Source organism: Mustela lutreola, chromosome 12 (assembly GCF_030435805.1).
Source record: "Mustela lutreola isolate mMusLut2 chromosome 12, mMusLut2.pri, whole genome shotgun sequence".
Classification (NCBI taxonomy): domain Eukaryota; kingdom Metazoa; phylum Chordata; class Mammalia; order Carnivora; family Mustelidae; genus Mustela; species Mustela lutreola.
Window position 1 is genome coordinate 96,398,512 of NC_081301.1, and position 141,378 is coordinate 96,539,889.

General features: G+C 53.0%; 1 protein-coding gene across 12 annotated transcripts; it reads left to right on the top strand.

Annotated features, from left to right (window-relative positions):
* The first annotated feature begins 4,124 nt into the window (after positions 1-4,124).
* On the top strand, positions 4,125-121,412 carry WNK2 (WNK lysine deficient protein kinase 2). 12 transcript variants are annotated; one of them, XM_059141262.1, is made up of 30 exons: positions 4,125-4,355; positions 4,826-5,514; positions 35,217-35,389; positions 35,496-35,716; positions 39,010-39,167; positions 41,306-41,394; positions 42,943-43,162; positions 47,639-47,921; positions 51,436-51,644; positions 53,642-53,773; positions 54,116-54,307; positions 55,466-56,035; positions 57,950-58,243; positions 58,723-58,772; positions 59,548-59,716; positions 59,803-59,919; positions 60,153-60,323; positions 60,567-60,612; positions 61,120-61,239; positions 87,595-88,370; positions 88,645-88,714; positions 90,511-90,572; positions 90,665-91,356; positions 93,374-93,585; positions 94,408-94,596; positions 95,277-95,375; positions 100,837-100,881; positions 102,280-102,539; positions 118,473-118,578; positions 121,209-121,412. In XM_059141262.1, exons 2-30 carry the CDS (start codon positions 4,828-4,830, stop codon positions 121,232-121,234), a joined length of 6,438 nt encoding a protein of 2,145 aa, XP_058997245.1. In that variant the 5' UTR covers positions 4,125-4,355; positions 4,826-4,827; the 3' UTR covers positions 121,235-121,412. The 12 variants fall into 12 exon arrangements, with proteins under 12 accessions (XP_058997245.1, XP_058997244.1, XP_058997236.1 ...); XM_059141261.1 differs by lacking the exon at positions 118,473-118,578; XM_059141253.1 differs by lacking the exon at positions 121,209-121,412 and having other exon boundaries at positions 118,473-119,034.
* The last annotated feature ends 19,966 nt before the right edge of the window (positions 121,413-141,378 follow it).

Genomic DNA, 141,378 nt, shown 5'->3' on the forward strand with positions numbered 1-141,378 from the left:
TGGGCGTGGGCAGAAGTGGACGGGGGACACAGGCTGCAACAGCGGGGCCTGAGCTCCAGGGCCTCACAGCAGGAGGTGCTGACAGAGAGGTCACAGGCGGGAGGGTTTTCAACGCCTGCGTGACCCAGCACGGCTAAAGCCTCATTCTCTGGACTGAACTAAACAGGGCATATGACCCAGTGTTTGGTGTTAGCCTTCCAGAGGAAAATTAAATAATAGCAACTCTGGGAGAAAAAGTTTCGAATGGCCACGGGCTCATGGGATGGGCGGCTACTGCACATGTCTCGCTCGGACAGCTGGTGGGCCACGCTCACTTGGGAGTGCACAGGGATAGTGTAAACTTTCCTATTTCTATTTTTCTTGACTTACAAATTCCCCATAATGACTACAAGCTCTTCAGAAAAATCAATGTCTGTCACCGTGCAATGGAATATAATCTGGCCACGAATGGAGCGGAGCACGGATGCGTGTTTGACCCACGTGGAGTGAGACGTGCTGAGCGCGAGGGCGTGGTCAGAGATCCGGGCGGTCCATGACTCCGGGGACGTGGGATGTCCCGAACAGGCAAATCCAGAGACAGCGGATATCTGGCTGCCTGGGGCTCACAGATGGGGGTGGGGGGGGTGACGTCTCGTTCTGGGGGTGAAGATGTGGTGGAGCGAGATGGTGGTGGTGTCTACAACATCTGAATATACCAAAGGCCCCTGAGTTGTGCACTTTAAAAGAGTAAGTTTCAGGGAGTGTGAATTACATCCCAGTGCAACTACGATTGATTCATTGATTGACTGATCGCACACAGGAGCACGGGGATGGGAGAGGGAGAGAGAATCTCGAGGAGATTCTACGCTGAGCACCAAGCCTGACACGGGGCTCCATCCTGGATCACTGGGCTCATGACCTGAGCTGAAATCAAGAGCTGGAGGCTCAACGGACAGGACTTCCCGGGCGTCCCCCAGTGCAAAGTATTTTTTTAAACCACGTTTTAAAATTAGGGAGTAAAAGAAATGTTATAGAATTGTATTAATTACAAAAGGAGAAAAACAAAGATGATGTTATAGAGCCTCGCATCGCCCATTGAGCGGGGAGGCTTTCCTGAGGGGCTGGGGCAGCGGCCCTGCTCCTTCTCCTCCCAGAACTTCACAGGGACTCGGAGCCCGAGCTTCAGAGGCCCACGGGACTCCTACCCCGACCTGTCTGCCCCAGCACCTACCTTCAGGTCCTGAGAAGCCTGCCCTGCTCCTGTCCTCTCCTACTGCCTCCAGCTAGGGTCCCCCACCCCCACAGGACCTGAGATCCAGATGACCCACTCCGGCCCTGAGGTCTCACCTGGGGACGGGCCCCACAGAAGACCCCTGGTGGTAAGGGGCCACCTCCCTGGGCTGTGGCCTATGTCGGGGGCGGGGGCTTGGGGATGGGCTGGCTGCACTGTGTCTAACGACAAGACCCAGGCTGCTGGAGTCCACTCAGAGGCAGACTCACTCCAAAAGTACCTGGTGACTGGGCTTTCTGGGGGCAAGGCTAGATCCTGCTCCCCTCCCAGAAGTCTTGCTTACCACCTTTACGTCCACCTAGAGAAGAGCAGTGGGATGACACAGCTGTGTGGCCTGCTTGGGTCCTGGCCCTGGAAGTGAGCCTCAGGTGTCCACTGGCCTGGCCAGGCAGGAGCACCAGGACAGCCTACACTTGGGGGGACTTAGGGCTCCCTGGCACTGGAGTCTTGGGGAGCCAAGTTGGTAGTGGAGGGGAGAGGGGCACAGGCTCCTGCTCTGTGGCTTTGAGCAAGCTACTGAAATCGAAAAGTGTCTCTCCTGGGCCTCAGCATACTCCTCTGTGACACAAAGGTAATCACACCCTTTGGCTGGACAGCCGTGGAGACAAGGGCTCCGGGCAGGGGATAGGCTCTGCCAGCACCAGCCAGGGTCAGGCAGTTTGCCATGTCCAGCAACCCTGGCTTGTTGGAGCCTCAGGACCACCTGCAGAGCAGAGGGGGGTGGGGGGTGATGGCTATCCCCATCAGAGCCAGGGCATGGAGGTTCAGAGGTGTCAAGTGATCTAAGGACAACCATGATCCTGGCAAAGTCCTGGCCCCAAGGTCTGTCCAGGGATCCCTCAGTCTTGTCCTTCCTGGGTGCTAGGACCTGCTCTTGAGCCCAGCCCAAGGGTCCTCACAAAAGAGGACTGTGACCTGTCTACTAGGTGCTTAGCCATGGAATCAGCAGAGGGAGTGAGCTCCCTGTCACTGGAGGCATGCCAGCACATTTGCCTGAAGCCAACCCTAAGGGCTCAGAGAGCATATAGTACTCAGGCAGGGACGGGTTCTCCCCACTCCCCCACAGCGATTTGGGGGTACGCTGCCAAGCTAGGCATATATGCCGGCTGGGGGTGGACAGAGCCTGCAGGCAACGCTGTGAATGTCCACCCATCTCCTCCATCACCAGACAGGCATGATGCTTGCTCCCTGCCAGTGTGACCCAGGGAGAAGGGAGGAGGCCAGATGGCCTCGAATCTGTCCACAGCACACTTAGCTCTACCTCTTCTCAGTTTTCCCTTGGACGCCTAGGTGTGCCCAGCAAGGACAGGCTCAGGACTCTGGGCGTCCTCCAGGACTGAGTCTTGGAGGAACAGGCAATCTTTCCACGTGTGCGAACTAGGATGGCCAGGTGGGTTCTGTGGGGATACTGAGGCTTGGTACAGCAGGACTCACCCAAGGTTATGCAAATGCCAGAGCAAGTTCAGGTGTGTCCAGACTCCTGACAGAAAGATTCTAAGCAGCCCCACCTGGGCCTGGCCAGCCCCCGCCCTCGGAAGTCATGCCCAGTCCCCGCCTCGAAGGGCCTCAGGCTAGCGGAGCTGGTGTTGGATGTTGTCCCTTCTTTGTCTGGGCTCTGGGCTAGACGCAAGGTAGATGTGACAACTGCAAGGGATATTCAGAAGGCATGTACCCATCATCCAGCCCAGCGCAAGCACGCCATGAAACCATTCTCCAAGGGAAGAAGCCCGGATCTGTGGCATCTGCCCGTTTCCACCATGCAAATGCTCCCAGCACCACAAGGTGTCCCTGGGCAGAGTTCGGAAGGGATGCCAGTGCTGGAGAACCGGTCGTGACAGGTTCCAGCACTTGGGAAGTGCTGAGACTCTGGGGAACAGGGCTGGGCACACCTCCCCTGTAACTGTGATGGTTTGAATCCCATAAGTTAGTTTGTGCCGGGAGCTTGGAGCCCATGGGCACCCTATGTGTTGGATGGCATGCCAGACCCAAAGGCACCACCAAGGTGGGAGCCGCTGGGCATCTCCCCTGGAGCTGCCTCCCTGTGTCTTTATTCCCTCACCTCATGGCAGTCACAGGGTCACCACAACTAGATGGAGGAGTTCAGGGGCTTACAGGGCTCAGAAGCGAGCAGTGAAGTCTTTCTTTGCCGTATGCCACCTCCTGGCAAGAAGGTTCAAGATGCCCAAGAGAAAGTCTTGTTTGTGGTAGTCCAGAGGAAAAAGGGGAGACAGAGGATGACGTAAAGGCTCCCAGGGGAAGGGGGCATTTCACAAGGGGCGAAGAACACTGTGGGCCCAGGGCCTCCTGGAAGCCTCTTCAGGGCCCTCTCTGGTGACATCCCAGGGCAGCCTCTGTCATAGAAGCTCTGGGATTTAGGGGAGATAACTTCTGTCTCAGGATCTCCCTTTGCTCAACTGCAGAGTGGGTGTGATGATAACAGTACTCCGCCTCCTGGCAGTGAGGTCCCCATGAAATGACAGGGGGAAAGGACACCCCAACCCCTCCAGGCTTGCCTCGGGTTGCTTTTTGAGGGTTTGGGGGACCACCAGCCTTGGGCCCTCACCTTCTACCAGTCTATTTTGCCCTGGCACAGGGCTGAGAGGTCTGACGGGCCTGCTGGGACAGTTGAGGAGGTGATGCTGTGCCCCCTCTCGGGGACCCTCTGCGGCCAGCAGCCTGTGGGTCATTCCTGAGCCTGGGGTTCAGGAGTACCGCCGCCGCGGGGCCGGGCCCGGAGCTGCGAGCCCGCCCGCAGGTGGCCGCGCGCGCCCACGGCCAGGTGGGCGTGCCAGGCCCCGCCCCGCCGCGCCAGCCGGGGGCGGGCAGCCGAGGCCCCGCCCTCCCCGCGCGCCGGGTCGGAGCCGGTGCCCGAGCGCAGCCGCACGGAGCCCGAGCAGCACGCGGGAGCGCGGCCCCGCAGCGGGCCGGCCGAGGGATCAGCGCGGCAACCCGGCCCGGAGCGAGGGCCCCGGCCCCGAGAGCGACTCGGTCCCCGGCCGCGGACCTCGGCCACCGAAGCGCGGTCTCGCCCGCCTCTCCCGCCCCGGCCGCCGGGCCGCGGGCATGGACGGCGCCCGCTCGCCCTGTGAGTGCCGAGCCCCCCGCCCGCCGCCTTTGTGTGCGCGCCGCGCCGCCGCAGCCCCCTCCCCGCGCGCCCCTCCTGCGCCCCGGGCCGCGTCCTTTGTGGAGCAGCCGCTTGTCCAGTGCTTCTCTCTCTCCGACCTCCCCGTCCCCTCTGCGAGCCCGTCCCGGGGACCCCAGGGACAGCCCGGCAGGCCCCCTTCCCAGGGCTAGGCTGGGCGCGAGTGCCCCTCCCCCGGCCTCCACCGCATCCCGCCCCCGGAGGGGGGGAACCTAGGGGCAGCCCCAGCAGGCGTCCTCCCCTCCCCTCCCCGCCTCTAGGTCCGGTTTGCAGACCCCTCCCCCGGGGCAGTCCCGCAGGCCCCTCCGCGGCGGGGGGCGGGCGGGGCGTGAGCCGGCACGGCGCTGTCTCATCCGCGGCCGGGCAGGTGCGGCGGACCGGCGCTCACGCGGCCCGGGTGTCCTTGCCCGCAGAGATGGACGGCGATGGCGGCCGCCGGGACGGCCCCCGCGCGCTGACGGAGGCCGGGCGCGGCGCGGGGCCCGCGGGCATGGCGGAGCCGGCGGCGGTGCCGCGGGCGCGGGCGGCGCGGCCCGGGCCCCAGCGCTTCCTGCGGCGCAGCGTGGTGGAGTCGGACCAGGAGGAGCCGCCGGGCCTGGAGGCGGCCGAGGCGCCCAGCGCGCAGCCCCCGCAGCCGCTGCAGCGCCGGGTACTGCTGCTCTGCAAGACGCGCCGCCTCATAGCCGAGCGCGCCCGCGGCCGCCCCGCCGCCCCTGCAGCTCCCGCGGCCGCCGCGCCGCCCGGCGCCCCCGCCGACCCCGGCCCCGAGCCCGCGGGCGCGCAGGAGCCCGGCCCGGACCCCGCGCCCTCGTCTCCCGGAGGCCCCGGCGAGGAGGCGGCGGCGGCGGCGGCGGCGGCGGCTGCTGCGGCCGCGGGGCGGGAGGACGCGGCGGCGCCGGAGGCGAGGCCGGAACCTGGGCGCACACGCCGGGAAGAGCCCGAGGAAGAGGAGGACGATGAGGACGACCTCAAGGCCGTGGCCACCTCCCTGGACGGCCGCTTCCTCAAGTTCGACATCGAACTGGGCCGCGGCTCATTCAAGACGGTCTACAAGGGCCTGGACACGGAGACCTGGGTGGAGGTGGCCTGGTGTGAGCTGCAGGTGAGGACGCCGGCCGCAGGTGGGCGGTGGGCGAGCGCGTCCTGGCGCAGCCTTGCACCGGTGCGGGGCCGCGCGTCCGGCCCTGGGGGGCAGCCGCGCGTGTCCTTCTCTGCGTGCGCACGGCCTGTGTGGTCGGGGTCGGACCTCCCAGCATGTGGCGGTGGAGTGTGGCACGGTGTGGGTCCCTGCTGAAGAGTGGGCACTTGGAGGGCGTGTCCGTCCGCCTGGCTGACCCTCCCAGGTGGTCTGTATGGGAAGCGGCAGTGTGGGGGCCTGTGTTCCAGGCGCTCTGGAGTCTTTAAAGGTGTGGGTGCCCCCGCTGGGGACGCTTGAGGAGACGCTTCTGACCCGTGGTCTGTGTGAGGTGGGGCCGCCCCCGGCCTGGATGCGGCAGGGGCCTCTTGGTTTCTCCCAGGGCCCATTGCTTCACAAAATGGTTGTGCGAGAGGTCTTAAAACCAAGTCATACAAAATGCGGCCGGGATTTCTTTCTTTTTTTCTTTCTTTTCTTTCTTTCTTTTCTTTCCTTCCTTCCTTCATTCTTTCTTCTTCCTCTCTTTCTTTTTTCCTTTTTTTCTTTCTTTTTTTTTGATGCAAAGCCGGTGGACATGCATTTTTCATAACCTTGCCCTCACGTTGGCTGTGTCAGCCCCAGCCCTGGAAGATTATATAAACCGTAACCCGAGCTTCTTGGGCCATCGGTGGAAGCCAGGACAGTGCCTGTCAGAGAGGGTGTTTACAGGGGCCCTCCCTCATGGGCGGGGGGTCAGCTGTCAGGCATGGGGCTGTCCTGTGCTGAGAGCTGGCTGCGCGGGTGTAAGCCTACCCCAGCACCCCGTAAAGTTAGCAGGGCCTTCCGGGCCTGGCACAGGGCAGCCCGCCACGCTGCAGGTTGCCTGCCTTTTTGACCCCCAAACTGACTTTGGTGACTCTATCCTTTGGGCCCCTGCAGTGTGGCCTACATGTGTGCGAGTCCCCCCACCCCCCGATTTGCTGGGTGTCGACCTGTCCTTGGCTTTTCTCCAGAGACAAAGAGCTCCAGAGGCCACCCCTTCCTGCAGTCCTTTGGTTTTGCAGTGGCAGTGAGGAGTTTTCTTGGCAGGCCTGGTTGGCGTCCTGTGGAGCCCTTCAGGAGGGACTGAGCTCTCCTTCCTCATGGCTGTCACTTCTGGGCCCCCTGCGGAGGGGCGGCTTGGGGAGTTTGTGGTCTTGGGGCCCCCAGCATCCGCTGCGTGGGTGAGGGAGCGAGCTGGGCATCGCTGCCGCCTGGCAAAAGGAGGACCAGCGAGGAGGAGCGGAGGACCCCAGGGTTTGGAGCTGGCCCTGCGCCTTTCCTTCCACCTTCTCCCTCTCGCCAAGTGACCCTTCGTGGCGCTGTGGGCACCCGTGGGAGTGGCTGTAGGCGGGATCCGAGGTAGCCCTCAGCAGTGATGAGGCATTGCAGGCGCACGTGACCCTCAGAAAGGTTTTTCGTTCCCATTCCCTGTAAGGCAAGGCAGGCGGCTCTGCCTCTGGCTCCCTGAGCAGAACATAGGCCTGGAGCTTGGCTGGCATCCAGGGGTCTCTTATGCCTGGACTCTGGGAGGTAGTGGGAAGGCTGGAGAAGGCTTCCCATCCGACTGGTGGCAGTTCTAGAATAGGAGTTATTGGGAGCCCCCGTTGGCGGGAAACTGTCCTCATACCTCTCCCAGCGACTGGGCAGCAAAGGCTTCCTCTAGTTCCATGGGCAGCATCTGGGGCCAGCTGCCTCTGCAGGGCTGGTCTGCGATGGGGCCTGGAGCAGCAGGACAGTAGCTTCCTGCTGGTGTCCAGTGCCTCCTCACCAAGCAGAAGGCTGATGTTTACCCCGCTCAGTGTTGAGGACCCCCAAGGTCACCATCTAGGACACAGGTGGTGGGAGGGCGAGGGGAGAGTGTAGCATCATGGGAGGAGGCCTCCAGCCTGGCGAGGCCATCCTTGGTGGAGGTGAGGGTTGGGCCTCTGGGACCCCTGTGCACCGAGAGAGGACAACAGGTGGCCTGTTGGCTCTGTGCCAGGGAACGAAGGGGTTTCTTCCTGCACAGTGTGGAGATGTTCAATCTCCCTCGGCCCCCAGGATTGCAGGGTATCAGGGACCCCAGTGGAGGGCAGGTCACTGGGAGTGTTGCATGGGGAGCTTTGCAGGATTCTCCTCACCCTTTGACCTCCCCTTCCTCAGCCCCCAGGAGTGCCTTGGCTGGCAGCTTTGGAATATCCCCAAACTCACTCTCCAAAGTCTGTTTCTTTCTGCCCTCAGGATGCTGGGGGGGGGGGCACTGGCACCTGCTGGCCTCGGTCGGAACGAAAGGAGGAGGGCTCCCTTACTTTTCCGCAGGGTGCCCTGCCAGAGGGGGTAAAGGCTGCATCTCTAGACCCAGTAAGTCCGCCTTGCAGGATGAAAGATTTCTGTGATGTCTGATTTTCTTCCATAAATTCGTGTTGGAAGGGCTTTGCAGCAAGACCCGTCACCTCCTGAATTCTCTAGTTGGCCGGAGCTCGTACTGATTTTCTGGGGAAGCCATTTTAAAGTATCACTTCCCTGTCTTTCTTCTTTTGAATGAACTTTTGTTCGGCCACCAGAACGTGTCCTGATAGCAGAGGTAGTGCTCGCACGCAGAGCTCTGCCCTCGCTTCTGCGCATGTTTCCCTTGTCCCCGTGACTGTCCTCGGCTGGCTTCGGGCCCGTGTGGACCCGTCCTGATGTCGGGCCAGGTCTTGACCACCGACACTGTCTCGGGTGTGTGAGGGCACCTTTTTCCCCGCTGTGCCCTTTGAGCCGGCATGGGCCCCCGAGGAGACCTGGCTGGCATCTGGAGGCCGTGTTGGAGGTGGGCTACTGGCCTTTCCTGGGTCACCCCACTCCTCTGGTGTCTGCCTCAGGATCCTGGAGAGCCTTGGTTTCAGCCCCCTCCTGTCCATGGCCCCCTGCCTTCCGGGAAGATGGGGCCTCCGTGTAGAAGGCTTTGGGAGCTGCTGTTTGGGGGCTGGGCACTGCCTCGGTGCGGCGGGGGGCAGGGGGTAGCGGGGACCATGTTTCCTGTGCTGGGGTTTAGGCCCGCATGCAGGGTGGGGGTCATCTGCTCAGAGTACTCATGGGGCTCTTGTGGGACTGGGCGCATCCTAAAGAGTGCTAAAGAGCTACTATGGGGGGCCCCCGCCCGCCATGGCCAGGTTCCCAGACCCAGCGGCGCTGTCTTGCTGCCCTGCTTTGCCCAAAGGTGATTGGGCTCCTGAGGGGCAGGCCCGGCCTGAGGAGCGACTTGCGGACATGGGCGCCAGGAGACCTCTGCCATCCGCTTTGTGTGTCACAGGGTTGCTGTGTGCTCCTGGCTGGCCTGCGCCCTGGGAGGCTCGTCGCAGGTGGGTGTGCATGGTCTCCTTGCTGTGCGTGGCCCCGTGGGGTCTCCCGTGGCTGGGTGGCCTGTCTCTGCAGGCGCTGGGCTGGCACACGACCGGGCAGGTGCACCACTGCCATTCACAGACAGGCTGGAGATGAGTCGGGGCGCCGGGCAGCTTCACATGCAAGGTGCTCAGGTCCCCTCAGGGGCCTTGTCTGCTGTCACAGTGACCTCAAGCAGCCTGTCCTGGGGGCGGGGGCCCCACGCGGAGGGGACTGTGCTTGCTTGCTGGAGTACGGTGCATAAAGCTCAGTTTCTGGAGCCGTGTTTCCTGTGCCCCTCCCCTTCTGGTTCTGGTTTGCTTGCCTGAGAGACCCGAGGGGCTGGCTCTCTCCCTTTCCCTGCCTTTGCGTCAGGGGCGTGCTATCCTGGTGAGGCCGGCATGGTTGGCGGTGATAGGTGAGCACGCCCAGCTGTGGGTCACCTTTGGGGGTGTCCTGGGTGCTGCAGCTTTTTTCCTGCTGGAAGCAGGAGTTCCTGGTGCTCAGTGTGTGCCTTTTGGGGCACTTTCTGGGGTCCTGGCATCTGGGGCAGTGGACTGAGCCTGATTTGGGCCTGACTGCCAAGTAACGTGGGCCCCAGGATGAGGACCCCGGACTTACTAGTAGTGTGATGGACTGGCGGGCTTCCCCCCAATGTCACTTCAATTCGTGCCTTAGGCTTACTGAGGTGTACGAGGTTTGCAGGTGGGCTGTGAACCAGAACGTGGAGAGGAGAAAAGGTGCTAAGTGGGTGGGGAGGTGTTCCAGAAGGTTCTGGATGCCAGGTCCCCTGTTAGCAGTGGAGTGGCCTTTGTTCAGTGGGTGCCCTGGTTCCAGCCTGGGGTTACCACAGTGAACAGGGCAGACTACATCACAGTGTGAGAACCCGGTGTTCGTGGAGGAGGGGTGTTTTCTAGAAGCCTGCAGGAGGCAAGGGAGTGAGTGTGTGGAGAGGCCATCCTGTGGTCCTGGGCTGGCAGGGCTGACCTTGTTCCTGTCACTCGCCTTTTAGAATGGCTCGGACTTGTGCTCCCGTGCGTGGCCAGAGGCCTCTCTCGGGGCCTGTGGCTCGGGCCAGCATTAGGCTGAAGCTGGATGATGACCAGGGTGAGGACATGGAGCTTCAGTTCATCTCTTCGAAGGAGCAGAACTTGACCCGGTCTGCAGAGGTTTGGGCTGTGCGCCTGGGTCTCCTTTGCCACCTGCTTGGCTGAGTGAGGAGGTGGAAACTGGCGTCTGCCTGAGGTGCTGGGAAGGGGCGTTCAGGAGCCTTGCAGCCAGACGGGGCCCCTGGCCGGTGTGCACGAATACCCCAGAGCAGGGCCCCCACTGCCTTTGGGCCCCAGACCCACAACTTCCCTGTGGAGAGGTCTTAGGGAAGACACCTGCCTTTGTGAGCCTTGGTTTATCTGTTGTGCAGTGGGGCTGGTGCTAGCAGACTGTCATGGGGTTGTAGGAACTGCCGACGTGTGTTGGGCATTGAGGGCAAAGCAGAGTGATTCTCCCGCTGCACTTACGTGTGGAAAGAGAGGCCGAAGTGGAGAGCCAGCTGGCACCCGGGAAGCACGGAGGCCCGCAGGCAGGAGCGGGCCCCCATGTGGCGGGGGGGGCCCCGGGTGCAGGCAGGCGGGGGCCTGTGCTCTGCCCCCGCACCTGGCTGCTGCCGGCTCCTCATCTGAGCGGCCGACGAGAGGAGGTGGGAAGCAGCGGCCGGAGTCTCCGAGAAGCAAGTTAGGAGCTGCCTCTGGCCACAGACAGGTGAGGGGCTGTGTTCTGGGAGGACCGGTCCCGCGAGGGTGGCTCAGGACCGGAAGCTTGGCCCGTCAGAGGCTTGGCTGCAGGTTTTCTCACTTCAAATAGTTTTCAAATCCGGTTCTGTTCCCCAGAGGGATGCATTCTAAGATTTCCCCGACTACAGGATCACTGCCTCTAATTTACGTCAGCTTTCTTTAAATACATGTGAAGTTTTTTGGAAAAGAGTAAAAGAAAGGAGACGAGGACAGTGCGGCGTTGGCGAGAGCAGACCAGTAGTTCAGTGCGGCAGAGCAGAGAGGCCGGAGACTGACCCACGTAGTGGAGTTCACCGGCCTGTGACCACGGGGTAGAGGCAGCTCGGAGGGGCAGACAGTCTCTGCGGCAGATGGTGCTGGAGTCACTGGACGTCCCTGCACAGAAAAGTGAATCCACACACAGACCTTACTCTTTCCACGAAAATTAACTCAAAATGGGCCATAGATCTAACTGGAAAGTGCAAAACTTTGAAACTCCTAGAAGGTGACAGAGAATCTAGGTGACCGTGTGCTTGGCAATGGCTTGTTTTATTTTACTCTGTTTTATTTTATCTAAAATGAAATAGTAGTTAGTGTACAGTGTGACATCAGTTTCGGGTGTGCAGCACAGTGATTCAGGCCTTCCGGGAACACTCGGTGCTCATCGCCACAAGGGCCCTCCTTCGTCCCCGTCACCTGTTTCCCCAACACCGCCCCCCCCACCGGTACCGTCAGTGTGTTCTCTGCAGTCCAGAGTCCATTCCTTGGTTTGTCTCTTTTTTTCCCCTTTGCTCACTTGTTTTCTTTCTTAAATTACGCATATGAGCAAAATCATGTGGTATTTCACTAAGTATAATACACTCCAGCACCATCCATGTCACTGCAAATAGCAAGATGCTGTTCTTCTCGATGGCTGGGTAATGTTCCGTGGCGTAGCTACGCCACGTCTCCTTTATTCATTCCTCGGTTGATGGACACTTGGGCTCTTTCCATAATTTGGCTACTGTAAATAATGCTGCTGTAAACCTCCAGGTACATGTAGCCTTTTGAATCAGTATTTCTGTATTCTTTGGGTAAATACCCAGTAGTGCAATTGCTGGGTCTCAGGGCAGCTCTGTTTTTAACTTTTTGAGGATCCTCCGTGCTGTTCTCCACAGCGGCTGCACCACTTTGCCTTCCCTCTAGCCGTGCACGAGGGCTCCCCTTTCTCTGCATCCTTACCTACACCTCATGTTCCCAGTGTTGTTAGTTTTAGCCATCCTGACAGGTGTGAGGTGGTATCTCATTTAATTTTGATTTGTATTTCCCTGATGAGCGATGTTGAACATTTCTTCATGTGTCTGTAGGCTGTCTGGACATCTTTGGAAGAAAGTTTGTTCATGTCTTCTGCCCATTTCTTGACTGGATTATTCTTCTGGTGTTGTGTTTGATAAGTTCTTTATGTATTTTGGATACTAACCTCTTATCGGATATGTCATTGGCAAACATCTTCTCCCATTTCCGTAGACTGCCTTTTAGTTTTGTTGATTGTTTCCTTGACTGTATAGAAGTTTTTTATCTTGGTGAAGTCCCACCAGTTCGTTTTTGCTGTTGTATGCCTGGCCGCAGGAGATGTGTCTAGAAAAACATTGCTACCACCAATGTCAGAGACATTACTGGCTGTGTTCCCTCCTAGGATTTTTATGGCTTCAGGGCTCACATTTAGGTCTTTTATCCATTTTGAATTTATCTTTGTGTGTGATGAAGGAAAGTGGTTCAGTTGCATTCTTTTGCATGTAGCTGTCCAGTTTTCCCAACACCGTTTGTTGAAGAGACTGTTTTTTATCCCATTGCATTCTTGACTCCTTTGAGTAAATAAACTGACTGTATAATTGTGGGTTCCTTTTTGTGTTCTCTGCTCCATTCCTCCATTCTGTTGATCTGTGTGTCTTTTTCCGTGCCAGCACCGTACTGTTTGGATCACTACAGTTCTGTAATATAACTTGAAGTGCGGAATTATGATACTTCCAGCTTCACTCCCCCCCCCCCCCAAATTGCTTTGGCTATTTGGGGTCTTTCATAGTTCCATGCAAATTTTAGGGTTGCTTGTTCTATTACCTTGAAAAAAGTTGTTCATATTTTTGTATAAGTAGTCTCCATACCCATACTGGAGCCAGTGTGGGGCTTGATCTCACAACCCTGAGATCAAGACCGGAGCTGAGATCAAGAGTTGGACGCTCAGCCAACTGAGCCACCCAGGCATCCCAAATGTTGGTGTTTTGATAGGGATTAAATGTGTAGGTTGCTTTGGGGAGTATAGACATTTTAACAGTATTTGTTCTTCCAATCCACTAACATGGAACATCTTTCCATTTCTTTGTGTCTTCCTCAGTTTCCTTCATCAGTGTTCTGTAGATTTCAGAGTACAGGTCTTTCACCTCCTTGGTTAGGTTTATTCCCAGGTATCTTATTTTTGTTGCGATTGTAAATGGGATTGATCCCTCAATTTTTCTTTCTGCTGCTTCATTATTGGTGTATAGAAATGCAACATATTTCTGTATGTTGATTTTGTATCCTTTGACTTTACTGATTTCATTTATCAGTTTTAGTAGTTTTTTGGTGGAGTTCTTAGGGATTTTATGTGAAATATCATGTCATCTCTAAATAGGGAAATTTTTTTTTCTTCCTTCCAGGTTTGGATGCCTTTTATTTCTTTTTCTTGTCTGATTGCTGTGGCCAGGACTTCTAGTGCTGTGATGAATGACAGTACTGATGATGAGAGGGGATGTCCTCGTCGTGTTCCTGACCTGGGGGGGAAGAGCTCTCAGTTTTCCCCCATTGAGTATGTTAGCTGTGGGTTTATACACACACATGTGTTTAGCTGAAGTGTGTTCTTTCTAAACCTCCTGTGTGGAGAGCTTGTATTGTGAATGGATATTGTGCTTTCTCGAATGGTCTTTCTGCATCTGTTAAAATGATCATATTGTTCTTGTTCTTCCTCTTATTGGTGTGATGGGTCATGTTGATGGATTTGCGAATGCTGAACCACTCTTGCATCCTAGGAGTTAATCCCACTTGATGGTGGTAAATGATCTTTTAAATGTACTGTTGGATTCAGTTTGCCGGTATTTTATGGAGGATTTTTGCCTCTATGTTCATCTGGGATCTTGACGTGTAGTTCTGTTTTATTGTGGGGTCTTTGTCTGGTTTTGGTGTCAGGGTGATATTCTTGGCAGTGGCATTTTAGGTACAAACCAAGGGCATAATCTATTAAAAAAAAAAAAAAAAAACGTTTACCGTGATACAAAGTACAAGGAATTCCTAAAACTCAAGAATAAGAGAACAAACAACCTAATTAAAAAACGGGCCAAAGACCTTACTTAACAGACACCTCCTCAGAGAAGACATACGGACGGCAGAGAAGTGCATGAGAAGCTCCACATCATGCGTCATCAGGGCAATGCAGATTCAAACGAGATTCCGCTGCGCACCTACTAGAACAGCCGAACTCCAGGGCCCTGACACGACCGCGTGCTGGCGAGGATGCTGAGCGGCAGGAGCCCAGTGACGGTTGCAGGGACGCGGACCGTGCTGCAGTGTCACAGGACAGCTTGGCAGCACCTCACGAAACCAGACACACTTGGGGCGCCTGCGGGCCCAGCCAGTAAGCATGGCTCAGGTCATGATCCTGGGGTCCCGGGATCGAGTCCCCATCGAGCCTGCTCCCTCTCCCTCTGCCTGCCTCTCCCCCTGCTAATGTGTTCTCTCTCATGCTCTCAAATAAATAAAATCTTTAAAAAAAACCCAAATGAGCTGAAAACTTAACCACACCAAATCCTGCCCATGGATACTTACAGCAGCTCCATTCATCATCGCCAAAACTTGGAAGCGTCCAAGGCGTCTCTTAGTGGGTGGCGGACAAATGAACTGTGGTCCGTCCAGACGAGGAAATATTAGCACCAAAAACAAATGTGCTATGAAGTCCCAAGAAGACAGAATTGAACCCTAGATGCACATTATTAAGCAAAAGAAGCCATTTGGAAGCCATAAGTCGTGTGTTAGTCCAGCTATGGGAGTTCTGGAAAAGGCTCAACTGTGGCGCCAGGAAAGAGGACCGCGGTCACTGCAGATTGGGTAGGGGGCGGAGGGGGGCGGGGCAGGATGAACAGGGGAGCTCAGAGCAATTTTAGGCAGAGAAACGACTCCAGTGCTCTAACGAGGGTCCTCAAAGCCATGTTCAAAGCACAGAACTTCCAGCACTTGGAGTGAAACTGATGTAGACTGAGGCTCCAGGAGATGATAAGGCACGTCCGTTGTCCGTGTACCCAGTGAGCATGTCAACAGAGGGAGGCTGTGGGGCTTGGGAGGGAGTACGTGCAAAATCTCTCCAAGACCTGGAACCTTTCTAAAAATCGTTAATTTAAAAAAGCGATGATGACGGCTGCCTTAAAGGAGTTTGCTGATAATCCTAATTCCAGCAAGCACGGCCACACTTCACAATTCACACGTGGGTGTCCTACAGCCGTAGCTGCAATCACAGGGTGTCCTGGGTTCCATCTACCCATTCATTCAGTCATTCGTCATCATCATCTTCTTCCTTTTTTTTTTTTAAAAAGATTATTTATTTATTTATTTGGCAGAGAGAGAGAGAGATCACAAGTAGGCAGAGGCAGAGGGAGAAGCAGGCTCTCTGCTGAGCAGGGAGCCCGATGTGGGACTCTATCCCAGGACTGTGGAATCATGACCCGAGTGAAAGGCCACCGCTTAACTGACTGAGCCGCCCAGGCGTCCCAATTCATTTATCTTTTTTTTTTTTTTTTTTTAAGGATTTTAAAAATGTATTTGACAGACAGAGATCACAAGTAGGCAGAGAGGCAGGCAGAGAGAGAGGGGGAAGCAGGCTCCCCGCTGAGCAGAGAGTCCGATGTGGGACTGTATCCCAGGACCGTGGCATCATGACCTGAGCTGAAAGCAGCTGCTTAACTGACTGAGCCACCCAGGCGCCCCATCAGTTCATTTATCTTCTCATGATTTATTTTAGTTTTAGAGAGAGAGAGAACATGTGTGTGTAGGGGGAAGGGCAGAGGGAGGGAGAGAGAGAAACCTCAGTGGACATCCCACTGAGCACGGAACCTGATGGCTCCATCTCACGACCCTGAGGTCATGACTTGAGCCAAAATCAAGAGTTGGACGCTTGATAGACTGAGCCACCCAGGCACTGCGTCAGGGGGTGACAGGTTTTAAAATCTTTTTGTTGCTAAAGGATCTTTTAATGCTGTTAGCTTTCAAGGACAGGCTATGGTGAGGGTTTGTTGCCATCTTTGTGTTTGCGGTTCTAGAAAGTTCTCAGCCATGCTGGCAGTGCGGGGAGAAGCTGGAGCTGGACTGAGTGTTCCAGGCCACAGAGTGGAGGCTCTGGGTTATGGGCTCCCTGAGGGTCCATCCCAGGGGTGTTGGTGCCAGGAGGTCTCAGACAGGTGGTTCCTTTCACACCTGCCTCCCCCTGAGCTGGGCATATCTCTCAAAGTGTTCAGGAGGGAGATCTCTGCACGGTGACCCCAGAAATAAAGATGTCATGGGATGAGCCCTGCCCAGACACTCGGGCCGAGGAGCCGGTGGGTAGAGGGGGCGCTGGGCAAGGCTTGGTGCCCCTACCTACGTCCTAATGGTTTATGCAGGCTGCCTTGGCTGGGGGGCCTCCTCCACCGGGAGGTCTGGGTATGGCCGTCAGCAGGCCACAGGCAGGGAGGGCTTTCTCAGACTCCTCAACTGCCCAGTGAGCTCATTGGGTCTTCAGAACCACCATGAGAGATTTTGGGACTCTGCTTTTATAGATCAGGAGGCTTGGCATGGGGTGAGGGGTGGGGCGCTCACTCAGTGGGGCTGTGGCTGGTGGCATGGCCCAGGCTTCTCTTCCCTGCATCGCCATCTCGTATATGTGTTTATTGCTTTGCTGTGCAAAGGGAGTGTCACTAACGGGTTTGGGGAGGGTTGGGTCAGGTAGGCATTGCTGTTTCGGTACTTCTCAGAGCCTTTAAAGTGCCCACTGTGTTGCGAAGCTCTCAAGGGGCTGTTGGAGACTCTGCCCCCTTGCCTTTTCTTTTCCCATTGCTTCATGGGACTGAGATGGCCTCTGGGGAGTGCCCAGTATGTGGCAGCCAAATATTGGTTGGGATGTATATGTTCCTGTGGCATGTCTTGGTTCTGTGGCAGTTACCGTGGGGGTTTCTGTCCCATTTGTCAGTGGGGCCATGGCTGTGCTTAGCGCTAGGCATGGGACACTGCCTGAGATTCCCGCTGTCTCTGGCTAGATGCTGTGGGAAGGAACCCATCCCCCTCTGTTGTCCACTCTTCCCCAGGTTCCCTGCTTTTCACATAAGCTGGGAAAATTCTCAGCTGTGAACTGAGTGTGGCTAAGCAATGCAGAGTTTTCATCATTCCCAGGATGTAGGACCAAGGGGTGGCCAGCTGAGGGCCCTGGTGGCTTAGCAGTGTTGGCAGGGACAGTGGTGTTTTCCTGTTTTTCTTTCCTACTGTCCTTGGCTGTGTTAGAATTGTCCACAGGCCCTTTGCCTCATGGCTGCAGAAAGGCTGCCATAGCGTCAGGAATCACAACCACATTTGAAGGCAGGAAGCAAGTGGGTAGATGGGTGCCCATGTTTTAATCCATGAGGGAAACTGTAAGTGACATTGGTGTCTTGGGTTAGAATGGGGTGACAAGGTCTGGCCCTGCCACCGGGGATCTGGGGAAGGCTTGTGGCCGTGGGTGGATTTCAGTCTGTTCTTGCGGCTGGATACAGTGGGTTTTGTTGGCAGGGAGGGGGTCAGACTGTGTGAGAGTGCCTTCCGGTGTCTATCCTGGTCACCTCATGTCTCCAAGGCCCTGTGGTGCCTGCGTGTGATGAGGCCCTCCGCCCAGGCCTGTCCCGCCAACAGCGCAGCCTCCATGCCCACTGTTTCTGGGCGCGTCCTGTGCCTGCGCCCGGGCCTCTGCTCACCGTCCCCATCCTCTCCCACTGCGGCAGCCCCGCCTGCCTCTCTCCCGCCAGCAGAGCCTCCTCTCTGCCAGGACTCTGTCCGTTTCCCCACAAACTTTTTTGGGAAACTTAGGGAAGTTGGACTGCCAGGTGTTGACAGCTTTACACATGCTCCTATCCCTGTAGCTCCTCACGCGCGTCCCGGCCTGGGTCCCTCACGCCGGGAGTGCCACTCGCGGGTCCGCAAACCCAGCACTCCATGTCCCACTCTCAGCCACCTTGGATGCCATCTGCTGTGCGTCTGACGTGGGCTGTGCCTCCCGGCGGAGCTGACCGTTTTCTCCTCTGGGTCCGGGATCCAGTCACAGGAGCGGTGAGCTGCATCTGTTTGTCATGGCAGATTTTGTCTAGAACAATCGCTCCACTGTTTTTTATCATTGTTTTTGCATCTTTGTGGCACTGCCTTTTTCTCTACAGAGGCGGCGTCCTGGGCCGCCAGGCTTCCGCACGGTCACACTCGGGCTGCGTCTCTGCAAGGGGCCCCGTGGTGGCACGGGTCATAGATATGGGCGCGGGTCACAGACGCAAGGCGGGCAGGCGCCCGGCGGGCACACGGGCTGCGGTCTCTGCGAGGGGCCGCTCTGCCACCCCCACGACCTCTGACCCATTGAGGAATGCTCCTGGAACCACCCAGACTTGTGGAGAGATCACGGTGGTCCCCTTCCCGGGGGCAGTCAGCAGCGGAGCGGAGCCTGAACCCAGGCCCCTGGGGCTGCTGCCGGGAAGCTGGGCCGCGGGCGCAGCGTGTGAGGCTCAGAGCTGCAGGCCTCCTGCCTTCCCGTGTGGGCACCCCTGTTTGGGCCGAGTGGTTGACGCTCCGGAGCCCCGGTGGGCCGTGTTTACCCATTCCCTCCCAGTGCCCGCGCTGGGCTCCTCCAGGGGGCGAGGGCTGTGAGGACGGCGGACGCGGCCCCTGCAGGGGTGGGAGCGTCTCTAGGGATGTTCCTGGGAAGGTGGTAATGCGACAGATGCTGAAACCCACCCCAGACCTCTGTCCTTGACGTGGTGGCGTTCTCTTGGGTCTCTGCCTTTCTTGCCTCTTTTTTATGTTCTTTGGTGTTTTTGCAAAGTCATGATTGTGGCGTCCGAGTTGGCATGTGCAGTGACGGTGAGTCACCACCCACCACCTGCGGTCCCCACCTGCCCCAGCTTTGGCGAGAGCCCCCCGTAGCAGCGAGTGCATCCCTTGGCCTCCTTGTCCCCAGGGGCGGTTCAGAAGTCTTTGTGTTCTTGGGTCCTGGGGACACGGGGCACCCCCCCCCCCCCCGGCCCTGGTGGCCCACGGGGCCCGTGACCCATGTGGGAGCCACACTAACATTTGTTGTGGGGTGGTTGGCTCCTCTGATATAGGGTTGCCTTGGCGCACGGACTGTGGGGTCCTTGAGGGATGAAAGCTGCCCTTGCGGCAGCCAGCGGCCCGGTCAGACTCCCAGACATTTCCTTAGGAGCGTCCAGGCCAGACTGTTCCTTTTCTTCCAGCCCTCCCTGGACTAGAAGTTTGGGGTCTGGGTGGGGACTCAGAGCCCCGGTATGGCCAGACTGGTCCTGTGTGGGTGCTGAACCGACCTGCTGCAGCCACGTGGGGAAGGTGAGGGTGGCCGGAAGGGTGGTTTTGTCACAAGGCAGTGGAGAACACTGTGGCCTCTGGTAGCCCAGGTGTGCTCCTGTGAGGGAGCTGCAGTCAGAAGAGGTGGGGCAGACCCTGGGCGGGGGGTGCGCGGAGGGCGTGGGGCTCCCCCCCAGCCCTGCTGCTATAGCTCTCTGGCCTTGGTGGCCCTGACCATCTGTGGCGGGGGTTCCCGGCCTGTGGGTGCCAGTGGACCGCCTGCCCCATGTACACCGTGTCCTGGCGTGGGTGCAGCCCCAGGGAGCTCGTGTGCCCCTCCCGGCCTCTAGCGACTGGTGCCGGGTCAGCCTCACGCCTGCCAGGTGGCATGCCTGTGGCCCCCACGAGGCCATCTGTCCGGCTGCGGGCCGGTCTGCACAGGTTAAGGGAAGGTCGGAAGGTGTATGATCTCAGTGGGGACTTCAGGGATGAGGTGGGAGTTGAGAGAAATCAGCTAGAGACAAAATGAAGGAAAAGCAGATGAAAATAGGGAAAGTCTTTAAAAAGGAACGGGAGGGATACAGTTCTGCACATGCGGAATGACTGAGGGGTGCTCTTGGCTCCGCTGTTTTAGAAATGACATTGCTGGAACACCCGGGGTAGGTCAGTGGGTCTGGGCCCCACGGGGTGCCGACCCACGTCCCGGCTCAGGCAGCACGCTCACTTTCTGTCCCAGATACTGTGTGCCGCCTGAGACTTTCTCACACATGGATCGCGTGGTCTTGTCACCCTGTCCTTCGGCGCTCCGTACCTGCTGTACCCGCCCGCCCCCTGGTCCCTGTCCCACCGTGCCTGGAGTTCCCCGTCCATGGGTCTGTGTACCCGCCGCGGACACTGGGGCAGCCCAATTTGGTCTGTTACAGGAGAGCGGCAGGCTGGGGTGGACCCGGGATCCAGCTGCCCTCTCCCTCATCCTGGGCAGCAGAAGGCACCTGCCCACACCCACCTGGGGTGGACCCACACTCACACCAATTGCTCTTGGCCTCCATGGAGGCCCGGGGGCGGAGAGCTGTCCAGCCACTGCTGGCCCTGGCCTCCTTTCTGCCAGCAAGGCCCCAGGCTCCAGTGGGCACGCTCTGGCCTGGGGACGGGGCGGCTGCCCTGCAGGGAACTACGGCTGCCACCCGGCCTGCTCACCTGCACGGCTGTTTCCCGGGAAGCGTAGGGATTGGCTCTGGGCTGGCCTGTGAGCCCCTGTAAATATTTGATGACAGCGAAGATAGCAAACAAAGGTCTGCTCTGTTCCTGGAGGAGTGAGACGGTGACACGGGAACATTTTGGCCCTGCGGGCTGCTTCCTGGAGTGACTTAGGGATGCGTGTTTTGAGGCAGGCCCTTTGTGTCTGAGAGCAGAGCGGGGCCCTTTGGCAGGGTGGAGCGGAGGCTGCCTTGTTAGCTTTCTACCTGGAACCGGCTGGGCCTCTCGCTCGGCTGACAGCCTGCCCACAGGTCACAGAGGGGTCTTGCCCTTCAGACGCCACATGGGACAAACTCTTGGCCACAGGCTTTGGGGAGAGGCTTAGAGAAGCTAGGGGGCCTGGGCTTAGCCTGGGCGTCTGACAGCCCTGCGGAGGGTTAGCACGTGGCCGGCATCATGGGGCCCAAGTGGGCTGGGCTGGGCTCCCACGCCCGTCACTGGCCTAGGGGCATACATGTGTCTTCTCGGGTGGGCGTTCTGTCCTCGGATGAGGACTGTCTGCCCTGGGGGTGCTTCCACGGGAATGCAGACTGGGGAGCTGCTGGCTGGGAGCAGATGCCCAGGGTCCTGGTGGCGGGGTTCTCCTTGGGCAGGGGAGGGGAACTGCCGACGTGTACAGGCAGGTGTCCCATGGCCTTCCCGGGGAGGGTTTCTGCTCCCACTGCTCTCCTTGGGGGAGGAAAGTACTGTGGGAGGGGTTGGGATAGTGTAGTTGGGCAGAGGTCGTATCATGGGGGTTTTCAAAGACCTTGATCTCTGAGTATAATTATTAATGGTTGGAATGATCACTGTGGCATTTTTCTGAGAGCTCACAGGAGCCGCTGACCTGCTTCCCTCCGCTCGTGGAGCACTGACCACAGCCCAGGGAGGCCGGCTTATCCTTGGGGTCTTGAGGACTCTGAGGCCCATGAAGGCTGTAATGCTGGAGACGCCCTCCACCGCCCTGGAGCGCCTTTGCGGGGGATCCTGGCAGCAGCACAGATCCCCGCCGTGAGGCCTCTGCTGCGCTGTGGGGAGGGCAGGTTGGAGCCCAGGGCTGGGGGCGGGAGTTGGCAGTCTGACTTCATGGGGGGCTCAGTCAAGAGCCCCTGCTGCCCCGGGTTGTGGAGGGGCTGCAGTCTGACCGTGTGTGCAGTCTGACCTGCTACCTGGAGGCTGTGGGGGGTTTGGCAGTCTGACCCCATGGGGGGCTTCCTCAGGCTATGGAGGGGGTCAGCAGTCTGACCCCCGTGGGGGGCTCCAGACCCCAGGATCAGGCAGTTGGGAGAGACACGTAGGAAGCTGGATGATGGGCCCTGGGCCCCAACCTATGGATGTGGTTGCCTTAAGGATCCTGAGATGGGGGATGATCCTGGCTTATCTAGGGAGGCCTGGTGTCACCCTGGGTCCTTCCGACAGGAGGATGTACGTGGTGGTCTCTAAAATGTGGACAAGGCATGGATTCGCCGAGGTGCCCGGAAGGAAGTGGCCCTATGTGTGTAGCTCCTTGACTTGGCTGGGAGGCTTCCTCCTTGCTTCTGGGCCCAGAACTGAAGAGGCTCGGTGTGCTGTTGGAGCTGTAGCACCTGTTTGCTGAGGCAGGGACAGGAAGACATCCTGCCTCCCGGTGGACAGCGTGCCCCCCGGAGCACCCTGGCCGGACAACAGGGGGCCGAGGTGAGGCTCACTGAGAGCAGAGTGGCGCTGGAGTCTGGGGGCGGTGCCTCCCAGGGTAGGCGGCCTGCGTGCGGGAGAGGGGGGTGTCTTAACCCCCTGGCCTGGTTGGTATGGTAATATGAAAATGGTTTAGGGGCAAGGTGACCGCTGGGTGTGAGGTGCCAAGAGCCGTGGGGGCAGCGGGTAGCCGCGGTCCCTCTCTGGGAACTTGTCCCTGCAGGCGGCCTCTTGGCTCCTCCCTCCTGGGGACGGGGCGGTGGGGGGGGGGGGTCCTGGTGATGAAGAAAGGCCTGGGACCAGGCAGCTTTTGTAGGGCAGAGAGGTCTCTGGAGAGAGCCTGGCACTGGGGCCCAAGTGCCAGGGGGTGGAACCTCTGGGCAGTGGTGACTGGCCCCAGGCTGCAGCCCAGGGGGCTCTGGGACGACTCAGCCTCTGAGCCCCAAGGCTCCTGCCCCAGGCTTGGCTCATGGAGGGGGGTTGCTCGTGCCTCTGTCCACCGGTCACAGAGCCACACACATGCTGGAGGGAATCGGCAGCCGGTGTTAGGGATCAAGGTTGTCTGGGGGACCTGTTGTGTTCAGGTCAGATAAGCACACATGTTTGTGGAAGATCTCAGTACTGCCTTGCTTTCTGGGGCAAATACTACTTCTGGTTTAACACGCCCTCCCTCAAGTCTGGATTGCAGACCAGCTTTCCATGGCCAGGCCTGAGGGCCAAGGCTGCCTGGCATTCTGCCGGTACCTTCCTCCTCACCACTGACCAGCCTCTCTCCTGCCCCCACCTCTGTCTCCCTCCCCCATCTCTCTCCCCTCCCCATCTCTGCCTCCCTCCCCACTTCTGTCCCCTGTCATCCCTGCCCCCCCCCCCAGCTGGAGCCCTGTATCCATAGCAACAGTTGCTGCTGTGGAAGCTGGCGCCTGCTCCCTCATCCCGCGGGGAGGTATTTTTGGCACTGCGGAGAGATTTTATTTTATCTTTGGTGTTGACTTTTACTCTTTGAGTGAGCGCCGCACAGACAGAGCTGGGGCCCTTTCCAGGGAGGTCTAAGGGCTGCCCGTGGCTGTGTAGACGGGGTCTGGGACAGCACTTCTTTTTTTTTTTTAAAGATTTTATTTATTTATTTGACAGAGATCACAAGCAGGCAGAGAGGCAGGCAGAGAGAGAGGAGGAAGCAGGCTCCCTGCTGAGCAGAGAGCCCGATGCGGGGCTCGATCCCAGGACACTGGGATCATGACCTGAGCCGAAGGCAGCGGCTTAACCCACTGAGCCACCCAGGCGCCCCTGGGACAGCACTTCTATGGGTGCCCAGGCTAGACGGGGGCTCTGGGAGGTGACTCTGGAGGAGCCTGGAGCTCACGGTGTGGATCAGCCTCAGGGCTGAGCTCGTGGCCATAAGAAGAGATCACTGGGAGCTCTGACTTGCTTTTTGGCACAAGCCGCAGTGCAGACCCTTTGGGGACCTCACGTGGTGCGTTCCCATGCTTTTGTCCAGGGCCCTTTGTACAAATAAGGCCACCGAGGCCACCAGGGTCATCCTGGTGTCTCCTTCTGAGCCGTCTTCCTGCCCCTGCCAGGCCCACACGAATGGCATGATGTCTGGAGTCTGTGTCTTCCTTATCACATGGGCCCTCTTGTTTCTTGGGGGGCGGTCAGAGCTGCCCCCACTCACCCTGGTCCTGGTGGCCGGGAGCACAGGTGACCTCTGCATTTGGCAACCCTTGCTGAGGCACTGCCAGTGGGACATCCAGGAGACTCTGGGGCATCGGCCTGCCTGCCCGCCCCTGCATACATGGGTGTGGTGGCTGGGGGGGGGTGCATTCCCATGTGTCCTTGACCAGGGCACCAGGAGGATGGGGGTGGCAGGTCTGGGGAGGGGCGGGTCTGTGCTTGAGGGGTGCTGAGGATAGCCCGTGGAGGACTTGGTGTCCTCAGGAAGCAGAGACCCTGGGGAGCAGGCCCAGCGGGGCATGCAGCTGCCAGCCCCTCAGAAACTTGAGATGCCCTCTCCCAGGCTTCCTTGGGGAATGCACGGTGGAGGCGGGCTGCTGGCTATGCTGAGCCGCTCCCTGACCCCCCATCTCTTCATCTGCCCAGTGGGGGTGAGGGCAGCTTGCAGGGGCCCTGGGGCCAGGCCTGGTGTGTCCAGATCAGAGGCAAGGCCGGTGGAGCTGGAAGCTTGCTGAGACCCAGTGGGGTTATTTCTGCCTTGTCATCATGGAAACCCCAAATGGGCCAGGAAGAGAGCCACCGTCCAGCCTCCTCAGTCTCACTATTACTGGCCATGCCTCGTAGGTTAGTCTTCTTCCCAGACACTCAGTCTTGCTTGAATACCCAAGTGCAGGCTGGAGGGTAGATGGGACCTTGGCTGCCACCCCACAGGTCTCTGTCTGCCGCCGCTCGGCACACAGTAGGTGCTGTCCACATGTGTCCTTGAGCCAGAGCCCAGCAGGAGGAGGCGTTCAGGGCTTGTGGGTTTTACAGAATTAGGAATTGTGCTCCAGGGAGGCCAGCTCTGAAACCATCTAGGGAACAGACACGGGAGGGGGCGCTTGGGGAAGTCTGCACCATGGTGCCATCCCCTCGGGGAGGAAAGTAGCCCAGCCCAGGGATGTGGCCGCCTAGCATCATCGTGATCACAGAGAATCGGGACGCGGGGAAGAGGAAGCGGAGCTCCCACGCTTGCCTCCTGAAGGCGGCCCTTCTCATTCATCCTTTGGTCTGCACGTGGGAGTTTTGTTAAATCCTAGCCTGGCCCAGCCTGGTGCTTTTCACCCGAGCTCCGCCCGGCTCCTGGCTCCCCGCTTCCCACTCCCCGCATCCCTCTGGCTAGTTCTTAGGCTATAAATAGCCACGCAGTGAAGAATTGCGGCCACACGCCCAGGCATCGAGGTTTTGGACGACTTCCCTGCGGGGGCGAGGGTGAGAGTCCCTGCTGAGTGCTGCGGCCTTCCGGGCACGTGGGGCTCTTGTAACGCCGTCTTTGCAGCCTCCCGAGCCACGGTTCCAAAAGCAGTGGAGGAGATGGGTTTTGTGGAGGAGCACCGGTGCTGCAACGGGCGGCCTGCTGTGCCCGCGGCCTGTGTGTGCGCCGACCTCCACACCCCTGTGGTCGGGTGCTCAGAGGCGCCGGGATCTGTGGATTGTGGCATTTTTGGGGAGGCACAGCTCAGCGGGGAGAGAGCTGTGCCTGACTGAGGGAACAAAACCAGCTTCGGGCTGTGTAGCTTTGGGTGGGCACTGCCTCTCTGGTTAGGGGAGCGTGGTGGGAGCTCTGGGGCTGCCACTGCCCAGGGCCCGACGCAGGACGCCTCCCCCGGGCTTCTTCTTGGATTCAGGATGCACGCTGCATACCGCAATGACGGTGACCCCAGAACAGGAGGCCGTGAGCACAGTGCAGCCTCAGGAAGGAAGCCGATGGCCTGTTGGTACAGGTCACATGCAGCCTGAGCCCCAGCCCCGACCTGGGGAGTCTCAGGTGCCCATGGCACAGGGGCCTACCTGTGTCCACATGGACAAAGGACATTCAAAGATGCCAATGAGCGAGGCTGGCACTTTTCTCAATGCCAGTGCAGGGAAGGGGCTGTGCCATGTTGGGGGAGTGGGGCCCTGACCTGCGAGTCGGATGGGCAGGCCCTGTGGGGCGTGGCTGATTGGCTCTCGGGGAGTGGATCCCCACCTTTCCTCGCTAATCAGCACCACCACTGCTAGGCTTTGATGCCACTGCCTGTGGATCTGGGGATGGCCATGGGGTGTGTGGGAGGCTCAGGGGTGAGCAAGGTGGGCTGGGGCTGGGGAGGCCAGGGCCATAGGCTGCTAGGGCCTCTGCTGGGGACTGGCAGTGCTGGGCACGGGGGGGCATCTGCTGTGGTTGGCCTGTGAGCGAACCCTGCTTTGTACAGAGCTGCCCTACGGATGGGGAGTGGGAGGGTGGGCTTCGGGAACTCACCCCACTGTGTGTGCCCGAACCCTGGGTCCCTGCAAGTCTCCCAGCCTGGAGCACGTGCACTCTGCTCAGAGATTGGTTGGCTGTCTGCTGCGGCACCACCACGGTCCCAGGATCGCACGGGTCGGGTCTCAGGGCCATAGCCCTGGGCAGCCCCACAGGGAGTGTGGGGAGGCAGGCCCTACTCTTGGGCAGGGCCAGAGGGCTCTGGGATGCTGAGGTGGGGGCATGGAGGCACTTTCCATCATTAGCTCATTCGCTTCCTTGCTCTTCTGCTTGCTCGGCTTGTCGGCGGTGGCGCTGCCTGGGCCCTGGAGCAGCTACAAGATTCATTCCCTTTCATCCTGGACTGCTCTGGGTTTTGCCAAAGGCAGCCTGGGAAATGAGGAGTTTGGCCATAGGTAGCATAGTGATCCCGTTGGTGTGTGGTGGGGTCACAATGCAAGAGGGTGCCCCCCAGCAGGGCTGTGTCCAGAGAGGCTGTCCCTACCCTCATCAGTCTGCTGGACAGACGCCTGCTTATCCCTGGCTGTGCCATTTCAGCCAGGCCCTCCTAACACTGACCCCCAGGACTCGGCACTCAGGCCCCCATAGTAGCCTGTAGCCAAGGAACGGGAAGCAGCGGAAGCGGTTGGCTGGGGCTGCGGCTGCGGCCAACCTGCTGGTGGTGAGCTGCTCTGCTCTCTCTGAACTGGACAGCATCAGGGTGGAGACTTGAGGGCAGAGGTCTTGCCCAAGGATACCTTTCTGGGCCTGGCCAGGGCTGTTGGTAAATATTTGCCTGAAGTGGCATCTCCCTACCCGCCAGGGTATGAGCGTCAAGGAGGGACTTCCTGACCTCTGCTCAGGGTGTCAGACCTCCAGTTTTTACAACCTGCTGTCAGGGTTGTTCCCACCTGTGGGAGGCGGGAGCAGAGAGTCCCCTGGGGTGCCAGGTGCGGCACTCAGGTGACTGGGGACATGGCTTGACCATTACCCGGGGAGAGAGCCCACCGCAGGAAGGGAGCCCACTGAGCACTGGCTCCCTGTTGGATTTGGAATTCCATTTTGATTTTGGGAGGGACACGTGTTATCTTCCCAAAGGTCATCAGAGCGATGGGATGGTTGTGCTTCTTTGTGGCCATACCCAGGACACCTGGGCTGCAGGGTAGATGACCAAGGGAGGGCAGGATGGAGGATGGTGCACAGTAGAATGGTGGCCAAAAGCTGATTTCACCTGCCATTTTATTTTACTTGACGTCACTGGGAATTTGTAAGTTTTGGTCATTATCTCACTGCATCCTTGTGTATGTACACAGTGGGACATGGAGCAGCTGAGGTGTGGCGTGATGAGTCCATCCTGTAGCTGGACGTACCATTATTAGGGCTGTGAATTTGCCTTCAGGAAGTTTGTCGTGCATTTCCCTGTAAGTTTTATTGGTTCCGCCAGAGATAATGATACATCCTTGACATCTCCCACACCCTGGGCATGTAAGGGTCTTAGAACACTCAACTTGGTCTACCCACCCCTGCCTCCTGCCTGCCTTTTGTAATGTTGCTTCTAAGATTTCTTTTGTGTGTTTGATTTTTATTTATTTATTTATTCATTCATTTATTTATTTTTTAAAAGATTTTAAGAGAGAGAGAGAGAGACAGCATGAGAGGGGAGGTCAGAGGGAGAAACAGACTCCCCATGGAGCTGAGAGCCTAATGTGGGACTCGATCCGAGGACTCCGGGATCATAACCTGAGCCGAAGGCAGTTGCTTAACCAACTGAGCCATCCAGGCGCCCCTGATTTTTATTTTGCTGTAGTGTACCTAGTGTGGTTTGGTTTTTTTGCATTTAATTTGCTAGTGGCTTATAGCACTGCTTGAATGTATGTCTGGAGGTTTTGCTTCAATTTTGGAAAACTTTGGAGTATTGTTTTATACATGTTGCTTCTGTCTCATCTTTATGCTCTCTTCTGGAATCCTGTTTACCTGTAGGTTGGAACTCTTCGCTGTGTTCTATGAGCTTTCTATCCTCTTTCCTGTATTTTCCACATGTTTGTGCTTCCATGTTCCAGACTACTTATGTTCTATGGTCTTATCTTCCAGTTTGCTGATCCCATCTTCAGCTGTGTCTTTTTGCTGCTAGGTTATGTATTGGGTTCCCTATTTAATTTCTTAGTTCTAGATTTCTTTTGTTTCTTATTTCATGGATTTTAGTTCTGGTGAATTTTGGTTATCTATCTTCCTTCTTTACCAAATTTTAATTTTTTATGGTTTTAAATGTTATAATTCCAGTTAACATCAGTGTTAGATTAATTTCAGGTGTACAATATAGTGATTCAGTGCTTCCATACGACACCCATTGCTCGTCATAGCAAATGCCATCCTTCATCCCCATCACCTGTTTTCCCCACCTCCCACCCAACTCCCCTCTGGTACCCGCAGTCTGTTCTCTATAAGAGTCTGTTTCCTGATTTCTCTCTCTCTCTCTCACTCTCTCGGCTATCTGTCTTCTTGAGTCCACTAATCACAGAAGTGTTAATGTCTCTCTGATACCTACAATATTTGGACCCTTTGGGGGTTTGTTGCTATTGTTTTTTTTTCCCCCCTGTTGATTTTCTGTCATTTGATCTCAGCTCCTAGTTGGCCTGGCCATTTTTGACTGGTATATTTAAAGCTTATGGAGATATTTGAAGTTGTGGGCGATTTTGTTTTCCTCTAGAGAAGATTTACTTTTGTTCCTAGTGGATACTGCAGTAGATAGGGGCGGGTCATGTTAATCCTGTCTGGAATTGAGCACAGCCTTCATGAGCAGTGCTCCGTTCTGTTTTATCCATTCCCCTAGCTTCTGAGCCTCTGGAGAAAGTAGACTGAAAGCTGGAGTCTTGCCTGTCAGACTTCGGATGCTCTGCCCCGTGGCTTGGCTCCTGGTCTGCAGCCTGGTGTGTACAGGAGGGCAGTGCCGTCTTCTAGGGAGGGAATGTGAGCTACATGTGTAATGCGTGCTACATGTGTAATGCGTGCAGTAATGGGCACATTGAATGTATAAAATGAGCAGGTGGAATTATCTTAATAATGTTTTTCTTCTGTTCAGTACATCCAAAATACTCTTTTTTTCATGGAAAATATAAGAATATTAATGAGGTTTAAATAATTATAAAAAAATGACTATGTCTTAGAAAGTTGGTGTATAGGTATCTTACACTTAGATGACCTCTGTGTTTCGATGAGCTGCTCGTCAAGCCCTCACAGCCACAAATGGCTTATGGCTATTGTCCTGGGCTGAATTTGGGGACTCCTGTCTCTCCACTGGAGTCACACCCAGAGCTGGCGACTCATTTCAGGTGTGTGTGCAGTGAGCACCTACTGTCTTACCTTGATTCTGGCAGTAAGGCTCTCGCTGTCGATTTGGGAGGAACCAAGGAGTCTGTGCACACCTGTGGGGCCTTTTCTCACCCCCGACTTCCCTCAGCCTCTGTGGATCACACACAGTGGGTCTGTCTGGCAGGGTGCCCCCCACCCCCTGCCCCGCCCCCTGGGGCATTGCCCAGCCCGTAGGGACACCCCACCCACTACCCCACCCCCCGGGGCACTGCCAGCCTGGAGGGACACCCACCTCCTGCCCTGCCCCCTGGGGCAGCACCCCGCCTGGAGGAACGCTGTAGATGTTCAGGCTTGGGAGCATGTCCACTGAGCAGACACTGGCCTGAGGCCATTGGTGGCTGAAGCCCCTGCTTCCTGGCCTCTGGGGCCATCTTAGGTTTGTTGGAATCACTCAGGCTAGAAAGAGGAGCGAGGTCCTACCGGCTTCTTTCTAGGGGAGGGCATTAGAGCGTGTGGCCAGATGCTGCCTTCTGCGCTAGGAGGTGTCAGCCCCCCCACCCATGCCTGAGTAGCCAGAGCTGCAGTTCTGTGGGTTCCTGGGGTTAGAGGCTTGCCAGGCAGAGGGTCTGCTTTCTGGGGAGGGTCCACAATTTTCAGCAGGTTGTTGCAATGACCTTATGCTTCACTGCTACTCTGGTGTCCCGCAGCCCTTGGACCCTGTGCAGGGGGATGGGCTCTGGCCCAGCAGGCCTTGAGGTGGAGTAGTATCAAGTGTCCTGCCCACCCCCTCCATCCCCACAGGTATGTCCTTGGTAAGGGTGTTCATCTCGGCTGATTGTGACCATGGTGTGTCCACATCTGTCATGAGGTGTCCCTGCGGGGAAGCAGCCCAGGGTGGGGCTGGCCCTTCCTAAAAACCAGAAATGCGATGTGGTCAGTTCAGGTCCTGGCTGGGCCTCAGGTTACTTCTCTCTAAGGCTGACTGTCCTCTCGGGCAGAGGGAGGGGCTCCCTGGACCACTCAGGGCCAGCCCGGCCCAGGAGAGAAGTCACACTAGGCCCCAGTGAGGATCTGGGGTGGGGCCACTGTGGGCAGGGTGACACAGCCCACGGTGTGTCCATGGAACTAGCGGAGGCTGTCCTAGGGCTGCCAGCTGGCCTGGCAGGACTGCCCTTTGACGTGGCTTTAAGTGGCTCCCTGCCCCCTCTGCCCAGCGACCTGAGCCCGAGGCCACAGCCTCCATCTAGCCAGTTAGGGTAACCCCTGCTGATGGCTGGTGATGGAGCAGGGCTCTCTTGGCTTGTAGGAGGTTCAGTGCCCCCTGCTGTTGTCCGTGTGGTCAACTGGGCACCGTGTCCTGTACAGTAACTCAGTCCAGAAGCGTGGCCCTCAGAGCCCACAACCATGGGAAATGAAGAACCCGAAATTCGGGGCTGCATCATTTTAGGGAGGCGATGTGAGGGCGGGTCATCAGGAAGACTCCTGGGAGCGCTGCGGTACCTCAGATCTGTGGGGGTGGGAGCGTCAACCCACGCCTCCACTAAAGGCACTTTTGTCCACGTGTTTGCAAAAGGGCCATGGAGCTGTTTCAGAATGTTCCCAAAATGCTGGCAGGGATGGCCTTTATGATCCCTGGACTTGTGGGGACAGTTTGGGTCTCTGCCCACTCTGAGGGCACCCCCGTTTTCCTAGCCCCTGGGGAGTAGGGAGCACCTGGCCAGCTGGTGGCACTGCCCATCAGGGAGGGGCGGGGACCCTTATCCGAGCTGCATAAGGACGCCTCCTCGATGCTTGGGGTCCTTGAGAGAGGACCCGGCTGAGGAACCCCTCCTGCTATGTCTGTGTGTCCGCCCGCGGGGGGGGGGGTGTCCTTGTTAACAGCGATGCCTTTATTGTAATCGGGAACTGGGAGAAACCTACAGACTTCATTGTTTAGGCTGAGGTCGAGGAGGGTTCTTGTGTTTAGAAAAGTGAGTTTATTTTTAAAACCTCTGCCAGCATGAGACGGAGCAGGTCACAGCGGGAAGAGTGTGTGCGGTGGGGGTGAAGCTCAGCTCCAGGAGGGTCAGGATGGCCCCACCGAGCTGCGCTCCCCACCAGGCAGGGCCCAGCATCTGCCTGTGGTCGCCGCGGTCTGGGTGGCCTCCGACCCTGTGCCGACGGAAACCACAGTGGCCTGCGTGGCTGCGACTATCTACTCCCCTGACTGAGTTTCCCCTGGCCTTGGGGACCTGACCTTCACCCTGGTTTTCAGTGACTGTATGTACATGCCACCCCCCCCCCCCCAGTCCTTCCTGCACACCCATAGCCTCAGTGACCATCTGGTGACTGAGTGAGGCATACGCCGGTGCCCTCTCCATGTGGTCACCACCCCAGGGACGCCCCAGACCTCACATCACCTCCCTGCCTCTGCTGGGGAACACAGCAGCCCAGATGCGGAGCCTGCCACACGGCCTCCAGGCGTGAGAGAGGCCCTCGCACGGGGGGGGCTAGGGATTACAGAGACCCTCCTCCTGGGTCAGCATCCCTGGAGCCTCGTGCTGGGCCAATGCGCTAACATGGGGCAGCTCTCAACAGCGGCCCTGGAGGCTTTCTTTCATTTTGATTTATAACCAGATGGGCTGGAGAGAGGGCACATGCCAGTTAGTGGCCCCAGGACTCTGGCTTTGCTGATTCTGGGCACCGTCTTCTGGCTGCCCACGTCCCCTCTCTGTCCTGTGTGTGGATCCCGCCTTCACCTGCCTGAGTGCGGGGTCACCGGACAGCTCTGCTCCTCATAGGCCTGGTTGGGCTTTGCCTGGCTTAGGAGAGGACTGCAGAAGCCCCAGAGGCAGGGGACTTCCCCTGTCGCCTCTGTGTGGGCAGAGCTTCTGACCCCCGGACTGTGTGGGAGAGGCTGGTCAGGCCTGGCTGCCTGCTCTGCTCAGAGGTGGCCGTCCCCGACCACCGACCAGCGCAGCCCTTGTCCTGCAGGAGAGGAGACAGCATCTCCCCAGAAGGCTTCTCCGTTAGCTGACTGGCTGCCGCTGCTCTGGGGCACCTGGTGGGTGGGAAGCTGGTGTAAGCAACCTCTCCTCCGTGTCTAGTGGGGGGAACTGGTCACCCCCCCCCCCCCCCCGTGCGGGAACAGCCTGACGCCCGCAGCACTGGGGGCTTCCCTCCTGCCCTGGTCCATGAACTCGAGGTGCCTCTAGCACCTCGGTTAGGGCTCGATCCCACCAACAGTGGCTCTCCCGCCGTAGAGTTGCTGGTCTGATGGGGCTGACTGGCCCTCAGCACACAGTGACCAGGACCGGGGCCAGCTCTGTGAGGGGCACCGGGCAGCACTCTGAGGACATGCCAGCTGACCTTTTAAATTATCAAGCAGCGTGTCACACAGCTAAAAATAGCTAGGTGGCTTAGGATATAAATGTGGCCTGCTCCCTCCGCCTCCCACGTCCAGGCCCAGCCCCCAGCCCAGTGGCCAGAGGCACCAACCTGGAAGTCCGACCACATTCCCGCTGAGTCTTTGGCATCTGAGGGCTGCCCTCCTCCCCTCTCGGGGCTTGGGGCTTGTTAGTTGTGTCGTTGAGAACACAGACTTCTCTGAAAGTCCAGTGAAGTCTCGCCCTTCTGCTGAGGGATGCAGAAGCTGCATGTGAGGCGTCCTGAGTTGGTGGGGGTGGGGGCGGGGGAGTGCCCCGTGCCCTGCCCCCTCCTCTCCCCCACGAGGCTGGGCCCTGCCCTGCCCATAGCTTTGCCCAGCCCCCCTTCCCCAGGGTTGTGCTGGAATTTGAGGGCACGCTTGCAGTGACAGCTGGACTGGGGGTGCCCAGAAGGAAGCCTTGGTTGTCATGAGGGAGAGAACGGGCCGTGTGGTTCCATGTCGTGTGGCTGGTGTGGAAGTCACGGCAGGTGGGCATTCGGAGGTCGCGCTCCCAGCGCTTGCACCTCCGCCCCAGGGGGGAGCCTCCTGAGCCCCAGCCGCCTGCTCGCTCTGCTTTTTCTGGTGTCTGGTGCTGTTCTGGGCCATGCTGCTCTGAACCCCTGTGCCGTCCTGCAGGGGTTTCCGGAGGGCAGAGGTTGGGCCTGGAGCAGGGGTGGACCCCACTGGCGCTCCCTTGCACGTCCAGCGGCCGTGTGTCCTAGGCCCCGGCCGCTCCCGGCCACCCAGCGTGTGGAACCAGCCTCCTCTTACTTCGACCTGCCGGTGGGCATCAGGGAATGCTCCGGGCTGGAACTGGCATTTTCCTAGTGACTGAGGATGGCCAGCACCTTGTCACCCGCTTGTTGGCCGTGTCTTCATCGGACCTGTTCATATCTCTTTTTTTTTTTTTTTTTTTTTTTAATGGGATCATGGGATTTCTGTGTTTGGGATGGAGTCCCTTGTCAGATACATTATTGAGAATAGTTTTTCCAGTCTGTGACTTGACTCTTCTTAAATAAACCATAATTTTTGCTGAGTGAAGCATGTTTCCATGTCGGTGACTGGATTAAATGTTGGTGTTTTTGTACCTAGTGTTTCACGTGATTATAGACTGACTTTAAAACTGGAGCCTTAATTTGCAAGAGCACTTTCTTGATTGTTCTTTTTTTTTTTTTTTAAGATTTTATTTAATTTTTTGACAGACTATGAGAGAGGAAACACAAGCAGGGGGAGTGGGAGAGGGAGAAGCAGGCTTCCCGCTGAGCAGGGAGCCCGATGTGGGGTTCGATCCCAGGACCCCAGGATCATGACCTGAGCCGAAGGCAGACGCTTAATGACCGAACCACCCAGGCGCCCCTTTGATTGTTCCTTTTTAGGTAGAATTCTGCGCTTAACTAATGTGTGTCAGCCTCCCCCATCCCCGTGAGCACATGAACTAGATTTTTTTGAAGTTGCCTCTGGCCCCGAATTCTGTGTTTTCTTGGGGTCAGCTGTGCTATGGTTCTCCTGGTATCTCCTTGCTCTGCCAGGCCCCTCTTGTGCAGCAAGAGGCTGATAAGGGTTTGTGGGGGCTGGTGCGTGGTGCAGGTCAAGGGAGACGGCCACCCTGGAACCCGCAGAGGTGTGGTTACCTGTGGGACGAGGCTGGAAACCACAGAGCTCATGGGTTTGTTCTTGTACTGTGTGGTAAGAGCCCACTGGAGGGTGTCTGGAAGGACCACTCCAGGCTGCTGGCTGTGGCCGGACGGGCAGTGCTGGGCCGTGGCAGATGGGGGCTGGGGAGCGCTGGCGATGGGGGTCGAACGTGGTGAGGGTGTTGGTGGTCTTCCTCGCGGGCTGTGGCTGGAGCCCCACATGGGTGGTACTGCGCAGGGACTCCCAGCACCCAGGTGGTGGTGCTGTGTGTCCCAAGTGAACTTACGGTCAGGCTTAGCTCCAGACCCGGGAGGCGTGTCTGCTGTGCCCTGCGACATTGCCGGGCCCAGGAGGGACCCTGGGTTGTCATCGGGTCCCCTGGTTTTCTGGTTCGCATTCACTCTGGTCATGAACATGTCCTCGAAGTTGCGTGTGAGTTGGAATCGGACTGATGTCTCTCTTGTGGCAGCATCAGAGTGGGTGTCGAAGACACGAGGCTGTGAAACTGTTTTCAGGGAGGGGGCGTGTGTGTGCTGCTGTGTGGGTTTTTGAGCTGTCTCTGGCTGCCAGAGATCTTTCTGCTGAGGTCCTGGTGCAGAGGCTCATGCGGGGTCAAGGGTGGAAGGCCGCGGCAGAGTGACCGCTGGATTCCTGGTCCTCCCTCCGCCGCGACCTCCCCTGCAGAGCCGCAGGGGTGGCTGGTGGGCTTCCACCTGGGCCCCCCAACTATGGGGAGAGCGCCCACAGTGGCGGCAGCTGACCCTGGGCCCATGTGTCTCTCCAGGACCGGAAGCTCACCAAGCTGGAGAGGCAGCGGTTCAAAGAGGAGGCTGAGATGCTCAAGGGCCTGCAGCACCCCAACATTGTGCGCTTCTATGACTTCTGGGAGTCCAGCGCCAGGGGGAAGAGGTGCATCGTGCTGGTGACCGAGCTGATGACCTCGGGGACGCTGAAGACGTGAGCACGCCCCCACCCACTGGCCGGACCCCGGGGACGCGGGGCTTTCCGTCGGGCCAGGGCCGGTCTCAGGAGCGCCCTCGCCCCCCCCCCCCCCCCCCCGCAGGTATCTGAAGCGGTTCAAGGTGATGAAGCCCAAGGTGCTCCGCAGCTGGTGCCGGCAGATCCTGAAGGGGCTGCTGTTCCTGCACACCAGGACGCCCCCCATTATCCACCGGGACCTCAAGTGCGACAACATCTTCATCACGGGTCCCACCGGCTCTGTGAAGATCGGCGACTTGGGCCTAGCCACGCTCAAGAGGGCGTCCTTTGCCAAGAGTGTGATTGGTAAGCTGTGGCCCGGGGTGCTGCCTGGGGGGTCCCTGGCTGTGTGGTTCTGGGGCTGAGGCCGCTGCGGTCTGCGGGCTGCGGACACTCGGAGGGAAGGAGGCCTTGATGACAGAGGGACTCAGGGTTGGTGTCCAGTGAGGTGGAATGGACAAAGGGAGTCTCGTTCCCCGGACCTGGAGGCCCCCTGCGGCGGGTCCCTGGGGGTTGTGGGGCCCAGAGCCAGCTTGGGGCCCTAGGGCCGAGGGATCTGGTGTGGGTACCGGTTTGCTAGGCTTGTCTTTCTGTGTTTCTTGTCCTCCTCTGAGAAGCCCCCGTGGCCTTGGTGGGTGTGGCCCTGTTCACAGCTGCTACGCAGACCCTGGGGCTGCGCTGGGGTCCCTGCCGATGGTGGGCGCTGGCTGCGGCCACTCTAGGACCTTGCAGAGGGAGTGCTTGGAAGAGCTTCGGGGTGGCCCTTACTGGGGTTTGAAATGTCTGGGGAGCGCCAGCATGCTGCAGGGCCAGACTGCTCTGGGACGTGGCTCCAGAAATCCTGATGGGATTGGCTGGGGTTGGGTGGGACCTGGAGAGGCTCCGCTGTCCTTTGAAGCCCTGTGTGGGAACACAGCAGGACAAGAGGGTAATCTTAGGGTTTTGCAAGCTCCTTGTTTTAATGCACATTTGGGGACAGAACTTGGCCTATTTGTGGCAGATAGAACCACTGGGAATCTGGAAACTTCTTTGGTGGGGTTAGTGGATTTGGAATAAGACATCTGGGGCACGGTGGCCGCTGGGGTCCACAGGGCCCTCTGGAAGCTCTGGAAAGTTGAGTGCTGGGGTGTGGGCCAACCTAGGCCTCGGTTTGTCTCTCAGTGAGATGGGGTGGGGTTCCTGGCTGGAGGAAGCACACCTCTGAGCAGCCGGCAGTTTCTGAGCAGGATCTGTAGGTCTGACCTTGGGGTCGGGTGCCTGGGGAAGCTCCCTGGGGCTTCTCTGGCTGGTGGAAGTCCATCTTGGAACTGGGGTCTCGGAGTACCAGACACATGCTGGGTGGTCTGATGGGGTGATGTGAAAGCCTGGCATTTCCAGGCCTTGCATTGGCCCTAATGCAAGGGGGCCCAGCTCTGGGGTGGGGGGCCCAGAAGCTCCAAACATGCAGAGAAGGGGAGGCAATTAGCATGTCTCCCTGGGCCCTGGGCACCGAAGGGCCAGCCACGGAGTGGGGGGGCTTTTGGTCGGGTTGGGGGGTCTCCCAAGCCTGTAAATCAGGCTCCCCGCTCTGTGGGACAGTTGCTGCCAAGGACCTGCTTTTGGGTGCAGCTCCCGGTGGGGGGGTTTGTGCCCATGTTTGGGTTTGTACTTGAGATGTGGCCCAGGTTGGACGTTGGGCAGTGGTGTCTGAGGACATCTCTCCCTGCTCTGGGGAGGCCCTATGGCACCAGGCCTGAGGGCTTGTGTTGGCCGATGGGAAGGGAGTACGGATTGGGTGTGAAGGTGTCATTGTCACAAGCACTGTGGCCCCAGCCCCTTGATGGCGTGTGCACACACAGCTGTGGGTTACCTGCCCCCTGTGGGGTTGGTTCCCGAGAGCCGTCCACCTGCGATGGTGTCACTACGCTCTCCCTGTGTCTGTTGGCCAGGTCCTAGGCTGGTGCTGCCTGCAGGTGTTTGTGGCCATGGTGGTGGGAGCACTGGGAATGTGGGGCCAGGGGACCAGGGAGGTACCCTGGGCACACATGTGTGTGGCTGTGTGAACACACGCATGTTCTTTTTAACACTCAGATTTAAGTGGCTACAGAGCAAGGAGAGAGAGAAAAGGGTGTGTCTGTGGCCCAAGCACATGTGAGCATCCCCACCCTGCTCGGAGCTGGCCCCTCCCCTTCACCCCCACCTCCCTTGCTCCCCCTGAAGGGCAGACTGTGTGGGACCGTGGGGCGGCTCAGCTGGCTTCCCTCGGTGGGTGCACACGGCCCAGTGCAAAACATTGTCTGCACAGTCATGTGGTTCAGAACCCCCAAAAGATGGAACTAGTCCCACTGCAAGGTCCCTTGGACTCCTGCTCTCTCCCCACACTGTTCCCATTATTTCTGACTTGGAATCTCCTAGGATTCTTCTTCTTCTTTTTTAAAGATTTTATTTATTTATTTGAGAGAGAGAGAGAGAGAATGAGTGGGAAGGAGCCTCAGAGGGAGAAGCAGACTCCCTGCTGAGGAGGGAGCCCGATATAGGACTCAGTCCCAGGACCCTGAGATCATGACCTGAGCCGAAGGCAGATGCTTGATGGACTGAGCCACCCAGGCACCCCCAGAATCTCCTAGAATTCTTTATACACATATCAAGATAGATCCCCAGTTTTGCTCTTTCTTACTCAAAATGTTGACTTGTTTTATTAAACATATAATAGGCGTTAAATGGAAATCATGGGGGCATGAGAAAAAGATGCAACGTTGTGCGACCTGTGTCCCAGAGAGCCGGGAACACGGCTGATGACCTACACGTGCTTGTGAACGCGGTCTGTGCTGTTCTGTGGCTGCCTTTTAAAGAAACGGGAACATTTGGAAAGCGTTGAGGTGGAGGAAACAGAGAAGGCGGAGACATTCTGACGTTCCCTTCTGCCTTGTGTTTGGCTGGACAGGCATCATTTGGACCTGTTTTGATAAGAGGATTTTGTGATTTTTAAAGCAGAAGCTTGTCACAGGGGAGAAAAAAAAAACCAATCCAGAGCAGCATAACTAAAGGAAAAGTCAGCCAGAATCCCAGCCCCCTGATGTGTCCTCATGGGTCTGTCCTCGCTGTTCTGTGGGGAGGAGGTCAGTGTGCACGAACAGCCAAGGACTTTGTTTTACTCCATCTGTTGAAAAATTCCAAGGAAGCATTGTTTTGGAATGGCCTGTGCTGGGAACACCTTGCAGGCCCCTGATGCTCCTTTCTCTGCTGACACACCGCCCCGTGGTGTCTGTCTGGGGACACCTGGGGCCTTCTGGGTTTTTGCAGTTTAGGTAGCTCGGTGAGGAGCACGAGTCTTTGCTGCGGGTGGTTGGGCCAGGGGCTAGGAGGGTGCGCTCCCCCGCGTGCAGCGCCTCCCGTGTTTGGAGCACAGGCTGGGGCCTGGGGAGTAATGGGCTCGGAGCTGGGGGGGCTCCTTGTGCTATGTGCTGCTGCCACCTGGAATCAGGAGGGTCTGGGGGAGTTTTCGGGAACCGTGTGCAGGGCACTCCTTTAGAACCGCAGGTTCTGGGCCTCATGGGGAGGGGATCCCTGGCCCCGTGGCCGCTGACCCTGCCGCTGAGCCCTGTTCCTCCTGGGTACAGGCACCCCTGAGTTTATGGCGCCCGAGATGTACGAGGAGCATTACGACGAGTCTGTGGACGTCTACGCCTTTGGGATGTGCATGCTGGAGATGGCCACCTCGGAGTACCCCTACTCCGAGTGCCAGAACGCCGCCCAGATCTACCGGAAGGTCACCTGTGTGAGTCCACTGGCAACCACGAGAGACCATGCTTAGGGAAGCGCTCACGGCACCGCGTGAGGCAGGGAAGGGTGCTGTCACAGAGGGGAACCAGGCTGTCTAACTCAGCAGCATGGCCGCCTGTCCCGAGGGGGGCCCCTCCTCTGGGCCGCTCCCAGGGCTGCTGGCTTTCCCATGTCTGGTGTGGGCTCATGCCATTGTCAGCTTTAATCAGGTGGCCTCAGGTCTGCAAGCAGGTCACCCCGTCCTCCCTCTGTGGCTCTCCTGCCTGGTGAGGCCGTAGCTTTCCTGGGCATCAGGCCCCACGACCCACGAGTCCTGGCTGCCTCGCTCTGGCCCTGTGCCCCCCTCTCTTCAGAGATGCACGAGGAGTGAGGTCCTTGGCAGCCCAGGGCACCTGCCCTCGCCCCACTTCCACCCTGACTCCCTGCGGGGCTTAGGTCATTTCTCTCCTTCAGTCTTAACGCACTCATCTGAGCCCCTCCTGTGCTGCTGAGGGTAGGAGCGGGGAAGGTGGCTGTTGGCGGGGCCTTGTCAGAGACGCAGAGGGCAGCTCCTGGTTCCCTGCTGATGCTGGTGGAGAGGGTGGGCTTGCTGGCTGTGGGCAGTGGTCCTCCATGGGGCAGGGGTCACTCGCGGGGGCTAGGGCCTCCCTCCCAGGCCATGGAGGGGTATGGGGGTGTAGCCTGCCAGCCCTTCTTCTTGGGTGCCCACGTGGATGGGGCTGTGGGAGACGGGACTGGTTCCCACTGGGGTACCCCTCAGCCACCCTGTGTCCCTTATTGAGGCCCTGGGCAGCAGGGCTCCCGTGCGGACCCATGTCACCATGGGCAAAGCAAGGTCAGGCCCCACCCTTGCTCCCCGAGGAAGCCAGATGGGAGGCATGTTCACTGACCACCGGCAGGTTTGCAGTAACGCCTGTGGGGCCGCCAGCCCCTCCCGGCACACAAAGCCACACCAGTCCAGCCCTGGCATCTGTCCTGACCCCAGGTCCTGCAAGGATTCGGTGTCCCCACTCCCAGCACCCCAACTCCATGCTTCTGAGTCGGGGGGCACGAGCCCCTTCAAAACAGCATTTGTTCCTGTCACACTGCTGTTCCTGTCTTCTGCTCTGGGGGCCTTGGCCTTTCTGAGGTGTGCGTGGGCCACACTTGCCCATACTTACAGTTTCTCAGGCCACCTGCCTCCCGCTGGGACCCTGGCCCTGCCTCCTGTTGTAATTAAACCTCTCTTTCTTCGGCTTCTGTGGCCCGGTCCAGGTTCCTCATCTCCAAGGGGAGCCCACCTGGAGCCCAGCATCCCAGTCTGTCACTGCAGACTCTGCTGCGTGTGGGCCAACACGACCCCCATGGGTTACAGGCCTGGGGTCTGGGGCACAGCACCCCTCCTGGGCAGCAGGAGCCCCTGGGGGTCCTACACTCCTGGGCCTGCATCTGGGCTGGAGGCCACCCTACACTACAGCTCAGTGGGAGACCATACATGTCCTGTTCTCTGTGTTCAAAAAACCAAACAAGCCAGCCCAAATGAGACTTTGAAGGCAGAGTCTTACTGAAGAATGGGATGGTTAAGGCTCTCCGTATGCTTCAGATGCTTAAGAATCAGTTGTCCCTCCCCCAAGCCCCTGCCCCTGGTCCAACCCCTGCTTCTCCTGAGCAACCCCCTGCGCCTGCAGGGATACACTCCAGGGTTCGGCTCCCCCGTGTCATGGGCTTTACTGGCCGGGCTGCAGCCAACCTTGCCAGCACCCACCAGGTCTGTGGTCAGTGTGGGTACCCCCGAAAACCGCCCAGCTGCAGAACTCCACGGCATAGACACTTAAAAAAACCCCAGAGCCACTAGGCCTTGGACGTCAGCCCTGCCCATGGCCGCAGTGGGGCAGAGTGCCTGGGGCCCTCGGCCAATAGCGGTGACCACACCACGTGTACGGACGCTCCTGCCAGGCGGGGGCCGCGTGGGGCTCTTCCCCCAGCCCGCTGTTCCTGACAGCCCCTCCTCCCTCAGCGTGAGCCTGTGTTCCCCAGCCGGCTTGCACCCCTCCTGCCTCCTGCCTTAACTGCCCCCCCTGCCCCCCTGAATTAGTGCAGCTGAATCAGGTCCTGGCCTGGCCTGCCAGTGACTCTGCCCCTCTGGTCTTACAGGGCATCAAGCCTGCCAGCTTTGAGAAGGTGCACGATCCCGAAATCAAGGAGATTATTGGGGAGTGCATCTGCAAAAACAAGGAGGAAAGGTGAGGCCGGTGGGGCGCTGGGTCTGGGTGTTGCTCACGCTGAAGTCACCACCGCAGCGGCGCACGCTCGCAGGAGACCCGGACGCTGGCTGCTTCAAGCCGGGGTCCCACCTCTGCTGCCCGCAGCACGATCCCTGGCTTTGGGGGCCATCCTGGAGCCTCCTGCTTGGCCAGCTGCTTCTCACCCACCCAGCCTGGAGCAGGGGCTCCCCCATGCCCTCGGACGGCCCCTCCTGTCACCTCTGGTCTGTGAGTCCCATGCACCCACTGCTGACCCCAGAGTGCACAAGTCCGAGCCCTTGAGCTGCCCCCGAACCAGCCCCCACCTCAGCGGGTCAGCCAGGAAGCCCCCCCCCCCCCCCCCCCGCCGCCCTCTGCCCTCCTTCTGCCCTTGCCCCTAAGTCCTCCCCCCTGTCCCTCTCCCCCTCTTCCTCCTCCCCTTCCTCTCCCTCCTCCTCCCTCTCTTCCTCCCTCCTCCTGGCAACCTCCTCCCTACCTCTTACTACCCCCTCTCTTCACCTGACTCTCCCTCCCCTCCCCCCTCCCCCTCCTCCTCTTCCTCCCCCTCCCTCTCCCTGCTCCTCCTCTTCCCTCCCCCTTCTTCCCCTCCCCCTGCACACTCCGACCTCATCTTCTCTCTTCCCACTTTCCTCTTCCCCCGCCCCTCCCTCATCTCGGCCCCCACCCCTGCCTCGCCCCTCGCTCCATACCTCTTCCTGGCCCCCTTGTGCGCCCTCCGCGCCCACACGGCTGTCCTGTCCCGGTCCTCACCGCGGCCGTCCCCTCTCGCGCAGGTGCCCCGTTCTGATCCGCGGGCTCTCTCCTGCCTCTGGAGGTTATCCTTGTCTTATAGCTAGAAATCGTGAAGTAGAGCTCACCTCGGAGAAGTAGAAAAGGAACCGCATAGAGCTAAAGAACCCTAAGAGCAGACCCCACAAGACCACCTTCCCGCCCAGGACCGGCAGGGGCCACGACCTCCGTCCCCCAGGAGTCCCCTCAGGCACGCGTCTGCTCCCCCTTACAAGTGTGGCGAGCATCCACCGGGCCTGGGCTGCCCCCGTCACGGACGCAGTCATCAGGGAGGGGCTGTCGGGACAGATAGGGCGCCGGGAGGGAGCCAGGCCAGGACAGCCCTGGGACCAAGCTCCTGTTCAGGGATGAGGAGTGGCCACTATGAGGACACCCAGCAGCCAGGACGCCCGGGGCTCCTGGGTTCACCCTCACCTGTGACCCCTGGGAGCTCGGTGGCACCTTCGCAGGCCGGTCTGCCTGGTGCAGAGCCAGGTCAGGAAACTTCACTTCCCCGAGTTTCTGGTGATGGGAGGTTCACTTTCTGTAACGAGAGAAAGCAGCAGCCTTCAGTGCTGTGCAGTAGGCTCTGTGCGGGGATAATTCTCCCTCCTGCCTGGGAGTAAACTGTCGCGGGCTCCCCTTGAGGACAGCGTTGCCTGCTGAGTGGTACTTGGAGAACTTTCTAGAAGGAGCTGGACACTCCATCTGGGGCCTCAGCGGCTGCCGTGCCCTCACCGTCCTGTCGCCCCTCTTCAGGTACGAGATCAAGGACTTGCTGAGCCACGCCTTCTTCGCGGAGGACACCGGCGTGAGGGTGGAGCTGGCGGAGGAGGACCACGGCAGGAAGCCTGCCATCGCCCTGCGGCTCTGGGTCGAGGACCCCAAGAAACTAAAGGGCAAGCCCAAGGACAACGGAGCCATAGAGTTCACCTTTGACCTGGAGAAGGAGACGCCTGATGGTGTGGCGCAGGAGATGGTAACGGGGCGCGTGCTGGTGGAGGGGGTGGCGGGTCCACGTGTGCGGGGGTGTGCGGACTCCGGTTGTGGGGTGTGTGTGCCTATGAAGGACAGTGAGGGGGGCGGGGGGGACTCTTGCTGCACAAAAGCCACACCCGCCCTGAGGGGGCGCAGTGAGGGGCCCCGTGGGGTGCGCTTGGGCGTGTTGCGAAGGGCCTGGGTGGGCCAGAGTCTTGCTGTGCGCGAACGCGGGCCTTCGGTTTGAGCTCTCGCTCTGCTGCTGAGGGTGCTGTGTCCGGGCGCAGGGCGCCGGGTGTTCGGCCTTGTGGGGGGACGGAGGCTCGGGGAAGGAAGGAGACGCTGGTTTTCGCTGTAGGAAGCGAGCGCAGGGGAAGCCACGCTCGTGGCGGGAGAGGCTGCGCCGTCCCACGGAATGGAGCACACCTCTCAGAACCGGCTGCCGTGCAGCTGGACGTCCTGGCCCCGGCAGGTTCTAATGGGGAGGGTGTGGACTGCGGCCCTGGAGGGGGGACGGGCGACCGTGCCGGTCCTCAGGCCCCTGCAGGGATGAGGGAACAGGCTGGCTGGGCCATAGCAGGTGTGGGCCATGGGCCGGGGCTGGCCACTGTGGGCAGACGGCACCTGGGACGCAGCGGGTGAGGGTCCCGGGACCTTGCGGAGGGCCGTGCCTCAGGGCTGGCAGAGCAGGAGCTGTGTGCAAGGGCGTCCACTTGCCCTGGACGGTGGCCCGTGTCCTGCCCCTGTGGTGAGTGGGATGTCTGCTGGTGGCCAGGAGCCATCCATACCTTCCCCACTGCCGGTCACATCCCGGAGCCCAGAAACGGGACACACAGCTCCACGGGGCTCAGGAGCGCTGTCCCCTAAGTGCTGTGGTCGTGTGGTCCTGGCTACGGAAGTTAACACTTGAATATTCCCGAGCCGGGTGACACGCAGGCCGGTGCGCCGGGAGAAAGGATTGAGTCCCTTGGGACCAGGGGACCAGGCCTGGAGCTAGCTCTGTCCCTGGGGCAGCAGGAGAGGAGGTGGGTCCCAGGGGCGGCCGTGAGGGCTGCAGAGGCCAAGCCAGTGTGGAGTCCTCAGGATGCCTGGGTGGCAGCAGCGCTCCAGGCTGTCCATGAGCCCTGCACCTGCTCCACGTGCCCAGGGAGGCTTCCTGCCTGAGATGGATTCTGGTGAGAGCCCAGCAGGGTCAAGTGTCACAGCAATGCGTGGGGACGAGGGTACCACAGCATAGAGGGGCTCCTGTGCCTGTCGGACCGGGCATCTTCTCCAGCTCTGGATCGGTTCTTGGTTCCATCGACACACTCTTCAGCTGTGGGACGTGGAGGTGCTCACATGTGACCTGGGACCTTTTTTGGGACCACCCATCCTCCTGAGGGACCCCTCCCTTCTCTGCCTCGACGGCTTCCCCCACACGGTGGCCCCACGGGCCCTGCGTCTGTGTTGGGCCTGCCGCCTCGCCCGTCCTCTGCACGGTCCCCCGGCTTCTCGGCTGGACTCAGTGGGCAGTGTCCGTGAGTCCTTAGTGGCGCCCCCTGGACCTGTGCCTCCCCCGTTGCCATCCAGGACACCGTCCCCTGAGGAGCGCCCTCGAGGCAGTGCAGACTCCGTGCAGACGGCACCGTGTTTGAGGAGTGATGACCGAAGGGCGCGGACCCTCCTCCACTCGCAGACCAGGATGAGGCAGGGATGAGCTGACGGCGGCCCGTGTCCGCTGCGAGGTCTCGGCCCCGTGTGAGCGCTCCAGCTGGGGTGGCCTTTGCCGCTGGCTGCTGGCGGGTCCAGCCCCTGCCCACCTCGGGGCGGACCCTCCCTCCCCCCGGCTTCTCTAGGCCGCCGCTGTGCGAGGTGCCCTCCTGGGCAGCATTTCAGGGCCCAGTGCCCCCGGCCGCTCTGGGTGGTCACTTACGGACAGCTTCCCGTGATCACACTGCTGCTCCCAGACGTGGGGCCCAGCCCCCGCGAACCCCTGCACCGGTGTCCTCACCTGAAACCACCTCCCAGCAGGCAGCTCCTGGGCAGGCACCGGGGACCGATCGAGTGCCGCCAGGGCTGAGAGAAGGGGGGCATCTCTGGGGACCTGGGCTGGCTTTGACCTGGAGGCGACCCCTGGCGAGGACCCTGGGAGGGGGGCTCGTGGCCCGGCCCAGCGTCCCCATGTCCACGCGCCAGCCCTCCTGCCCTCATGGCCTCCGGGTAGTGGACGTTTCAGTGTGGCAGAGAATGGGGCTAAGCTCTCCCTGTCTGGGAAAAAATAGAAGAAACACCTTCGAGAGGATCGCCGGGGGGTGACCGCGGGGACCGAGACGCAAGGAAAACTGGGCCATGAGCAGAAAATAGAAGCAGCAGCGGGGGTGTCTGTGGGCGCCTCCCGTCAGCGGTCTCTCCGGCCGGGCCGGGCAGGCGGCACTGACCTCAGCCCCGGCCCCTCGCCTGCGTCCCGGCCACGTGCCGCTGCTCGCACGGCTGCTGCCCGTGCCCGAGTCGGGTGGAGGGCTGGCTGCCATTCTGTCCTGTGGGGTCGAGAGATTTTGAACAGTCACGAACTTACATAAAATTTGAAAACGTTTGACGAAGAACCGTTGGAGGGGACATCCAGACTCGATGCCATGCCACCCGGTGTGGGCCTGTGGCTCTGCCCACAGACAGCAACCTTCTCGCTCAGCTGTCTCAGCCGTCAGAACTGGGAGAGCTGCCCACGGCCTGCCTGGGGTCCTCTCATGTGTGGTGACACCTTCGTAGCAGGAGCTCCTCTGGGCGGCGATTGTCTTCGGTTACCTTGCCGTGCAGGGCACGGGGCGACTCCCTGGCGGTCACGTTGGCCGTTTGTGGGAGCACTCGGCGTGGGGCTGTGTCCTCACCATGGCCAGCCCCGGAGGACACATGTCTGTCTGCCGTCTCTGTGTGGAATGACAAGTAATGACTGTGTCCTGGGGGGGTGTAACTTTGAAACTGTGTAAATGTTCATTTTCACCAAATTTCCCATTTATTTCTATCTCTGTGGACTATGGTTTTGCTGGTGAGTTGTCTGTGACCACGCAGTATGTTACCCCAGCACAGTGCTGGAAAAGCTTAGTGTCTCACACCGTCCTCGTGGTCAGCGATCTGGGAGTAGCTGAGTGGGTCGTTCTGGTTCTGGGTCCCCATGCTGTGTGGCTGGGTGCTGGCTGGGGCTGGCCAGGGCTGAGGGTTGCTCCTGGTGGGAGACTCGATGTTCTGCCAGTGGTTGTTCTGTAGCTCACTCAGGATACAGCTTCCTGGGAGCAGGTGATCTAGGAGCGCGAGGGTGTGTGGGCAGGGACAGGTGGCACACCCACTGTGGCATCGCGTGTGGCCTCCTGCCGGGAGGGACAGCTGCATTCCCCTCACGGGCCCTTGAGGACACGGCCCTCAGCACGGCCCTCAGACCATCATGGTGTCACTGTGCATTTTTTCTTTTTTTAATAATTTTATTTATTTATTTGACAGAGATCACAAGTAGGCCAAGAGGCAGGCAGAGGGAGAGGGGAAGGCAGAGAGGAGGAAGCAGGTTCCCTGCAGATCAGAGAGCCCGATGCGGGACTCGATCCCAGGACCCCGGGATCATGACCTGAGCCGAAGGCAGAGGCTTAACCCACTGAGCCACCCAGGCGCCCCATCACTGTGCATTTTGATGCCCAGAACGTCCAGGTTTGGCCTGTGGCGTGGGCTCCTGTGTTGGTCTGTGTGTCCCCTCAGTCCTCGGAGTCTGTCCTTGCTTTGAGGCACAGTGAGGTGTCTAGGTGTCTAAGTGTCTAGGCCCCTTGTACTCCCCCCCACACACACACACTCACAGTGGCCAGACTCCAGGCACCACCCCAGGCCTGCCCAGGGTCCTTCACACTTGCACGCGTGCTGTGTCGCATGCTCATGTCTACATGTAGGCGTGTGTATGTCTGTTGCGCGCTGAAAGCCAGGAGCTGCTACAGGTCCTGACCAGCGCTGAGTCCTGTGCACTTTTTCCCTTTCCACATGGGGCTGCCGTGGTGACAGGGCAGAGACTGGCCTCTGCTCTTCTGTGGATTTACCAGAGATGTCCTCAGGGACAGCTGTGACACTCCCCAGAGACTCCGGGCTCCTTCACAAACACTCTCCCAACCCTCTCCTGTGTTCAGAGTTTTCTGGACATGGGTGCCTGCCTACACTCCTTCCCTCCGTGCCCTCTTGGGGAATGCCCAGGGCCCACCTGTGGAAGGCAGCTGGGGTCTCCCCCCCCCCACCCCCCCGCAGGCACAAGCACCCGCTGCACCCTCACTGGCCCCGGAGCCCGGCTGGGCAGGTGCAGAGGGCTTCCTGCGACTGGCCGCTGGCAGGAGTGTCTCCTAACGGGAAGACGAGGGCGTCTCTGAGGGACGGGCTGAGGGCCTGCAGAGGGACTCCTGCAGAGACCCTGTGAGCAGGAGGTGGCAGTGCAGATGGTGGGGCCCCAGGAATGACATGGTGCCTCCCTTTGCAGATCGAGTCAGGATTCTTCCACGAGAGTGACGTGAAGATTGTGGCCAAGTCCATCCGTGACCGTGTAGCGTTGATCCAGTGGCGGCGGGAGCGGATCTGGCCGGCCTTGCAGCCTCCCGAACAGCGAGACCCTGGCAGCCCCGACAAGGCCAGGGGCCCGCCCGCACCCCTGCAGGTCCAGGTGACCTACCATGCGCAGGCCGGGCCCCCGGAGTCCGAGGAACCCGAGGCGGACCAGCACCTCCTCCCCAGCGCGCTGCCGGCCAGCGCCACCTCCCTGGCCTGTGAGTGCCGCCCTCCCGGCTCCCTCTCACCCCATGCGTGCTGCAGACGTGGGCCACAGGCGTAGGCGAGCCTTCTTCTGGGGGCGGGCACTGGGTGTCGTGGGCTCCCCGAAGCCCAGCTTCTCAGGACAGGTGGGGGCAAATGGGCGGACAGATCCAGAGCCTCCCAGGCCCCAAGCCAACAGGACGGAGCGGCTCCATCCAGCCCCTTGTTCCCTGCAGAGGCTGTCAGTCCCGTGCCTGGAGGGGGCGTCCCTGCGGGGACACCACTGTCCCGGGGCCTCAGACGGCTGTGGTCTCCAGTGGTCATGACAACACTCTGAGCCATGACCTTTACCGTCAGGATTATTTGTCCCCAAGATTATGTCCCTTGTAGTACCCGACCTCTGAAACCTTCACCACGTTTCCCAGAGTGTCCGCGATGGGTCGCTGGGAATCACTCTGAATCTCAGAATCCTGAGAGAGAGAACCTGTTTTCTGCACGTCCAGGCAGAACTATGTCCTGCCTTTGCCCTCAGTGGCCTAAAAATGCCGCAGGGAGCTGAGGTTCAGGACGCGGTGTTTCCTGTCCATCCTGTGAATGAGGACCAACTAGAACGTAGCCTGCCCGGACCGCCTTTTTCAGGTGGTTCGTTTCGTGTCGAAAGACCCAAAATAGCCTGTTCGCCTTACTTAATAGGCACCTACTTCATTTATCATTAAAATTACATTAAAATTACAGCTCGCATTCTTCACAGTAGGCTGTTTAAAGTCAGAGCAGGCGCTGCCCGTCACTCGGCCGTTCGCTTGCCGTTGGCTTCCTCCCGACCGGCTCAGGTGTGCCTCGGAGAATCAAATCGCTACATCCTCTGTCCATTTCTCGATGAACCAAAAAAATTAATGAGCATAAGCTTGGTGTTGGAAAAATTTCCTCGTGATGCCAGTGCCCACTTTAAAAGTGTGACTGTTGGTGGGACAGTCTGTTCCCGCCACACTCGGCTGTGGTCGGGGGTGGCTGTGGTCGGGGGTCCCTGCGCAGGCCCGGCTCCCCGTACAGACGCGGATTGTGGTTGGGTTCCGTGTGGCTGGGCGTGCAGTCTGCAGACGTCCTCTTCCTGTTGACTCGCTTCGAGCGCGGCCACGCTCTCGACACGTGTCTCCCTCGTTTGTGGTCGTTTCTATGAAGCAGGTGTTGCGTCAAATTCAAACGGTACAGAGGGTGTGCGGGAAAGCCCTTTAGCGCGCCCACCCAGCGGCCGCTGATGTTACCTGCACTTGATGGTACCTTCCAGAAAGAAGGTGTCCGTGTGATTTCTCACACATCCACATGCGTGTGCGTACACGGACACCTGCACTCCCATCTGTCCGTCCGTCCTGCCACACCCGCACAGACGTCTGCCCCATGCTCTGGTCAGAATACAAGGCGCATGCTCCGTTGTCGCTCTGGCCATGGTGTGTGGGGGTGGCCTGGAAGCTCCGTACCTTGTAAAGGAGAAATGATGGGACTCCAGGCTGCACACACATCGCTGGGGAAGGGACCCGATGGGCGGGCAGACACGCTTGGGCGCGGAGGAAGGTATGGCACATGTGGAGGTAGCGTTCCCCGCCACACAGTGTATGACGGCCTACCTCAGCTTGTACCCTCTCAGCGAGAGCGTGTGCGCCAGCTCCCAGCGGCTGCAGGAGGTACAAAGGTGGTTTTTTTATTTTTCAGTTTATTTTTAGAGAATGTGCGTGTCTGGGGAGGGACAGAGGGAGAGAAAGAAAATCCCAAGTAGCACCCCTCTGAGCGCAAAGCCCGACACCCACAACCCTGAGGTCATGACTGGACCTGAAACCAAGAGCTGGGTGCTCAGCCGACTGTGCCACCAGGTGCCCCTAAAGATGACTTCTATGTTAATTTTCTTTTTAAAAAGATTTTACTTATTTGGCAGAGACACAGTGAGAGAGAGAACAGGTATTGGGGAGAGGGAGAAGAAGGCTTTCCCCCAAGCAGGGAGCCTGATTCTGGACTCGATCCCAGGACCCTGGAATCATGACATGAGCTGAAGGCAGACGCTTAACAGACTAAGCCCCGAGGCACTGCAATTAATTTTTATTATAGAAATAGCAAACACATTCCCCTTAAAAATTTACAGTGCTACATGTATGATTAGAGTTGGTTTATGTAAGATTTGTCAAGTTTGTACGTGTTTCTTTTCTCACACACACAGTTTGTCTTTGTGTTTGTATTTCTCTTTGTCTCTATCTCTGTATTTCTGTGTGTATCTGTCTCTGCATGTCTGTTTTTTATCTCTGTGTCTCTGTCTCTGTGTTTCTGTTCCTGTGTGTGTATCTCTGTCTCTACGTGTCTCTGTATGTCTCTCTGTATCTCTCAGTCTCTGTCTCTATGTGTGTGTCTTTGCATGTCTCTGTGTCTTTTTCTTTCCCCGTGTGTCTGTCTCCATCTCTCTCTGTGTAGGTCAACTCGACTGCCTGCTGCCTTGTTACCAGTCAGCGCCGCTGGCTGGGTTGGTTCTGTGCAGTCGGGCTTTGGCGTGTGTGTGTCTTCCCAAGCTGAAGTCGGCCCTGATCAGCCCCTGGGAGAGGTTATTTTGATGTAAAGCCAGCAGGATTCCCTTTTACTCCATTCGCTTGAATTATAAATGGACACGGATGCTGGCATCCTGGGAGGCGCCTGTGTGGAAGTGCCCGGTGTGGGGGTGGCAAGTCGCGCTGTGTGTGTGGTTTCTGGAGATGCCATTTCATGCGGGGTTTTGGTGTCCCTGCTCGCTGGCCTGGCCAAGGGGGCGGCCATCTTCCCAGGTGCTCCCTGGGGAGGTGAGCCTGTGGCTGTGGGCTGTGCCTCGTGTGCATGTGGCTCCGTCCACAGTGGCCCACTTTGATGGACTGTGGGCACAGGGTCAGGGGAGGCTGGCCTCTGGGAGGCCTCCTGGGGCTGCAGAGCCTCTGGTCTCCCAGGCCAGCCTCCCTGCGGGGTGGGGGCCTTGTCAGCCCCATTCTCCAGCCGGCTCAGACCCAGGCCTGTGGCGTGAGGACCAGGTTTGAACCCAGCTCTTCCTGCTTTGGCTTTTTGCTGTGGTGGTGAAGGTGGTCAGAGTCCCTCCCTGTGAAATACAGGTGACCCTGGTTTCTGCTGAACTGCGCACACCCACCATCAGCCTCCTAAGAGCTCACTGAGCTCTCCCTCCCAGGGTCCCAGGGTCCCAGGGTCCCAGGCTCAGGTGGGGGACGGGTGAGGTCCCTGTTTGTGGCCGGGGTGGATGCGGCTGGGCTTCCTTCAGAGGACTGTGTGAGGGACCCACCTGGGATCGTGGCACTGGTAGGGCTGGCCCCCGATGCCAGGCGGTGGTGGGGTGGGGCGCCAGGGCGTCTCTGGTTGGGTTCCAGCCCCCTCCCCCTGCCATCCTGGGATCGATGGTCTGGAGTGACACGCACTTACGACTCGGGGGGCCAGGGGACTTGACGTCGGCATTCCTGCGGCCCGTGTGGCTGTGGGGGTGTCTGCTCTGAACTGTGTCCTTGTGCTCCCCAGCGGACAGCACCTTCGACAGCGGCCAGGGCTCCACGGTGTACTCGGACTCGCAGAGCAGCCAGCAGAGTGTGGTGCTGGGCTCGCTGGCGGACGCGGCACCGCCGCCCGTCCAGTGTGTGTGCAGCCCCCCCGTGAGCGTCAGCGTCAGCGACGGCCCCGTCCTGCCCTACAGCCTGCCCTCGCTGGGGACCTACCAGCAGCCTGCCGCGGTGAGTTGGCCCGCCCCCCGGGCCCCACGCCCCCCGGGCCCCGCGTCCCATAGACCCCACGTCCCACAGGCTCTTTGGGCTGCAGCGGCCTGTGGTCAGGCCCCCGAGAAGGCCGTCCTTGGGGGTCACTGCAGGCTGCAACAGGTAGGAGACCAGGAACGCAGAGCCCAAGGGAGAGCCGGGCCTCAGAGCTGTGACAGAGCCAGCAGGGTTTCATCCTGTGGCCGGGCCGGGGCCGCAGAGGAACGTTCAGGCGTGTCCACCCCTGGAGGTGTTCAGTGTCTCCTGGCCGCTCTCCACCCGACAGCACGTGGCCACTGAATGTTGGAAGCAGGAGAGCATCGGGATTGTGGGAAATGGTTCAGTGACATTTGAAAAACCCAAGGGGTGGTTCGTGAGGAGCCGCCCTGGGGCAGGGGACCCAGATGGAGCTAGGCCAGGGGTCGCGTGCAGGGGTCGCGCCTCAGAGCCCGTGCTCATCCCAGAGGAAACATGTTCCCTGTTCCCTGGTCCCAGGAGGCTTGCCGCGGAGCGCTGGCCCTGAGTGAGCGGTGGAGTGTCCGGAGGGACAGTGAGGCCCCCAGGCCCCTTCCCGTCCTGGCGCTGCCCGAGCCCCGTCCCTGTCCCCTAGGGCTGGCCAGTCCCCCAGGAAGAACAGCCAGTGCCCTTGCCTCTGCGGGTGGCCCAGACTCATTTCTCGCTGCTATTTGTAGCTTTGCTGGTTTCATGAGATGAAACAAGACACGTTTTAAATGGTGGGAGGAACTTGTTTAGGAAAAGGCAGATTTTCACCCCAGATCGAGGCTGGTTGGCCTTGAGTGGCCAGTCCCAGGGCAGAGCAGGAATGTTTCACTGGTCCTTCATTGCTCCTGGGTGCAAGGTCAGGGCTTCCCTGGCCGCTGTGTACCCTCTGCTCAGGCCCTCGTGGTGCCGGGCAGGGGACACCCCACATGGGTGAGGCCAGAGCACTCTGTCCCATGTCCCTGCCTGTTTACAGGCAGTTCCCTGGGATAGACGGGGGTGGGGAATGCCCTGGGGATACCTGCCATTCCCTCTCCCCACTGCCGGGGGGAACCGGGGGAGGTGTCGGCCACCAGCCACTCTGAGGCCTCTGGGCTCCTGAGCTACTGCCTCCCTCTGGGCCTGGGGCTGCGGCTCCTGTGCTGTGGTCTCAGAGAAATGTCCCTCCCTGTGCTGTTCTTGTAGAGCACCTACTGTGAAGGGTGAAGGAAGGAAGGTCTCAGCTCCCAGAAAACCAGGGGCCTCCCCGGGTCGGCATGGAGGCCTGGGCCTGCTGCCCCACATGCCCTCCCCATGTTCAAACCCGCTTCCTCTGTGGCCCCACTATTTCCAGGTCTACCCCAGAAAGAGGTCTTGCCTGTAAAGACCTCAGTCTGTATCGGCAGGATCAGGATTCTGGAGAACAGAGCCCGGCCCCCTCATTAACCCCAAAGTGAACACGTTTAGTCAGTTCCTTGATAGCATCCACCATCCAGTGCTCAGATCGCGGCCTCTTGCTTGCGCAGTGTCCGCGCTGCCATAGGTAGCAAGGACTCGTGTCTGCCGCCCAGTCCTCCTGGTGGCCGCACTGCCGGGCATCCCGCCTCTGTTCCCCTCTGTTCACATTTTTCTGTGTGCTGTTTGTGACGCATCTGCGAGCGCGTGTTTTATCCAGACCTAGAGACGGAAAGCAAGTGCATCTGTATCTCTCTCCCACCGATGGTTGTAACCAGTGTCCCTCCCTGGTTCTGCAAATTCCCTTAGGCCATTTTTTTAAATGATTGCGTTATATGCCACAGAACTGAAGTTCCAGAACATTCCTTGGTTGGAGTAGTGGCCAATCTCAGGGGCCTCCCCATCTCACTTTGTGCCTAGGGAAGAGTCCCTGTTAGGGTGACAGGCATGGGGAATGAGGGACGGGCCCCTGCAGCTGTGGAGCGCAAGCTGGGTGGGGGCCTTCGGGCAGCTGGTAAGCCGGTCGTCCGACCTCTCTGCAGCCGGGCCTGCCAGTGGCCTCCGTCCCACCCCCAGCCCGCCCTCCGCTCCCTCAGCAGCATTTCCCGGAGCCGGCCATGAGCTTTGCCCCCGTGCCGACGGGCCCAGGCCAGCCTGTGCCCCCTGGCCACCAGGTAAGTGTGGGCTGCCCCTGCCCGGCCCCATCATAGGTGCCTCAGTTTCTCCCGCTCTGGGTGGGTGACAGGGTCTGCTGGCCCAGGCCCCTTTTGCCTCTTCTCTGCGGCTCCCCGGGGCCTGCGGTGCAGATGGGAGTGGGGCCCCTGGGTCCACAGCATGTGGAAGGGCACTAGTCGCGCAGAGGGATTCCCTCGGATCGGTGTGTCTCGGGGTCCAGGCTGGGTGTGTGTGTGTGCGTGTGTGTGTGGGAGTCGATTTTCTCCATCATGTGTAAGCACGTGGTCGGAGGGGGTGTCTCAGCAGGACGCTGGTCTGAGAGAAGCCCCCCCTCTCCCCAGCCTCCCCCGCTGGCCCAGCCGGCGCCCCTGCCACCTGTCCTGGCCCCACCATCCGTGGGCCCTCTCCCGCCGGTGCCCCCCCATCTGCCTCCCTACCTAGCTCCGACGTCCCAGGTGGTGGCCCCCACACAGCTGAAGCCCCTCCAGATGCCAGCAGCGTCTCTGCAGCCGCTGTCTCAAGTGCCTGCTCAGGTACGTCCCGCCCCGCCCCTGCCCCTCGCGTCTCCCGTCTGTCTGGTCCCTCTCCGGCCTCTGTGCTGCAGATGCTCCTGGGCTTGTGGGTCAGGACCGCTCCCTGGGGACGGGGTGGCTGTGTCCACCTGCCCTTGGCATCTCCCGGGGATGTCCAGGTCAGGGAGAGGTTTGGTCCAGGGTCAGGGCCAGGGAGGAGCAGGGCGCTACAGCCACCGTCTGTCCCAGCGTCCGCCAAGCCGTGCTGACTGTCCTCCTGGGATGTCTATGGCTTCGGGTGACGGGTGACACTAGATGGCGTGTGGTACCCGGGAGCCGTCTCCCAGGCTGACGCCATCCACGGCTTTCATCTCATGGGTCCTTCCGACTGTGGACCCTGGCAGGACACAGCCACAACGTGCCTCCTCGTGTAGGAGATGTGAGTGTCCTGAAGTTTGTGGACACCACCCAGAAGCTTCCTATCACCGGGCCTCGCCCTATCACAGCCACATCGGGTTGTGTTCACTGTCTCGCTGAGTCCCTGCTTGCTCTCCGGTACACAGACGTTGGCTTATGGACCGTGACTGATTTGTAATTGTGCAAAGGCGCACGTCTCGTGAGGACGCTCATGCGCCGGCCACCAGAAGGGGTTAAAGAGGATCGCTGGAGACTCTGGAATGTCAGACATGCTCCCTCCAGGAATCAGATGCTGGGGGTCTCCAGGATGGAGGACCAGGCATGGAAGGTTCCAGAGCTCCACTGTGGGAGAGGCCTGCTCCCCAGGCCCCACAGCACGGGGGCATAGCCTCCACGCATGGGGGCTCAAGGCCATGCTTACCCTGACACAGACCGCCACAGGATTTGGTCTCTGTGTGTGTGTGTTTGGATCTTTGGGGCCAATCTGGAGACTCGGACGGTCCCGGCTCCCCGAATGAAAACATGCCAGAGCCGCGGAGCTGCTGCTCCCTGCTCTGACCCTTTGGACTTCAGCCACTGGTTGTCTTGGTAGACACCCGTCAGCACAGGAGAGACGGCAGCGTTGTGGCCCTTCTGTGGCATTGGGGGGTTCTCCAAGGTCCTCTTTGAACCGGGTTTGTGGTCCGATTCCTTCCGGCAGCGTGGGTGTGCCATGGGTGGGATGGAGCCCTGGTGATGCTGAGGTGTTCCCGTGTCTTTCAGGTGCCTCCGCTTCCTGTGGGGCCCCCCGTTGTGCCCCCCGTTGCGCCCCTGGCCTCCATCGACAGCCTCCCCGCAGCTCTCCCCGACCTGCCGGCCGCCAGCGGGCCCACCGTGCCCGCCCCCTCACAGTATTTCTCTCCCGCCGTCATCTTGCCCAGCCTCCCGCTCGGCGCGGCCGCTGCCCCCCTACCCGCGTCGCCAGCCCTGCCTCTGCAGGCCGTCAAGCTGCCCCACCCCGCTGGGGCGCCAGTGGCGGTGCCGTGCCGGACCATTGTGCCAAACGTGGCTGCCACCGCCACCGCTATCCCTCTGCTGGCCGTGGCGCCGCAGGGTGTGGCCGCCCTGTCCATTCACCCTGCCGCCGTGGCCCAGCTCCCGGCCCAGCCCGTGTACCCGGCGGCCTTCCCGCAGATGGTGCCCAGCGACATCCCACCATCTCCCCTCCACGTGGCGCAGACCGTGCGGGCCGCCCCTCCGCAGCCGGCGCCCCCCACCCTGCCACAGCCCCACCAGCCTGGCCTCATCCGCCCTCCTGAGCAGGCTGCTCCGGCCAGTGGGGCGGGAAGCCAGGTAATCCAGCTGCCATGTCGGGCCTGCCCTCTGGGTGCCGGCAGATGTCTCTGGCATCTAAGTCTAAGGCGTGAGATCCGGGGGGCAGGGGGTGGGGAGAGTAGGCAGCTGTGGTCCTCGGCTGTGGCTTCTCTGGAGTGTGTAGGGGGTTGGCCTCCTCCAGAGCTGTGGGAACGGGCGTGACCAAGGATTCCGCCATCGGGCCCATCCGAGGGTCAGTTGCAGCCGCTCGTGGTGGGGGGGGTGCCTGGCCGTGGTGGGGGGCATGACCGGCTGTGCAGGGCATTGCGGCACCGGCCCTCCCTTGGTGGGGGGGGTCTGGCGGCCTCGGCATGGTGATGTCTGCTCCGGTGTGGGCTCAGCAGCCAGGCAGTGAGGCCGACCGGGCTCTGTGGGGCACAGAGCAGGCAAGGATGATGTCCAGGGTCAGGTGGGACTTTGGGCTGCTTGTCATGCTGACAGTGACGGGATGAGGGTCACAGGCCCTGCTGGATGGGCAGGCCTCCCCAGGGCTCCACACACCTGTAAGCCCATGCATGGTTTCGAGCTCCAGGGCTGTTTCCCAATCTCGCATAAGGAGAAGAGCTGGAGGGGGGCCATCCCACCTGGCCCCATGCCCCACCTTGCAGCCTGTTACCTGGGGCCTCTCACTTGGGGCCCCCCTACCTTGCACCCTGTTTTGTAGGGCCTCCCACCCGGGCCCCCCCACTTTGCACTGTGTTTCCTGGGGGCCTCTCACCTGGGGCCCCTTGAACCTTGCAGCCTGGTTCCTAAGGCCTCTTACTTGGGGGTCCCCCCACCTGGCTCTAAGCCTCAGCCACTGTGTGCAAGCAGTAAGCCCGTGGCCTTCCGAGCTTGGACTGCTCTCCTTTGTGGTGGGACCAGTAGCTGCCTTGAGGCTTCGTGGTGGAGAGCCATCCCCAGAGCATGTGGAGGTTCCGGGTGTCATTCTGCGCTGATCCTTCTGGATCTGGTCTGGAACAAGACTCCTGTGCTGAGAGCACACGGGCTCTCTGGGCTGCTGACGCTCAGCGTCTGATTCCGGAAGGGATTGGTACTTGGTGAAGGGAGGGGTCGTCTGGGTTGACGACCAGGTATGAGGGGGCGCCGCAGTCTGGCACGGGGCCGTACAAGCACATGCCAGGTCTGTCACTCGGGCTAGCCTGGGTTAGGTGCACAGGGTTGCTTGCCCAGGCAGCGGCTGGAGGAGGCGTGGTGTGCTCAGAGGTTGTTGGTCAGGCCTGGCGGCCTCCCCACCCTCTGTGGCTTATTGACACACTGGGCCGGCCGCCTCACGGGCTTCCCTATGCTGAGAGCAGACGCCCCTGAACACAGCAGCTGGGGGTCCTTCCAGGGCAGACAGGCTGCTGGGCTGCGGCGCCCTGGTGCTGAGCCGTCCCCCCAGCAGGGCCGACAGCAGACCTTCCCATTCCTGACCTTGTCCCGGAGCTGGGGCTGGATGGAGGCTCCCGCTCATCCACGCGGGGACCCGCCTGCCGCCTGTCTCAACCATCCCACCAGGAGCTTTCACAGAAGGGACTGTGAGGAGCCAGCCCACGGATGGCCGGTCCCCGGTCCCGGTCCCTCTCCTACGTGGCTGACAGGGCTGGGAAAGGACGCAGCGTGGGGGTCAGGCCCCTCGGGTGGCAGCGGAGAGCCGTATTTGGTGCTAGGTACATGCCGGCTCTAGAGCCCCAGCTGGCCTCAGCTACGGGTTCATTAACGAAGCGTGGTTTTAGGTTTGCTTGGATGCGAATAGGGACCTGAGGGTTTCTGCGGAGTCCGTGTAGCTACACGCTCAGGCTGGGGTGGACTGGAGCGGGACAGCCGGTGTGCTCGCCCGCCTTGGTCCAGGACCCTTGGCACAGGCGTGGCTGGCCCTCCGACTTGCATCCCTGTCCCCTGTGCCTCCAGATCCTACTTGGCCACCCGCCTGCATACGCTGCTGAGGTCGCCGCCCAGGTCCCCATGGCGCCTGCGCCGGCCGCCGTCCTCTCCCCACCTTTGCCGGAGGTGTTGCCGCCTGCTGTCCCTGAGGTGCCTCAGCTCCCCAGCTCTCTGGCCCCTGCAGTGGTGGTGGCACCTCAGAGCCTGCCCGTCCAGACCGCGCCACTCCTGCCACCTGCTACCCAGCCACCGCCGCCCTCCGGGCCCGGGATTGCCAGCCCCTGCCCAGCTGTGCAGCTAACGGTGGAGCCAGCGCCAGAGGTGTGTGCCCCTGCCCTCCGGGCTCAGCCCCTGACACCTGACCCCAGTGGCCCCCTGTGTGGTGACGTCACAGCTCTAAAAGCCACCGTGCACTCAGGAAGGCAGAAGTGTGTGCCCTGGGACGGCTGTTTTAACTGTTCTCTTCTGTCGGACACATTACCTTTCCTTGAAGGCATCTGGCTAGAGACCACGGTGTTTACACGTGGATTTGCAGGGCCTTCCCTTGGGGGCGGTGGAAGGCCTGTGGCAAGTGTCCCTGGCCCTGTGTGCTCCCCACGGGGAAGATCAAAGTGGGGTAGCATACTGGCCAAGAAGAGGGGAGGATTTCGACTTTTAGGACCTGCACGAGATAAAAACCCTTATGCCTGCCTCGTGTGGTTGGCTTTCTGGGCTGGGGACAGCAGCTGTCTGAGGGGGACAGGAGGCTGGGTGCTGCTGTGCCGTGGTGACCTGTCGTCCCATCTACGGTTCTGTTGCAGGAGCAGGCCTCCCAGGACAAGCAGCCCGGCCCCCCACAGAGCTGTGAGAGGTAACGGCTATTGGCCCCTGGGGACAGTGGAGGTGGCCACAGGCTCACAGTCCGCTCAGCCCACCCACTGCGACCTCACACAGACCCCACCCATCTTCTCTTCATGAGTCAGGCCCTCTAGATGCATTTCCAAGCCTGACTTGGTCCCCTGGGGTCTGGCTGTCATGTGCTCCCTCTGTGTCCTGAGTCCTGGTGCCTGTTTGTGGTGACCAGGATGTTCTAGAAGGGAGAGGCAGTGGACAAAGAGTCAGCAGGCCTGGGGGCCTGGGGAGGCTGGGAGAGCAGGGCAGAGTATGGCCCAACCCTGCAGACCCCCAGCACTGTGGCCGCCTGTCCTCTCTTGGTCACCGAACACGTCAGCCGGGGATGGACTGGATGTAGGAAATGGCTGTTTCCCAGTGCGCTGGCTCCAAATTCGGTGCAAATCCTTCTCAACCCTGCAGTAGTCCCAGGGGGTTGTCCAGCTTTCATTGCCGTTACACAGATGGGGAAACTGAGGCACAGGGGAGTATTTTTCCTGATTTTGTCATTTGCTACGACCCTGTGGGGCCTGGGTCACTGGTCAGGATTCAGGCCAAAGGTCCCAGGTCAGACCGTGCTTGAGTTCCCATGACCCCAGTGCCACCCAAGACAGAATAGCAGGGGTATGGGGCCCTGAAGGTGGGGTCAGGGCTGGCTCCGGGCCCTCCAGGTTTTCTGGCTGTTTCCTGAAAAACCAAGCTTCCCACGTGAGGCTGGTCTGCAGGTTGCTGTCACATTCTCGGTTTTCACACAGCTACGGAGGTTCTGATGTCACCTCTGGCAGAGAGATGAGTGACAGCTGTGAGGGTGCGTTCGGCGGGGGGAGGCTGGAAGGCAAGGCCGCCCGGAAACATCACCGCCGGTCGACGCGCGCGCGCTCCCGCCAGGAGAGAGCCAGCCGCCCCCGGCTGACCATCCTGAACGTGAGTGGCCCGGCAGGGAGGGCCCGCAGGCGTAGGGCTCCCCGGACGCGGCCTGCTCCTGGTCTCACCACCTGAGTGTCCCGTAGGTGTGCAACACGGGTGACAAGATGGTGGAGTGCCAGCTGGAGACACACAACCACAAGATGGTGACATTCAAGTTTGACCTGGATGGGGACGCACCTGATGAGATCGCCACCTACATGGTGAGGCTGGGTGGCTTCCTGGGTCAGCAAGGCCGTCTCCCCCTGTCCGTGGGGCACACGACTGCCGGCCTTCCCCGGCCCCTGGCCCCTGGCTCTCTGCAGAGCTGGCCCCCCCGGCTGGGGCTTCCTCAGGCTGAGTGCGGAGCACACATGAGGCAGACCCGTCAGGGACGACCTGGCGCATGCCCCTGCCCGTGGCGCGTCCCCCAGCAGGACTGCCTGTGCTGTTGCAGGTGGAGCACAACTTCATCCTGCAGGCTGAGCGGGAGACGTTCATTGAACAGATGAAAGACGTCATGGACAAGGCAGAGGACATGCTCAGTGAGGACACAGACATTGACCGTGGCTCCGACCCGGGGATGAGCCCACCGCATCTCAGCACCTGCGGCCTGGGTACCGGGGAGGTGAGTCCCGGGTGTGGGGTTCCAAAAGGGTCAGGGCTGGCTAATGCCCCGGGCCTGCCGGAGGCGGCTGCGGGTCACACAGTGTCAGGTGAGGCGGCCGGGGGGTGGGGGGGTGAGCGCCTTCAGTTCAGTTGGAAACGTCTGAGCTTCAGAGGCCCCTCGGGTGTTGTGAGGCCACAGTGTGTTTGGCAGCACGTCCTGTTTCACGTGGTCTGCTGACTTCTGACCCTTTGCCTCCACCAGGAGAGCCGCCAGTCCCAAGCAAACGCCCCTGTGTATCAGCAGAACGGTACGTGTGCCTTCCGGGCCCGCCTGCCCGCCAGACCCACTCTGGAGGAGGCATCTCCATCCCCATGCTTCCCGTGTCTCTTAGTAGGCATTCCGTCAGACCCCGCTGCGCGTGTCGTGAAGGGGTCTGGCCGTCACACAGTTGGGGGGGGGCGGGGGTTGCTGCACTATGGGGTGAGCATCTCCCCAGGCGTGGGGAGGGCCGCTGTGAGGGGCTGGGTCTGGCGCTGGTGGGGCCGAGCATGCCGGGGACTCCCCGCTGCCTCCTGTTGTCCCGGCTGGCGTCACCCCTTCGCCGACGGCACTGCAGGCATCCCAGGAGCTCACCCCATGTTTGGGGGGTGTTGTGTGAGCCCCAGGCTGCCAATAGCCTGAGTGGGCTGCACATGCCCCACCCCCCACAACTGACTTGAGTTCCCCAGACAGGTCTGGTGCTGATGGTGAGGGGTTCCATTGGCCATGGGAGAAATTCACTGGTCTCTCCTGCTGTTTTGGTCCCGCTCCGTAGTCCTGCACACAGGGAAGAGGTGGTTTATCATCTGCCCCGTGGCTGAGCACCCAGCGGCAGAGGCCCCGGAATCCTCACCTCCCCTTCCTCCGAGCTCCGTGCAGCCAGAAGCCAGCCCAGGTAGGAGCAGCTAGAAGTTCCAAGCCTTTCTCCCCTGTAACTTGGGATGCTGGCGCCCCCGGCCCAGTCACCCTGCAGCCCAGAGTAGCCTGTGGACCCCATCACATCTGCATCCGTAGCCTGGTTTTCCACCTGATGAGCCCCGTCAGGGTGGTGCTCGGCTTGAGCCAGTCCTTACCTTCCTGGTGCAGGTGGCCCACCCGGGCTGCTCAGGTGTGCGCTGGGAGAGCTTTGCCCTCGCTGTCACTGGTGTGGGCGTGTGGCTCCCACATCTCACTCCTTCCCACTGTGTGACCCACCTGCAGCGACCTGATCCTTCTGGCTCCACTTGCTCTGGAGGGTGGGGTGGGAAAGTCCCTTTCAGTGCCAATACTCTGATTTTAAAAGGTCCCTGAGGAAATCCGCCCGATAATGATGTGCCCCCATGTGCACAGACGCTAGCAAGCTTGCCCTTGGGGCTGTCGCTTAAATCCTGATTCTTTGGTCCTTTGGGAGGCTGAAAATAGTCGCTTGAACAGATTCTGGGTTTAATTCCCTGTAAGCTGGCAGGAAAAAGTTGCCAATTATGTAACTTGACCTAACTTTGTGGCACATTTGTGAAAAATATTTGTGAATCATTTTTCGTTTTGTATTATGTGTTTCCCATGACTGCCGTCATGCTTTTAGAGGTTTTTCCTATGGGGAAAGGGTCATCCTAGTAAGAAAATCCCAGCGGAGCCAAGAACAGGTCTGGTGACCTCAGATGAAGGGTCAGGTCCAACCTGGGTGAAGGATCAGGGGGGCAGCAGCATCGTCTGCAGAGGCTCCGTTTGCAGTAAGAGCGCACTCAACTGCTACGTCTTGACTTTAATGCATACACACATGGTTAACTGAGGGGAGAAAGACCCTTCTAGACATAAAGCTGATTTTCGGTGTGTGGCAGGGATTCACGGGACGTGCCCAAGGTAAGCCCTAGTTCCTTCTTCTGTGCACTGATCTCAAGAAACTTTTGGGAATCTGTTTATTTAAAAAAAAAAAAAAAAAAAGGCGTGGGTGGGGAGTTAGCTACTTCCAAGGATGGCAGATCTGTTCATTTGGGTGAACCATTCACTGAGGGTGACCAGAGAAGCGGGATGAATTATAAAGATCGTCGGCTTGAAGGTATTTGAGCGTCTCAAGACCGTGCAGATCAGGCCGGGGCCCAGGGTGGGATGGAGACCAGGGAGCCCGATGCTAGTTCGGTTCCCCTGGGGGCAGCTCCCGTTCCTGTAGGGTGACTGAGAGGCTGAGCACTGAAGCTTCTGCAGTTCAACAGCCCAGAGAAAAGGGGTGGAGTCCTGCTGGCAGAGTGACAGGACAGGCAGAGAGATGCCTGCTTTGGGGTGATCTTAGGGCGGCTTCTGTGTGCCCAGGCAGGAGCACTCTGGTCCTTCCTGCAGGAAGACAGCACCACTTTGGACCTCACAGTTGTACAGCTTTATGAACACACTATTTGACTCGTAATAAAAAATAACTAGGCTGAGAATCCTGGTTCTGGGCAAGACAGAGTGTGCACAGCACACCAGCCCTTCACTTACTGAGCCTAGCTATGCGCCGGGCCCCGGGCAGGGCTCAGCTCTCTGAGACATGGGAAGTAAGTAGCAACAGGAGGATGGGGAAGTGTGCCAGAATGCCAGGGATTCCTGGGCTAGTGGTGAGCTTAGCATTTCCAACTTCGGTGCCTCCTGGCCCGAGGTCAGGGCAGCGTGAAGCCTGGGAGTGAGTGAGTGCTGGGTGAGACAGGGAAGCTCCAGGAGATGTCTGCTAGTTTCGGCTTGCAGAGCAGGAAGAAGAAGGAGCTCCTGAAGCTCGGAGCTTAGGTCCCTCGCTGTTTTCTTTGTCCCTTCGCTTGTGCCCAAGCCCTCAGACAGTTCTGGGCGGTAGCAGCAGGAACAGGCGCCAACACAGTGATAGGGGAGAGCCCTTCTCTCTGCTGGGTGGAGCCAGGGCTCAAAGGGTACAGAACCAAAATCCATTGCTTTTTTTCCCTTTCTGTTCAGCCACTTGGCTCTGCTCAGTTGTGGAAGTGGATGGTTCTCTCTAGGGAGTTGGAAAGGGGAGTCCCACGGGTCAGGGAGATCATGAAAAAGGAGGAGCTTGGGAAAGTAACCCCATAAAGTTGTTGATGAACTCCTGGGTTCACCCCTGACCTGTGTATGTATGGATTTGATTCTAATTAGCATATAATAAGCTGAGAACTGAGTTGATGGCTAGACTGGCCCGAGAGCTACACACATTTCAGGTCGGATTAGAACAGCACAGGCACTGAAAACCAAACTGACGCTATAGCCACAGAAGATGAGTTGTAACTCGCAGCCTAAACCCAAGTAGGTCAGCTACTTGCTAAAGGAACAATATTAGCCAATCACCACAGGATATAAAGAGACTGAGTGTCTCATAATATTTAAAATCCAATCCAATCTGATCTAACCAGTGCAATCCAAATACTTATCAAATGAGAAACTATAAAAATGCCAACTTGCATTGGAAAAATACACCCAACACTTGGCAATAGCAAGATAAAATAGATGTTGGGATGATCCCACAAAGAATTTAAAGAAACTATTGTAAATATGCCTCAGCAAGCAGTTACAAACATTGTTAAAACAAATGTAAAGTGGAAAGTACCTGTGAAGATGTGGGATACAAAGAGGAGAGACATGGAAACTTGAAAACTGAAAACTAAGATACCTGAACAAATCAGAACTTAGAAAAAAATGAACAGAGCTTCACGGCCTGTGGAATAGCCATGGAGATCTAACATTTGTGTCAACAGACCCAGAAGCAGAAGAGAAAGAGTGCAATGCTGAAAAAATATGAGGAAATAATACGGAAAACTTCCCAAGTTTGGTAAAAGACAAACCTGTAGATTGAAGGAGTGGAATGAATCCTTAAAAGGTACAAACCCCCAAAAATCCATACCTGGACACATCAATAAACTGCTGAGAAATAAAGATAAAAAGTGGTGAAAGCAGCCAGAGGAAAAGGATGCAAGGCCTGGAGGGAAACAGTGGTTAAATGACTGCAGATTTCTCACCAGAAACCATGTAGGCCAGAAGCAAGTGGCACAGCATTTCTGAAGCATTGAAGGAAAAAAACCTATCAACTCAGAAATCAAATGTTTTCAGAGAAAATATTCCTCAGGAATGAATCTGAAGAAAAATTCCTAGGTTAACAAAAACATAATTTGTTCTATAATTTGTAGAATTTGTGCTCTAAAAGAATTGGTAAAGATCTTCAGACAGAAGGGAAATAATAGCAGAAGAGACACTTGGAACACAAGGACTGCAGGAAGAAGAACAGAAATGGTAAATATCTAGATGACAGTGATAGACTTCTCTTCTTGAGTTCTTCAAAACAGGATTGATGCTGGTAACAAAAAATTATAATATTGTCTGACGGAGCTTTTAATGTATGTAAACAGAATAAAGAAACTATGGTAGGAGAGGGTGAAGTGCCTTCGAAGTTGAAAGTATTTCTACATTCCGACTGAAGTGGTAAAATACTGACTCTAAGTAGACTGTGGAAAGACTTGCTGATTTGGATACATTTTATTCCCTTTTCTTGTCTGATTGCTATGGTTAGGATTTCTGTTACTGTGCTGAATAAAAGTGGTGACATTGGAGATCCTTACTTTATTCCTGACCTTAGGGGAAAGGCTTTCAGTTTTTTTCTGTTGAGGATGATGTTGGCTGTAGATTTTTCTTTTCCTTTTTAAAAAAGATTTATTTCTTTATTTTAGAGAGGGGTGGGGGGGCAGGGAGAAAGAGAGAGAGAGAGAGAATCTCAAGCAGATTCCCTGCTGACTGTAGAGTCCAAGGTAGGGCTCAATCTCATGTCCCTGAGATCATAACCTGAGCTAGGTTCAGGAGCTCAGGTAAACCAGGAGGTGGACGCTTAACCAACTGAAACATCCAGGTGCCCAGGCTGTAGATTTTTCATATATAGCCTTTATTATGTTGAGGTATGTTCCTTCCAAACTTTATTTTGTTGAAGGTTTTTATGATGACTGGATGTAGTGCTGAGTCTCGTGCTTTTTCTGCATCTACTGAAATGATCATATGGTTCCTACTCTTTCTCTTACTGATATGTGATGTATCATGTAGATTGATTTCCCAATATCGAACCAACTTGCAGCCCAGAAATAAATCCCACTTGATCATAGTGAATGATTTTTTTTAAAAAAATGTACTGTTGGATTCAGTTTGCTAATATTTGGTTGAAGATTTTTGGATCTGTGTTCATCAGGGATACTGGCCAATAGTTTTTTTTGTTTGTTTTTTGTTTTTTTTAGTGTTGTCTTTTTCTGGCTTTGGTATCAGGATAATGCTGCCTCATGGAATGAATATGGAAGTTTCCCTTCCTCTTCTAGTTTTTAAAATAGTTTGAGAAGAATAGGTATCAACTCTTTTTAAATGTTTGGTAAAATTCACCTGTGCAACTACCTGGTCCTGGGCTTTTGTTGTTGGGACTTCTGTTTTTTGGGAATTTTTTGATGACTGATTGAAATTCTTTGCTGGTAATCTGTCTGTTAAAATTTTCTGTTTCTTCCTGAGTCAGTTGTGGAAGGTTATTTTTCTAGGAATGTATCCATTTCTTCTAGGTTGTCTAATTTGTTGACATACAGTTTTTCATGATATTCTTTTATACTTGTTTTTTTCTGTGGTGTTGGTTGTTACTACTCTTCTCTCATTTGGGGTTTATTTATTTGAATCCTTTTTTTCTTGATTAGATTGGCTACAGGTTTATCAATTTTGATTTTTTTTCAAAGAACAGATACTTGTTTCATTGATCTGTTCTATTTTTTAGTTTCTGTATCATTTATTTCTGCTCTAATTGTTATTATTTCCTCCCTTTTGCTGGTTTTAGGTTTTTTCTTCTAGCTCCTTTAGGTATATGGTTAGATAGTTTAAGAATTTCTTTCCTGAGGTCAGCCTGTATTGCTATATACTTCCCTCTTGGAACCACTTTTGCGACATCCCTAAGGTTTTGAAGTGTTGTTTCCATTTTCATTTGTTTTTATCCACCTTAAAATTTCTTCTTTTATTTCTTGGTTGACCCATTCATTGCGTCATAGCATGTAATTTAATCTCCACGTGTTTGTGGTCTTTCTGTTTTTGTGTTTTGTTGTGTTTTTTTCCCTTGTGGTCGACTTCTAGTTTCATAGTATTGTGGTTGGAAAAGGTGCATGGTATGACTTTGATCTTTCTGAATTTGTTGAGGCTTGTTTTGTGGCCTAATATGTGATATATTCTGGAGAATGTTCCATTTTCACTTGAATGTGTATTCTGTTCTAGGATGGAATATTCTCTGTGCATCTGTTATGTTCATCTTATCCAGTATGTCACTCAAAGCCAATGTTTACCTTGTTGATTCTTTTGTTTTGATGATCTGTCCACTGATATAAGTGGGGTGTTGAAGTCCCCTACTGTTATTGTGTTATTAGCAATGAGTTCCTTTATGTTTGCTTTTAACTTTTCTCTGTGTTTGGGTGCTCCATGATGGATGCATAAATATTTACAATTATCGTTTCTTGTTGGAGTGTCTTTGTTATTATATAGCATACCTCTTTGTTTCTTGTTGCAGTCTTTGTTTTAAAGTCTATCTTGTTCAAGGTAAGTACTGATGTTCCAGCTTGCTTTTAACATCCATTATTAACAGGATAAATGTTTCTCCATCCCCTCATTTTCAATCTGCAGGTGTCTTTAGGTCTGAAATGAGTCTTTTGTAGGCAGGATATATAGCTGGGTCTTGTCACTTTTTGCTTTTTTTGTTTTTTGTTTTTATCCATTCTGTCACCTCTTGTCTTTTGATTGGAGCGTTTAGTCCTTTTACATTCAAAGTAACTATTGATATATATTCATTGCCATTTTATTGTTTTGTCATTTCTGAAGATTTTCTCTGATCCTTTGTCTTTTTTTCTTTTGTGGTTTGCTGGTTTCCTTAGTGATATATTTGTATTTCTTTCTATGCTTGGCATATTTATTAGTCATTTTTTACATAGGGTTACCATTAGGTTTGCATGTAATATCTTCTGCCTACAGCAGTCTGGATTGTCAATGATCATTTAAGTTTGGGCCTATTCTTTACTCTCCTCTCCACATTTTAGATATATGGTGTCATACTCTACATCCTTCCATTTTATGAGTTCCTTGACTGCATTTTTACAGAAATACTCATATTTACTGCTTCTGTGTTTCCTGCCTTAATACTCTCACTCTTGGTCTTCTTTCTACTTAAAGATTTTCCTTTAAAATTTCTTGCAGGGCTGGCTTAGTGGTCATGAATTCCTTTAGCTTTTGTTTGGGAGGCTTTTTATCTCTTCTTTTGTTATGAATGATAACCTTGCCAGATAGAGTATTTTTTTTTTAAGATTTTATTTATTTATTTGACACAGAGAGAGAGAGACAGCGAGGAAGGGAATACAAGCAGGGGGAGGGGGGAGAGGGAGAAGCAGGCTTCCTGTTGAGCAGGGAGCCCAACGCAGGCTTGATCTCAGGACACTGAGATCACGACCTGAGCCAAAGGCAGATGTTTAACAGCTGAGCCACCCAGGCGCCCTTAGAGTATTCTTGGTTGCAGATTTTCCCCATGTAGTACTTTGAATATATCATGTCACTCCATTCTGGCTTGCAAAGTTTCTGCTGAAAAATCCCCTGATAGCCTTATGCAGTTTCCCTTGTCTATAACTGTCTTCTTTGTCTCACTGCTTTTAATATTTTTTCTTTATCACTAGGTTTTGCCATTTTAATTACAATATGTCTTGGTGTGGATCTGTTCTTGTTGATTTTGATGTGAGTTCTTCTTGCCTCCTGGATGTGGATGTCTGTTTCCTTCCCCAGATTAGGGAAGTTTTCAACTATTACTTTTTCAAATAAGTTTGTGCCCCCCCACAGGAAGAGACCCTTCCTCTTGTGAGATTCATATAATACAAATGTTCTTACGTTTGTTGGAGTCACTGAATTCCGTAAGTCTGTTCTCGTTTTCCATAATTCTTTTTTCTCTCCTTTGTTCAGCTTGATTACTTTTCATTATTTTGTCTTCTAGGTCATTAATTCATTCTGTTTCTTCCAGCCTGCTATTCATTCCATCAAGTATGTTTCTCATATGTTTTTGTTTATGGAACCCTTTTATCTCCTGTGTTATTTGTTATATCTGTTGAGGATCTCAGTCATGTCCTCTATTCTTTTCTCAAGTCCATTGAGTAACCTTATGATCACTGCTTTAAATACTCCCTCAAGCATGTTACTCATATCTGTTTTCTTATGTCTCCATCTGTGGTCTTGTCCTGTTCTTTGATTTGGGGTAAATTCCTCTGTCTTATTATTTTGTCTACATCTGTGTGCCTCTTTCTGTGTGTTAGGCAAGTCAGCCATGTCTCCTCTTCTTGAGGATAATGGCTTTATGAAGAAGAGGTCCTGTAGTGCCCTGCAGTGCAATGTCCTCTCTTCCCCAGGGTCTGGCACCTCAGGGAGTATCTCCTGTGTATGTTGTATGGGCTGTGCTGTTGTGTCCTGGCTGCTTGATTTTTCAGGCCAGTCAACTTCAGAGGTTCTCTTTGTCTGCTGTTTGGTCCCTGGCCTGAAAGTGGAGTGTTTTAATTAGACGTGCTCTTGTCTGCTTGTGAAAGGACACGTGCCACCACTGTTGCTGGAAGAGGCCCTGCAGAACTCCCAAGTTGGGAGATACGGTGTGGGCAGAGATTGGGCCAGTCTTCTGAGGGAGGGAGTCCACTGTAGGGGGACTGAGACAGGTGTAACTAGGAAGTGCATTTTTTCTCGTGCGTGGTCGAGAGTGGGGCTTGGTGTGAGCAAGCGAGGTAGTGACGGGCCACTGGTTCCTGCAGGTGGCTCCGTGCTTCTGTGAGCGGTGGGGATGGCAAACGGCGCCGGAGAGTTCCTTTGTTCCTAGAATGGTCTCTCCGTGAATGATGCCTATTTGGGATCAGCACACACCCTCCCCACTGTTCAGATCCCTGTTTCCACACTGTCTGAGGGTAGTCTGCCTGCCTTCTCTGTGAGAGCAGCTTAGCACCCTCTGGGCTCTATTCCAGCCAAGCCCACTGACTTTTAAAACAATGGGCTTTAACCCCTGCTGGTTGCAAGAACTCATGACATTTTGCTCCTCTCACGTTCCAAGCCGGTTGCTATGGGACTTTGTTTACCTCGTGCACTTGTGCTGGTCTGTCTCCGCCATCTGCGCGACCACGGCTCCTTTCCTGCCACTACAGCCACTGTCCATTTCTCTCCTGAGTCCCGTCTCTGTGCGTCCTACCTCTTCATGTGGCCTCTTCTCTACCTTTAATTGTGAAGTTTGTTCTGCCAGTCTTTGGATAGATTTCTGGGGTATTTAGGATGATCTCATAACTAGTTACATTTATGGGATTAGGTGAGCCTCGAGTCCTCCTACGCCACTGCATCTTTCCATCTTGAATTCTACCAAACATTTTTTAAAAAGTTAGTACCTCTCCTTTTTAAACTATTCCATAAAGTTGAACGAATGTCTTCAGACTCTTCCTGTGAGGCCTGCACCAGACAAAGAAAACAGACAGATTACAAACCGATACCTTTGATGCACATACAGCAAACTGAATTCGGCAATACATTATAAGAACCATTCACCACAATCAAGTAGGATTCATTCCAGGGAGATGAGAATGGCTCCACAGCTATGCTCCGTTAACAAAAGAAATGATAATCTTATCAGTAGATGAGGAAAAACCATTTGACACAATTCAGCATCCATTTATGATAAAACCTCTAAACAAAGTGGGTATAGAAGAATTGTACCTCAACAGATTCAAGGGCACATATGGCAAACCCTCAGGTAATGTCATACTCAGTGGTGAAGAGGTGAAAGCTTTTTATCTAAGATCAAGAACAAGACAAGGATGTCCACTCTCATCACTTCTATTTAACATAGTATTAGAAGTCATAGTCACAGCAATTAGGCAAGAAAAAGAAATAAAAGCCACCCAAATTAGAAAGGAAAAAGTAGAAGAATCACTATATGCAGATGTCTTGAGGCCATATGTAGAAAACTGTAAAGACTCCAGCAAAAAAAACGGATTACAACTAATGCTAGCACACCTCCTCTTCTTGTGTGCTTTACTGCATTTCACAGGTGCTGTATTCCTTTGCAGACTGAAAGCCTATGGCAATCCTGTGTCAAGGAAGTCTTTTGGTGCCATGTTTCTAATGATAATTGCTCACGTAGTGTCTCTGTCATGTTTTGGTAATTTTGCAATATTTCAAAGGTGTTCATTATTATTGTATTTGGATTACGGCATTCTCACAATAAACCTTGAATGGATGAGGAGTTACTTTCTATGGATACGCAAAGAAAAGAAAGTGGTTTCTTGAGGTGGAATCCACACCTGGTGAAGATGCCATGAAGACTGTTGAAATGACAACAAAGGACTTAGAATTTTATTTTATTTTTATTTTTTAAAGATTTTATTTATTTATTTGACAGAGAGACAGATCGCAAGTAGGCAGAGAGGCAGGCAGAGAGAGGGAAAAAAGCAGGCTCCCCACCAAGCAGAGAGCCCAAGGTGGGACTCGATCTCAGGACCCCGGGATCATGACCCGAGCCGAAAGCAGAGGCTTTAACCCACTGAGCCACCCAGATGCCCCAGGACTTCGACTTTTATGTAAACTTAGTTGATAAGGCAGTGGCAGCATTTGAGAGGATCGATTCCAATCGTGAAAGAAGTTCAGTGGTGTCCAACAGCACCGCATGCTACAGAGACATTTTTCTTGAAAGGAGGAGTCGGTGCGGCAGACTTCATTGTCTTGTTTTAAGAAAATGCCACGACCACCCCAATTTTCAGCACCATCACCCTGATCAGGCAGCGGCCGTCATCATCAAGGCAAGACCGGAAGAATAATTTTGATTCAGTGAAAGGTCAGATAATGGTTAGCATTTTTTAGAAATAAGGTATTTTATTTGAGAAAGCGATTCCGTGGCAGGGACGTTGGCACACAGAGGGTGAGAGAGAATCTTAAGGGAGGCTCCGCACCCAGTGCAAAGTCCAGCTCAGGGCTCAATTTCATGACCCTGAGATCATGACCAGAGCTGAAATCAAGAGACACTTAACTGACTGAGCCACTCACACACCCCAGAAATAAAATATTTTTAAGTTAAGGTATATATACTCCTTTTTAAAAAAATAAATGAAAAATATATTGTTATTGCACACTGAACAAACTGTAGTGTAAACAACTTTTATATGCATTGGAAAACTAAAAAATCTTCTGACTCTCTTTATTGCAATACTCATTTATTGCAGTAGTCTGAAATAGCCCACAGTACCTCCAAGTTATGCCTGTAAGTGAGTTCAGTAAAGTTTCAGGATACAGAATTGACATAGACGATTCTGTTGCATTTCTGTACATTAACAGTGAATTATTAGAAAGTGAGGAAATGATCCCATTTACAGTTGCATCAAGAAGAATGAAATACCTAGGAATAAATTTAACCAAGAAAGGGAAAGACATGTACTCTGAAAACTATGACATTGATAAAAGAAATTGACAATTAGAATAAATAGATATACCTTGTTTATGGATTGGAAGAATAAATATTGTTAAAATGTCCATGCTACCCAAAGCAATCTACAGAGTCGATGTAATCCTCATCAAAATACCAACAGCATTTTTCATAAAACTAGAACAAAGAGTCCTAAAATTTGTGCCGAACTACAAAAGAACCTAGATAGCCAAAAGACCCCAGAGAGGAAAGAACAAAGGTAGAGGTATCATGCTGTCTGATTTCAAACTATATCACAAAGCCATAGTAATCAGGGGTGCCCACGTGGCTCAATCAGTTAAGTGTCTTCCTTTGGCTCAGGTCATGATCTTGGGGTCCTGGGATGGAGCCCCATGTGGGGCTCCCTGCTTTGTGTGGAGGCCACTTCTCCCTCTCCCTCTGACCCTCCTCCCTGCTTGTGCTCTCTCTCTCTCTCTGTCTCAAATAAATAAAATCTTTAAAAAGCCATAGTAATAATAAAAAAAGAAGTATGGTCCTGGCATGAGAACAGAGACAGATCAATGGAATAGACTGGAAAGCCCAGAAATAAACCCATGCACATGTAGTCAATTCTATGGCAAAGGAGGCAAGAATATACAGTGTGTGTGGGGGGGACCATCACTTCAATAAATGGTTTTGGGAAAATTGGACAGCTCCACGCAAAAGAATTAAACTGGGCCATTATCTTACTCATATACAAAAATACATTCAAAATGGATCAAAGACTTGAAACCAAAAGCAGCTAGAAGAAAACAGACCATAAGCTGTTTGATATTGATCTTAACAGTATTTTTTTGGACCACCCTTCTTAGGCAAAGGCAACAAAAACCAAAATAAACAAATGGGATTACATCAAACTAAAGAGTGTTTGCACAGTAAAGGAAACCATCAAGAAAATGAAAAGCAACATTATGGGAGGAGATATTTGTAAACCATATATCTGATAAGGGGTTAATATCTAAAATATATAAAGAACTTACACAAGTTAAAATAAAAAACACAACTTGATTAAATGGGCAGAGGAATTGAACAGACATTTATCCAAAGAAGACATCCAGATGGCCAACAGACACATGAAAAGATGCTCAACATCACTCCTCACCAGGAAACCACAAATCAAAGCCACAAGGAGATACCGCCTCACACCTGTCAGGATGACTAGAATAAAAAAGGACAGGAAATAAGTGTTGGTGAGGATATGGAGAAAAGGGAACCTTTGTGCCCTGCTTGTGGGAAAAATTGGTACAGCTACTATAGGAAACAGTATGGAGGTTCCTCAACAAATTAAGAATTAGAACTGCCATATGTCCCAGCAATTCCATTTCTGGGTATTTCTCTAAAGAAAATAAAAACACCGATTTGAAGAGATACATGAACTCCTGTTGTCCTTGCCGTATTGTTCACAATAGACAAGCTATGGAAGCGACCTAAGTGTCCATCAGTAGATGAATGGATCAAGGAGATGTGAGATGCACACACACGCACACGCACACACACATAAGAATATTACTCAGTCGTAAAAGAGAGAGAAAGCTTGCGATTTGCAACGACATAGATGAACCTAGAGGATACTATGTTAAGTGAAGTAAGTCTGAGACAAATTCCATATTACTTTACCTATATGTGAAGTCTGAAAACAAATGAACAAAAACGAAAGGACAAATGAACAAAACAGAAACAGACTCAGAGATCAAGGAAACAGGCAGTTGTTTACCAGAGAAGGGAGGGGCTGGGGGTGAGTGAAGTATGGGAAGCGATGAGTGAGTACAGACTTCCTGTTTTAAATAAATAAGTCACAGGGATGTTAAATACAGTATAGGGAATATAATCAGTAACATTTTAAGAATTGTGACAAGTGGCAACTATTCTTATTGTAGGGGCCATTTGATACAAAAAAATATTGAATCAGTATGATATGAAACTAACAGGATATTGTATGTCAGTTTAAAGAAAAACATCAAAGGGTCAATTCATCAAGATGACACAACAGTTCTAAATATGAAGGTACCTATCAATGGAGCTTTAACAATGGATCTTCAACAAAGAGCTCCTTTCTTTTGAAAGGAGACATAGACAAACCTTACAATTAGAGTTGGAGACTTCAACACTCTTCTCTCAGCAATAGATAAACAAATCTATAAGTCAAAGAAGAAATCTCAAGGAAAATCAGAAACATTTTGAAATGAACAAGAATGAAAATGCAACATAGGAAAATTTGTGGAACGCAGCTGAAGCAGTAGAGGAAATCTTACAGCACTACATGGTTAGATGAGAAAAGAAGTGTCAATTCAATCAGCCAAGCGTCCATCTTAAGAAATTTTTAAAAACTAGGAAAAAAGAAATCCAAAGCAAGCAGAATGAAAGGATTAAAAAGTAGAAATTCAAAATGGAAAAAACAACAGACAAAAACCAAGGAAATAAAAAACTCGTTTTTTGAAGAAAATCTCTATTTATGATGAATTTCTGAGTACCTCTATCAGGGATAAAAGAGAGATCACCAGAGACCCTGCATAAAAGAATCATCATCAAGGAGTCATAGTCATGGAATACTATGAACAAATTCCTACACGTAGGAATTTAACAACTTAAATGAAATGGGCTAATTCCACAAAAACCACAGCCTGCTAAAACTCATCCAGGGTGGAACAGTTAACCTGAATGCTCCTGTACCAATTAAAAAGATGGAATTTATAGTAAGAAGATCTCCCCAAAATTATTGTCCAGGTCTAAATGGTTTTACTGGTGATCTAGCCATTCCATTCCTAGGTACTCATTCAACAAAATTGAGAGCAGATGTCCATAAGAGAACCTTCACACATATTTATAACAACTTGATGTGTAATAGCCCAGAACGCAAATCAGCGCACGTATCCAACAGCAGGTGTGGATAATCATATTGTGGTTTATCCGTACAGCATAACAATATTCTGTAATAAAAAAGAAATCAACTCTTTACTACAGTATGGGTCATTTTCAAAATAGTTATTTGAAATGAAAGAAGCCAGACAGAAGTGCATGTTGTACGGTCCCATATGAAAGACTAGAAAATGCAGACCACAGGGTGGGAAAGCAGATCAGTAGTTGTCTGCGAGGGAGGATGTGGCAGGAAAGGCGTGGAGGGAGAGATTACAAACATTCACGAGCCATGTTGACTGTGGTGATGGTTTTGCTTGCATATTAAAAAATATAAAGCACAAAAAATCCTAACTGAACAGAAATTGTAGAGCTAGAAGATACAGTAATTAAAACCAAGACCCACTGGATGGTTTGTACACCCCTGGAGAGAGAATTACCAAATTAAAAGGTAACTCAAAAAGTATTTATTTATTTATTTATTAAAAGATTTTATTTATTTATTTAGTTAGTTAGTTAGTTGTCAGAGAGAGAGAGCGTGCAAGCACAAGCAGGCAGAGCGGCAGGCTCTCTCTCTCTGACAACTAACTAACTAAACGTGATATAATCCGTGCCCCAGAAAGGAAGAGAATGGGACAGAGTCCATTGTGAGGAAATACTGTGGAGAGTTGCAAGGCATTAACCACAAATTCAAGTCCTCCAAATTAGGAGAAACAATTATACTTAACGGATGTTATGGTGAACGTTAGGAAAACCAGAGGCAAACAGAACTGAAAGAATGCTTGAGGAAAAAGCAGGTGCCTCTAAGGGCAACAGTGATTTGGATGGCTCCTGTCTCAGCAGACACAGGGCTGCCAGGAGACCGAGAAATGTTGCTACCCTCGTGCGATAAAGGAATAAGTGCCCGCTTTGACCCCCTGCCTGGCAGCAGGGTCCTGCCGACAGGAAGACAGAATAGAGACTGCAGCTGTTCACTACCTATACATGTCACCGGGAGAAATACTGGAGGGGATATTTTTAGGCAAAAGAACGGTGACCCCTGTTGGAATGTCAGAAATGCAGGAGGGCATAAAAGTAATGGCATTATAGATACACGGGCAGATCTAAGTGAATGCTGACTGTAGAAAAGCGTAGTGTCTTCCGAGAGTTGAAACATATCTGTCGTGTTAAAATACATGAAAATACAGGCGTATTTACTAGAGGGGAGAATTGTACTCACAGGGCTCCTGGGTTCTTGCATTGTCTGGGAAGAGCTAAAATCAAGAATGTGTATTGTCTCTAGAATGCCCCTGTGGGAATTATAAAATAGTAGATCACTCATACACTCATGGTGGGGTTTAGTAGGGAAGAATTCTTAACAAAAGACAAGGAGGAGAGAAAAAGTAACATTGACCATGCACAACACATAGAAAATCATTGGTAAGGTGGTAGTTTTTACCCAAATAGATCAATAATTAAATATAAATGGACTAAATATCAAAGATTGCCCAACATGAAAAAAGAGAACAAACCAATAACAAACTAAGATCAAAGAATACAAAAAGTTAAATGTAAAGAAATGGGGAAAACATGGCATGCGAATACCAAAGAAAGCTAGTAAAGATCTTTTTTTTTTTTTTTTTTTTTTTTTAAAGATTTTATTTATTTATTTGACAGACAGAGATCACAAGCAGGCAGAGAGGCAGGCAGAGAGGCAGGCAGAGAGAGAGGAGGAAGCAGGCTCCCTGCTGAGCAGAGAGCCGGATGCGGGGCTCGATCCCAGGACCCTGGGATCATGACCTGAGCCGAAGGCAGCGGCTTAACCCACTGAGCCACCCAGGCGCCCCTAGTAAAGATCTTTTTGTATCACACAAAATAGGCTTTAAGGCAAAGTCATAATGGAAAAGAGTTCAGCTTTCCAGGAAGACAGAATAATTCCATGTTTGTGTGTCTCTAATAACACAGCCTTAACATATATAAAGCAAAAGCGGAAGCAAATGAAGAAATAGATCTGGAATTGTTATGTGAGTTTTACAGCCTTTAGAACAGGACGACAAAAATCAGTTTGAATATATTGGATTTTAACAATAGAATTAGCATTATTGGTCTATATGTAGAACAGCCAGTGGCTGGAGAGTACACATTTGTTTTTAAGTCCACATAGAGTATTTTTAAATTAACTATATGAAGGACACAAAGCAAATCTCAGTAAATTCCAAAGGATCAAATCATTCAATGCATGTTTTCCAACTACATTTGGATGTAAACTGGAATTCAAAAACAAGAGATCCCTAAAAGGTCTCTTTATATTTTCCAGTTAAGAAGTGTGTGTGTGTGTGTGTGTGTATGTGTATGAAATTCACTTATAAATATTCCATGAAGCAAAGAAAAAATTACAGTGGAAATTAAGAAAATACTCTGAATGGTAAGGACATGAAAACCATGCAAATGAGAATATTACATATTAAAACCTGGGCATGCAGCTAAAGCTATAATTTTGCAGAAATGCATATATTAGAAAGGAGGAAAGGCTAAAAATCAGTGTCTGATAGAAAACGAAAAATCAAATAAAGAGGAAATATAACAGACAAGAGCACAGATTAATAAAATCTAAAACATACAAAAAAGTGTTAACAAAGCTTGAGACTGGCTCTTTCAAATGAAATTGGTTGCCCGTGATGAGACCGACTGTGGAAAAGGCGTACTCCGTCTCGGGCATGAGCAGGACGTCACTGCAGTCTGACCCTGAGAAGAGGAAAATACACTGTGTGTAATGCAAGCTGGTACATTTCAAAACACGGATGATGTCCTGGAGAAATACAACTTACCAAACTTACATAAGATACAGAAAATCTGAAAAGTGCTATAAATATTTAAAAAAAACCTAAATCAGTTCATTAAAAACCCTCTCACACTTGTCCCTTGTGGTGGCAAGATTGCTGGAAGAGTCAGGGTGTTGTCTTCTGGGGTCAAGTACAGGTTAGAAAAGAGAATTGTTTCTGTTCAGGAAGATTCTGAAGTTCTAGACCAGAGCCCGAGTCCGCTCTGCAGGGCCCGGAGTTGAACCTGTCTCTAGAACAGGTGTGTGGCCAGGAGGCCAGATGCACGGCTCCATGCATCTGCTGCAGTCGGCACAGGGACAGCTGTTCTGCCGCACAAGGGAGGAGCTGGATGCTGCCCTGCCCCAGCCAGTAGGAGTTCATCAGAATGACACGGAAGGGTCCCGCCGGTGCTGGGAAACAGACGAGAGTTGTTGGAAAGAGGGAAAGGACGAATGGAATCCAAGGAAGGAGTAGAGAACTCAGATTCAAACCACAGAGAGAGAAACAGGCCCATCCAGGGATAACTGGGAGGTACCAGCGTCTGCACCCTCAGAAAAGCTCTTAGACATCTGTCCATTAATGGAAACAGCTTTGGGAGGACTCAGTTGTCCAGTTAAGAACCTGTGGCAACGCAGTGGAGCAAAAGTGCTATTGCTTTGAAAGGACGGCTGGGGAGACAGGCTCACGTGAGGCCTCAGAAAGTGGCTAGGAGCAGAGAAGGCGGTGGGGCTCTCTATCAGTCCCATGGTGGGTGCTATCGTGGTCCCCAGTGGCATGCCCTGGGGAGGACCTTGGAGGAGTTCTGCGGCCCTGTGGCACCTGGGCTCCCCACAGCTTTCGCAGCAGAGTACCCATGTGCTAGTTGGCAGACCCCAGTGGTCTGTTTCACAAAAGACATAGTGTTTGCCATGGGCGTAACCACTGGCCATTGCTACCACAGACCCTCTAGGGAAAGTGCTGCTGCTGCACCCTCTTTCCAGAAGGATCTGCTCTCTTATGCCACCCTCGAATCAGGACTGCCTGCTGGCTCCTCAGCCCCGTGCAGATCCCAGGCCCCTGGCTGCTCTGGGTGCACCCATGCTCCAGATCTCAGCTCTGTGGCAACTCCACACACGTGCACCAGGGGCCCTGGAGCCATCACCCCTCGGTGCCTGCGCTCCAGACCCCTGTTCGGTATCTGTGCCCTAGGCACCCACACTTCAGACACCTGTGTGCCACTACTGTGAGGGTGCCTGGCAGCTGGACCCAGTGCCAGGAGGGATCACCTCAGCTGCAGCATTCCCAGGGGAGAAAAAATTCAGAAGGTACCCGGCAGCCTTCACTACTGAAGACCCCCACAGCCACTGCAGCCACCTGCAGTCACGGGTCCCTGCCATCTGTGCTGACACAGTCTGCACAGAGACTGCCCTGCTGGGCCTGTCCTGTGCCTGGAACCACCACAGCTGGCGTTCTGCACCCACTCACGGGTGGTCTTCCACCACCAAAACCCATCTGTAAAGGCTGCAAGAGATGACTGCTTCGTCAAATGCAAAGTTAGCAACAGGAGGCTACGAGAAACTGGCAGGCAAGGAAACAGGACACCACCAGGGGACACAGCACTTCTCCTGTAACCGGCCCCAAAGGATTGATGATGTATGAACTGTCCAAGGATTCATACTTACTATCTTAAGGCGCTCTGGTGAGCTACAAGAAAAAAGAAAACCTCATCTAAAATGGAGTTCAGAAGCTGCCAGGGGGAGCTCTCACACCAAGAACTGGTTTTCAGCTGCAGATTCAACGGGAATAGAAGGACCTCACAAGTGGATGTACTTCACTGCTCCAGCAGGAGGGAGGAAGTTTTCTTCCATCCCGGGCACCAGCCCAGTCGATGAGAAGCAGTCTCAGCTCAGACAGGGAGAGGCCACTAGACTTCCAGCTCCCAGTTCACTCCAGTGAGCTTTTAGTTTACAACAGTCCCTCTGGATACATCCTTTCCTCTCTAAAGGAGCCTCCTCTCGTTTTGTTCTCCCAACTTGCCTGTGCTTTTGCCATAGCTTGCTTGTGCCAGACTGCAGTTCTCTCTTATTCCCAAATAAACCCATTTTCCTGGTAAAATAACTGACAGTTTTATTTTTAAGGTTAACAGAATACATGTAGACAATGCAGCAAAACCAGGAAAAAAGAATGTGAGGAAAATGAGAAGTTCAGTGGAGAAACAAATCATGAAAAGAACCAAATACTGAAGAATACAATGAATGAAATGAAAAAACAAAACAAAACAAAAACGCAGGAGACAGCATGAACATCAGACTAGATCAAACAGAAGAAAGAATTCGTGAACATCAGGACAGGTCATTTGAAATTATATAGTCCGACGAGAAAAAAGAACAATGACCAAAAAAAGTGAAGAGGGCCTGTGTGAATTACAGGGCACCATCAAGCAACTCATATTTGCATTGTGGGAGTCCCAGAGAAGAGAGAAAGAAAGGGCAGAAAGCTTATCTAGGAAGAGATGTGCCAAATCTAGGAAGAGATGTGTCCCTCCAGGCACATGAATCTTACAGGAACCCAGATAGATTCAACCTGAAGATTATTTCACCAAGACACATTAAACTATCAAAAATCAAGACAGAGATAATTTTGAAAGCAGCAAGACCTGGGGAAAAAAAAGAAAACCCACTTCATTTCAAACAAGTGAATACCCACAAGGCTTTCGGCAGATTTCACAGCAGAAACCTTGCAGGCTAGGAGAGAATGGGATGATAGAGTTCAGTGCTGAAAGTAAAAAACCGATAATGAAGAATATTGGTGAAGCGGTCTTTCAAGAATGAAGGAGAAATAAAGACTTTCTCAGACAAAAGCTGAGAGAATTCAGTGCCACTATACCTGCCTTACACGGAGTGCTAAAGAGAGCTCTTTAAGCTGAAGTGAAAGGATGCTCCTCGGTAACATAAAAACACATGAAAGTGTAAAACGTACTGGTAAAAGTACATGGTCATTCAGAATATGATTGTTGTGTGTAAATCACTTAAATTTAGTAGAAAGTTAAAAGACAGAAGTATTAAAAATAACTATAGTCACAATAATTTTAATGGATACAAAATATAAAAAAGATGTACATTGTGTTATCAAAACATAAAATGGGGGGGAGTGTCAGTGTGCAATTGAAGTTATCAGCTTAAAATGGACTGTTATAACCATATTTTTTAATGTAAGGTTCACAGTTATCACAAATAGCTCTAATATATAAGGTAAAGAGAAAGGAAACAAAGCATGCCACTACAAAAAATCATCAAATCACCAAGGAAGACAGAAGAGAGGAAGAAAGGAACTATAAAACAGCCAGAAAACAACAAGATGGCAATAGCAAGTCCTTACTTCTCAATAATTACTTTATATGTACATGGATTAAGTTCACAATTCAAAATATATAGACAGTATAGACTTAAATACCTCACTTTCAACAATGGATAGATCAGACAGAAAGTCAATAAGGAAATATTGACTGGAACGACATTTAAGAATCAATGGACTTAACAGGCACATACACAGAATACCTCCTTTCTCCCTCAAACAGTAGCAGAATACACATTCTTCTTAACAAACATGGAAAAATCTCCAGGATATATCATTTGTTAGATCATGTAACTGGTCTTAACAAATTTAAAGGGATTGAAATCACATGATTATCTTTTTTGACAATCTGGTATGAAACTTTAGAAATCAGTGACAAGAGGGAAACAGGAAAATGCACAAATACATGGAAACTAAACAACATACTTCTGAATAACCAGCGGGTCAAAGAAGAAATCAAAAGGGAAATAATAAAATATCTTGAGACAAATGAAAATTCCAAAACTTAAGGGATGTGGCAAAAACAGTTTTAAGAGGAAAGTTTATAGCGATAAAAGTCGACATTAAGAAACAATCTAACTTCACACTTCCAAGAACCAGAAAAAGAAAAGCAAACTAGCCCAAAGTTTGCAGAAGGAAGGAAACATAAAAGATAAGTGTGGAAATAAATGGGCCAGAAAAACAATACAACATATACATGAAGAGCAAGCTTTTATGAAAAGGTAAAAAAAAAAAATGGACATACTTTTAGCTAGACTAAGAAAAAAGGACACCGAACTGAAAGAGGAGACGTCATAGCTGATTCCACAGGATTATAAAGCATCATGAGGGACTACCATGAACAGTTAGGCTAACATATTGGATAACCTAGGAAGAATGGATAAATGTCTAGACTGGCACAGCCTATGAAGACTGAATCATGAAGAAACAGAAAATCTGAAGGGCTGTATAACTATAAGGAGATTAAATCAGTAATTAGAAATCTCCCAACAAATAAAAGTCCAGACCACTGGTGACTTCTCCCAAATTTTTTTTTTTTTTAAGATTTTATTTATTTCGAGAAGAGGAAGAGCATGCATTGAAGGGGAGAGGGAGAAAGAGAATCTGCAGCAGACTTCGTGCTGAGTGCAGAGAGCCCAATGCAGGGCTTGATTCCACCACCCCGAGAGCAAAACCTGAGCTGAAATCAAGAGTCAGACTCTGGGGGCAGCTGGGTGGCTCAGTCAGCTAAGCATCTGCCTTCAGCTCAGGTCTTGATCCCAGGGTCCTGGAATGGAGCCCCACATCGGGCCCCCTGCTCAGCGGGGAAGCTGCTTGTCCCTCCACCACTCGTGCTCTTTCACTCTTTCAAATAAAATCTTAAAAAAAAAAAAAAAAAAGAGACTGCATGTCTGGTCAGCTAATCTATGACAAGGGTGCCAAGTATACACAACGGGGAAAGGATAGTCTGTTCAGTAAATGGTTCTGGGCAACCTGGATGTCTGCACGCAGAAGACTGAAATTGGACCCTCACCTTCCACCACTTACAGAAATCAACTCAAAGTGGATTAAAGACCTGATATCATAAAACTCAGAAGAAAATAGGAAAAAACTCATTGACAATGACTATGACACTATAAACACAAGCAACAAAAGCAAACATTTTAACTGGGAGTACATCAAACTAAAAAGCTTTTGCCCAGCAAAAGAAATAAAATGAGAAGGCATCCTACAGAATGAGAAAATATCTGCAAACCATGTATCTGGTAAGGGGCTAATATCTAAAATATGTAAGGAACTCACACAACTCAAAAGCAGAAACAAAAGATGCCTCAAATAATCCAGTTTAAAATAGGTAAAGAATCTGAATAGGTATATTTCCAAGGAAGTCATACAGATGGCCAGCAGATACATGAAAAGGTGTTTAACATCACTGATCATCAGGCAACTGCAAATCAAAACCACAGTGAGATATTGCCTCACTCCTGTCAGTATGGCTATTTTCAAAAAGACAATAGATGACAATTGTTGGCAAGGACGTGAGGGGAAAGGGAGACCTCATGTACTGCGGGTGGGAATACACACTGGTAAAGCCATTATAGAAAACTGTGTGGAGGTTACTCAAAAAATTAAAATTAGAACTGCCATATGATCCTGCAATCCCACTTCTGGATCTAGAGGTGAAGAAGTCACTATTTTGAAGAGATATCCGTACCCCTGTGTTCCTTGCAACATTATTCCCAATAGCCAAGATCTGGAAACAAGCTACGTGTCAACACTCGAATGAATAAAGAAAATATGGCAAATATATAGAGTGGAATACTATTCAGCCATAAAAACTAGGAGATCTTGCCATTTGTGACAACATGAATAAACATGGAAGTCATCAGGCTAAGTGAAATAAGCCATAGGGAGAAAAACAAATACTGTATGATGTCTGGTGTGGGGCAGGGGGAGTTCATCGAGTCAGAAAGGGGAATGGGGGCTGCCAGGGGTGCATATTAAAGAATCATGTGATCATCTCAGTAGATGGAAGAAAGCATTTTGTAAGATTCAAAGTCTATCAATGCCTCTGAATAAGAAGAAGATAGGTTAAAAGTGAACTAGTTAAATTTGATTAAGAATATCTATTTAAAAAGCAACAGCAAGTATCTAATAGTGGTGTGTTGAATGCTTTCCTTTTGAGATGGAGAGCAACAGATTATCACTTATCACCACTTACTTTCTGTACCCTCCTGGAGGTCTTAGTGCAATGGTGTGGTGTAAGACATCAGGAAAGAAAGAAGGAGAAGCACGGCGTGAGGGTGAGGACGAGGAGAAAGGGAAAAAGAAATAGAGAAAGAAAAGCAGCAGGACTGAAGAAGTGTGCCCATATGGTAAAATCTGAATTTCCGCCGATGGGAGCCAGTGTCCTCGTCTTTGCTCCTCCAAGTGAGTTCAATCTGCGGTCAAGTTTAAGAGCCAGTTCGCTGTCCACTTTTTGTAAATACTTTTGGAGGTGTTATGGTAATGGTACAGTAGCTTTATCTTTCATCTGAAGAACATTCATTCACCTCACAATAAGGTTTTCTGAAGTAAATTTTGGCTTGAGTTGGTACCAATTTAAGGTAGGCTCCCATAATAGATGCTCAGAGCTGAATGATGATTCTGATTTTTCAATGTAATTCCATATTGGTGTTTCATAAAAGGTGATGTTTCTTTTAACATTATTACTTTTTATTAAACATCTGAACAGAATAAGATAATGATCTTTTATGAAGAAGCCCTTGCTATAACATTGTTTGGGGCCAAATTATAATTCTTTCTGAAGAATATGTTTGCTAAAACATTTCCCATTTTGAGGTAGAAATTAATGTGTAGTAATATTTGTGGTAATAATATATATTTTTTTACCTCTGTTTAATGGCCCTTAAATGATTATTTTATTTTTTTAATATTCATTATTATCATATTTATTTATTTATTTATTTTTAAAATTTTTTATTTTTTATAAACATATATTTTTATCCCCAGGGGTACAGGTCTGTGAATCACCAGGTTTACACACTTCACAGCACTCACCAAAGCACATACCCTCCCCAATGTCCATAATCCCACCCCCTTCTCCCAACCCCCCTCCCCCCAGCAACCCTCAGTTTGTTTTGTGAGATTAAGAGTCACTTTTGGTTTGTCTCCCTCCCAATTCCATCTTGTTTCATTGATCCTTCTTCTACCCACTTAAGCCCTTAAATGATTATTTTTAAAAGCTGTCAAGATTTGGAAGAAAGAAATAAATTATTATTTGTTGGCAAAGTGACTATATGGCACATATGTGAAAATTAAAACTTAGAAATTATTAAAATTAAGGGAGTGTAGTGAGGTAGCTAAATAAGCTATTTTTCTATACAAGCAATAATTAGAAAATTTAGAAAAATTCCATTTGTACTAACAAAATAATACCAAACATCAAATAGAGATAGATCTAAAAAATAAAAGTCCTTTATACTCCAAACCTTTAAATACTGAAACTTAAAAAGAAATGAATGAGAAGATACATACCATGTTCATGGATTGGAAGACTCAATATTGTAAGCACATTACTTTTCCTCAAACGGACTTATAGATTCCGTGTGGTCCTAGTTAAAATTGTAACAGTGTTTTATGGGCATTGACAAGCTGATTATATTGTATTTGTGGAGACGCAAAGGCCAGGAAAAGGCAAGAGACTATCTCAGAGGAAGGAAGTGGTTCTATCAAGTGTCAGGACTAATTATGTAAACCCACAGCCATGGAAACACTGTGGCACTGGAGCGGGAGTACACTGAGCTATGGAGTAGAAGCATCTAGAGCTGTGCCCACATCTTGACTGACAAGAGCTGTCTGACTGCAGAGCTGTGAGGACAGGATGGTCTTTGAAATGAAGAGGGAGTTGGGGGCACCTGGGTGGCTCATTTGGATAAGGTTGTGAGCTCAGGGTCCCGAGATCCAGCCCCAAGGTGGGCTGTGCGCTCAGTGGGAGTCTGCTAGTCTCTCCTCTGCCCCCTGCCCTCGCTCATGCATGCTCTCTCCCTCTCTCTCTCTAATGAAATCTTTAAAAACAGAAAGAGTTGGGACAATGGGCTGTCCACACTGGGAGAATAATCCTTGCTTCTAACCTCCTGCTGTAAAACTCGTTACTAGTAGATTGTGAATCTCAATGTAAAAGTGACACAGGAGAACATCTTTGCGAAAAGCGCTGAAGGAGAGACGGGCTAAAAGTTGGTTATATTTGATTACGTTAAGATTAGTCAGTCCTGTTCACTAAAGGACTGCTAATTGGGCAAACAGGCAAATTGCAGCATGAGAGAAGATACTTACAGTGTGTTCTTATCCAGCACACATGAAGAACTCCAGCCAATCAAAAGGGAAAGGGCAGCTCTACCGAAAAACAGGCAAGGGGCGTGGACAGGTGTGGTGTGAAAGCATGTGTCCAGATCAGCCCAAGACATGCTCGGTTTAATTTGTTCCCTTGGGACATGCGAATGAAAGGCAGAGATACCACCGTGCGCCTGTCGGGAGGGCTAATTTAACAAACACAAAGATAAATATTGGTGAGGATACGGAGAAAGGGGGGCCCTCCTGTGCTGTTGGCAGGAACGCAAATTGGTGTGGCCACTCTGGAGAATGGAGTGGAGCTTCCTCAGAGAATTAAAAAGGGCTCCTCCCATATGACGCAGTCATCCCGCCAGCTGCATGGCCACAGGACGGGAGGTCAGTGGCTCTGGGACACCCGCACCACCACATTCCCTGCAGCACCATTCACAATGGCCCAGACATGGAAACAGCCTCAGTGTTCCGTGGATGGATGAATGAAACGTGGCAGCTGCTTACAAGGACATCGTATTTATCCTTGAAAAAGAAAACTCTGCCGTTTGGGAGCAACATGGATGAGCCTCGGGGATGTTATGTCAAGTGAGATCAGTCAGTCACCAAAAGACAGACACTGCACAGTTCCGTGATGCTGACCAGGGTCCCCGAGAGTTCTGGAACTTGGGAGCAGAGCGGGAGGGCGCGGGGGAGGGTGGGGGGGCGTTGGAGAGATGAAGTTTCACTTGTGGATGGAGGAGCCTGTGTGTTGTTGAGCTGCGGACACCGGGACCGAACTAACACAAAGTTGTGCCAGGAGGGTTGACCTCGCACGGAGTGTTCCCACCACGGTAAACAACAGCTTCACACTAGGTGTGATCCACTCCCCGGGAGGGCATGCAGCGGGGGGGGGGGAGGGCACCGTCCTGCGCGCTGCGGCCCCTCTCACCGAGCAGCCCCGTCCGGGCTGGGTGCCCAGCAGAGGTGCCCAGGCACACTCACACGCGTGTGTCCGTCGTGTCCCAGACCGGCAGCAAGTGGTGCGTATCCGCACCTCCGCAGCTCGAGTGTCGCGGGAGCATCGCGGAGTGAAACTCTGCAGACGCGCCCCGGGCCGCCTTCCGCGGATCCAAGGGCCAGAGAGAGAAGCCAGACCGGAGGGAATGAACAGGAGCCGCTTGACGCGCTGCTCCCACAGGCGGATCTGAGCTCTGGTGTTTAGAGCACGTGCTCACAGGGCGCTGCCGTGAAGAAAACCAGATGCGGAGTTTGGTGACCTGCCCGGGGAGGGGCAGTGGGAGTCCGGGCCGCGGGGTCCCGGCCGCGCTCTCCTTCCCGCTTGATCTCTGTAAGCTTCTCGTTTTTGTTGTGTGCAGTGTCAAGTGAAGTGGGTTCAAAGGACAAGTTGGTCCAGGAAACAGGACATCCACTGTCCTCTGGGTGTTCCCAAGCCCAGGGGTTCCTGGGCGGGAGGCCGAGGAGCCGCGTTCTACCGCCTGGTTCCCAGGGCTCCCCCCGGAGGATCCTTCCCGGCCCCTGGCAGGGCGCTGGTGTGGCTGCTTCTGACCTCATCGACTCCTGTCCATGGAAAGTTCATGCTCTGGGGCGGGGGACAGTGTGGGCCTCACCGCATAGGTATCTTCCTTTTTTAAGTTCATTTGGTGACCCTGTGGGGTGGCCCGTGGAAAGGATCACAGAGCTGTGATTCCTGTAGCTCCCCTAGTGGGGGGGGGGGGGGCTTGGAGAGGCGGGTTATGCCTGACTGAGGGCTGCAGGCCAAGGGAAGGGGGTGGGCATGCCCGTGGCGCTGAGGGGACAGTGTTGGGGTGGAGGCCTGGAGAGAGAAGCCAGGCTGCTGCAGGACCTCGGAAGGCACCTCCGGCAGGGGCCAGGCCACACGTGAAGTTGGTGCACTGCACAAGGATAGAAGACCAGCGTGCGGGGCCTGCAGCTCATAGAAGGCCTCTCTCAGGACCATGGGAGGCAGGTACAGAGGCATTTCTCCTATTTCTTCTAGATCCAGCGCCCTGTAAAGACCAGCTGTCCTTAAAAGAAAAATCCAGCTTCCCAGCCAGTCCACAGCCTCTGAGCCAAGCAGGCCCCAGGGATACCCCTGGGAGTGCCCCAGCCCCTTTGGTGCCATCCTCCCCTCCTGTGACTGCTCTGCCCCAGGACGCAGCTGCACCAGCTGCCAGCCCCAAGCCAGAGCCAGTAATGGGGCCTGCCGTGCAGGCGGGGGGCCCAGGGACCTCTCAGGGGGTGGCCAGTGAGCGCGAGACCCCCCAGCCACTGGCAGAGACTCAAGACACCCAGCTTGCTGTACAGCCTCTGGGACCAGGCGGAGGGCCTTGTGCCCCACCTCTGGAGGCCCCCCGTTACCCCACAGCTTTGGGAGAGCCCACCTCAGCCAAGGAAGCCGCTGCCCAGGGTGAGCCCTTGCGGGCTCCGGCCCCAGCACCCAGCGCCCCCAGTGCCCCCAGTGGGACCCCTCAGCCTGCCCTGGGCCAGCCTCTACCCCCTCTTCCCCCTGTGGTGGGGGCCATCAGCTTGGCCACCCCCCAGCTCCCTAGCCCCCCACTGGGGCCCACTGTGCCCCCCCAGCCGCCCTCGGCCTTGGAGTCCGATGGGGAGGGGCCGCCCCCTAGGGTGGGCTTTGTGGACAGCACCATCAAGAGCCTGGACGAGAAGCTTCGAACCCTGCTCTACCAGGAGCACATGCCCAGCTCCTCAGCCTCGGCTGGGACCCCCGTGGAGCCAGGGGACCGAGACTTGACCCTGGAGCCCCAGCCTGTGGTGAGTCCTGGTCCCACCAGGGTGGCGGGTTCCCAAGGCATGTAGCTGCCTCTTGTGGCCCTGACTGTCCTGTTCTCTGAGGCCAACTCCGGGTGTGTTGCCAGAGTGGCCCATTTGGGGAACTGGGATGTGTGTGCAGGTTGGGGGACCTGGCTTACATGGGCTCTGCTTGGGGTGGCCTGGGGGAGGGGTCCAGCTCTCATGGGTGAGATCCGCCGGTTAGCTACGGAGGTCAGCAGGCGAGACTTGTGACTCTTGCTGTTTCTTCCTGCAGCCAGGCAAGTCAGAACCGGCTCCTGAGCTGGCGGCTGCGCCAGAGCAGGCTGGGTCCTCGCCGATGACAGGTAATGAGCCTTGGGTCCCAGGTCAGAACCCCAGTGCCCATGAGGCGCCCTCCTTGCTCCGAACCATGCCGCATCTCTATCCCTCACCCCCATAGCGCCGTGGGTGGGGCTCAGACATAGCAGCGGCTGTCGTGAGGTGTTAGTTAAAGCCCCCTGTGTTCTAACAAACCGTGACATGCTCACGCCCCAAGGTGAGAAGATCCTCCATGGAAACAGGGAAAAGCCCAGATGGCTGGGCGTCAGGGTGCAAGCAGCTGCCGGCTCCCGTGCCCTCGAAGTGCTCTGGCACGTGTCCCCTAGTCCCATGCTCCTTGAGAAGGTTACAGGGTGTTGAAGGTCGTTTTGGCAGAGCGCAGGCTGGGGCCAGGGGCTTCCAGGAGGTCCATGGACGTGGCCAGCCTGGGGCCATCGAGTTTCTGGATCCGGGCTTCCTCTGAGGGTCCTGGGGTGCCTCTCTGTGGGAACACCCGTGTCTCAGCCCAAGGGCGCTGGTCTGATCTTCCAAGGTGTGGGGTTTCTTCTTGGCCTGGAATTCCTCCAGAGATTAGGAAGACAGGGATCCAGCTGACCTTGTAAGAGGCCTCTGGGTATGCGTCCATGGCAGGCGATGCCCCAGTTCGCAGAGTGAGGGGAGCGGGCTGCCGGATCTGGTCGGACCTCTGGACACCGCATTCTTGGGTGTCACGCTGTAGAGAGAGGGGGACAGCCAGCAGTGGGGTCAGAAGCTGTAGCATGTGCCATTTCCCTGGGAAATTGAGAGTCGGGTGGTAAAGCAGGAATGTGCTGGACAGTGCGAGGAGTGCCTGTTCCGTCTTCTGACTTCCTTGCATAAGAAACTCACTCTGAGCCCCTCCCGTAGCATCGGGGACGTCAGCGTAGCCAGTCCCAAACCCTCGTCTCTGGAGCGCCCGGCTGATGGGGCAACTCTAAGGAAACATATTCTAGTTTGGAAAAGGTAAACATTTCTGGAGTCAGAGCTGTCCGGAAAGAGAGGGAGTATAGTTGACCGTGAACCCCGTGCCTAGAGCCGTGCGAAGACAGGGTGGCTGGTTCCCGCTGCAGGGGTGTGAGAACGGGCGTCAGGCACTGGCCATGGGTGAGTGGTGACACTGGGTCTTGGTCTCCCCAGGTCTGTGCAGGGACAGCCCCCCAAACCTTGCCAGAGGCTGTCCCCCCACTCCTGCTACAAGCACATCAGTCTGGCTCCGGACTGGCACACAGCCCCTGCCTGCCTGAGGCTTTCCTTTACTGTGTGCAGGTCTCCGCACAGGCCAGCCCCGCCAGCACAGCGGCTCTTCTGCCCGACACTCAGCAGCCGTGGGAAAGGTGGTCAGAATCCCACGCCGTGTCTACCCCGTAGATGGGGAGACAGCCTCAGAGGACACGGTCCTTCCCCAGACACTGGCGCTCTTGACGCAGGGCCTCCTGAGACCTTTCGTCATTGGAGATGTAGAGATAACCTGTGACACAGGCCCACGCTGTCAGGGGTCAGAAGGGACAGGCGGGACAGGTGATGGTCAGCAGGGGTGTAGAGGGCATGGCTGCACCCAAGGTTCTCAAGCAGGTGCCTCCGGGGACCCAAGTGGTGCTAGGCTGAACCCTCCTTTCCCCGAGTTATTGGAGGTCTCCTGAGAAGAAACACTGGTAGGACACCCTGGAATGTTCCGAGTTCTCCCCGTTGCCGAGCACACACACAGTAGGTCCCCTTCCTCTCACCGATCTGGTTCAGCTTGAGGGTGCCCGCTCCTGCCCTGCCCTCTACACCAGCCTGAGTAATGACTTTGACATTCCTACAGCAGAATCTTCTTTGAGCCAAGTGACAGCCTCAGGCTTGCCCACAGCACCAGGTGCCCCCCAGGTAAGGAGCGTTCTCTGGGGCGCCCGCTGGTCGGTGGGGTCTCCGCCCTGCCGCCGTGCGCTGAGAACTTGCCCTTTCCACGCATTCTCAAGGATGTCCCTGCTTCTGCCTTCTCTGCACATCGGGAGCCCGCAGGCCGCAGCAGTGGGGTCCCCGGGGAATCCTCAGCTCAGCCCACAACAAGCTGCCTGGGGACACTGACGGAACACAGCCAGGCCAGCCACCCCCAGATGCAGGGCGCTTTGGCCTCAGAGTCCCCCCAGAAGCGTCTGGGACAGCAGGACGGCAGCTCACCAGCCAAAACCGTGGGCCGGTTCTCGGTGGTCAGCACGCAGGACGAGTGGACCCTGGGCTCCCCCCACAGCCTGCGGTACTCGGCACCCCCGGACGTGTACCTGGAGGAGGCCCCCCACAGCCCCGACGTGAAGCTGGCTGTGCGGCGGGCGCAGACAGCCTCATCCATCGAGGTCGGTGCGGGCGAGCCGGTGTCCAGCGACTCTGGGGACGAGTGTCCGCACAGGAGGCCCCCCATGCAGAAGCACGCCTCTCTGCCCAGCAGTGGTGGTGGTGTGGCCAGCGACTTGGTGAAGAAGGCCACCGCCTTCCTGCACAGGTCCTCACGGGCTGGCTCCCCAGGTCCAGAGACGCCCAGCAGGGTGGGTGTGAAGGTCCCCACCATCAGCGTGACCTCCTTCCACTCCCAGTCGTCCTACATCAGCAGCGACAATGACTCGGAGATTGAGGATGCGGACATCAGGAAGGAGCTGCAGAGTCTTCGGGAGAAGTAGGTCCTGAGATGAAGGCACCAGGGGCGGCTCAGGGAAGAACCGTCCATAGCTGAAGCCGGGGGTCCCACCATGTCCGCCTGGGGCTGCCTGTACTGGGGACAGGGCAGAGGCAGCAGCCCTGCAGCAGGTTGATCTGGTGCCTGGTCTCCTGTGGTGACCCTCACTGGGCTGGCACTTCCCCCTAGCAAGTGTGACGTGCCCCGCTGTGTTGGAGACACTGCACCGAAGTGCCATTATTTCTTTTGCCCGCCACCGCCCATGCCCAGTCCCGCCTCACCCTCCCCTGCTCCCACCTGCCCCGGCCCTGCCTCCCCTCCCCTCTCCCAGCCTCGCTCCCCCCACCCACCTTCACCTCCCCTCTGCCCACCCACACCAGCCCCAGTGCCCTGCCCTCCCTCCCACCTGCCCCAGCCACGATGTCAGGACGAGGCACTTGTAGCCCCTCCTCCTGGTGCCCCGTGCAGCCCACAGCTGAGCACTGGCCCGGGGCAGCCACTGGGCTCGGAGGCAGTCAGGGAGGCACTCGGTCCGAGGATAGATGTCCTTGCGGGGCTCATCTGTACGCTCTCACTCTGGGCTGGTGGTCGCTCTGGGAGCCTGTGGTCCATAGGAACAAGGGGGAGCCAAGAGGAGAGCTGTGGAAGGGCTGGAGGAGGGTCTGGGGGAAGCTGCTGTGGGTTCTCAGGGGGCAGAGCCTGGAGGTGGGGGCAGGGTGAGTTCCAGAGTTGCATCAAAGGCAGGGTTTCGGGGTCTGAGGAAGGGGGGTATTAAGAGAGAAGTCTAGGCTCCTGCCTGGTAGAGGGGCCATGGATCCCAGTGGAAAAGGGAAACCATTTAGGAGGGGGACAGGGAGTTGATGGCACCTGATAGAAGGGAGCCTTGCTTGCTCAGACCCGGTGGGCACCATGGGGGACACTGGTGCTGGGCCACAGGGTGGGGGGCACTCGTGGTTCTTAGACCCCAGCAGGCCTGCACTTTGAGCTGCCTGCCGCAGCCCCGGGGCGGGAGCCTCAGATTCGGGGTCTCCCCTAGGTCCTTCTGAGTCAGATGCTCCAGGTAACCTTTCCTCTTCCTCGCTCTTGGCAATTTTACTTCAAAATATCACCCCATCAGAAGCTGATCTGATGCAACAGGCAGTTTGCTGCTTGGAATAATTTTCCTAAAGTCTTGTAGGCATTGGAGATAAAAGAGGTGAAACCAGAATTTGCTTTGTGGTCCAGCCACGAGCAACCCATTTCCAACCATGCCCTGAGAAGATGGGCCGTGGGTGTAGCTGAGGGGCTGAGCCTCCTGGCCAGGGCAGTCCCGTCTGAGGGGCTGGCATCACCCAGGGCTCTTAGGCGGGCACTCGAGCACAGTGGCTGTGAGATGGGCCAGTGGGTCCCCAAAGGAAGGTCCTTCTCTGGCTTCTAGAAGCTTCCCTTGCCCAGTCAGTAATTGCACCTGGGTCTTCATGGCCGCTTCGCACCCGTGTAGCCCTGGGTGGTGCTGCCTGTGCCGGGAGCCCCCCGTGCAGGTAGCACCAGGAACCCCAGGTCCCTGGCTGGTGACTGCTCATGTGGGCATCCCCTCGTCTGCCATACCCTCCTATGAGTCCCTCACTCAGAGGAAGTGACACTTCTTTGCTGGAAGGGCTGGGGCAGCCTCCCAGTTCTGGCAGTTTCTCTCTTCCCCGGGGTGTAGGTGTGGGGTGTGTGTGGTGAGCAGACGTGAGCTTGTTCGTACCCCACTCCCCAACCACTGAAAGTGGCAGCATCATGAGAACTTGAATCTCCTGAGGCTCTTCCTCATGCCCTTCAGTGTTGCTGGGTGTGTGTGTGCAGGAGAGCCCCCCAGTGGGGCCCTCTTTGTTCCAATGAAGGCTGAGAGTCTTCAGTGCACCTGCCGCCGCCCAGCGGGCCCTGCGGCTGCGACCCCCACCCCTCACGCCCTTCCCGCGTGCCGAGGGCTCTCGCGGACTCCGTTAGGATGTAAGCGACCAGGATGCCCACCGCCTGCCCTCCCCTCCTGCAGGCACCTGAAGGAGATCTCGGAGTTGCAGAGCCAGCAGAAGCAGGAGATCGAGGCCCTGTACCGCCGCCTGGGCAAGCCGCTGCCCTCCAACCTGGGCCTGTTCCACACGGCACCCCCGGCTGGCCGCAGGAGGAAGAGCAAGAGCAAGCTGAAGGCTGGGAAGCTGCTCAACCCGCTGGTGCAGCAGCTCAAGGTCGTGGCCTCCAGCACAGGTCGGTGCCCTCCTGGCCGCCACTGGAGCCGGGCGGGTGGGAGGCAGGCACCCAGCCCTGGGAGAGCACTCCTTGGCTCCCCTTTCGTGGGAGCAGGGAAGCCTTGGCAGGCGTGCAGGTGAGGCGGCCCCTGGGAGTAGGCAGGCCTACTTGGAGCTCTCAGCCGCCTCTGGGCAGCCCGGCTCAGGTCTCTCTCGCCGGCCTGCCTCCCTGCAGGGTGCTGCCTGGGTCTGCAGCTGCTTCCTCTGGCTGTTTTCCAGGCACCTGTCACCTGCTGAAACTGGGGAGTAGAGCAGCTCCTTTCAGGGAGGGGGTAGGGCTGTGGGGTGCGGTGACCCCCACACTCTGGGCGGGAGACCAAGTGAGCTGGAGTCCCCCAGTGCGCGGGGGTGGTTGGGGGTGTGGGGGGAGCCAGCCGTGAGCTGTCCGTGAGCCCACCCTCTGCTGTCACAGAGAACCTGCAGGGTCCATGTCGGACTGCAAGTTCTGCAGATTGCATGAATTCCAGAATTCCAGAAGGATTCCTAAGCGAACTGCAAACTAGTTAGAGCGAGCAGGCCTCCTGTGCCCAGGTGTGCTGCTCCAGGTGTGGCGTGCTCCTTGCACACTGGCACACCGTACACCTGGCACGGCATGAGCAACTGGTCTCGCATTTCCTGGCACCTGCACTCAGGCCACCGGGCCACATGCCCTTTGCCTACAGGGACTGCGCTTCCCCAAGGTCACCCAGCAATGAGCAGGGAGGACAGATGCACTCCCCGCCGGCCGGTAGGACCCGCAGCGCCTCACTGTGCCTGTCACCCCTTCTCCCCCCTCCCCCAGGTCACTTGTCAGACTGCAGCAGAGCCCCTCCTGCTAAGGACCCTGCCCAAGCCGGGGCAGGGCCCGCGGCAGCGTCAGACCCGTGTGGGAAGGCAGTTCAGACCCAGCAGCCTTGCTCCGTGCGGGCCTCCCTGTCTGCAGACATCTGCTCCGGCTTAGCCACTGACGGCGGCGGAGCGCACGGCCCAGGTGATTCCCAGCTTGCCCGGCTCCGAGCATGTGCTAGCTGCGCCGGGCCCCCGCGGAGTGAGGGGCGAGGGCGGCAGCACACGCTGCCCGCCGCGTCTGAGCCAAACCCGTAGCTGCAGCCCTTGAGTAAAGGGAGTGGGTGGCCCCCCCGTCCCCGGGGCCGGCAGTGCGCGGCTCAGAGGGAGGCCCGCGGCGCTAGAGCCGCCCCGGGGGAGGCGCCGGCACCGCCGGGTCAGACGAGGCGTCGGCCGCGCGCTCCGTGCAGGTCCCCAGGTCCCCGCTAAACACAGGGCCTTCTGTCCGGAGGGGCGGCTAGGGGGGTGTGAGGGCACAGCTCCTGAGCTGGGGGTCTGCCTTGAGGAGGACACGCTCGTCACCTCTGCCGTGGGCGCGGCCGCCGCGCGAGGAGGTGCTCCGTCCCCACCATCTCTGTCCAGAGAAGCCGTGGGGACCGCTGCCGGCGCCCGCCCCGCGCGCCCTCCCAGGGTCCGCTTCTCTCGTGCTCCAGCGGCGCCTCCTTTCCATTACGTGGTCGGCGGCTGTGGTCCTCCGGGCTGGGCTAGGTGCAGCCGTGGATGCTAAGTGACGAGGCTGATGTGGCTGGTGGTGTGTGGCAGCGATCCCAGAGACTGTACTTGATGCCTGTCTCTTTGTTTTCTTCCCTCTATATTCATTTGCAGGCTGGACGGTTTACCACCCAACGTCTGAGAGACTGACCTATAAGTCTAGTAGCAAACCTCGCGCTCGATTCCTCAGTGGACCCGTGTCTGTGTCCATCTGTCTGTATTTGTTCTTTGTATTTTACCACCTCCTGGCCCTTGGTTTCTCCCCGCCCCTCCCTGTCTTCATCACCTTCCATACATTCCGCGGGGCGCCTGCCCCGCCCACGCCCCGCCCCGCGCACCCGCCCCCGTGGCCCCCCCGAACGCGCCCGCGCATGCTCTCGGCTCTCGCCCGGCGCCGGACGCATGTGCAGCGGCTCGCCCACCCCCGCCTCGGGCACCCGCCCCGCTCCCAGGCCCCCGGAGCGCTCGGCGCTTTTCTCCTCACCTGTTTGTTTAATTTCGTATTTTTTCCGTTGGACGTAGTTTTATTTCTGTTGCAATTGTGGTGCATACACACGTCCGCTGTCCCCAGTTCCAGCCACAACAAAAAGAGAGCCCCGGCCTTCCCTAGACGCATGGTGTGTCTCACACGTGTCTGGATTCTGAAGACATGCATGTAGCGAGCTGAGACAGTTCTAGAAGGTCACTGGAGGGTGTGACTTCTGTACAAGGGCCCCAGCGCTCAGCACCGTTACCCCGCGCCCGCTCCCTGCATGTGGAAAGGCGGAGAGAAGGTGCTCCAGCTAGGACGCCCCGCCCCGCCCCGCCCCGCGCTCTGGTCACCTGGGGAACCTCTCGGTGTCCTCCACGCTGGCTCTCCCTCTGGCCCCGGCCCCCCTCCTGGTCTCCAGCTGGAGCACTTTACTTGGTGAACCGCGCTCACTTCACAGACCTCAGACACGAAGTCAGTCACACAGCTCCGAGCTCTGCTCAACCGAACCTCAGCCCTGGTGGCCCTCAGATTCCCGGGATGCCCTGCTGGCACCCAGGACTCCTGTCCCTGAAGGGCGCACATGCTCAGGGCCATCCAAAGTTATTTTCTCCCTCAGAACAATTGGAAAATGAATCCAAAGCTATGGGGTTTCCAAGGTTTTTTTAGTTTTTTTTTTTTTTTTTTTTTTTTTTTTTAACACAAAAATTAAGCTCTTAATTGGGTGGAAGTGCTGGTTTGGGGCACGTGGCTTTTTGCTGGTACAATAAAGATACATTGTATTTGTCAGGACCTGAGGCCAAGTCCACAGTGGGCATCCATTCCCATCCGAGTTGCCTTGTCACCCTCCCCCAGGCAGCAGAGGTCAGAGGCACAGAAGCACAGTGATTCCCAGGGACTGTCCCTCGATCCTCCTCTCCCAGCAGGTGTCCCAACTGAGCTGCTGGTTAGCTGCGGAGCTGGTGGAGAAGTGGGGGCGAGGTCTGAACGCATTCTGCTTCCTGGGTCACTTGCTGGTCCTCTTTTGCCCAAGTGTGCGTGGCTGTCTCCTGGCGACGACAGGTGCAGGGCAGCTGGGTCTCCAGGCATCTCGTGGTCAGACGGGTGTCTGCGTCGCTGCTGGGAACACCACTGGTCAGGATCAGGAAGCAGGGTAGTTAGAGCAGGTGGTGCTTTCCCTGGGGTGCGTGCGGTGGTACGTGCGTCAGGCACCACATACTCCTCAGAGGTCGTCCCAGCTCCATGTTTGCACCTGCGTGGTTCTGCGTTGTTGAAGGGTTTTCGTTTGTTCTACTATTATTATTCCGAGATTTAAGAAAAAAAAAAAATTGGAGGCACAGTAGGGACAAGTGGTTTAGGTTTCACTTGTCTTTGGCCAAGAGGAGAGGAACACGTAACGCCAGGCTCTGTGGCAGACAGGGCGCTGGCCCAGGCAGGGCCGATTCCGGGTGGTGGTGTGTGCTGGCCGGGCATGCCTCGTCTTCTCTGGTGCTGTGCACCCCGTGACATCACTGTTTGGGTCCTTTCCAGGCATGACCTGGTTGTCGTGGCCACAGCGTGGCCCCCACAGCTCTGAGGTTGCTGGTCAGGAGAGCTTGCGGGAGACTGTGGCCCTGAGCCTGCTTACCCACAAACGTGTGACCTAAGGGTGTGTGAAAACGCGCCCACCAAGGCTCTGTCTCCTGGTGCCTGCCCAACCCGCTGGGCTTCTCTAGGAGCCAGGGCCAACTGCTTCCCTGCTGACAGGGGAACCCCACGGTTCAAGGAGACTGCATGGGCACCTGTGAAAGCCCGGTCACAGCCCTGAAGGCCAAGAGGTGGCAGAGAAAAGGGTGTTTAGGGCAGCTTGTGGGAAGACCCCGAGGTGGGCCTGCTTTGGCCTCTGGGCTAGCGGCGAGGGGAGGGCTGCAGCCATGGGGCGTGGGTGCAGCTGGTATGGCCTGCATCCGAGGAGAAACCCAGAGGTGTTCTGTGCATGGCCTTGCACGCAGAGGCCTTGCATAGGAGGCCAGGCTCTGGGAAGACAAAGTATGTTCAGTTACAAAGTATAGAAAGGAGGCCCCCAGTTCTGTGACGTGCTGAGACCATGAGAGCAACCAGGCCGGGTCAGAGACGAGTGGGGTGGAGCCCAGGCAGCTGCAGACGGCCAGGAGGGGACCTCACGTGGGAAAGATGGCCAGGCCTGGGAGGAAGAGCATGCAGAGAACCAGACCTGGGTGCCTTCCTGGGGTGGGCACCTGGACAGGTCTGCTGCTGGGAGGGCTGGCCGGGGGAGGGCTGCACTCCTTGGAGCACAGACAGGGTGAAGCCTTGGGCAAAGGCCCCTCCTTGTGGTCGACAGGAGACTTGGGGAAACTTGGGGACTATGTTTCGGGGTTCAGGGGTATGGTCGAGTTACTGAAACATCTGGTGGTCAGGCGCTGCTGTCAGACCTCCCCTCGCCTCTGGCTCTAGCACCGGACTAGGTGCAGGTACAATCCCTCCGTGGTGTCTCTGCGCACACAGCTTTGGATCTGCTTTCTGTTTCTCTCATGCACCCATCAGCCTGCCGTCTGCACTGCAGTGAGTCTGTCCCTGGGACCTCCGAGGAGGCTGCCCAGGCCATGCCCTCGCCCTGCAGTGTCCTCGACCCTTCCTGTGGGGACCCACAGCAGCGGGTGTGGGAGGGGGCCTTTGGGCAGCCAAGGAGGCAGCCATCCCCGACGAAGGCCTGTCCAGGCCGGACTGCCCTCGGGGCAGTCACCGCAGAGCAGAGCGGGGAGGCGTCCCATCTCATGCTTCACAGACAAGGGCTGGCACTTTGCTCAGCGGTGTGAAGACCTGGTGGCTCGTTACAAAGAAGCCCGTGGCATTTTGGTGCCGGCAGCTTATCTGTCTCCTGTGCTGGAACGGGTGTCTGATGCCGCTGTGCAGGGTGCGACCAAGCGGCTGGAGGTGTGCCTCTCCTTGAGGGACCTGCAAGAAGGCGCTGGAGTTCCTTGGGAGCCTCCTCGGGAGCTGAAGGCTGGCGCCAGCAGCATGTGTGGCAAAACCACGAGGCCTGGCCCACCTCTCCAGCAGCGTGTCCGTGGCCGAGAACCGTGACTTTGGGTATCTCCCCGGCAGCCAGGCGAGGGTCCGCATGGTGGTGGTGCCTGGCGGGGCTGCCTGTCCGTACCAGAAGCAGCTTGTGTGTCCTGGCCAGAGACCCTTGGCCCTGCCACAGCCTGGGAGAACATTCCCCAACAGCTGGCCATGTGGCTTTCCATCCCCACCCCTGCCCAGGTGGAAGCTTCCCCAAGTAGTTCTGGGCCTCATGCTGTCTCTTCCCAAGGCCTTGGCTAAGGACAGAAGTCCTGCAGGGGAGACCTCCTGCTGCATGTGGGTTTCCTGTGGGTCTCGTGTGTCCACAGTGCCCTTGCGTCGCTGCCTTGTAGCCCAGCGGCTCAGGCAGGAATGCAGAGTACGCGCTGGCGTGGAGGGAGGTGAGTGGGGGAGGCGTATCCATCAGCCGGCGCATGCTGGGTCTCAAGGGCAGGGCACAGGCCCCGGGGAGCCCTGAGGATGGGCAGGGCTGTGGCATGAGTGAGGGCTCATCGCCACACATGGTCCATGTAGCTCTGCACCGTACCGGGTGGCACGGCCTTGGTGTGGAGGTGGCCGGGTCACGAGGGCCGGGAGCGTCTGTGTTCTGGTCACTGTGGGCCGTGCCCGGTGAGTGTGTGGAGGCCTCTGTGGGCCAGTGCTGAGCGTGGTGGCTGGTGGCCAATGGTCCCACCTCCAGGGCCCTGACCACAGGCCCTGACTTCTCAGGTGGTTCCCAGCAGGCAGCACCCATTGTGCTCGCGGAGAGGACGGGGGCTTCTGTCAGGCTGTGGGAACCTGGCTGGCCGGCTGTTTCCATGTCCTTGCGCCGTCTGTACGGAGCTGCTGAGACCACAGGGTCTGGATGGGGACATCTGTGCCTCACATGGTGTCCCGCCCAGTCAGAGCCTGGGACCTGTGTGCCATGGAGCCCCCGAAGGGCTCGGTGCTCCCAGTGGGATTCCACGTCAGGACACAGACCAGCGAAGGCCCTGCAGAGCTCCACTGAGAGACGACTGGTCTGGACCACTCCTGCCCGGCCCCTTTGTTTTTACTTATACCTCCTAGACCCCAACGGAAGATCATCTCCCTTTCCCCAAGTCAGCCTCTGAGCACAGACAGTATGAACTTAAAGAGCAGTTCATCGGAGCCTGGGCTGACGGTCGTCCTCGCTCCTCAAACGCAGGGCTGGCCGCCTGCCTCCCCTGACAAGGGCACAGGGCACCCTCAGGGAGCTTGGCTTGGGGGGGGTCCTGGTCTGGCAAGGGGCTAGGGTGGGAGCACCGGCCCTCTCGGATAGTGCAGCCTTGCTGAGTGACCTTGGGGACGCCCCAGCCATCCTGGCCTGTCCCACTCGGCCTGCGCAGGCCAGCCTGTCTGCCCTCTAGGCGGCACCGAGCGTCAGGTGCGCCCGGCGGCACCGCCAGCCTCCGGGACCGTAGGGCCTGACGCTTAGTGGCGGAAGAAGGACGAGCCTCTCCCTGACCTGGTGGGCTCTGGGTACCAGAGGAGGCAGCAGCAGTGCAGGGAACTGGGGCCAGCCCTGCTTCCCAGCCCCCCGATAGGACCCGTGTACTTTCCCCTCCGCAGGCACCACCGGTCTGGTCATGGCAGCGGCCTGGGATCTGGGATGGGCCTCAAACCTGCAAAACAATGTATCTTTCTACTTGGAAAACAAACCTCCCTTGGGCCTACTGACAGGGCAGAGCCAGCGGCTCCACCAGCCAGTGGCTCCCCTGAGCTCTCCTGGCTGACTTTGGGGTTTTTTTGGCCTCAATCAATGGGGCTCCAGAAGCCTCTTGTTTGAAAACCAAGTGGTGTGCTTTGCTTTTTCGTTTTGTTTTTCTTTTTCTTTTCTTTTTCCTTTTTTTTTTTTTTTTTTAATATGCTTTTAGAGACACACTCACTTCTACCTGAAGCTTGGGGCCTGGCCCTGCACCTCTGCCCCCTCGGCGAAGCTCACGTGAACCGCACACTGACTCGGGCCGCCCGGGTAGCCCAGGCGGCCGGTCCCCTCTGACGCGCTGGCCGTTGCTCCTCCTTGCACACTGATGACTTGTGCTTAGAGTGTGGTGGCTCGTCCCCCGTGTGTGCTGTCCTGCCTAACCCTGTGGTCTTGTGTCGTTTCTTCTTCCCTTGCAGGGTCAGCCCTGAAGCGTCTCTGTCTAGGCAAAGAGCACAGCAGTCGTAATTATCGGGTTTTTTACCCCTTGTCCGCTCTCCATCGCATGGGCTTTCATGGGGCTAGTGCACATCAGGGTCTCCGCGGCCGGCGGGCGGTGTCTGCTCCGCGCTCCGCACCCATCCTCCAAGGGCACTGCTTTGCCTCTGCCTGGAGGGAAAGCCACCCGCGGGTGCCCCTCGCGTGTCCATGGCTCCTAGAGTCTGTGTGTCCTGGCTGGTTGACACACTGACACTCCCCTTCCTGGAACGTCCACACGTTACCAATCGTTAATTGGCTCCTTTTCCAAAACCGTAGGAATGAGTATGTCCCTGAAGTGCTAGAGAGGAGTGCCCCGAGGAGAGATGCCAGGATGAAATGGGTATCCGTCCACCTGGGCCGCCCACCACCCTCACCCACACCTTTGTTTTCCTCCTTTTTTTTTCTGGCTGAAACATTCATGTAGAAATAGCAGTGTGTGTGTGTAAAATTCCATCACTAATACCGAACTGTGTGTGTCTGTGCTTTTTCATTGCTAGCCACTCTAGACTACATTTTGCAATGACTTGTTTGAAGAGATGGTCGCTACACTATTTTTTAAATGCAGAAACATTTTAATTTGGCTTATTCAAAATTGCTAATCAGAAATTACATGTTGTAGGGGTGGGGAACACAATTTAAAAAGAATTTAAAAGTCCCATGTTGGCCATTTAAAACTAATCTCAGTGACTTCTTTGTCCCACTCCGCCTGCAGCACAGCTCCCGGGGCCTTCCCGCCGCCTGGCCTCCCGGCCCCTGCTGGTGCGGCACCCTGTGCCCCACAAACGGCTCTAAGCGTGGGGGCCCACAGCGGAAAGCTTTGGGTGTTTGTACCCTTGATTAATACCTTCCTTACATGCTCTGGTGGGAAGAGACATGATTTTGTGCCTTAAATTTCCAAACCACTAACCCATTAACAGTCATTCACGGGCAGGCCCACGATGAAGATTTTCAGGCCTTTTCCCTTTGCCGGACGGACGACAGCGGCTGCCATGGGCTGAACACCCGGCATGGTCACGTTCGTTCCCACTCAGGGCGCACAGGCCTTGGGATTCGCCCTCAGTTTTCTGAGCTCCCTCACATTTAGGAATCTGGGGTTCCTGGGCAGCGTGGCCATAGGGTTGATGCTGAGTAAGGCTGCCAGCGGCCTCCGTCCTGTCCTTTGGCCCAGCTCTGATGGGGGATAGCTGCCTGGCACAGCCTGGTCCTTATGGCCTGTGGCAGTGTTCCAAAGTGTCTAAGGCTGGCCCATGGGCTCCCAAACGCAGACCATCTCCTGAAGCAAGGTGTTGTCAGGCCTAAGCAAGAGCACTGTCCGAATGACTGCAGCTGGCCGGCGGCGCTCCTTGCAGCGTCACCGACCTGGCCTGTGTGTGCTTCCCCAGGGTCCTCCACCAGCAGCCTGGTCCCGGGCCCCGAGCCGGGCCCCCAGCCGACCCTGCACGTCCAGGCACAGGCCAACAACAGCAACAACAAGAGAGGCACCTTCACGGACGACCTGCACAAGCTGGTGGACGAGTGGACGAGTAAGACGGTGGGGGCCGCCCCGATGAAGCCCTCGCTCAACCAGCTGAAGCAGACCCAGAGGCTGCACGGCGTGGAGGTCACGGCGGGCTGGCCCCCGGCCGCCGGCGAGGCGCAGGCTGTAAGTGGGGTGCCCGGGCCGAAGGGGCGGGGAGGGGGCGGCGCATGGGCGGTGGGTGCTGGCTGCGGTGCGCGCCGGGGCAGCGCCAGGAGCTGCCCTCTCGGCTCTGGTCCCTAGTCCCTGGTCCCTGCGTCGGGGCTGACAGTGTCACCGCCTCCTGGGAGGGCGCTCCTGCTCGTCTTCGGGAGGAGTGTGTCACGTTGTTACTTGGTCCTGAAATGCTTAGCGGAGGTCCCTGGTGAACCCATCTGGACTAGGAGTTCTTTCTTGAGTGTGGGAAGGTTCCCCGAGACCTTTGACTCAGAAAAATTTCAAACATAGAGAAATGTTGGAAATTGCACAGTGAACTTGCGTGTGCCCCAGCCTGCACGCTGCGGCTGACACTTTGCTGTGTTTCTCACACGTCTCTCCATCCCCTGAGGGTAAGGTTTCCGTTACAGATTGTTTCTTTTATACTTTCTGTGCCATTTGGATTTTGTTTTTTCGTTAAGTCCTGCTTTTCTAACATTTGGTAAATACCTAAATTTATCTAGGTTTTCAAATTAATTGACATAAGCTGCTTATAACATCCTGTCTTCAGCCTGTAGTGAGGTTGATTTTCATTTCTGCTGACGGTGGCTTCCGCGTGCGCGCCCCTCCCCCTCCTGTACCGCCTCCTGAGGGGCTCATAAACCTGACGAGCCTTCTCAAAGAACTCATTTTGGCTCTGATGGTATCTTTATGTGTCATTAGTTTCTCCTTTTATTATCTCCTTCCTGCTGTGTCTGAGCGGCTCTGCTGTTGTCGAATGTTTCTTGAGATGAGCAGGTCATCGATCTCCAGCCTTTCCAGTTTTCTAATACAGGCATTCAAGCCAAAAAAATCCCTCCTGTGGTTCTATCTGGATCCTAAAGGTTTTGATATATAGCGTTTTCTTTAATCTTCCGTTCAAATTATTTTATTATTTCCGCTGTGGTTGAAGCAATATAATTATTAATTTCCTCATTCTTTTTATTACTGCTTTTGACCTTAACTGCACTGTGGAGGAGAACAAACTTTGGGTGTTTTCAGTTCTTTAAAATGTGCTGGGACTGGCTTTTCAGTCCAGCTGTCAATCAGTCTTGTCCACTGCTGCCCCGATGCTCTCTGCACTCCTGCCATGCACACGGTGCCCGAGCCTTCCTGTGTCCGCCAAGTGACCAGTGATGGCAGCTCCCTTCCGACAGCAGCAGCCCTGGAGTCCTAATGCCTCAAACCCCGCTCTGGTATTTTGTGACCAAGTTGAGAGTCTTCAGCAACCCCCCACCCCCAGCCCTGCAGGATCCTCCCCCTTGGCCCAGGCAGGGGAGTCTCTGCTTCACTGTCCGGACTCCAGCACATGGGATCTCACACCTGCGCAGGCCATACCCCATCTTACCAGCTCGCTAATCCCATTGTTTGAATGGCAGGGATTCTTACTAAGATTACTTTTTTAAAAGATTTTATTTATTTGACAGAGATCACAAGTAGGCAGAGAGGCAGGCGGGTGGGGGGCGGGAAGAGTAGGCTCCCTGCTGAGTAGAGAACCCCATGTGGGGCTCGATCCCAGGACCCTGAGATCATGACCTGAGCCAAAGGCAGAGGCTTTAACCCACTGAGCCACCCAGGAGCCCCCTTACTAAGATTTTTTTTAAAACATTTTTTCACTGTGGTAAATCTGTATGACATAACATTCATCATTTCAGTCATTTTTAAGTATGAAATTCAGCACAGTACTCCACACGTTCACAATGTTGCGCAGCCGTCACACCATCCATCTCTAAAACCCTCTTCATCCCAGATAGAAGCTGTCCCCACCTCTGGTGCCTCTACTTATCCAGCCCCTATTAACTTCCATTCTACATTCTGTGGATATAAGTGGCATCGTGAAGTGTCTGCCCTGTCCTGTGTCCAGCCTACAGCTGGGCTGCAGCTGGGGATGAGAAGGAAACCGGGAACACAGTAGTACTGTCCTACACTTACCATAGTGAGCATGTTGTAATGTGTATGTATCTTAAGTCATGACGTTGTAGGTCTTAATTTAGTATTTTATGTCAACCACACTTCAATTAAAATCTAAAAATTACTTTTTCCTAATCTTTTAATTGCAAAATATATGACATAAAATTTGCCATCCTAGCCATTTCTAAGTGCCGGTTTTAAGTGCATTAAGCATTAATTAATGTTGTTCAAGCATCACTACCGTGCATCCCCAGAATTTTTTCATCTTGCAAAACGGAAATTCCGTCCTCGTTGAAAACGACCTTCCCATCCCTCACTCAGTCCCTGGCAACCGTGATTTTACCTGCCAGCCGCATGGAGGCTGTGTGTCAGTAGAACCCTCCAGTATTTGTCGTTCTGGGGTTTATTTCACTCACTGTAATGTCCTCAAGGTTCACCTACGTTACAGCCTGTGTCCAAATGTCCTCCTTTTTAAGGCTAAATGCTATTCTAGTGTATGTACACACCACATTTTATCCATTTATCGACTGAGGGACGCTCGGGTCGCTTCTACCTATGAGCCGTTGTGAGCGATGTCGCCACGAACAGGGTGTGCAGGCATCTCTCGGAGTCCCTGCTGTCCATTCTTTTGAAAGAGTACCAGAAGCAGAACCACTGCATCATACAGTAATTCTGTTTTTAACTGTTTGAGGAATTGCAAACCGTTTTCCACAGTGGCTGCGCCATTTGACATTCCTGCCAGCAGTGAACAGGGTTCGTTTCTCTTCATTCTTGCCAACTCTTTTTATTTTCTGATTTTTTTAAATAGTAGCCATCCTGATACTACTGTGGTTATCTCAGTGTGGTTTTGATTAGTACTCTATTAATGCTCAGGGATGTTGAGTCGCTTTTCGTGTGATTATTGGCCATTTGTAGATCTTTAGAGAAACAGCAGTTCAAGTCCTTTGCCTATTTTTATTTTGTTTTTTTTTTCTAATTTTAATTTTTTTTTTAAGATTTTATTTATTTATTTGACAGACAGAGATCACAAGTAGGCAGAGGCAGGCAGAGAGAGAGAGGAAGGGAAGCAGGCTCCCTGCTGAGCAGAGAGCCTGATTCGGGGCTTGATCCCAGGATCCTGAGATCATGACCTGAGCCGAAGGCAGAGGCTTTAACCCACTGAGCCACCCAGGCGCCCCTCTTTGCCTATTTTTCATCAGTTGTTTTGTTTTTATTACTGAGTTTTAGGAGTTCTCTGTATTTTCTGGATTTTAATCTCTTATCAGATATGTGATCTGCTAATACTTTTTCCCATTCTATTGAGTGCCTTTTTACTCTGTGGACAGTGTCTTTTTTTTTTTAAAGATTTATTTATTCACTTGAGAGAAAGTGAGCACAAGCAGAGGGAGAGGGTGAAGCCAACTCCCCTATGAGTAGGGCACCTGACACAGGGCTTGATCCTGGGACTCTAGGATCATGACCTGAGCTGAAGGCAGATGCTTAACTGACTGGAGCCACCTAGGTGCCCCTGGACAGTGTCTTCTGATGCACAAAAGTTTTTAATTTTCATGAAGACCAATTTACCTGTTTTTTCTTTTGTTGCCCATCTCTTTGGTGTCATAGCCAAGAAATTATGCCAAATCCAATGTTGTGAAACTTCCCCCCTGTTTCTTGCTAAGAGTTTAGTAATTTTAGCTCTTATGTGTAGGCCTTTTATCCAGTTTGATTAATTTCTGTATATGGTATGAGGTAAGGGTGCACATTTCATGCTTTTGCATGTGGATGACCAGTTCTCCTGCATCATTCATTGAAAAGGCTCTCCTTTCCCCCACTGAATGGACTTGGTACTCTTGTTGAATACGAACTGACCATATTTGCAAAGGTTTATTTCTTGATTCTTTGTTTGTTCACTGGCGTATATGTCTGTCCTTTTTCCAGTATCACATTGTTTTGATTTCTTTAGCTTTGCAGTAAGTTTTGAAAATAGGAAGTGTGAGTCTTCCAACTTGTTTTGAATTGTTTTGGTTATTCCGGGGTCCCTTCAGATCCATATGAATTTTAGGATGGGTTTTTTCTATTTCTTGAAAAAATGCCTTTGGGAACTTAACAGTGATGGCAATGAATCTGTAGATAACTTTGGGTAGTACTGACTGTAACCGTACAAGTCTTCCGATCCATGACCACAGGGTGTCTTTCCATTTATTTATGTCTTAATTTCCTTTGGCAGTTGTGTGGCTTTCAGTGTATAAATCTTTAAACCCCCTGAAGTTATTCCTAAATATTTTATGGTTTTTCCATTATTGTAAATGTAACTTCTTTAATTTCCATTCAGATTGTTCATTGTTAGTGTACAGAAATGAAACTGATTTATAACCTGCAACTTTGCCGACTTCATGGATTAGCTGTGTGAATCCGCACAAGCATTCTTTATGGTTATCCACATGTAAGGTTTTGTCATCTCTGACCAGGGATCATTTTACTTCTTCCTTTCCAATTTGGCTGCCTTTTTTCTTCCTCCCTAATTTCTTTGGCTAGAACTAATAATATTATATTGAATAAAAGTGGCAAAAACAGGTATGATTTACAGACTTTTCACCACTGAGTATATAATGTTAGCTATGGGTTTTCATATATGTTCTTTATCATATTGAGGACGTTCTGTTCTGTTTGTAGTTTGTTGAATGCATTTATTATGAAAGACAGTCGGATATTGTCACATACTTATTCTGCATTAAATGAGAGGACTATAGGTTTCTTTATCCCTTCAATCTTGTTAGTGGTATATTACATTGATTGATTTTCATGTTAAAACTCTGCTTTAATTCCTGGGATAAATCCAACCGGGTCATGGTATATATACATACTCCAGTTATGCTACTGAATTCAGCTTGCTGATATTTTATTGAAGACTTCTGCATAAATATTCATTGGGTATTAGTTGAATTTTCTTGTGATGTATTTATCTGGTTTTGGTAGCACTTAATGCTGGCCTCATAGAACGAGTTAGGAATTATTCCCATGTCTTCCAACTCTTGGAAGACTTTGAGAAAGAATGGTATTAATTCTTCTTAAAAATCTGGCTTCTCTGTTGAGACATTTTTTTTTTTTTAAGATTTTATTTATTTATTTGTCAGAGAGAGAGCGAGTACAGGCAGACAGAGTGGAAGGCAGAGTCAGAGGGAGAAGCAGGCTCCCCGAGGAGCAAGGAGCCCGATCCGGGACTCGATCCCAGGACGCTGGGATCATGACCTGAGCCGAAGGCAGCTGCTTAACCCACTGAGCCACCCAGGCGTCCCTGTTGAGACATTTTTGGTTACTAATTCAATCTCACTACTTGTTATAGGTCTGATTTTCTGTTTCTTCTGGAGTCCACTCTGGTAGTTTGTTTCTAGAGATTGTTCTATTTCATTTAAATTATACAGTTTGGTAGCTAAAACCTTGTCCATTTGTTGATCTCTTCAAAGAACTGACTTCTGGTTTCATTTGTAATTCATTTGCTTTACTTTTTCTTTATGACTTCCTATTTTCTACTTTATTATGGTATACAGTTAGATTATTGATTTAAGATACTGTTCAGTGTAGGCATTTACAGCTCTAAATTTCCTTCTGAGAACTTTTGCTTTGTCCCATAAATGTCTATGTATTGTATTATCCTTTTCATTTGTCTCAAGTTACTTTCTAATTTCCTTGTGATTATTTCTTTGACTCTGGTTGTTTGAGTATTTAGTTTTTTATATAAGACAGTTTTCTAGTACTTTTATTGATTTCTAATTTCGTTCATTATGTTAGAAAAGATACTTTATAGTATTTCAATCTTTTTAGATTTGTATTATATTTATATTCTTTATTTATTGAGACTTGTTTTATGGCCTAATATGGCCTATTCTTTAGAGGTTCCATATGCACTTAAAAAGAAAGTATAGTCTACTCTTGTTGGGTAGAGTTTTGTTAGGGATAATTGGCTTATTGTACTTTTCAGATCCTCTCTTTCCTTATTCATTGGTCTCATTATTCTAACCTTTATTGAAATTAAAGTATTAGAGTCTACAATAGTGTGGAACTGTTTCATATAATTTGCTTCTCAAATTATATGTGTGCATCATATAATTTGGGACTGTTTTTAGGTGCATATATAATTGGCAAACTTTGATGTATCAAGTTTTATCAATATATGGTATTCTTCTGGGGCTCCTGGGTGGCTCTGTGGGGTAAAGCCTCTGTCTTTGACTCAGGTCATGATCCCCAGGGTCCTGGGATCAAGCCCCGAATCGGGCTTTCTGCTCGGCGGGGAGCCTGCTTCCTCCTCTCTCTGGGCCTGCTTCTCTGCCTGCTTGTGATCTCCGTCTGTCAAATAAATAAATAAAAATAAAATCTTAAAAAAAAAAAAAAAATATATATATATATATGGTATTCTTCTTTGTCTCTTATAACCTTTTCTGACTTAAAATCAGTTTTGTCTGATAATAAAACAGCCACCCCAGCTCTCTTTTTCTATCTTTTTACTTGCAACTTCTTTGGGTCTTTGTATCTCAAGTAAGTCTCTGGTAGCGGCATAGAGACTGACCATGCTTCTTTAACCACTCTGCTAACCTCTGCTTATTAGAAAGTTTAATATATTATATTTAAAGTAATTAGGGATAAGGAGGGAATTCTGACTTTTAACTATTGGTTTTCTTACTAGTTTTTATTTCTTAACTCTAGTTAAATTTAGTCTAAAATTTAGTTGTTCTTTTATATTGTATACTTTGTATTCCCTTCTTTACTTTGTTATATATTTTAGTTATTTTCTAACTGGTCCCCTTACTGATTACAATTAACATATGAAAATGACCTAGTTTGAATAATACCAACTTTGTTTCAATAGCATATAAACACTGCTCCTATACATCTACATCTCTCTTCCTTTGTATTTTTCCCGACAATTCATATACTGTGCGCCCGTTAACATTTATTATTATGGCATAATGGATTTGCACTTTATTATTATTTTTTTTAAGATTTTATGTATTTATTTGACAGAGATCACAAGTAGGCAGAGAGGCAGGCAGAGAGAGGAGGAAGCAGGCTCCCTGCTGAGCAGAGAGCTCGATGCAGGGCTCAATCCCAGGATCCAGGATCATGACCTGAGCTGAAGGCAGAGGCTTTAACCCACTGAGCCACCCAGGTGCCTCTGATTTGCCCTTTAAATCATATAGGGAAAGAAGGAATTAAAGCCAAAGCTCAGTACATTTATCTACATAGTTACCTTCTTTATTTCTTCAGGTGGCTTTTATCCTTCCATTCAGTCTGTAAGACTCTCTCTACCTTTTCTGGTAAGGCACACCTTTTAGTAACAACTGGTCTTAGATTTGGTTTATCTGGGAGTCTTAAGTTTTTTCCTTCATTCTTGAAGAATCATTCTGTTGAATGCAGAATTCCTACTTGATAGTCTCTTCTCTACTTCAGGTACTTTTTCCTGCACACTCTCTCCTGAGACCCCCATAATGTATATACTGGCCTGCTGAGTGGTATCCCACAGACCCTTCAGGCTCCATACAGGTTTCTTCATTTTTTTCTTTCTGCTCCTCAGACTGGATAATATCAATTGTATGGTCTCAAGTTTGCTGATTATTTATTTGCTGTTCAAATCTGCTGTTGAGTCCCTCTAGCAGATTTTCAAATTTCAGTTCAATTTTTCAGTTCTGATATTTCTATTTGGTTCCTTTTATAATTTGTCTTTTTATTGTTATTCTCATGATGTCCTGCGCAGTTGTCCTGGTTTCAATCTGTACATGGTTTCCTCTAGCCCTTTGAGGATATTAAAAAGAGCTGATTTAAAGTCTTTAATCCAGGGGTGCCTGGATGGCTCAGTTAGGTGGCCGAGTCTTGGTTTCGGCTCCTGTCATGATCCTGGGGTCCTGGGATTGAGCCATGAGTCGGGCTCCACATTCAGCAAGGAGTCTGCTTAAGGATTCTCTTTCCTTCTCCTGCCCCAACACATGTGCTCTCACTCTTGCTCTAAAAATAAATAAATCTTAAAGTCTTCAGTTCAATGTCTAGCTTTCCTCAACAACAGTTTCTGTTTCTTGTTGAAAACCAGGGACTTACATATTATAATTAGTAACTGAATCTGATTAGAAATCAGATTCCCCTCTTTCCCAGTATTTGCTGGTTTCGATGAATGCTTAACTTACATTAGCTTGAGAGTTCCTTGAATATCAGGAGCTTAAAAAACACCTCTTCCAGTCTTTACAGATTGATTGGCTCAAGGCTAGAGAACTCCTTCAATACTTAGCCAGGCCATTTACAATTTGCCTATGCTTGCAGTGTGATGAGTGGTGAAAGCTTGGGTTTTTCTCAGTTTTTTCTTCCCTGGCAGTGTACTCTGAATAGAGCATGTGCATGACTTTCTAAACTCCCAGCACACACATACTTTTTAATTCCCTCATTTCCCATAGAAACTCTCTACCATGCTTTTCTACTATGGCTTTTAGGCAATCTACCTATATCATGATTTTAATCTTTGGCCCAAAGCAACTGTGGATTTTTTAATTGCCTTACAATTATGAGTAATGCCTGCCACTCTTCTGCCCTTAGAGAGTTCTAAATATGTACAGACAGATGTGTGTACCTTGTGTCAGTCCTTCAGGTGGCCCATACACAGGTTAGAACAGACCTACGCAATAATTTTTAAGGGGTGCCTGGGTGGTGTAGTTGGTTGGGTGCCTGACTCTTGGTTTCTGCTTGGGTCAGGATCTGAGGGTTGTGGGACTGAGCCCTGCCTCAGGTTCCAGACTCAGCACAGAGTCTTCTTGGAATTCTCTCTCCCTCTCCCTCTGCGCTCCCCATCATGTTCTCTCTCTCTCAAAAAAAAAAAAAAAGGAAAGAAAAAAAAGAAATCTTTTAAAAGTACTTGGCTTCTTTAAAAAAAAAAAAAAAAAAAACAGTAATAACCTGCAGTAACAGCTCTGCTCCCTCTAGAACCAAGGACCAGGTTCCCACACTGGGAACATAGGCTTCCCTCCTTAAGATGCCTATAAAGCTAGGGATGGGCAGGGCCTGGGGCCAGTAAAAACATCAAAGTGCTTTTCTTCTTTTTATAAAGTTTGCCTAGGGGTGCGTGGGTGGCTCAGCTGGTTAAGCATCTGCCTTCAACTCAGGTCATGATCCCAGGGTCCTGGGATCGAGCCCTGCATCAGGCTCCCTGCTCAGAGGGGAGTCTGCCTCTCCCTCTGCCTCTCTCCTGCTCGTGCTCTCACTCTCAAAAAAATCTTTAACAAAAAATTTGCCTTTTTCTTGATTTGTCCTTTACTTCTGTTTGGTTGCTATAAACCTTTAACTGCTTTCTGGAATTCTGAAAAAGTTGGTTTTGATACTTCCTGGTTCTTTTCAATGCTTCTGTGGAAGGATGGAAGTTTAAAGGTGCCTACTCCGTTTTGCTTATGTCATTTGTACTGAGGTATTATATTCGTGAATATTGTATCAATCACTGAAAGAGGAATTTTTATAGTTTCCCACTGTGGTTGTGGACTTGTGTATTTCCTACTGTATTTCTGATTTTTCCTTTATATATTTTGAGGCCATGCTATCAGTTATATTCAAATTGAGATTTATTATTCATCGTCCTCGTGACTTTAAGTATCTCTTAATGACTTTTGCCTCTAAATCTAGTTTCTCTGAAATTACGGTAGCTACGCTAGTTCTGGTGGGTTATTATTCACGTGGTATGGTTTCCTATCCTTTACTTTCAGTACTTCTATATCCTTGTTTTAGATGTATCTTTGGTAAAAAGCACATAACTTCGGTTGTTTTATTTTTTGATTCTACTTTTAAATTTTATCCATTCACACAATGTAATTGCATATACAGACCACTGAACAATACAAGGCTTACGGGTACTCACACCCTGCTCAGTCAAAAATCCGCATATTACTTTTGATTCCCCAAAACTTAGCTACTGCTAGCCTTACCAATAACAGTTGATTAACACACATTCTACGTTGTATTATATACTGTACTCTTACAGTAAACTAAGAAAAAAGGAAATCGTAAAATAGCAGAAAAAAATTTACAGTAGTGCACTATAAAAAATCTACTTATAAAAGCAGACCTGCACAGTTCAAATCCATTTTCCTCAAGGCAGTGTATTTTAGCTTAAATCCATTATCTTATCATATATTTTCATTTGTCCTATCTGTTCCATGTTCCTTTTCCTCTCCTGTCTTCTTTAGAATTTGTTAAATTTAGTTTCTTACTCTTTTCCCTCCCACTATTAGCTTGGAAATTTTACTTTCTCTTGCAGTTCATTTAATGATTAGATATTCTAAATACTATAGCATAAATCCTTACTTTATCACAGCCTAATTTTCTTTAACCCATTTCCCAAGGCAGTGGAAAGAACATTAAACACTTCTCATAGCCTTTTTTAATTTATTTTTTATGTATTTTCAGCATAACAGTATTCATTATTTTTGCACCACACCCAGTGCTCCATGCAGTCTGTGCCCTCTCTAATACCCACCACCTGGTACCCCAACCTCCCACCCCCCCGCCACTTCAAACCCCTCAGATTGTTTTTCAGAGTCCATAGTCTCTCATGGTTCACCTCCCCTTCCAATTTCCCTCAACTCCCTTCTCCTCTCCATCTCCCATGTCCTCCATGTTACTTGTTATGCTCCACAAATAAGTGAAACCATATGATCATTGACTCTCTCTGCTTGACTTATTTCACTCAGCATAATCTCTTCCAGTCCTGTCCATGTTGCTACAAAAGTTGGGTATTCGTCCTTTCTGATGGAGGCATCATAACTCCATAGTGTATATGGACCACATCTTCCTGATCCATTCGTCCGTTGAAGGGCATCTTGGTTCTTTCTACAGTTTGGCGACCGTGGCCATTGCTGCTATAAACATTGGGGTACAGATGGCCCTTCTTTTCACTACATCTGTATCTTTGGGGAAAATACCCAGTAGAACACTTCTCATTGCTTTTACTCCCCCTCCTAACATTTATTTTTTTCAATTCTATGTCAACTTTCAGTCTCCAAATACCTCTTTTATACAGTCAATATTCATCTATATCTGCATATTTATTGTTTTTTGTCTTTTGTTTTTTATTTCTTCCTGCCTCTAACCTTCCTTCTAGGAGCTTTTTCCTTCAGAATTTCTACTAACATATGTATACCAGTGACTTATACCTCAGTTTTTGTCTAAAAATTACTTTTAAAAAAGATCATTAAAAAAAAAGATTCATTTGAGAGAGCAAGCACCCATACACAAGTGGGGGAAGGGGCAGAGGGAGGGGGATAAACTCTTACGCAGACTCCCCGCTGAGCAGAGCCTGACATGAGGCTCCGTCTCACAACCCTGAAATCATTATTGGAGCCGAAACCAAGAGTTGGACGCTCAACCAGTGGGATCCACCAAGGCACCCCATGAAAAGCTCTTTATTTCATTGTGTCTTTTTTTATTTTTTAAGATTTTATTTATTTTACAGAGAGAGATCACAAGTAGGCAGAGAGGCAGGCAGAGAGAGAGGAGGAAGCAGGCTCCCCGCTGAGCAGAGAGCCCGATGTGGGGCTCGATCCCAGGACCCTGAGATCATGACCTGAGCCGAAGGCAGTGGCTTAACCCACTGAGCCACCCAGGCGCCCCTCATTGTCAGTCTTGAAGGACATTTCTAGTGGGTATAGAATTCTAGGTTAGCGATGACGTTCAGCTTTATGACACTATCATTCTCTTGTTATTTGTCCTCCCTTATTCTTCTTTTAAGTGAACTTCCAGTGTGTTGCTTTGAAGAGAATTCTTTTTCTTCCGACTTCTGCTAGTTTCATTTTCAGAAGATTTATCGAGATGCCTAAAAATACACATTGTTATTCTACATAGACTTCATAGGGCTCCTGGACTCTACAGTTTCATTTCTTGGTCAAATTTGAGTGTTTTTCTGCCATTTCCTCATTTCTTCCCATACTGCTGACCTACTCTCCTGCCCCTATTTTACTCCTGAGACTCCAGTCCATATATAAGGTCTTTTAGTCTATCCTTGGTCTCTTACATGTTTTCTCATTTTTTTCTCTCTTGACAGTTTATTCTGGATTATTTCCTTCAGGTCTTTTAGTTCACTAAATTATTCTCTGTGTCTATACTGCTATTAACCCTGTAAACTGAGATTTAAATTTCAGTTACTGTATTTTTTTTAGATTTCTTTTAAAGAGAGGTGGGGAAGGGGATAGAAGGAGAGGGAGAGAAGAAATATTGAGCAGACTCCTTGTTAAGCATGGAGCCCAACATTGCGTTGTGAGATCAAACCCCAGCTTAAATCAAGCCTGCTGCTTAACCTACATAGACACCCAGGCACCCCCAGTTACTGTGTTTTTACTGTATTTGTTTTCTACACCCCATCTACATCTGGTTTGGGGTTTTGTTCTTCTTTTCTAGCTCCCTCCAGTGTAAGGCTAGGTTGTTTGAGATTTTCTGGCTCCTTGTGGTCGGCCTGTAGTGCTCTACACTTCCCTCTTCCAACAGCTTTTGCTGCATCCCGGTGATTTTGGACCGATGTGTTTTTGTTTTCACTCATTTGTGGCCATGCACTTCTTGATTTCCTCTGATTTCTTGGTTGAGCCACTCATTCATTGTTGAGTAGCATGTTATTTTTAGTTTCTACATATTTGTGTTCTTTCCAGACTTTTTTACTTCTGGTTGATGTCTACTTTCATACTGCTTTAGTCAAAAAAGATTCATGGCATGACTTCAGCCTTCCTTAACTTGTTGGAGACTTGTTTTGTGGCCTACTATGTGATCTGTTCTGGAGAAGACTCCGTGTGCACTAGGAAAGAACGCGCATGCTGCCGTCTGGGGATGGAGTGTTCTGAATATATCTGTTAGATCCATCTGGTCCAGTGTGTCATTCAAAGCCACTGATGCCTTGTTGATCTTCTGTGTGGCTGATCTCTCCACTGATGTCAGGAGGGTGCTCGAGTCCAACCAGACCAGATGTCTGCTCCTAGTCCAGGGCTGGGGCCGTAGCTGGACTGTTGTGTGTGGTTATCGTCCCCTCTCCCTGGGCTGATGCTGGCCTCTGTTGGCGCTGCTTGCATTCTCTCAGGGTTATGGTGCTGCTTTGGATGGTTCCGGCCAGGTGTGTCCCAGAGGGGCAGGTCTGCAGGAGAATGCAGGGGAGGGGCAGGCTGTGCAGTGTTAGCAAGTTTTGTGCTGTAGAGGGTATCAGAGGAGCTCAAAACCGTGCAGAAGTTGGCCAGGTTGGAGGGGGGGGGGCACCTGCAGCTGGGTGCAGGCTGGTGCTGCTATTAGCGGGAAGAAGGTAAAGTGTTCCTGCTGCCCTGGTTCCCAGAGGTGTCCATGTATCTAGGGAGGGGAATAGCATCTACAATCTTTTTTGTTCTTGGAAAGTCTTCCAAATGTCCTTGCCCCTGTGGCACTCACTGTGAAATTAGTGAGTGTTCTCGTAGAAGCGAATGTTCTTCAGACCATTGCTCCAAGGCTGTCACAGCAGGGCCATTTGTTGTGCTGCCTCTTCAAGGCCAGGAATCCGTTTCCTCTCCCTCCAGGCTCTCCAAAGCTGGGCTGGCTGATTTTTGAAGTTCCCGTGTTATGCCCTGCTGATTCTAAGACCTGGCATAATTTTACCCCACCCCATCCCACGCCCCGATTTTCGTGCGGGTTCTTTGCGCCTGGGTCTGTTTCCCTCCTTTCTCTGTCCCTGGGGTGTCCCTCCCTCCTGCAGACAGTCCTCGGTCTGTTTGGAGCCAGGCAGCGTCTCTATCCTGCTGACCTGCTTTGATGAGGCCTCTTCTCTGCATTTTGCTGTGGAGTCTGTTCCGCCAGTCTTCAGGTCACTTTCTGGGCTATTTACACTGATGGGGGTGTTATCCAGGAGTACCCTGGGAGGAGGTGAGCTCAGAATCCTCCTGGCCCACCATCTTCCCTGCAAGTCTGTTATGTCCTTTTTTAGAAGTTCCTCGCTCTCTGCAAAAATTCTCAGGCTTGTCTTTCTTTCACATAGTATTTTACAGTTTCTGTTTTCTTTCACCTTGTTTTCCTTTATATTGCCTTATCTTTTAAAATTTTAAGTTATATGAGATGTTTTATATGAAAATTTACCTGTAAAACAAAATAGAGGCCTAGAAATTGCTCTTAGAACGTTTCCATTGGTCTTTGAGTGCTGTTTCACATTCTTGCTGGCTTTTGTAAAGAGCCTAGTCAGGGATCTTTACCTTTTAAAAGTTGAATTATCTCTTGATTATTGATTTGTGGGAGTTCATTGTATGTTCTTTCACATATGTACACATCATGGATACGTTCTATCGGTCTGTGGCTTGTCTTTCATTTCTTCAATGCTGAAAGTGACATGGCAGACATTTTAGTATTGTTGGGGTCCAGTTCATCCCATGATTTAATTTTTCTGTCCTATATTAGGGATTTTTGCATCTCTCAAATCTGGATATTCTCTATGTTTCTGTGTTTTTCCCTAGAAGCCTCACTGTTTGGGCTGCTGCACTGAGGCCTGAAAGCCTGTGGTCTGATGGAGGTGCCAGGATCCCCCCGTCCCATATGTCCATCTGGCTCTTACAGCGCCTTCTTTCCCACACTGCATCGCACAGACATGGGTCACATGGTCCTTATATGTGTAGGTCGACTTCTGAACTGTCATATCGATCTGTTCTTTCACTATTATGACGGTACTATTATGACAGTACCACACCCCCGATGCACTGCAGCTTTGTAGTATATTTAGTAGCGAGGAGGGTACAAACTCCAATGTCCATCTTCTTCAAGAATTTGATTTTTCAGGGCGCCTGGGTGGCTCCGTCGTTCAGCGTCTGCCTTCAGCTCAGGTCATAATCCCGGGGTCCTGGCCCTGAGCCCCGCATCGGGCGCTCTGCTCCACGGGAAGCCTGCTTCTCTCCCTCTGCCACTCCTTTTGTTCCCTCTCTCCCGCTCTCTCTCTCAAATAAAATCTTTAAAAATAAGTAAGTAGATTGTATTGTTCTTAAATTTCATTTTCCAGTTGTATATTGCTAGTATATAGAACTTTGTATCTTGTATCCTGCCATCTTGCTACATTTGCTTGTTCTAGAAATCTGTTTGTATAGTCTTTTGAGTTTTCTCCAAGCACAATCTTGTCCTCTGCAAGTGAGGATGGTTTTCCTTTTTCTTTTCTAATCTCTGGCTCTGCTCTTTTTCTTGCCTTGGCTGCGACTTCCCACACAGCGTGGACTAGGAGCAGGGCGAGCTATAGGGGAAGCGCATTTGGCATTTCACTGCAGCGTAGGTTTGGCTGCAGGTTCCAGAGAGGCCCTCACAGACGGAGGAAGCATGCTCTGGCCTTGGCTGCTGCGCCTTCTGTGAAGGAGCGCGGAACTCCTCAGCTGCCCTCCCTGTGTCTGCGGAGAGCATCACACGGGGTTCTTCCTTACGGTGTGACTGGGGCAAGAGGCAGCGATATTCCCCGGGAAGAGCACCCTTGCATTTCTGGGGCCGACTCCACTTGGCTGTGCTCTTTTCACAGCTGCTTTCTTCGATCTGCCTGGACTTCGGGCACTGAAGGCTCCTGGTCTGTAATCTCCGTGGCCTCGGTTTTCGGTGTCCTGGTTCTGTTGGTCTCCCCACCCATCCTTACTCACTCTCCCATCCTTGTGCTGCTCCTCCCTTGGGGTGTGGAGAGAGGGGGACCTGCCCTGCCATGAGTTCCTGTGCTCAGGTCCTTCCATAAAGACCCTGACCGGTCAAATAAAAAGCCCTGGGGTGGGGTGTGCAGTTCCTCATTGTGCCCACAGGGTCCACTTTGGCCCACGGACAGCCGGGCCAGGAGGTGGCCAGGCTGCGGCTTTGGGGAGACTGCTTCTTGGCCCATGCTGTCGCTTTGGTATCAGCCATTAGAAGACACCCCGTAGCAGGTCCTGAGACTACTCTCTGCTGAGGAGAGAGCATCTGTGGGGATCCCTGGGGAGGCCAGCTTTTGGCAGCCACATGTGCCTTCCTCTTCTTGTCTCGTAGATGAACGCCCCTCGAGCAGCAGTGGGGACACCTTGTCTGGCCCCAGCGCCCAGCCCTCTAGCCACCGCGGCCATTCCTGGAACCGCCCCAGCCCTGCCCATGCCAGGTACTGCCCTTTCCGGCCTACCAGCCCCACCCTGTGCCCAGCCTCTGGGCCAGTACGGAATCCTATTCCCACCTCCAGTGTCCTGGGGGCCCTGGGCAGCCCAGGTCGGCAGCCCGAACCCCACCCCCAGGCTGGGCTTGGGGGCAGCAGGCGTGCCTGCACTGCCTGCGTACTTGCAGCCGCCTGTGGTCAGCGCACCGGGCCCTAGACTGCGAATCACATAGCGCTCTCTTACCACTTGTCAGCTGGCATGCGCGGAACTGAACAGTCTGGAGGAGCCAGGTTGCGGCTTAGCCTCCGAGTCCTGCCCCGCCTGCCCATGGGTGCCTGGCGAGGGGCCGGCGCGCGGGCGATGCTTGCTTCCTTGACTGCTGCACACCTGCTCCCTCTTACGTTTCCGTGCTCTACACCTACAGCCTTTGCACCCACTTCCTGTACTTGAATCCATGGCTAGAACGTTGTAATCGCCCTGCAGAAGTCCAGTGCCTTGAATTCCAGCTTTTCTGTTCCCTGATGAAAAGAGATGTTTAAAAAAAAAGAAAATCATATGTTGAAAAAATTGTATTTCATTTTGGTAATTGGCTTGTGCTTTGATATCTCGCCCATTTCCAGTTGCAGAAATACAAACAGTTTATAAATCTGAAGTTAAAGCCTGACTTTAGATCTCTCTTAGGTCTCTTTGGGCTCCTCTGGTCCCTGAGAGCAGACAGACGGACACCCCCTGCCCCCGGCCTCCAGCAGCAGTAGTGCTCTGGGTGCTGCCAGCAGGCTACCCGGGGCTGTGTGCTTCCTGGGGGAGCGTGCTGCTGGCGGCAGCCAGTCTCTCAGGAAGGAATAAAAGCAGCTGTGTTTGGCTGTGCAGAGCCTGCTGGAAAATGCTAGATGAGCAGGCACACCCTCTCGACCCAAAGCCAGTGGGGGGCAGGCAGGCCACCTACCCTGCAGAGACCACACAGGCCCCTGAGCTCTGGGCTTCCGCCGACCCTCCTGCTAGCTGTGCTTCCTCCTGCATCACTTGCACGGAGGCCTGGGTCTCACTCTGCTGTATGCGTGCAGGTGGCCTTGCCAGGACCAGGAGAACCCCTCCCCTGAAGGTTTTAGTGGGACCCCTCCCAGATGGGCACCATGCAGCCCCAGGAGGGAGCTGAAATCCCTGCTCCTCATGGCCGAGACAGTTTCACTTCCCCTCAGAAGGCAGCTTGGGCCTTCTGTGAACTGTATCGTTCCGCCGTACTGTGGGACCTCACGAGAATGGGCTGAGTGATTTTACGTGGATTATTCCATCAATTCAGTTAGAATTGAGTTTTCTAGGTGATTACGCAGTCTTCTGCCAGGGCACGATGATGTAATAAGAGATTTCTGTTCTCTGTAACGTGCCCTGGGTCCCTTGGTGTAGAATTTCATGTACCTGGTTCCTGAGGGGGTGGAAGCTGCCTTCTCCTGCTCTCCCTAACTCACTGCTGCACCAGAGGGGAGATCTGGGGTCTGGCCTCGTACATGTATGGTCAGTGGCACGGAATCCCCAAGAGATTGTACATATAAAGGAGAAAAATAAACATTTTTGCTTGAAAACAGTGTGGAACAACATCTTTTCCTTGCCCTCTGCCCATGTCAAAGCATCCAGGCTCCTAGGCTGTCCTGGGCGCAGCCTTACACTCCGCTCCCAGAGGCCAGGGTGGCTGTGAGGACACGTTGGATTGAATGGTGGGGTCCGGGTCCCCAGCAGGAGCCACATCTGGTGTGTGCTCAGCTGGCTTGGGATCCAGTGGGTTGTTAGGTGCGACTCACCACCCCCGCCCTGCCATTTTCGGCACATGGTGCTTGCCAGGTGTGGCCTAGGACCTGAGGACCCAGGTCTGCTGCCTCCAGGCCTATCTGCTTGGCTTTCTGCCACTCTGGACATACAGTGGGCTCTAGCCCATGGAGAGTGTGACTCATGGGCAACTAACTGGTGCCTCTGACCCCTGTCCACACGGACTGACTTGCACAAAGCAGGCTGGAGAGCTGGGGCGAGGTGAGCGCCTTTGTACCTTCTCCTGGATCTGCACTGGGAATGCAGGCTTGGCGAGGACGTGAAGGTTGGAGCACATGCAAGTTTGGGGAGGGCCCTCATGGCCCTTGGTACCGTTCTGCAGCCGACCCACCCTCGGTGGCATCACACTCGGTGGTCTGCGCTCCTGCCCACGCCCTGTACACACTCACGTTGAGGTTTACAGTGCCTCCTGGCCCAGCCAGCTAAGAGGTAGTCAGGCCCTATGCCCATGCTGTCGGAGGGAGGGGACCCCCTTTTCAGAACCAGTGCAGACCCCACAGCCCCATCTGGTGCCTCATCTGACACTGGCCTGGGCAGAGCTGGGGCATCTCAGGGCTGCGGCTTCTCTCACTGCACCCAAGGAGCTCGGCACTGCAAACATGCAGGTGCCAGCAGGCCCTGTCTGGTCCTGGGCAGTGGCTCCATGCAGAAGCTGGCCCGATGGCAGAAGCTGCTTGGGGTCTGCCTGCACAGTGTGGGGGTCACAGGCCACCGGTTCCCCTATGGGAGGATGACCGTCTGGCCACGCTGTTCCACCTTCCAGGGCCTTGTGTGACGAGTTGGGCCTGTAATGAGCTGTGGCGGTTTTGTTTTCTAGATTCTGAGAGTGAGAAGCCCGACTGAGCCCAGGCAGGCCAGCCCGACCCCGACGCCAGGCCCCATGTCGTCACACGTGGAGAAGGCGAGTCCACGCCTCGTGTCCAGTTCACGCTGTTTTGTAACCACTTTCTAAGCATTTTTTATTCACAACTGGAAACACAGACGTAATGCAAGAATAAAGAATATTTTGGGGGAAAGGGGACTTTGGTTTTTCAAGCTCTGTCCTATCCAGTGGCCTGAGACAGTAGGAAGTGAGTGAGGGGTGCTGGAACATGTCCTGGGACGATGCAGCAGGACAAGGTCTGGGGGTGCCTTTGACCAAGAAGTTCCTGGTGTGGTGGGAAACTTGCACGGTTACGTAGCACTTTATAGTGCACCTTCTAGCCCAGGGTCCTCAGGCTGGGACAGCAGCCGGCACAAGCCAGACAGGTGATGAGGTCCCGCCTTGCTCAGAAGCAGCCAGGCACGAGGACCGTTTCCAGGACCCTCCCCATCACACCAGGGTGACCCCTGGTTTCTGGCAGCACCAGGCCCTAGGAGACCAAGCAGCAGCACCCATTACATGTGGCCCTTGGCACACACAGCTCCATTCATTTTGCTGACCTGGGGGCTCCCCTGCTCTGTCTCAGAAGCTCGACACTCATGCTTGGGGCACAGCGTGGGCATCCACAGCAGCCTGAGACCTGTAGCCACAGCGAATGGCAGGGCAGGGCTGCACCCCCAAAAGAAAAAAGGGAAGCCTGCAAGCAGCCTCAGAGTCCTGCAGTGGAGAGGCTGCAGCGTGGCCTGGCCTGGGGGGGGTGGGGCTCACGCTGGAGCCCAGCTCAGGGCTCCCACTCATCAGGATGAGGAACTGCAGCTTTGCTGTCATTCCTCTTGGATGACAACTTAGTGCTTCCTCCAGTGGTGACTGTAGGGCAGGGCTACCAGCACCTGGGGCGAGCTGCTGCCAGAGCCCCAGATGCTGCAGGGTACAGTTGTCACAGGGGATTTGTTCATCATGACAAAAGATCAGCCTGTGACAAGACTCCTGTCCAATTGGCTGATGAAAGCAGAGCAGCATGGGCTTTGCAGGGGACCTGTGCATGTGGCTTGGGGACACTCATGAGGACTCTCCACCCCAGCTCTCTCCAGCTCTGCATGCCCTGCTCATGTCGGCTTGCCTGGGCCTAGCTCGCATCTGGGCCTCAGTCCCTGCTCTTGTCTGCGAGGGAGCAGAGCAGGCAAGCACGCAGCTGGACGGAGCAACATCCTGTGTTTTCCTCAGGTTCTCTTTGTCCCCGTCATGGCTGGTCCTAGGTTTCTACTGCACTAGTAATGCACAATTTACCTTTTCATCCCTTTAAGCAAGTAACATAGTAGGTGCTAATGGTAAACATGACGAGGGCAGAAGGCTGGAGGCCCAGCGGGCACTCATTCCCAACAGTACTTGGACACAAGGACCTGGGAGGCCCAAGGGTTCCGTAAGAATCTAAGGAGACAGCACCCAGACTCCTTTCCCGTGGGGGAGGATGATTCTGCACAAGGGAGACTTTGGGATGGAACACCTTTCACACCACAGCTCAGGTGAGGGTTTACCCACATTCCCTAATTGGCAACCCCTAGTTCCTGGGACCCCAAGAAGCAGTATCTGCCCTACGCCCACTTGAGGAGCAGCAGGGTCCTTCCTGCAAAGGGGACTGCCCTCTAGAAGCAGCTCTCGATCGCCATACTGCGAGCACAAGTTGGGGGACAGGCTGGTGATGGCCATGAGCGAGCTGCCACCCCAGGGGGCCCTGCACACCCAGGTCTCTGGAACTCCCAGGGTAAGCCCCAGCCCCCCATCTCAGGTCTGAGATTCCCTGTGCCGGCCTCCCCTTAGATGTGCCCTGCACGTGGCTGCTTGGGCGCCTCTGCCCCCTGGGGCTGCCCACCCTCATTCTCCTGCTGCTCCAGGACTCCTCTCTGGCCCTCTCAAGCCCTCAGGATCTCCCCCGCACTTAGTTCTGTCACAAGGCTGGTGGGAACCACTCACCAGACCCCACAAGGTTCCTATGTATACATCTTACTTGTCACACTTGGCTTCAAGCCCCTCAAGGGAGAATTCAGGCGCATCCCAGAACCATCCTCAACAAGCACAGTGGTTGCACGGTGAGCTGTGGGCAGAAGCCTGTGGCTGCAGCTGCTCATCGCTGCTTACAGGGTTTCTGAACTGGAACAGACCTGCCCCACACAGGGTGCGTTCCCAGAGCCCCTGGGCCCAGCCCAGACTGTTCCAGGACAGGAATGGCACCATTGTCCAGGTTCACCCAAGCTCTTCCCACAGGCCTAGGTGCTGAGCTGCAGACCCTGCTTCCAATTCTCATTCTTCCCAGAGAGCGCCCCGCCCCACTCTCCTGCAGCGCCTGCCATGGTCTGTGTGCATCTGCTCTGGGCTGACAAGCTTAAGTTCTGAAATGTGCATCTTATTAAAAGGCTGGGTCGTTCTCTGTGATGTTGGAAAACCCAGTAAAACAGAAGAAAGCATCCCCCAGGGTTCTGAGCACCCCGGCTATGCCATGTTAGCACTATGTTTCTAGATCATAAATGATTCTGCAGTCTAGCCTGGGAGTCCAGCCTTGACTTATGTTTTTTTGGAAAACAGTGTCTCAGACTGCCATCCCAGGATACCAGATGGGGCAGCTTAAACAACATACACACATTTCCCCCAGTTCTGGAGGCTGGAGTCTAAGACCAGGTGTGGGCAGGGCTGGTTTCTCCTGAGTACTCCTCTCTTGGTGTGTGTCTGCCCTCTTGCTCTGTGTTCATCTGGCCTCTCTGTGTGCACCTGCCAAAAGTGTGTAAGCTCTGCTCTCTCCTTCTAATAAGGGCATTGATCTGTCAGATCAGGGCCCCACCCATGAGGCCCCACTGGACCTTAATTACTTCCATAAAGGCCCTAACCCCAGTGCAGCCAGCAACATATGAATACTGGAAACAAACATTCAGTTGGGGACACATGGCTTATTAAATTGTTTTGATATACAAGCCGTTGGTACAATGGAAACTATACTCGTCTCTACTTGCACACACACATTATCTTAAAACTAAGTGAATACCAAATGGATGCACGTGCACACATACACGCACAGGAGGAAGAGTGGGGTTAAGACCTATTTCTAGCAAAAAACTGAAAGGAATCACCCATTGCTCCTTTTGCTGGCACCTACATCAGGTCATGGGGAGATGGAGGTCAGCATCCCTCCCTGACCCTAAAACACCACTGACAGTGGTCAGGGGTGAACACACAAGGTCATCTGTGTGGGGCTGGTCAGCACACCAACACTGAGGACCACAAAGCTCTTGGTTTAGACCTCAAACACAAAGAACCACAGAAGACAGAAGAAAGGGGAACAGAGCAGATGAGAAAAACCAAATTGCAAGATGAGATGCCCAACCCTATCTACAGACACATTTTGTAATGGTATGTAAGTGGTCTGATCACTTTAATAAAAGAAATTGTCAGACTGAATTAACAAACCGACCAATGTTGCACACAACAAACCTATTTATACATAAAGACACACAGCTAAGGTAAAAGAATTGCCCAAATGCACCATCCTAACATCAGTCAGAGGAGTGACTATTAATATCCAACAATGTAAATTTCAGAGCAAACCTTATTATGAGGAAAAAGATCATTTCATAAATAAAAAGGGCACAACTCATCAAGAAAACCTAAAATTCAAAATATTTATGCTCATAACAAGAGTTTCAAAATATACAAGGAAAACACAACTGCAAGGAGAAATGGACAAATCCACGATCGCACTCTGATATTTCAGTGTCCCTCTCTCAACTGACAGAATAAAAAACCACCATAATAAAGTCTGATCGCACTCTGATGTATGACTGTTGACAACTTTTAAGCCCTGTCCTCCCTCCTTCCCTTCTGGGCACGTCTGGGCAGCAGATGAGAAGCTCAGGCGCCCCCTCCCTTGGCACCCATGGCAAAGTCACACCAGGAGGGGAAGCCCTCATTCTGACCTTACCCCAAGCCACCATCAAAATCCCAAGCCAGAGTTCCAGGGAAGATGACAGAGTATCCTAGGATACACCAAGATAACACTCAACGTGGGTGTAAATCATAACCCGGAAAATCACCTGAAGACAAGCAGAAAAGACTCTCCATAGCTAAATGCAGAGAAGAAGCCACAATGAAGGGGTAGGAAGGGCAGAGATGTGGTCAGGAGCCAGAAGGCCACAATTACTGTACCACAGATGAAAGATGTCCTGGGAGGGAGAAGAAGCAGATCCTCCACCGGGCACCTCAGGCATGGGGGATCCACACAAAGAAGATGAATCCCCAAAACATTGGCTTAGAAAACCAGAGGGTACTGACTTTATAAGTTCTTACAATCAGTGGGTCTTAACACCTGGAAATTTAAAAATCAGCGAGATTAGCTCTGGTAGAGCCAGAGGGCACTATGTGCACTATCTCTGCCTTCCCCTAGGGTCCTGCCCCTCTGGGACACACCTGGCCAGGACACACCTGGCCGGGACACACCTGGCCAGAACCATCCAAAACAGCACCAAAACCCTGAGAGAATGCAAGCAGCGCCAACAGAGGCCAGCATCAGCCCAGGGAGAGGGGATGATAACCACACACAACAGTCCAGCTACGGCCCCAGCCCTGGACTAGGAGCAGACATCTGGTCTGGTTGGACTCGAGCACCCTCCTGACATCAGTGGAGAGATAGCCACACAGAAGATCAACAAGGCATCAGTGGCTTTGAATGACACACTGGACCAGATGGATCTAACAGATATATTCAGAACACTCCATCCCCAGACGGCAGCATGCGCGTTCTTTCCTAGTGCACACGGAGTCTTCTCCAGAACAGATCACATAGTAGGCCACAAAACAAGTCTCCAACAAGTTAAGGAAGGCTGAAGTCATGCCATGAATCTTTTTTGACTAAAGCAGTATGAAAGTAGACATCAACCAGAAGTAAAAAAGTCTGGAAAGAACACAAATATGTAGAAACTAAAAATAACATGCTACTCAACAATGAATGAGTGGCTCAACCAAGAAATCAGAGGAAATCAAGAAGTGCATGGCCACAAATGAGTGAAAACAAAAACACATCGGTCCAAAATCACCGGGATGCAGCAAAAGCTGTTGGAAGAGGGAAGTGTAGAGCACTACAGGCCGACCACAAGGAGCCAGAAAATCTCAAACAACCTAGCCTTACACTGGAGGGAGCTAGAAAAGAAGAACAAAACCCCAAACCACTAAAAGGAAGTAATAAGAAAGATTAGAGTAGAAATAAGTGAGAACTAAGAAAAACCCAACAGAACAGATCAATAAAACCAAAAGCCTGTTCCTTGAAAAGATCAACAAATCGATAAACCCTTAGCCGGACTCATCGAGAGGCAGACAGACGAGAGAGAGGGCTCAGAGTCAGACCTGAGAGAGGCGCAGTAACAGCCAATAGCACAGAAATGCAAAGGACCACGTAAGAGAGGAGCATGGGACATGACATGCCAACAGTTTGGACAACCTAGAAGAAGTCGATAAATCCCAAGAAAAAGAAGCCACCTCCCAAAACCAAATCGGGGAAAAAACAGAAAATCTGAACGGACGGATCCCCAACAATGAAAACGCCATTGATAGAATACTCCCAACGAAATGAAAGTTCAGGACCAGATGGCTTCACAGGTGAATTTTACCAAACTTTTATAGAAATTTATAGAAGTGTTAATACTTATTCTTCTCCGGCTATTCAAATAAATAAATAAGTAAGTAAATAAATAAAGGAGGAAGGGAAACTTGCAACCTCTTTCTGTGTGGATACCATTACCCTGATCCAAAACCAGGACCAGGTTAACGATGCCCCACACACAGAGAACTACAGGACAGTACCTCTTATTAGCATAGATGCAAAGATCCTCAACAAATACTAGCACACCGAATCCAAGAATACATTCAAAGACATGATTCACCACAATCAAGTGGGGTTTATTCCTGGGGCTGCAATGGTGATTCAGTATTTGGAAATCACGTGACATGTCACATCAACAAGAGAATGTACGAACCAGAGAACAAGAGAACAAAAACCATATGATCATTTCAACAGATGCAGAAAAAGCATTTGACAAAATTCAACACCCAAGCACGAAAAAACCCTCAACAAAGTGGGTTTACAGCTAACATACCTGGAGATGATAAAGGCCACAGATGAAAAACCCACGGCAAACATCATGCTCAATGGGGAAAAACTGACAGCTCTTCCCTGAGGTCGGGAGCAAGACAAGGATGTTCACTCTCACCACTTTAACTCAACATGGGACTAGCCAGAGCAGTCAGAGAAGAAAAAGAAATAAAGGGCATCTAAATTGGTTTGGAAGAAAATGACAGACTACAGACAGAAAACCCTGAAGACTCCACCAAAACACACACAAAACCTACTAAAACTGATAAACCAATTAAGTCTCAGGATACAAAATCAATCTACAGAAATCTGTTGCATTTCTACACAATAATAAGGCAGCATAAAAAGCAATTAAGAAAACAGCCTGTCTGCAACTGCACCAAGAAGAATAAAATACCTAGGAATAAACTAAACCATGGAAGTGAAAGACCTGTACTCCTGAGGAACATGGAAGATTGATAAAAGAGACTGAAGATGACTTAAACAAATGGAAAGACATTCCATGCTGACGGACTGAAAGAACAAATGATGTTAAAATGTCCATCCTGCCCCAAGCACTCTACAGATTAATGTAACTGCTATCAAAAACACCAATAGCATTTTTCACAGAATTAGAGCAAATAAAATTGTAATATTTGTATGGAACCACAAAAGACCCCAAATAGCCAAAGGAATCTTGAAAAAGAAGGATTGGCAGTATCACAATTCCAGACTTCAAGTTGAACTACAAAGGTATAGTAATCAAAACAGTATGGTACGGGCATAAAAACGGACATACTGATCTGTGGTACAGAAGAGAAACCCAGAAATAATTTCACAATTATATGGTCAACTCATCTTTGACAGAGGAGGCAAGAAACTGCAATGAGAAGAAGAGCCTCCTCGACAAACGGTGTTGTGAGAACTACAGGCAGTGCTGCTGGGACAGCCACATGCAGAAGAATGAAACTGGGCCACTTTCTCACACATTACACAAAAGTAACTGAAAATGGATGAAAGGCCTAAATGTGAGACCTGACACCAGAAACATCCTATAAAAGAATATAGGTAGTAATGTCTCTGATGTTGGCAATAGCAACATTTTTCTAGGTATGTTTCCTGAGGCAAGGGAAACAGAAGCAAAAGTAAACTGTTGGGACTTCATCAAAACAGAAAGCTTCCTCACAGCAAAGGAAACAATAAAACTAAAAGACAACTTACCAGAATCAGAGAAAATGTTTGCAAATGACATACCCAATAAAGGACTGGTCTCCAAAATATACAAAAGACTTATAAAACTCAGCACCAGAAAGCAAATAATCCCATTGAAAATTGGCAGAAGTTATGAACAGACATTTCTCCAAAGGAGAGACACAGGCGGCCAACACACACATTAAAAGATGGTCACCATCATTAATCGTCAGGGAACTGCAAATCAAAACCATAATGAGCCATCACCTCGCACATGTCCAGGTGGCTAAAATAAAAAACACAAGAAACGAGTGTTGGTGAGGATGTAGGAAAAAAGGTAACCTTTGTGCTGTTGGTAGAAATGCAAACTGGTGCAGCCACAGTGGAAAACAGGACAGAGGTTCCTCAAAAAACTGCAAGTAGAATTGCCCTATGACCCAGTAGGGGTATTTACTACTGGGTATTTACCCAAAGAATATGAAAATACTAATTCAAAAACATAAATGCACCCGTGTGTTTACCACAGCATTATTTACAGCAGACAAATTGTGGAAACATTCTTAATGTCCACTGATAGACAAATGGATAAAGAAGATGTGGTATAGACACAAAATGGAGTTTTCACTCAGCCTAAAAATGAATGAAATCTTGCCTTCTGCAACAACATGGATGGATCTAAAGAGTATAATGCTAAGTGAAGTAAGTCAGAGAAGAACAGATACCATATAATTTCAGTTCATGGTATTTAAAAACAAAGCAAAGGAAAAAAGAGCAACAAACCAAAAAACAGGCTCTTAACTGTGAAGAACTGATGGTTACCAGAGTGGAGACGGTTGGGGGTGGGGGAAATGGGTGAACCAGGTAAAGGCGATAAAGAGTATACTTATCATTATAAGCCCTGCATAATATATAGAATTACTGAATCACTATACTGTATCGCTGAAAACAGTAACACTATACATTAACTATACTTGAATTAGAAAAAAAACCAAAACCCCAATCCAGTCCTTTGATGCTCTCTCAATCCATTTTGGACCTGAAAGCCTCATTATGTGAGTAACAACCTTTTCATCTTCTCCTAATGGGTAGATTGTGTATGTCTGTGTGGGTGTGCACATGCTTGTACACACACGCACGTATGCATCATCTGTTTCAACATCTGAATCAAATTTGGGGTGGAGGTGCCTCCTGTTTCTGCAGAGTGACCGTAATAATCAGCAAGAACATAGAAGACATGAACACCCTTTTCAACCAGCTTGGTCTGATGGACATTCCTAAAACACTCCACCCACAGGAGAACACATACATTTTTCTTATGCGTACATAATCTATGTTATGAAGATGGGCTATATACTATGCAAAAAAATTAGTGACAATAAATTCCAAAGTATTCAAGTCATACAAATGATGTTCTCTAACTACAATTGAATTAAAACTAGAAATCAAGAACATATCTCTGGAAAATACCCATATATTAGGAAATGAGATAACATACTTCTAAATAACCCATGGATAGAAGAAGAAATCAGAGAGAAAGTCAGAAAAAAAATTTTACTTCATGAAAATGAAAATACAACATAACAAAATTGGTGGGATACTGCTAAACCAGGACTTGGGAGGAAACAGAGAGCACTAAGCCTCTATTAGAAAAAAAGATAAAAAGGAAGATCAAGTGATTCATCTTCTACCTAAGAGAAGAAAAAATTAAATCAAAAGTAAGCATAAAACTGTAATAAAAATCAATAAAATAGAAAACAGGGAAACAATAAAGAATATCAAAGTAACTAAAGCCTGATATGTGAGAAACTCTAACACTGAAAAACTACTAGCTAGTCTGATCAGGAAAAAAGACATAAATTACCACTACCAAAAATGGAAGGTGACACCAAGACTAGTTATAGATATTAAAAGCATTATAAAAGACTATTATAAATACTTTTATGCCAATAAATTTGACAATTTAGATGAAATGGACAAATTACTTAAAAAACATGTATCACCAAAGCTTGCTTAAAAAGAAACAGATAACCTGAATAGCCCTGTATTTGTGAAATAAGTCCACTTCATAGTTGAAAACCTTCCCATAAACAAAAAAACAATAAGCACCACCAATTCTGGGCACAGATGGCATCACTGGTAAACTCTCCTAGATATTTAAGGAAAAAATAATGCTAATTCTACACAAATTCTTCCTACACGAATTCTTCCCGATAATTCTGCTGCTCACATTCTATGACAAAGGCATATTAAAACTGTACAAAACCTAGAGCCAATATCCCTCCTGAATAAAGACATAAAAAATCTAAATAAGATTTTAGCTAAGTGAAGGCAGCACTATATGACCAAGTAGAATTTGTCCCAGTAATTCATGGACAGTTCAACTTTCAAAAATTAACCAGTATTACATTACCAGTAATAATAACACCAAAAACTATGAAATATTTAGGGATAAATCTGACAAAAGATATGAAAGCCCTATATAACTAACGTTAAGTTGAAAGATAAAGTCGCAACAAAAAACTCTAACAAATGAGAAACATCCTGAGTTCATGGCTGGAAGACTCAATGTTGTTAAAATGCCAATTCTTTCCAAATTGATCTACAGATTCAATGCAATCTCAACCAAACTTCCATTAAGCTTTTATGGAGAAACTGAAAAGCTGATTCTAAAATTCATGTAGGAATGTGCAAAGGACCTAGAACAGCCAAAGCAACTTTGAAGCAAAGCAAAGCTGGAGGATAAACACTACTGGATTTTAAAACATATCATAAGTCTACAACACTAATGCAGCAAGAGAATAAACCAATGGAACAAAGCAAGGAATTCAGAAACAGACCTGCACATGCATGACATAAGTCACAAAGGCAATTCAGTGAAGAAAGGACAAATTTTTCAATAAATCGTACTGGATTAGTTGGATACCCACTAAAATAAAATAAAAATAAAACTTCGATCCATACTTAACCAAGTACAAAAATCAAGTCAGAATGAATCATTTCCAAATATAAAATCTGAAAGTGTCAGACTTTAAAAAGAAATGAGAAGCCAGACAAAGATTTATTAAATATGGCAAATTAAAAAAAACAAACTGATGACCTGGAATTTATCAAAGTTAAACATTTCAAAGATAGTGGTAAAAGACTGAAAGATAAGACACAGACTGACATGTGAATTCTAAAAAGGCAACAAGTAGAACATAAACCAATTTTTTTAAATGAGAAAAGAATTTAAAGTACTTCACCAAAGATACAAATGGCAAACAAGCACATAAAAATGTTTCTCAACCAATACTCATCACCGAAATGCAGATAAAAACCCTGTAAGATACCAACGCACACCACTGCAATGGCTTAAAAGCAGAACACTGGCCACACCAAGTTTGGAAGCATGTCAAGGAGGTGGGGCGCTCACACCGCAGGGGGCAGTGCGGAGCGCAGCAGCGAGGAAATGATCTGCCGCTAATGAAAGAGCTATTGACCCTGTGACCCAGCCAGTCAACGCCTGAGCAGTCCCCCTAAGAGAAACGCAAACATCAATCTGCACGGCGACTTGATTACCACTGTTCACACCAGCTTTCTTTCTCCCGATTAGCCAGGACCGGGAAGACCGACAGCTACCCGCAGGTGAGGTCACAGATGCAGGGCACCAACCCAGCAGCCGGGCCGAATCACCCACTGCTGTGCCGAGCACCATGGACACATCTCGGGGTGTGCAGAGCGAAGCCGCTGGACCGCAGAGCAGAGGCTGGTGTTTCCCTGCATCCCGGACTCAGGCAACCACGAACCGACGGTGATGGGGAGCCCAGCAGCAGCTGCCTATGGTGGGGGCAGGAGATGGCAGGGGGACAAGAAGGTACTGCTGGTGGTGAGGGAGGAGTCCCTCTCTTAGTAGTGCTGCTGCCCGTGTGTGTGTGTCTCTGTGAACACACCACACTGCGCGCTCTTAATGTGGATGGTGGGAGGCGGGTCATTTCTCACCTGATCCCCACCTTCCCCACTCAGGGAAGCCCAGGCCCTCAGTCTGGCCCGAGCCACAACAAGCCCCACAGAATACTGGAACGCTTTAAAAACACCACAGGCAAGAAAAAAAAAATCACGAAGTTTGTGATGTGCTTCAGCAACACCCTCAAGGGCACAGGTGACAGCAGAGACCATGTCAGTCAGCTTGGGCTGTCAAAACAAAACTACAGATGGGGCATTTTTAAAAATGGATATGTATTTCTCACAGTTCCACAGTCTAGAAGCCTAAGATGCAGGGTGAACAGGGCTGGTATCCCCTGAAGCCTCTCTCCTGGCCTTACAGACAGTTGTCCTCTCCCCGAGTCCTCACCTGGTCATCCCTCTGTGAGTGTCCGTGTCCTCATCTCTTCTTACAAGGACACCAGTCACACTGCATTAGGATGCACACATATGGCCTCATGTTACCTTAATCACCTCAGTAAAGGCCCCATCTCCACAGAAAGTCACATTCTGGAGTTCTGGGGGTCAGCACTTCAGCAAACGGATTTTGAGAGAATGCAGGTCAGCCTGTAGCAGGTGGGAAAACAGGCCACTAGCTGGTCATTGTGGATCTGATCACGAGTCCGTGGGCTCATCATTATACTGTACTCTCCCCTTTACAGATATCTGAACATTTCCCCCAAACAAACAAAGACTTTGTTCCAGCCTGTTTGCAGACTGTCTGTAGGCTGGCCTGGGCCACAAGCTTCACCCTGTGACCTCAGCAACAAGGCTGTCATGTTCACTGTGGAAGTCAGCCAGGTCTGTACCCTGCCCAACCTTCTGATGTGAAATCTGAGGGTCCTCTTGCTTGCTTCCCTTGGCCTGGGAAAGAGATGTCACTCACCCACATGGAAAACTAAAGAAGTCTTTGTTCCCTGTGTGGGACATGAAGGCCAACCCATCAGAACCAGCAGACAAATGCCCCGCACCTGCCCAGCTTAGAGGGGGGCCAGGCCTGTAGGCAGCAGCAGGCCATGCTCCTGATTCCCTTGAGGGCTGGGGAGCCTTTGTGGGGAGGGTGAGCCCTGTTTTTAATGGGTGTCACTTAGAACTGTAGCAAATATATTATCTGGTTCTGATGTCTTTTCTTCCCAAAAGTGTTTGGCAAACTCTGAAAATAACTTCAGAGTGTATTTTGAAAACTTCTTAGATGCTGAGCTCAAAAGAAGGAATGGGCCTCCAACTGTCCTGTTCTCACAGGCTCCTGCTCATTCTGTGCAATTATGTGGTCATCAGAAGAAAATTAACGCGCTTCCTCTACACCACAATGGAGCCCTTATCCACATCTCAGTGTGAAGTCTTAAGAAATCAGAGGTGGGACCTGGGATGGGCTTTTAAGCACCCAGAACCTCAGCGGATCCTCTGACCCTATACGGACAGCACTCACAGCACACCTGTTTCATTTTACCACAGGGGAAACTGAGTCAGGCATTCCCCACTAACCCAGGTTCCACTATGCAATAGAACATTCCTGTAGACAGCTTCTTTTATATTTGCTTTTTATAAGCAGTGGGAGCCATCGGTGCTGAGCAAAAGTGCAGCCATTGTCAGAAAAGAGGTGGGGTGCCAGGCTCTCTGGCCCCTGAGGGTGCAAAGTGTTCCCAGACTCTCAGCAACGACCCCAGGAAGTACACCAGGAATGTCCCAAGATGAGCTCATGCCAATCAAAACTAAGGCTCCTGACATCAAGCCGTCAGGCCTTGGGTTTGAGTGGGAAAGAGGGCACCTGTTGAGTCCCCAGCACACACATCCCTCCCTCCCTCCCCTCAGGACACCACACCCCCCTCTCCCATCAGGACACACTCATCCCCCCTCCGTCCCTCAGGACACACCCATCACTGACCCTTGCTCCGCCCAGGACAGACACAGGCCTCTCTTCCACCAAAACTTCTCTGTTCCCTTTGGGCAGGGAGGCATACTAGATGCACTGGCACTAGCCCCAGGGTATTTCTTCCTTGGTTCCTATTTCTGCTCAACAATATCCCAACTAGCAGATGTCATGCACATTGGCGGGGCCACTCTGGAAAGTAGTTATGAGTTTCCTCTCAACACTCAAAGAGCCGCTACCATACAACCCAGCCATGGAGTCCCTGAATTTTTCTCACAGCAGGGAAGACTGGTGTTCACCCAGAAGCCTGTACACCAACGCCTGTAGCAGGTTTGCTGGGATCAGCCAGCAGGACTCAGACGGGCCACACCGGAGGCACGGAGCTCTGTGCAGACACCAGGAGGAGCACTCCGTGGTTCACACACAGCGTGGACCAATCGCCACAGAATTACAGAGTGAAACAAGCCAATCCTAAAGATCACTCAGTGTAGGATTCCATTTATATGACATTCCTCAAAGGACAAAGTTAGACAAATGGAGAACAGTGGCTTTCGGGAGTGCGGGATGGGCTGGGGACAGGGTAAGTGGTGTAGCTCTGAAAGATCCTGACGGATCCTTATAAGGCTGGAAATGGATCTTGACTGTGGGAATGCCCTCCTCCTGGTTGTGCTGTTGTAGTATAGTTTCGGAGGTGTGACTGGAATCGAGTTTACGTGGGACCTCAGTAAGAAACACATCCTTAACGCTGCATGGGAATCTATAGTTTATCTTGGAATCAAGACGCTCATTAAAAATTTCTATGTTCTCGCTGCCAGGGGCTGGGAACAATAAAGCCCGTAGCAATGAGCATAGGTACTGCCCTCACTGAGGACGCTAAGGAACACTTCCCTCCAGAGAATCCAGACACCCTTCAGGAAGAAGTGGCCATGCCCTGTTGGGGGAAGGAGGTGCGTCGTGATCCTGGAGCATCTTCCTATAACCAAAAGTAAGGAAGCGACAGGGACTGCTTGTGGGCGCACGTGGGAAGGACCCAGGGGCCAATGAGGTGGCGCTTCCACTTGCCAGATATGGGATCGCTGGAACAACGGTAAGTGCAATGGTCTGAAACTCCTCCGGGATCTGAAAGATGAGTATTTTGAAATATTAACCCCAAACCCCACTAGCTGCTTTTGGAGGATGCTGGGTGTTACAGACTGACTGCCCACCCCCAAATCCTACAATGAAACCTAGCACCCAGTATGGTCTTGTTAGGAGGTAAGGCCTTTTGGGGGTCCGCAGGGTCACGAGGTGAAGCCCTCATGAAACAGATGAGTGCCTTCAAGAAAGGGACCCCAGAAAACTTCTCTCCCTCTCTCCGGGTCACGAGATGCAAGAAGAAGGCACCACCTGCAGCCTGGGAAAGGGGCCTCCTCAGCAGCCAAGCGTGCTGGCTCCACGATCAGGGACTTCCAGCCTCCAGAACTAGAAGTAATTGCTGTTGTCGAAGCAGCCTTTCTCTGATGCTCTGTTACAGCAGCGGGAATGAACTCAGACACTAGGGACCCGACTGACGGCTGCACGACTGGTGGACAAATGGAAGGAGTCAGGCACGAGCCACACCTCAAGAGCTGCCAATGAAGGGAACGTTCTCTACAGAACAGCTGCATCTGATGTGAACAACCTGTTTTGTCCCCTCAGTCTACAACCAGCCCCTCAGACTGATCCTGTGAAAGGTCAGATCACTCCTCAAAGGAGGAGTTGGAGCTGCCATTCCAGAACTTCTGGAACCCTCCCTGTTTGGATGTGGTCTTTCACACAGCAGACTGTCTCCACTTCCGGCCAATGATTTCATCTCCACTTCTCTTTCTTCAGGGCTGACTTGGTATTTTGGAATACTGTCATCTCCTCCACCCACTTCTGATCCCCTTCAAGGATGAAGCAGTTGCCTTTGGACAACTACTACTCTAAAGGGGGAGGGTGATGTCCCTGGGAGGGGCTGCTGACCCCACCCCACAGTCTTTCCCATGGGGGATATGAGAGAGTCAGAGGACTCTGCAGTCACCTTCTCTAGAGTGGTACCTCAAGGTCATGGAGAGGTCATGGGTCGGGTTCGGTCCTGCTGCATGTCCTCTGGGTCAGCCAGAGCAGACCAGTCCAGGGGTCAGAGACCCAAAGTTTGGGTGACGGGGGTCGGAGAACATGGAATGAGGAGGAGCCAGGAATGGGGACAAGAGGTTTTTTCCCACTCCCAGGAAAAGACAGTGCATCTATTGAAGCAATCATATGGTTTTGGGGCCATGCTGCCATGATGTCCCTGAGGGCGAGCCCTGCCACAAGACAGGGACTGAACTAGATCATGGCACTTAAGGTTCGCCACTAACTTTGCACACTGAGTTGCTCCTCTGGGTCACAAAGTTTACTCTGGTGGCGGCAGTGGGTTCCAGTGAAGTGTTCAGAAGGACTGTGAATGCACATCAATGCAGCCTCGGAGGGAGCACACAAAGTAGGATCTCTGGGGGGAAAGGCCTCTGAGACTTTCCCGCGGGTGCTCCCTGGGATATGGGTTTGCAAATAGAACTCCTTGTCCAAAAGGACCTGCTGGCCGCTGCGGAACATGTCTCTGGGCGTGCTGGCCGGACCCCTCGGCAGGTTTCAGCCCTGGTGAGGACCAAGGGAGACTCAGGAGCAAAAGCACCCAGGAGAGCAAGGCGTGCTGCCGTTGTCCTGCTCTCTGTCTGCGTCTGTGGTGAACACCCTTAGAGGGAAGTTGAGATAATAAAGGCAGCCTGACTCCTCACCGGGAAAATGTGAATCTCATGGTGACATTTATTTGCCTCCACACCTCTATCCCTAACTCTGCCTGCCTTTTTTTTTTTTTTTTTTAAGATTTTTATTTATTTATTTCACAGACAGAGATCACAAGTAGGCAGAGAGGCAGGTGGGGGAGGGAAGCAGGCTCCCCACTGAGCAGAGAGCCCGACACAGGGCTCAATCCCAGGACCCTGAGATCATGACCTGAGCCAAGAGGCTTTAACCCACTAAGCCACCCAGGCGCCGGCTAACCCTGCCTGCCTTACAGGCACTGAGACACTGAGACAAGGCACACTAAAAGTCAAGGCAAGCAGTTCAAAGAGAGAAAAAGCCTCAGAAGCAGATTTGTATATAACAAAGATTTTAGATTTCTGATTGGAAACTTAAACAATATGTTAAATCTGCTACAGGCTCTAGTGAATCGATCATGCAGAAGCTACAAGAAGGGATGGACGATGTGGGGAAGATATGGAAACTCCACAGGGTGTCACGGGAAATGCAGGAAAGAGAAACAGTGTCTGTATGTGCCTATGCCTATGCTTGTGTGTGTGTGTGTGTGTGTGTGTGCATGTGTGTGCACGTGCGTGTGTGTATTTTCAGCTTGGGGTTTGGGGTTAAGGCATGTGCCTGGTATTCTGCAGTTCGGAGAGCTCTCCAGAGAATAAGCCCTAGACATCAGCTAGGGTGGAAACAGACATGACTGCCATCTACTGAGCTGAGGCAAGGAGGGGATGTGGGGCTCTAAATACTCAATAGATATTGGACCTTCTGTTTTTATAAGAAATGGAGAGCATCTTGATGGATTCACCAGAAGACTGGTCACACCATGGAGAGAGGAGAGTACCTACAAACGTGGGAGTACTGTGACATAAATGTGACAACAACAGAAGGAGAAGAAAGAGAAAGAAAACAGATAAAATATTTGAAAAATAAGGATTGAGAATTTTCCAAAACTAATCAGAGACCCAGGTAGCCAAGAAAACACCAAGTAGGGCTAATATAAAATAAGATATATCTAGACATATCACATTCAAACTGCCAGAAATCAGGGACACAGATAAAATGCCGAACAGATCAAGGGAAAGAACGTATCACCTACAGAGAACAAGGCTCAGACTTCATCAGACTTGTCTTGAGAAAACTGTGGAAGCAAGAAGAGAGTGCAATGGACTATATAACGTTGAAAGAAATAATCTACAAGTGGATGTTGCATCCTCAGACAAACCGATGACGGCAATTGTCCCCAGTAGACTAGTCTTGCATGAATTGTTGAAAGCTTTTCTTCCCATGAAGGAAAAGGCTGTGCATCAGAGACTCAGATCTGTCTAAGAGAGCACTAGGAGGATGCATGCGATCAAAACCTTTCACTGACCTAACAGATGATTCGCCTCCAACTGAGGTCCTAGTGGTCACGGCTTACACACAAGTGGACTGACCGGCTGCAGCGCTGTGAGAACAGGTACCGAGGAGGGCACGGCCCGCTCCACGGCATCTGCACCACCCATGGACGGGTACAGCGTTGTCGGGAAGTAGACTGGATCAGTGGTTAACTACAGGGACTGCAAAGAATGTTCTCAAACGAAATATAATGACTGGGCTAAGAGGGGAGATATAAACAGGATTCTTGTGAAATGCTGAACTCAAACAGACAAGGAAAGAAAGTGGTGGGACTTGGGGCGCCTGGGTGGCTCAGTGGGTTAAAGCCTCCGCCTTTGGCTCACATCATGATCCTAGGGTCCTGGGATCGAGTCCCGCACCAAGCTCTCTGCTCAGCAGGAAGCCTGCTTCCCCCTCTCTCTGCCTGCCTCTCTGCCTGCTTGTGATCTCTGTCTGTCAAATTAAAAAAAAAAAAAAAAAAAAGTGGTGGGACCCAGAGTAAGAAGCAAAGGACAAAGACACCTCATAGGAAAAAGTGAAAATATAGTAGGTATTCACCCAAACAGACCAATAATTAGTGTACCCATCACCATTCTAAACACAAGAATTAAAAGAAAAGAGATGTCAGTGAGGACCAGAAAACAAGAGTCAACAATTTGTTATCTGGAAGAAACCCACTTTAACACAAAGACACAGTTAAAGGGAAGGAACAGGGGTGGAGAGAGCTCTGCCGAGCTCACACCGACCCGGAGAATGCTGCAGGGGCTGCGTCATCATCAGATCAAGCCTCCCCAACACGGAGAGGGTCGGGGTGCAGAAGACAGAGCAGGGAAGAGGCAGCGCAGCACCGGGCTTGTTCGAGGCAGGGAACCTTTTCCTCCCGATGTCGTCACTGTGGACAAACACGTTACATTTTGTCAAACTCCCTGCACTGCACAACACAAGCAGCAAACCCTGCACAGTAGGGAGGCGAGCTAATCCGCCACTGTCAGGGCTGGAGTACTCCAATGCAAGGTGTCCCACGGTCTGAGGGACACCTTGGTCTCAAGCGGTCTCCTGGTCTGAGGAAGCGCAGTGTTAAATGGCAACACTGTACTTCCCTCTTTCGCATGTACAGCTAAAGCTGCTGTTAAGAGACAAAAAGGGAGAAACACCTCTCCCTTTGGCTCTGCCCTCCTCCCCTAGCCCCACTGGGCAGACCCTCTTCTCGTGCACGCACCCACACGGCCTCAGCAAGGGCCTCTCTCGTTTTGTCTACAGGCAGGGTTCTGGGGATGAGACACTCACAGCAGAGTCCCGGGGATGGGTCAGGAGGCTCTGAGCCTAGGTCCGCCTTAGAGACAGGAGCACAGGGAGATGTGATGGAATCAAATGAGAGGCGGCAAATTTAGGCAAGGAGGGCCTGGGTCCTGCACAGACGCCACCTGGAAGATGACTCGGTGAACTGAGACTATCCCCAGAGACACCTGGAAAAGAACGAGTTGAAGACAGCAGCAGGGCCACAGTCAAGAAAGAGGGTGAATCTCTGTGTCACCTCCAGAAGAGCAGATCACCTCCTTCCAGAACACTTGGAGTCAGTGTGGAAAACAGGCTGCACCGAACAAACATCTACAAAACTCTCCAACCCTGCTGGTCCCACTGTTGTCTTGTGTGTTGTTATACCTGAAAATCTACACACTTGGTTGGTACCTCTGGGGACAACCTTCCGTCCAGAGCACCAGATCCCCCAGCATCCACCAAAGACAAGGACAGAAGGAGTCTCAGAGGAGGAGACCCCTGGGACCTTTGTAGCAGGACCAAGCTTTTGTGAACGGGGGATTGAGCCTCACCCAGGAACAGGTCCCCTGAGCCTGACACACATGGGCAGAGGAGGGGAATGGCCAAGAGTGCCCTGAGCTCCAGGCCGCAACCAGCCCAGTCCATGTCCCCCACGCACTGTGTAAGTGGTCTCTCTCTCTGTGCTGCGAACAGAGCCAAGGCAGGCGGCGGGGTCTTCTAGCACCAGGCTGCCCACTCCCCTTTGCCCAGTTGATGTCAGCCCCAGTTGCATACATGGACTCTCCACGATGTTAGGATGATTACAGTGCAGGAGGGGTTAAAAATGAAGAGAGCAGGGACATTTCGGGCAGGAGTCACTGTATAGGCAGAGACACAATGTCACAAACAACCTTGTCGAGGGGTCAGGTGCCTAGTGTGTGCAATTCCTGTCTGGAGCCCAGGACTCAGGTGAGAGGGCAGAGTCACAAGCAGAACCCATGAAGTGTTGACCTCCAAGAGGTTCCCATATCTTCAGCTTTCTTTGTGTTCAACCGTCAGGGAAGCCCGGACAAGGGTGAGGGAAGGCTCAGGATATTTATCTTCTGGATCTTTCCTGATGAGATCACCTCAAACTGGCTCCATCCATGGGCTTTAGGCCATGCTTCTCTTCAGGGCTGAGTCTACAAAGTGTCTCCCTGGGGTTCCTCCACCAAACATACCCTGTATCCCTTCAGGATAGGACATGTAATGTATGGACCACCACCAGCCCTGGGTTAATTCTTATGTTTGGTTCTTATTTCTTGCTGTAAAATACTCCAACAAACCTGGTAGCTGAAATTCATTGTCGTCTTGGAAAACAGAATTCCTATGTCATTCTCATTGAGAAAAGCATGTGGCAGCACGGATGCATCTTTTTGGGGCTCTTCCTTTCCAACTTCTAGAGCTTCCAACATTGCTCATCTGAATACCCTTCCTCCATAAGGACCATAAACACCATCCTGTCTCCCCTATGATCTCTGCTTCTGTCATCACATCTCCTTCTTCACTGTCCTGCCTCCCTTCTACAAGGA

Coding starts and splice junctions, on each gene's coding strand:
- WNK2 (XM_059141253.1), top strand. CDS start 4,828: ATGGACGGCGATGGCGGCCGCCGGGACGGCCCCCGCGCGCTGACGGAG. Junction 60,324..60,566: donor GCGGCCTGGGTACCGGGGAG/GTGAGTCCCGGG, acceptor TGCCTCCACCAG/GAGAGCCGCCAGTCCCAAGC. Junction 94,597..95,276: donor CGGCGGAGCGCACGGCCCAG/GTGATTCCCAGC, acceptor ATTCATTTGCAG/GCTGGACGGTTTACCACCCA.